Source organism: Hyalella azteca, unplaced genomic scaffold (genome assembly GCF_000764305.2).
Source record: "Hyalella azteca isolate HAZT.00-mixed unplaced genomic scaffold, Hazt_2.0.2 contig13103, whole genome shotgun sequence".
NCBI lineage: Eukaryota > Metazoa > Arthropoda > Malacostraca > Amphipoda > Hyalellidae > Hyalella > Hyalella azteca.
In genome coordinates, this window is record NW_025943037.1 from 1 (window position 1) to 135,294 (window position 135,294).

Below are 135,294 nucleotides of genomic sequence, written 5' to 3' on the forward strand. Positions count from 1 at the left end.
TTCGTTTTGGGTCATGAAACAGAGACGATTAGAAATACCATTTTAGTATAGCCACATCAGGAAGTGAACACGGCCTTCAGCACCGTGTAAGAAACTTCTGACAGGGGTATTCGTTTTGGGTCATGAAACAGAGACGATCGGTATTACCATATCAGTATAACCCCACATCAGGAACACGCCTTCAGCACCGTGTAAGAAACTTCTGACAGGGGTTTTCGTTTTGGGTCATGAAACAGAGACCATTAGAAATACCATATCAGTATAACCACAGCAGGAACACGGCCTTCAGCACCGTGTAAGAAACAAATACCTCAAGCCGGACCGGGCGATGCTCTTGCAAACGCGTAAGTACTCACAATAATTCCCTGCCACCATGTATAGAATTGTGCAAAGGCATCATAGAATGAAAAGTAATTGACATAAACTATGATTTATTTCTTCAAATCATATGATGGTTGTCACTAGGCCTAAAATATTATTTTCTGTTTCAGGTATGTTTTTCACAATCTTTTTTGTTATAGTGAAATCACTCGACTCGATCAAAATTGTGCAAAATTACGAACCATCCTCATCCTGTAAGAGTTACAGATACAGAAGAAATGCTGCATGGCTGCTGATATGAAGCTTGCAGTGGACAAGGTTCTTGTTAATGCTCAATGTCAATTGTCAATGGCTATGGCATCATACCCGTCCCAGCCCGGCGTCCCCTAGCTATTAGTATTACCCCGTTTGACGGTACACACCCTGGGGCCTGTGCCTTTGGCCTGTAGGCTGTATGCACATTTAAATCCATTCACCATAGAAGACCTTGGGCTTGGTCCGTCGCCTGCCTTATACGTTCAGTTCAAGACTAGTTACTAGTATGCATGGACCATTAAATGGTTAATATTTAATACATTAATAGTAATACTAATGCCACGACTCCAGTTACTAAAATTAAATCATAGGATGATAAGAGTGATGCATTGCCATTTATCTTATTCGTTATTGCACCCCAAAGACATTTCGAGAACATCACAAATTTCGACGACAGGAAAAACTTGGATTCTTCTTCAACGGCGTTACGACTATACTATGTATACATACATTTATTTATTGATATTTACCTGCCTTACGTTACAGCGCTCAAATTTATCACGTGCGGGTCGCCTCGTGCAAAACTCACGCTACGAAGTTACGAACTACGGATAGACTGAGTCTCCTGAGTCCAGACACGTTCATTCCTGAAAGAAAAACTTGAATGAAGAAAAAGACTGAGATTTTTCCTAAATAGTTTTAAAACCCCATTAATTATGATATAAAAAAACGCATTCAAGAAGAATGATTTTTATTTGATCATTGATTAATGAAATAATTTCATTCTGTCAATCTAAAAAATAAGGTTAGAATCCAAACATTAGATATTAGTTTAAATTTTGAATATATAAAGAAATTAAAAATCAACTTATTCCAAAAAATCTCTAGTTTGCAACTATGTTACCATTTACTAAATTAGCAAGAAAGCTTCATGATCTTTTTAGCGCATTTTCTCATTTATGGAAAAAATGCACTATTGTGCTCGCCATGTCCGTCTGTCTGTCTCTCCGTCCGTCTGTCCGTCCGTGACCCCAAGTTTTCGTCGACGAAAATATGTGCCCTGCTGTCACTCACTGCAGTGAGTACAGAGTTAAATTTTTTGTAGCTACATTGTCACTGTAGCTACATGGTCACTGTAGCTACATGGTCCCTGTAGCTACATGGTCCCTGTAGCTACATGGTCCCTGTAGCTACATGGTCCCTGTAGCTACATGGTCCCTGTAGCTACATGGTCACTGTAGCTACATGGTCACTGTAGCTACATGGTCACTGTAGCTACATGGTCACTGTAGCTACATGGTAAAATTTTTTAATATATAATTTTTTTCAAAATTATTTATTCTATTAATTGATTCATGCATTGCCTCTGACTTCACACAAGTGTGCAAAATTTCAGATCAATCAGACAGGTAAAAGTGAGTCAAATATAAGTTATAAGATTTGTAGCTGACAAAATTATTTTTTCAATTTTTTTGATATTGAAAAAATTTTTTTTTAATTTTTAAAATCTTTTATTTTGACATTTGATTCATGCATTGTCTCCAACTTTACACAAGTGTGCAAAATTTCAGATCCATAGGAAAAGTAGAAGTGTATTAAATTTCGATTACAAGATTTGTAGCAGACAGACAGACAGACAAGAAGTGAAGTTAAAGAGAAGTGTTGTAAAAAGGGCGTTTTTTTCTGTTTAATTACATGTTTTTTGGGGTGTTGATAAAGAATCTGAAATTCGTTTTTGGCGGTCGGCATCGGAAAACCGATTTTTATATAATTTCTAAGATGAAATGCAAGTTAAATCTTGGCCCCAATATCCGTGGATTTATAGCGTTTTTAACCTAGCCTCGGTGACCCATATACTCTTGCAACCATGACATTGCAGGCAACCACGACATTGCAACCACAGTTAGGTTAGGTTAAGTTTTTTCGCCGATTTTTGCCAGATTTTTTTTACGAATTAGAGCCTCGGGAGGGGGGGAATCGATTTTCTGATGCCGACCGCCAAAAACGGATTTCAGATTCCTAATCTAAACCCCAAAAAACATATAATTAAAAAAAACGCCCTTTTTTGGATGCACCTAATCTAAAGTTTTACCCATTTTTCAGTTAATCAATTTTATCAATTAAAACTATTATTGCAATAATTTTAATCAATTGTCATTTCGTTATCGATTACTTTAATCTACCTAAATGAGGCACATCGTCTTTATTATAAGAACAGGCCGTGAAGCGGCTTAGGATCTTCACAAAACACCTTTCCGGACATAGAAATACACGTATTCACTGCCGAACTTACGGTGTATGGGTTGAGGATCGGCCTGGCTTGGCATGGGTCACATGGAGTGGCTGGAAGTCGACGGTCCTCAGGGCGGCTGGCGTAGTGAGCTTTAAGTCTCCATCAGTGCTTCACAGATGAGGCTACAACAAATCGGTAGGGTGGGATCCATGAAGTTTGGATCTGTCAAATGCCCGAATGAATCCCGCGGGAACACTGTGGTATCCATAGATGCTGCCGAGGTGTGACTTGCAAGTTTTGTCTTCAATTCCCCCATAGGCGCTCCTTTTTCTTAATAGATTTATTAGAAGTTCGGAAAGAGAACACGGACATGGCTATGTCAGGAAGGTGTTTTGTTTATCGAATGTAAATTAAATTTTACTAAAGCTATTATGAGCGGCCCAGTTGCGCGAGTCCGCAGGCGCGTCCGCTGGCGAGTCCGTAGAATTGTCGATCGAGTGAAATGATCTCGCGACCCTTGCATAGTAGTTCTGGGGATATGGCGGCCGGTACATCCAAACTTTCTTCATCTCTAAGCGCTTCTTTAAATGCGACGGGCCTTTTATTGATTATGTGAACCGTTTGTGCAATGATCAACTCGAAATCATGATAGCAAAGAACATTGTTCCTGATTGAACCGTAGATCAAGCGCTTTGTAAATTTAACACAAACCTCAACCAGGGAACCCAGAGAACTGTTACCCTTGAAATAATGTTCAAATTGAAAGCTCTTATCCCGTTGTCTGCCAGGTAAGTCTGTGCTTCAGGAGTGTTCAACAAATTACGTATCATAGCGGCACCGGGGATTGTCAGAGGGAGCAACTGCGGTGATTTGAGAGTGTGAAGAGATATTTGGAAAACGTGTGGAGGATGAGGGAGAGGAGGAGGATGCTGAGAGTGTGGTCATGAGGAGTGGAGAGGGGAGGGTGGGAAGACAAATGTTACCGTCCCGAATTGTTTTAGTACGTTGTGTGTGTGTCTTTTTTAGGATGTTGCATAGCAAAATTGTTAAGCTTTTCCTTTCTTAAAATTGCTGTGAAAACGTTTTATTTTAACTTTTTGTTAACATAGGAGTGTGAACTCTTAATTTTTTGATGATTGTAAAAGAGCTTTTATGCAGCGTGTATGACCGATTTAAAGGTCGTGACCGGAGGTCACCACGCACCCCCAATTCCAATTCCAATTACAATGATCAGACGCTCGTACGAGTTCCTAGATGATGAAGCGGTGTAGCTGTTGTTTGTTGCTGTCGTGCACCCAAAGCTAGAGTTTAGAAACTCTAGGGGTCACCGAAACTTGAAAAGGACAAAAATTTATAGATCGTGTTCAAAGACTTGCAACGAAGATAATTCCAGGCTTGAAGGGCAAGTTCTATGAAGACAGATTAAATATTATGAAGCTTCCAAGCCTCTGTTATCGATGTCTGCGTGGGGACCTCTTTGAAGTAAACAACTATACTCATAGTTTATACAAGGTCCCAGAAGGATTACTAGAATTTGAAGCAAGAACCAACACTAGGGTCCACGGCTATTAGGGAAGCGGTAGAGGGCCGGCAGTCCAAAGTCGAAGTTCGAGTGTACTGTGTATGATACGTCAAGTTGACGCAATAATAAAAAATGTCGTGGTCGACCGTGCCAAACGCGGCCGACAAGGCGAGTAGATATAGTGCCGCCATGTCGCCGCGGTCTACTGCTCGCAGGGTAGTAGATAAAAAAATTGCCAAATGTCTGCCGCTTGGTGTCTATCCCGCAAAAGCTTAGACACCAAGCGGCAGAAATTTGGCAATTTTCTGTTATCCTAGCCGCTAGTACTATCCCCGTGTACAAGCACATGACAGAAGCAGCAACGCATCCGAAAAACTTAATCTCATTTCTTCAGCTGGTAAACGTTCGCCTACACTCCAAACCGACCCAAACGTTCAACGGTGAAATTCATACCTCGCAACAGGAAATTGCCTCCTCCTCGTGCGAACAGTTTACTTCGGCTCTCCTCTGTCCACAGTTCCATTTCCTTTTATAGTTCAGCTGGTGAATCTGGCGATCAGTTCGGGGAGCAACTCCATGACTTTTGAAACGGATGGCTTGTAGATGCAAGAATTGAAGCACGTAGGAACAAGTGCACATATAGCTTTACTATAAACTCTTTTAAGTACCTGTACCGACATATTTGTTCCTGTATTTGTATATTTGTACCAGTCGCGACCTATTAAATACCTGTAGCGACTGGCAGCTTGAAAAGCTGTCATTGATTGGTTGACTATATCACAAACATGTAACTATTATTTATAAAACGGCTCCAGTACCTCACTCACCTCTCATTCTTGGCGACTTTTCACCTCACCTTGTAGCCAACGCTTCCATTCTAGCCAACTAAAAGAGCTTTATTAGTTCTAGCGCAAAGCCAGGTAATCCAACACACTTCAAGGTGCTTGTACACGGGGACAGTGCAGGCGGTAAGTAGGTCAGGCAAATGTCGGCCGCTTGATGACTATCCGGCAAGTAAGCCTGTACACGAGGACAGTACTGTATAAGGTGCCGATATCTTCTCGTTCGCGGCTTCGCGGCGGTTCGCCGCTCGCGCCCGCCCCGCAGCAGCCATTGTGTCATCAGCGGTCAGAAGCCGCCGAGTGAGGTGTGTAAAAATGGATAGTGGGATCACCTTCAACAACTCGAGTCTGTACGTTATTTTTTATACTCTTTATTCTAGCCCCTAAAAATGCAACGTCGGGAACAACTAAACCCGGTCTAATAAGGTATTCTTTCAGTTTCAAAATACTCGTTTCTTTCTTCATTTTTTTTAGTAACCAGCATGGCAAACATTACAATTAATTCATATTTTTTGGAATATCTCAAAAAAACAATTGAATATCGTCTGGACTCCACTTTGGTGGGTTCTTCTCAGAACCATTATCGTTCAAACAGGCCAAGATTCACTTGACCCAAGATACTTCACAAGAGCGGCACAAATGCTCCCACCATGGCTGAATCAGGGCCACTGGCCGCTTCTCCGGCGAAGCAAACACATTGTTGTCCCTCTCGGCCGCCTCTCGGGCACATGCCTCGGAAGTGACGAGGCCAGTGTACCCCTGTACACGAGGCCAGTTATAGCGTGGACAGTTCAGGCGGCGGATGATGGCGGCCAGTACTGTCCCCGTGTACAGGCATCTTAACGCACTAAAACCTTGGAGTGCAAGCTGTTACTCCACTCCGTGGTTGTTCCGCATTACATCGCCCCAGCAACATGTCTTCAAATCTTGTCACTCAACAGTCACCTAAGGATACATTTTTCACCAGTGAAACTCACCAATCCAGAGCCGGAACAACCACCTCTATCACCCTCTTGAATGAAATAATTTACCCAATCTCATCTTTCAACTCAGCTGTCGCTAAGCGAGCCAACAGGACGCACAGAATACAAACTTGAAGTTCGTCACCTTTGAAAAGCCTCTAGATGGCCTTCTAGGTAGCTCATCGTTGACCCAGCTCTACACTGAGACAGCCGTTATGGCGGAGTCCCTGTGCGCCCATCTGAATCTAGTTTGCAGGCAGCATATATTGCCCGCGCTTTTCGGGAAGATCATCTTCCTCCCCTTTATTTTCCGTCCTTATTAAGAATGCTCTATGTAGTGTATTTATTGCAATGTAGTCGTTCTCTAAGCGCAAGTTTAGATATTTTTCATGTATGCTATTAAAATACCAAGAGTTTGATTACCTTTAGCCAAAATCGCTTTGAGAGCGGATAATTTGTTCTTTTTTCAAAATAAATTTGGTCACGCATCTCCCTTAAATATAAAATATGATAAATATCGGATGACAATTTAAATAATCATACCAGCATGGTACAGATTTCTATAATTTTTCTAATATCCGTAAACGTTTTATGTAAAGCCTGCATATTATTGTATAACCTAAACGTAAAATGTTTATCACTTTAAATTATTAAAAAATGTTTTAACTGCATCAAGCAGTATATATATGTTCTCTCTCTATTGACGTTCTGCTGATCGGCAACTTGGCATTGAAAATAACCAACTACGGTGCCTAGAATAATTACTTCTCTTAGAATTGCGTCAGTTTTGACTGTCAAATAATAGAGTACAGTGTAGATAACTATAACTAACTTAAACTTAGCTATCAATAAATATACATCATGCGTCCAGTTTTTACTAGGAGATTTAAGCCTAAAATTAACAAGTCTCCTCATAGTTGGAGCATAAAAAGGGTTCAGTAGTAGCATGGCTGACCTACTTCTTGCTCTCTCTTCAACTGGCAGGTTGCGGGTGAGACGCGATTGCAGGAACAGGCTGAACAGCCGCGCAGGCCCGCGCTGCTTTGGTGTCATCAGTGAGACTTCAGTGTTCGTAGGTGGTGCTATCGCTCCTCGTGCTCAGGAATGGTGTGATTGGTGTCTGTTAAAAATGTATGAGGTGGAGTTCAACAACTGGATAATAGTGTTTCAGTGTGGAAACTTTTACAATTTATTAATTCTTGAAACTTTGCGATGGGTTTAGAAACTCAAGATCGACCTAATAAATAGGATATCACTTGTCAGTCATAGTCAAGTTTTCTTCCATGCCTGAATTCTTGAGGTAGCTAGTAACCGCAGAGATCAAGCAATAATCCTGATCGTTCAAAATGTCATAATTTCGGTATTTGAACATGTATTTGTGCCTTTTAATCTAGCTTGAAAAATCGTTTTTCTACTTCAGTTTGCCGAGTTAGGTCTTAAACTACGTATAATTTGACTTTCACAGCCGACTTCCTACTACGTAGTTCAAGGAGAGGATGACATGACATGTCAACCTCTCTAAAAAGTTTTTTCTTTGATAATCCAACGGACGTGGGGTAATGGTTCATTTTTTCCAAATACCAGCTTCAGCTATAAAGCTTTAATTTAAGACCAGGTTTGCTATCGGTAAGCGCTCCATTTGATAACTATTTCCAACTATTGGCGACCAATTTGGTGCTTTAAATTTCAAGATTCTCGCGAGACATTGCCCTGTAATTAGGGAGGGGTTATTTCTATTTCGTTCCAGACTTCCAGCAGGTCGTAATGAAAATGAAGATCCTCACTATAAGGTGTTCCAACTTCCAACATGAACAACTGGACATGAAACTCAACTTGAAAGATTTTTGTTCGTTTATACTTTTTATAGTATACTATTCTTCATTGCTACGCACCAGGAATCAAATTATAACTGTATAAGAATTTATGAGAAAGATTTGCATCAAAGTAACACACGTATTTTGCATGCGAGACTGATTTGATACGATTCTAATCGACTAAGTAGCGACTGTTTAATAGCATCGCTTTTCAGGATTACAGTGAGCAGCAGGTTCAAGTCCCACGTACTAATCTGTGCAATTCTCATTGTCGACAGGCCAGACTTTGCCTTATTTTCAGCGCCGATAGTTCCGTCACTGTTGTACTTTACTTAATTATAACAGAGATCTTATGTAGAGTGAAGATCACTATCAAGACGACGTTGAAGTTACCACTTTTTTTATTATTCGATCTTTGGCTTAGGAACAGACGAAATTATGAATTGCTCGTAAACTTGAGTTATGCGTGTTCGTCAGTTCATGCTTATATTCGAAGCACTCGAAACGGGGTAATTAAGTTAGTGCCCCGTTCTAATGAGTTCACATGTGAAAAACCGCGGCACTTATTTTGAAATCGAATTTAAACATACATCGCCCATTGCCCAAATTCTGTTTTTGTAATAAATACTTTCATCTGTATTGTTTTGAGATCAGATATGTTTCTTTCGAATCCTCTGAAGTCAAATAGGCAATTATGTAGAGATGACACTGATCTAGTTGATACCATTCCTAGATGTTTCGCTATTAAAATCCATTATAATTTACGGAAGGAGCCATAAACAGTTATTTGTTATAGTTTTCTTCTCCCGTTTTCATCTCAATGTTGAAACGGTCGTGCGGCTTTTAATTTGTCGACAAATACTATGTAGTTGGCGATAGTCCCTTGTTCACAATAGGCACGCATAGATTCGTGCATAGTGTCCATAATTGTTCTAGTCGTTCATGTCAATAGATTGAAGCATGGTTGAACTAGTAGGTATACGTATGGTTGACCCATTAGGAGCTCATTTTCGCGGATGGAGCTTTTTGTTCGCCTGTGACTTCATTGGCATTAACCATTCACCCAAATGGGTTCAAACCAGTCAACCAATCCGTCATGAGAATGACGGGTTTGTTTACGTTTCTGGATCTACGTGACGTAACAAGAAAGCTGAACTGAAAGACGGAACTTCTCGTGGGTCAACCTTGTATAGTTCAACTATGGGTCAACCTTATATACTTCAAACCATATATAGTTCAACCATGCGTTGAAGTTTAGCTTTGAATGCACAATTTCTTACGATATTGCAATGGAGTTATTGTTAGCAATTGTGTGTTTGTGTATTTATGTGTGTTGAGATGCAGCTCTATTTTAGTGTTTCTGATGAAACGTTCATTTTCAGAGTACGTATATTTCAATTGTTCAACAGATATTTTTTGGAGATCGTTTTCTATTTCAGATTCAAAATTAATTCATATCATGAGTTAATTACGACAAATTGGTTGTTATGAATCTTTTTAATTAATTTTAAAGCAATGTTATGACAAGCGCTTGTTTGACTTGTTGTGCCCATTTCCCGTTGCAATTTATTAGCTCTTAAAGGCATCGATTATTCATTATTTGCATACTTACGTCTACCAAATAACACTGCGTCAACAGAAAAAAACGGACCTCGATGAGAAGCAGAAAGTGCACTCTAAAAATGGCTTTCTTGTGTTGGGTTGTGACGGTATTGTGCGCTGCATTGCTGCTTGTGGCAACTGATGGCGCTCGCAGTTCAGTGACTCCAACTGAAATGTCGAATAACAGATACGAACATCCGCAGCATGAGCTCGAAGATATCAAGACACTATCACACAACGAGGGTCACGCTGATCAGGTGAAAGTGAGACGAAGAACCTCCCTATTAGAGCTGCATGAAGCGCATCATGCTGCATCTCGGCCTACAACTTTCGTCACGAATACAATGGACACGAAGATTGGTAATTATCCAAGAAATACATCGGAGCTAGGATACCAAAAAGTCATAACCGAAACAAGCAGGCCGAATAATGTAATTACTGGAGAACAAAGGAACACAATCCAATATGATTCGGACAACAATTTTTCCTTCCAAAAACGCCACCCTGAAGCTTTTTTCAATCCAGAGGATTTTGAAACGACGAAGTATAGAATGCCGCTTCCTCGAACTGAGCCACGGAGAGCCAGACAAGTCACAAACCAAAACCTGAATTTGCCGATAATAATGCCCCTAAAAAGACCAAAAAATGTTTCCCGATCTGCTTCACCAAACTATCCGTGGGGAAGTCACGCGTTTGGGCCATTACACACATACACCAGATCGCCTCTCGGCACAAAATGGAATGCATATTTCTACGATCAAACCATCGCCGTCATTCTCGAGGATCAAGACAGAGCGCTGCTCAACTGTACGCTTCTAGAAGTCATGTGAGTTGCATCGTTTTTTCAACACCCCGAACGAATTTTTGTTTGGAGACAAATATCCATACCAGAAAAATGTTCATGGGTATAAACTAATGACTTAGACCTCTTAAACTAGCAAATACCACCTATCATTGAATATTTCACGACTGTCATTTATATCATATTTCGACCTGTACCTATTTCATCCTGTACGGCTGTACCCCATTGCAGACCACAACACGAGCAGCGAGCAGCACTTAGGAGTCTGGGGCAAGTGATGGCGTTAGTTCCACTCACCTTCCGGCAGATGGTGCAGTTGTCGTACTACTGCAAGAGCACCAGAGAAATACTCGCGCCCAAATCAACCACCCAGAGAAGAATCGCCAAAAATAACCCGACTCCAGGTGCTTATTTTTACAGTGACAATTATTTTTTTTTACCTCTAAATATTTGCATGTAGGTAGTATTTGCATGATGGTCGATAGCAAAAGTCCAGGCTCCCGAGAAAAAACAATACAAGCAATTATACAAGCAAGAGTTTTAATTATTATTCTATAAATGGATTTCGATTCATTAACAGTAATCTAAAAACTCCTCGCGATTAACCAAAAAGTGAACATTTTAAAAGAACTAAGACTCAATAAACTGTTGTAAATGTGGCTGGATTCAAGCATACAAAAATATTAACGAAAAAGTGTAAATGAATATTGTTGGACTACAATGAACTTGAACAATTTTAAGCGTTATGCGTTAGTGAGCAAACAAACTAATAATTATTAGTCAATGGTTTTCATCGTTTTATAATAAAGTATTTAGTTAGGATTTCTATGTCATGTTCAATTTAACTCATGATATTAAAAGAAATTTGCTGCCAAAAACTGGTCTCTGTAGTAATAAATGCATCACGCTAAAATTATTGAAACAGGAACAAACGCATTTAACATAAACCAATTTGATGTTAAAAGCCTCGAATTTATCCAATAGCCAAATTTGATCATCTTGGTTCGAATTTATATTCATGAAAAATCCTAGACGAATTCGGACAAATTCTCCCGTTTTTCTAGACGTGTTGTGGGACCACGCGTCGTCCCTGTTCTCCGGGATCATGCCAGGCACGGTGTGGTGTGGACTGGGGGACCGGGCACGTGTTTATGAGGACCTGGGGGAGCGTCGTGAGCTGGACACCTGCTGCCGGGCCCACGACCACTGTCCCGTCAAGGTGCGGGCCTCCGCGTCCCGTTACGGCATCAGGAACACGGCCTTCAGCACCGTGTAAGAAACAAATACCTCGGGTATTTTTTATGGTCATGAAACAGAGACGATGAGAAACTGTATATCTTGTGTCGTCCATTAGCTCAAGTTGAGGATAGGACGTCAGAATAATTGATCAAATACATGGAAACAAGATTTCAATTGTTCCGAAAATATCGCTTTCATTGCAAATTTTAGTAGGAAATGCTTGAGACATGTTTTTTGTAGTTGATTTGTCTCATGAAATTCGAATAGCTGGAATAAGGGGAACATGTTTCCAGTAATTGCTCATTTCCAAAACTAGTAAGTCCTCCAACGACTTGAGGCCAAAAGTAGATGAGAGGTAGATGACATAAAACTATCCATGTCTTCATGCACGACGTTTATAGCTCAGCTTGGCTAACATGCTACTGGTATAGATTTGCTGTAAACCATCAACCTTGTCTTTGAAATAGTGATAAGATTATTGGAATAGGTTAAATTAAAAGTTAAACTGCCTGTTGAAATGTAGTTGTCTAACAGGATTCAAAAACGGTCTTCAAGTCTGTGCAAGCACGGAATGGTATAAAGATGTTTACTAGGTTTTATATGATATCCGATTTGATCCATACAGATCCTTGGCTCGAGAATATTTCATGATCACTCTCGCGCTGTAATCCGTTTTGAATATTCTTGTAAACTCTTACCTTTAAACGTTTAATTTCATCATAAATATATCCGAGACGAATGACTCTAGGAGTTTGACACATCAAGCCTGTCTGTCGCTAAATGAGAACAAGAATCCATGCTAGATTAAATAATTAATACTCGGCTAGATTAACTGTTTTAATAACTTCATTTCTTAGGCTCGAGTTAATGGTTTTCGTTTTGTTCAGATCTCACTGCCTGTGCGATGACGCCTTTCGCATGTGCCTGGAAAAAGCTGCACTTGATGACGAGATGGCAGCGACCATCGGCGAACTTTTCTTCAATATCATCAGGCCGCAGTGCCTTGTCAGGCCGCGACCCAGGCCTCCTAATCCCCGGGCTGGATCACTAACTGCCCCTGGAGGAGTGACTCCTCACGAGGCAGACCACGAGGTCTACAGACCCCGGCTGGACTGTTTAGCTATCGACGACCAGAACGGCTGTAGGTGGTGGACCACTAATCCTAAAAGCCTGTCGTTGAATCTTAAAATTATTACTCCGAATTTTAGGTATATTGGTCCCGGTGAACGCAAGTCATGATTCGATAGATTGTTTTAATTTATATAAATTGTTATGACGTCGATTAACATGTCTTAATGAGAGACATGTTAACGCAAGGGAGACTTTGTTGCTTATACTTCTGTCACTGTACAAATATCATTGAATGTAGAATTCCTTTCTTTGTACCATATGATTCATTTGTCACCATTGATTGTCGCTAGGATGAACAATAGTCTGATTTGTTTTTTTCTTGGAAACTCAATAGCAAGTTTTTAATAGGATTTGGTTTATGCCCGAGGTTTCTAGGCCAAATTTGATAACCCCTCTCGAGTTCATGCGATTCATTTTAGTTGTATACTTCTCGTTTGTGCATCAAATGCGTACCTGGTATTTCGTAAATGTTTGCTAGCATAGGTAAACTTTATGACTTATATTATGTCGTTTTAATGGAAACGTCACTGGTGGAACATTACTTCTTTGCTCCAAGATAAGCGCAGGATCGCGGGAATGCTCAGAATGCTGAAAAATCCCAAGACCACAGTTACAGCCCGTGAATGATTTTTTTCTTTGCCAATGGCTTAAAAAAATTATGAGTCATTTTTCAAGTGAATACTGTATGATCCACACATATTTCGCGTAGAAATATGCTATTAGCCGTAAACTTCATTTCAGTTGTATGATAGGTTCTTTTACTTGAATAGATTCGGATCGCCTGTGGGATTGGTGGGTGACCGAGACAAGATTCTGGATAACTGCAGTAGGTTGTCTTATTTTAAATTAAGTGGACTATTTTTTTATACTTTCATTCCATATATTATCTGATATATGTATATAGCCTATTATTGCTGCTCCTTTGTCGAGGTCAATAACGTGGTCAACGTGCGCAAGAGCTCCGGCGAGTATGCTCGAATTAGGACTACTGATTGCGAATTTATCAGGAATTTTTAGATCATAATTGAGTGCTATCATACAGTCGACACCTCCAAGTTAATTTTTATTATTTTATAACTTCAAAAAAGTATGTTCAAAGTTAAATTAGTGCATTAGATTTTAAAGCGACAGTTGAAGACAGAAATCGCTTCACGTTGAATCACAATTTCTAAATGAGTATTGACCTAACAAAATTGGGTCGACATATTTAAAACGTGATCCATGTAACGAGTTACACGGATCACGGTTGAAATGCTGGCTGGGCATAAAATGCAGATGCTGGGCTCACAGTTGAAATGCTGTTCCAATGTATCGATCAATTTTTATACTTATGGACAAATATTACAATAATAAATAATGCTGAATACGATGTGATTCTTCCAATTCTAGTTAACTTTGCAGGTTAAATATCAAGTAGATGGATTCAATATATTTAGAAAAAAATATGTTATACCAAAATAAATCTTGAGCATTGGTCGATCTGGCGAACATTTTGAACAATAGAAGCAGCGCCAATGATTACACTCTTCAGAGCCCTAGTGCTCCCCAATCTTGAATACTGCTGTCAGCTTTGGGCACCACTCAAGGCGGGTGCGGTGCGGAAACTGGAGGCGGTGCAGCAGACCTTCACATACAGGATCAGCGGCATGAAGGAGCTGGACCTGAACTACTGGGACAGACTGAAATACCTGGGACCATACTCACTGGAGAGAAGAGAGAGGTATATCATGCTGTACACCTGGAAGATGATAACCGGACTGGCTCCAAACTTTGAGAGCGAGATCTCCAGAATAGTGACACATTTTAACGAAAGGAGGGGGAGATGGTGCAGAGTTCCCCATTTAATAACCGAACCGCGGCCATAGTGCAGGCTCTTCGTGAGGGATCACAGTCCGTGGTAGGACCGAGGCTCTTTAATGCCTTGCCTAAAGTGCTGAGAGGAGGGAAGTTCACCCTTGCAACATTCTAGAGACGACTGGACAATTGGTTGAGAAAGATCCCGGATTGTCCAGTAACGAGAAACTACTGACAAGCAACAGCATCTTGCATCAGCTGGCCCAAAAGAGGGCAAACAGACGGAAAACGTCCAACGTTCCATCCGGGACCAGAGGGCTGGATGACCTGCCTAGCGGTGAAGGACGACGAAGGCGGAGCATCAGCTTGACCGTGGACTACGAACTCCTAAACTCATCATAAGGTAAAGTAAGGTCATAAGGTAAATAAACAATATTTTTGGGCTATTTTTATGAGATTAATTTTTTAATGCTTTCAGAAGTGACATAAAAACAGCGTGTTGATCAACACTGTTTACCATGGTTTAACTACATTAGTTCAACCATGACTATTTACATTTTGGGCTCACTGTGACGTCCCTCCAGAGATGCACAGAACGGCGAAAAATCGGCATCGCCGTGGGTCGACCTTATGTAGTTAAACCATGTGCTCAACGGCATCAAACCGTTCCAAATTTCAACGTGAATGAAACTTGTAGTGACTCGATCATAACTCGCACTATCATTTTTTGTGAATGTCGTAATTATTTTTATTAACTCTTCAAACTCGTTAGTCACCAATTTCTATAGCTACTCGCAACTTAATTACCCAGAAACTTGCCAATTACTTCCTATGTCGTCAATTTAACTTTTGAATAATCATGCAAACATTTTTTTCAAATTTTTACATTCATTACTTTTTTATTATCACCGAAAACCTAACTTCACGTTCACCTCGCAGGTTAGGTCCTAGTCAGGTCAAGTTTCAGTATTTTGTGGCATTAACAAAAAGTAATTGACGTAAAAATCTGAAAAAATACCCTCCGCAGCGTACTGATAGTATCTACTTATATTTTGAATTTGAAGAAAATCCGTCCATTATTGACTGAGTTATGCGTGCCACAGTTGAAAATTAAGTTAGGTTTTCCGTATTAAAAAAAAAATTAGTGATGAAAAAATTTGAAAAAAATACCCTCCGCAGCGTACTGATATTATCTACTTATATTTCAAATTTGAAGAAAATCCGTCCATTATTGACGGAGCTATGCGTGCCACAGTTGAAAATTAAGTTAGGTTTTCCATTCCAGCTCGCAGGCGAGTTCGCACGCGAGTTCGCTGAAGTGTCGGACCGGTCGAAAGTTGTGATTTTCGTTTAGAACGTGCTAGCGGACTGAGCTAGAACCATATGATAGAATCACTTTCACTTTGCTTTTACACGTCGACGTGTTAAGATCTCCGGATTAAGCTGTCATGCCATGACCTATGAATATAGTCAAGTGATATTTGCTATTGGCATTGCTATACAAGCTATACTAAACACTGAAACAGTATAGCTACTTCTGTATATATATATATATTATTTAATATTGAGTGGCCCTTAACTTAAGACTTAAGTTAAGGCTTAGGCTGGTGGAATTTCAATTAGTTCTTCCAAGAGAGTGAAGAGACAATACCAATGGCAATGCCTACTAACAATATTATTATATATATCTAGGATTATATATACAAATATATTACTCATATTTATGCTAAATTATAGTGCAATTTGTTTATAATAATGATATTAAATTATCTATATTTATAATTAATATTTTTCTTACCAGATTCAAATGTTCAAACAAAACCTATGATACCTCATTGAGTAATGAGTCATTCTGTCAATGGCTCAATGCTCTCTCCACTTATCAACTTTGTACATTTTCTTTCTGTGAAAACAAACATTTAGCCTGCAATGAGGACGAAGTGTAGAAAATTCAGGGGTGGAACTGGACCAGCCTGAACAGTGTCAGTGATTATGATCAGCCCACAGAGTCTGACCATGTTGATTGATGTTGACATTATACCATGTGTAGGCCATGCTATCACTATCAGGTTCTGCTTAGAACATGGAAAGTCCATCAAACCAACAATTGATTGGATCAAAAAGTTATTTGGGTTGAATGTGCCTAGGTATGAATTGGAAGTTCTCATGAAAGAATATGACAATTGCAGAAAATTGACCTATGGAGGTCGTAAAGAAAATTTTTTGGCAAAATTTCAAGTATTTTGTGATCCTCTCGGTATTTGCAGTTTGGAACCAGTGATAGTTACAAACACTTTGAAACCTGAGCCATCCACGGTGATCCACCATCCACATCCTTTCATGAATCTTTGCCATTAACTCCTACTGCATCAGCTCAACTATCTGCATTCACTAATAATGAGCCTGCATCTAAAGAAATTACAGCTCAAACAACTACAAAGCCTTCTAGGCTTCTACAATTGTCCAGCACCTCTCACCCATCTCAGGCCTCAGCCTCCAACACTCAGCCTTCAACTGCCTCTCCAAGGACGCCATTGGTAGGTAGGAGCACTGGTATGCGACTCCGTAGAAGCAAAGAAAGTCCAAGGAAGCAGCTTCTGCAAAAGCAGTGCCAAGACTTGTCTCTTGATATTGCCCATAGAAAATCTGTCTACCATGAACGGATGAAGATAATGAGGTCCGAGCTGAGCAGCAAACCAACAACAGTGAAGAATCTGCGTAAAAGAGTTTGCCGGCTGATAGAGGCTAATAGAAGGATAAGGAAAATTGCTCTCTTCCAGAAAAAGGCTCTTAATGAAAAGGAAAATGAAAGAGAAAACATTGGCTAGAAGTGCTTTCATTCAGACATCAGATTCAAGAACTAAAGGCTGATATTACATACTATAAAAACCAAAACATGGTTATTCTTTAACAGAAAGAAGAGCTAGGAGCAAGTCTGCACGATCAATGCAATCAACGCATTGCCAACAAGCGGGATGAAAAAAATTTTTCTAAGGAATGTCCGCCTGATTATCTATGACATGCAATCATGTAATGTGCCCACTGACAACATCCCTAAGCTAATGAGTTCTAACTTCTATGGCAGCCAGACTGGAAAAGAGCATGGAAGCACCCAGCAGAACAAGTGTGGAACGGATGGCAGTTGAACTTGGCCTTTTTTCAGACTTGCAGGCAGCAACTTTTCCAAATAATCATGAAGGTATCACTCTTGGCTTTGATGCCACAACTCAGGAGGGCATTCACATTAACAGTGTCCACCTGACAAGTGAGGATACCACATTGATTATTACAGTTGACCAACTTCCAGGGGGCACTGCTCATGATTATGCTAATCATATTGTTGATTCAGTTAACAATCTAGCTGTCATTTACACCACTCTGCATCATGGCTGCAAGCCTGCACTTATGAAGATACAAGGTTGAAGATGGTACACAACATTTGCAACACTATGTCCGATCGTGCTGCTGTCAACCATAAAACAATATCTTTACTGGAAAATGTCTGGGGCACTAAGTTAAATGAACTAAACTGCCATTTGCATCCTTTGGATTCGGTTGCCACAGCATGTAAGTCAGCACTCTGAAACGCAGAGTTGGAATCAGGCCAAGTGAGCAAGCTCTTTGGCAATGACTGCATGGCAGCAAGAGTTATCCTGGCATTCAACAAGCTGCGCTACAAAGATGCAAAAGGTAACCCACAAGGGTTCATATCTTTCCTGAAGGAAAATAATCTACCCCTTGGGATCATTCTAAGATACCGTGGCAACCGCCTGCATATAATTTTCCATACCAGCAAAATCCTTGTAAAGCACTACATCCTATTCAAACAGATGCTGCATACTCATATGCCAAGCAATCAAGGGGGCCTGTGTGCTGCACTAATGGCAGACTTTTTAAATCCATATGCAATAAAAGAACTTTGCCTGCTGGCTCTTGTGGGCCTCAAACTAACTGGGCCATGGATGAACAACTTCTATGTTGACAGCTCTTCTGAATTAAACCACATCCAGGCAATAAATGCTGTAGGAGAAGTGCTGGAAAGGATGTGTACTTGCTTGCAACAGCCTCTCTCCCTTCAATCAATGTTTTCAACTTGGTATGCTGCATTGCTGCCCTCATCCTGGAAGGGGGGAGTTGTTCTTATTTTGAAGACCAGCAAATATCTCTCAGCCTTCTTTCATCCTACCAACAATTAATCCTACTCTCATGTCTCAAAAAGCTGCTAGAATGATATGTTGTTGCTGCTCGTCTTGAGCATATCGTAGGTCACAAGACACTCCTGTGATGCAGTGTCACAAAGGTTTCATGCTTACTTGAATTCTGGCACTACTTGCATTAGAGTGAATGGGGTGCTGTTGGAGTCACTTCCCATGCTGGCAGGAATGCTCCAAGGTGCTGTACTGAGTCCTTTTCTTTTCAATCTAATGCTAATGGATATCCCACAGCTTGCTGTCATAGAGGTATTGCTTTATGTGGATGATATCACCGTTTGTTGCCATGGGCCAACCATGCATGATGCCAAATCTTTCATGCAGAGATACTTGAATGAGTTTCATTCATACTGTACAACATGGGGCTTGGTTGTGACTACCAAAAAAAGTTTTCCAGTATTTCACTACTAAATTAGTGAATGTTCCAGTACTGCAGTATCAAGCTATCACATTGGTGTCAGCACAAGCTGCTTAAAACAATGCTTGATGCCCCATGCCTCAATCGAGTCCCTCACCTTACCTATTTGCATGTTGATGTTACAAGACTAATGGATTTGCTTAAACATATGGTCTCTCCAAACGGGTGCAAGTTCCCGTTCCTTGTGCTTATTTTATTGTGCCTACTTTAGAGCAAGAGATTACTGTTCTGCATGGAACAGCCTATTCTGCTTAGTTGAAGCAGCTAGAAGCCTAGAAGTCTTGCAGAATGCCTGTATTTGTCTTGTCCTTGGAGCTTGACAGACAACACCCATAGTGTCCCTCTAGGTGGAAGCTTATATTCCTTTTCAGAGTTTGAGATGCTATCAGCTATATATTTTGGCTACCATCATGTATATTTGCCTTAAATATCATCTAAATGAGGATAGAACCTCTGAAACTGTCTTTGGTGATACACTCCATCTTGTCAATATGGACCACCACAGATATAGCATGATCTGAGTCTTCCTCCTTGTTGTAGGTATCCTGTTCCTGTGTTTAATCCAGTTCCAGTGACTTTTCCATTTTGGTGTTGTTTGTCTTCCCTAATTTGTTTAGATCCTTGTCTTTTTGCTGCTCATCCAGATGAGAAGTATCGGAATTACATTATTACAGTGCAATTTATTGTGACAGCTCAAGACTGATTGATGGTCCATCTGCTGCTTGAGGTCTTTGTGTTCCATTTGTAAGGCAAGCAGTTGCATGGCAGTTAAATCCTAATCACAATATATTGTCTACTGAACTAATTGCACTTTTGCAGGCCTTGCAACTTATTACAGCCGACTCCTTCCCCTTTGCAGGAATCATATGTTCTGACTCTCGTGTAGCTTTGCAACTTATGCTATCTCTCACCAGTACTTGTTCTGATCTGGTCTATGGTATATGTGAGCTACTAATATGGTAAAATGACATCTGCAGTGGGCCTTTAAAGTAAAATGATGTCTGTAGTGACCCTTTGCATCTGCAGTGGATCAAGGCTCACATTGGCATTATTGGTAATGAACATGCTGATGCAGTTGCCTAACTGGGACATTTCCCTACCCTCTGCCTTATTTCCTCTACGTTGCTTGCATGCTCTTGCTGTGTTTCAGTCATGCTTCCTTTGTTTTTATTTTGGGAATTGGATTGGGTTACTAAAGTGGCTACAGATGGAAGGGGCCATCATTTTGCTTCCATTTGGTCTGAGGTGTACTGTCCCATGGCTTGCTTGCTATTCTCACCATGCTACAGTAGTTAACCTGCTTTAATCTTGGTCACGTTGGGCTTTGTTCTTATCTTCATTGATTTGGCATGGCTGGCTCTTCCATGTGCCTGCACTGTGAGTTCAAAAGAGTCATTTGTACGCTTCTGTGTATGCATATCTGTGTATTTTTGTACGCATATATGTGCATGTGCTCCTTGGCAGAGGCAATTATTCCACAAGAGTTCAGCTCTATTGTGAGAGCAGCTACCTCATATCTCACCAGCTACCACAGCTGGTGAAGCGCACTGGATTAAACAATTATTTGCCATAAACAAGAGGAATGTTGACAACCTGGAGAGCTGGTGCTTGTAGAGAAGAATGAAACTGAAAGAAACATGATGAAGACTTAAACTAAATAACTATAGCTGAGTCCAGGTGTTGAAGCAGACAACATGTGACTTCTTCACCTTCAACCCACTACCACCACCTCTTTACACAAACTTCCAAACCCTTCTAGCCTTTGCTAAAGTATCCTCTCCCTGACCTCACTTCTCTTTTATCCTGCTAAAACAAATATGTGATGTGTGACAGCTAGCCAATATAAAGGCCTGACTCATAAAAGTCTTTTTTTGGGGTCACCATGCCCCAAATCCACTACAAATAGGGCTTGTAAGATTTTAAGTTCTCTATTCTCACTGTCTCACATGTACCAACAAAGGCAATGATGTTTGTTGTGGGCTTGTGGTTGTTGTTGATTTTAGTAATTGATTTAAACAAATTCTATATGTTGTTTAAGTAGCAGGAAAGAAAAATTTGAAAGACTGAGTGCAAGAACAATGCTAAAATCAAACGGATAAATTCACTACAGTTAGGATTTATCTTCAACAATATAACAGTAGTACCTACACTGACCACTGTTACAGTTATTGTGACAAAACACTCTTCAACTCTTACAGTACCAACACTAGTTATGTAACAGTATATACCTGATAGCAATCGTCAAATGGGTATTGTAGGTGAGAGTATCTAGATACACACTTATTTTTTAAAATGACATTGAAGAGTGCAAATTGATTCTTTATCTATTTCTAGTGAAAAAGTTGATAAAAATGTAAAACTGTTATGGTCTGAGCTGAGCCTGCCCATGAAGATTATACTTTTTCTATGTTTGAATGAAATTTTGGTCTCGTACTTCAAAGTGACCAATTTTTAATACATTTGGAATCTTGCAGCTCGATCGTAGAGGTTTAGTATTAATTAGATAAGAGGTAATTTATCTAGCTCTTTTCAGGAATCTTGCAGCTCTAAAAATGATGCAAAAACTTTAGTCACTGCTCAAAGGAAAGATATTTCCATGACAGGTTGTAAGCAATGATAATTTTTTGCTCAAGTAAGGTAGTGATATTGTAATTACATTACTTCATCATTTACATTTTACGAGAATGACTAATCAAGCAGTAATGAAACCTGGGGAAATCAATATGGCTTGCCTTTGTAATTACAGCCAACAGAATCAGTAACATTAACAGCAGTTTTTAATACACAATTCATAGAAATCATCTGCTGGATATGCCTATATATGGTACTCAATCTTGTCTGGTCACGTTGGTAGGTCATGATGTCACTGAGTCTATCCTATGTTCTCTGACTAGTACTAAAGCAAAGATATTTGAAGCCAATATCCTTCATTGGGTCCTGGGAAAATTTATTATTTTGATTGCCTCGTAACTCAGCTCCCTGCTTCAACAAATTAGCATTGAAACTGAATGATCAGAAGTGTGAGATAATGAGGTGATGCAAAATATATCATTATACTCTTCTGAGAAGCCTGTTTGAATTAAAATTGTTCCTAGGGTCCTAATACATTAAAAATTGAATTATACCTATTTTCTCTATAATAGTAATTTCTATGTCCTAATTATTGTGACTAAACATTTCAGTTGTAGATCTGCTAGCTGCAAATAAAGTTGAAAATGAGCGAAAAGAATAATAAGGATGACATACCGGTAATTAAAATCGGTGAGTAGAGAGCAAATTCTATATCATTTTATATGTACATTATCTTGTTTTATTTTTAGTGAATTTTCTTTCCAATGTCTACTGATGAATGAACTTCTTTTTCATATTCAATTATATAGGTGTATAATACATCAGGTATGCCATGCATTGATGGTATTGATCACTGATATTGAAAAGAGAAGAATATTCCATAAATACATTTCATTCCCTTTTAAATCAATACTCATTTTGAATTAATTTTATTACAGAGCCTCTTGAGGTAAAAGATGGTTCAAAAGGAGTTAACATCTGCCAGTCGCATGATGGAGGACCTAATGAAGAAGCATTTGGGGAAATCAAATCTGAAGACCTGCCTGAGGTTATGAAGAATCGTTGTGAGCATCCTGTGCACAGATATAGTGAGAGTAATTTTATTGATTAAATACTTCACCATAAACCTGCAATATATTTGAAGGTCTAAAATACAATATTTGCACATTTTTCTTGTAGTATTGTATGGCATTAACTAAACAAATCATTTCATTCTGTATTTTTTTGCTGAATTATCAATTGAAATTTATCTTGAACTTCTCTTGAAACAGCTGTCCAATTCATGCTATTTATACCAGTATCGGGTGTCTAGTTTGTTGCTACTTCAAATAGCTGCTTTATCATTTACCTTTCATCATGACACCAGGACTGCTCCTTGATTAGGACACAAGGACTGTAGCTTTTGCTACAACATAGTGACTGCTTCTTTAATTGTAACATTAGGACTGCAGCTTCAATTATTGAATTATCATACATTATGATTAGCACTGTAGGACTGCTGCTTATATTATGACATTAGGACTGCAACACACATTATATCCCACAAACAGTAAATTCCTTCTCAGTTCTGCGGAGGCCTGAAGAAAATATAACCTCAGAGTGCTGTGAGGGTGACAGCTCTGTCAAGGATGAGACTCCAATGAGGAAATTTGTCCGTTCTTTGAAGGTGAGTGTCAGTGTCTTCTAAACAATAACAAATTAATATGTGAATCTTGCCTAATATCATTGTAACCTCAGAGTGCTGTGAGGGTGACAGCTCTGTCAAGGATGAGTGCTGTGTGGGTGACAGCTCTGTCGAGCTGCCTGTTCTGCCATCAGGTTTCTCCAATGAGGAAATTTGTCCGTTCTTTGAAGGTGAGTGTCAGTGTCTTCTAAACAATAACAAATTAATATGTGAATCTTGCCTAATATCATTGTTGAAGTGGGTCATTTATTCAATCGGGTAAGGAAAGTTTTTCAGTCTCATCTTTGCATGCATTGCATCTATTGGAGAGCAAATAACGTTGCAGAAATTGTAATCTTAGCTGGTAAGATTATAAATTTAATTGTAAATGGTATACTAAAATTATATTCCTTCAATGTTTATTCTATTTGCCTTGCAGTGCTACATTGGGTCAATTGCTATCATACCATTCTCATAATTGTAACATGATAGTGATACATATTTCTCAGCCAGTTTCTGAAATGTCATAAGTTAACAAGTAAAGCTAAATTATAGGATTAAAGTTTGATTTTACTTCTATTCTCAAATTATTGAGGGGAAATTTGAATTTTGAGTGTTATTGAAAGGAGCTTGCAAATTTAGTGTCATGATTCTTAATTATTATCATATCAAGAATTATTCACCCTTTTGATTGTGTTTTGTCTATTCTCTTCTCTTTTGGGTGGTTGGGTTGGGTGTGGGCTGTTCAACTCACTTCTGGGGTTCACAATCTTGGACATCCATGGCCGGTCAGCAGATGAGCCGTTGATCCAGGCTACGAGCCGAAAGTATGCTGAGAAGGCCCTTGAGCAACGTGAAGAAAAAATTAGCCACAGGTGGGGTTCAGTTTGAAGTAACTAATAGCCACTTCTACAAAAATAATAATCAATGGTCACTTGTTTCTTGATTAAGGGGAGCATGTTGGTTAAAAGAAAAACATTTTATTTTCGGACGGAACATTATGAAAACTTGGTACAGATATGTAAATGTAAACACTATCTCCTTCTAGGGTTTTTAAGCTATAACATCGAGAGACATATCATTCAATGCGTAAAGACCAAATCTAACGATCATCCGGTAATTTTTTCGATTTTTTTTACAATATGACCCCTCCCCTCCGTATCAATATACAATCAAAGCAAAAAAGAAAAAGAATTATCTGATGATCATTAGAGAATAGAGATTTTTCTTACGAATCGAATAGTATATGTCTCAATGATGTAGCTTGAAAGTCATGGGAGGAGATAGGTTTGCAATCAGAAAATTTCAAGTTTTCAGGAGAGCCCAAAAAACCGAAATGTATAGATTTTATCCACTGCTTGGCACTGGATCCCTCGGCTTTGCAATATCCTTTTACTCGTAGAAGAGGTTATCATCAGTCGCCAAATGGCTCATTGTTGTCCAGTTCAGCAGCAAGAATAATAATTAAGAGGGAGAAGAAAGAAATATTCCGGGAGATAGGAATTCAAAAATTCCTAGCGCCTTATGACATGCTCGGAGTTGCCGAGCGTTTTTTCTTTGGCTTATGGCTAGGAGTTGCTAATTCCGAATCCTTCACCTTGAGTGCGGTAAGGTTGTCATTCGATTCTAGGCCAAGAGATAGAAGGAGGTTTCCAAGCGTCTAACCAAAGTTGTGGTCAAAGACCGTGCCCTGAACAACAAAGAGGACACGCTTCAGTGTAGTGAATTTCTCCTTGGAGCACCTCAACCAGATGCGCAGTATTTGGACCTTTAAATGACAAGACTAAAAATCTGAGAAGTGAAAAATTGAAAATTTTGGCTTCTCAGGTTTTTCTGACACGCTCCCCTTAAATCACTCTAAAGTTTGATCACTCTCACTTTAAAAATTCTTGCAATCAATAACAATGAGACTGCAATCTTGAAAAATTATGAATACGAGGAATTGAAGTATCAATCAGTAATTCAAAGAGAAAAGTCTGACCATATTTTTATGAGAAGGAGAAAAGAACAGGAAAAGTTTGGTGGAGAAGGTGGAGCGGGAACAGGTGGAGGCAGAGGGAAGTGGGCTGCTGTGGACCACCACTCGGTTGGCCTGGTTCGCGCTGGAAGGATGGGCCGTACTACGAGCTTGATGGCTGATGTGAATCAGCTGGTGGATGAGGTGAGCCATTAAGTGGACTAAGGTACATTATTCAATGTGCTGAGTGTTCATAAATTTTCATCAATGAAGTCTAGACATTGAATATGGCCAAATTAAATTATTGGTAAATTTTTGGTGTAAAAATGGCCTGAACTCCAGGATTTTATTTCTGGTGGCACATGACGCAGGATTGTTAAGAAAGTGCAACAGCTAGAAATTTACTATAGGTATTGAATAATTAACGAATGACTAGTGTGGATTAAAGTATTTGTTGTAATTTAAGGCAAATACTTCATTTTAAAGTGTAACTTAATTTATTCTATGGAAATTAGGTATATGCATCTATTACCAGGAATGACCTCCCGATCTCTGCTGCATCTTTGTCATGGGGGTACCCTGGCCCGCGCTGTGGGACGGGCTCACCGGGTACACTCCGTGGGACAGGCCAAACGGCAGAGCTCCCCCGCCAGACGGAGGCCCCATCTCTTCTCGTTTTTTCATAAGGGTCAGGGAATGTCGGCCTTCCGTACCCCCGTCCCACATCTTCGGCCGCTTATCCTCATTGGGCCACCCTATCGCCTACTCCCTTCTCACCTCTTCTTCCTGCTAGTCCTACTTCTCCTAACAAAGGGCCTTTAAAACAGGGCCTAGCACAGCGCGCTCGAGACGGTCCCTTGTGTAGAGGTGAGTCGACCCTGAAAAGCGTCTTGGCTGCTACGGCCAAACAGCACTTCCCTGCCGGACCCCGGAAGAACTTCTCCCCCTCAGTTGATCCTGGTACCCGGTTGCTTATCGAGCAACGGGATGGCATCAGGGCCTGTAACCCCAACGATCACTGGCTTCCAGACCTCAACATGGAAAGCTCTATTTCCAGGGTGGTCCAGTGGTTAAAGTTAAGAGTACCAAGATTGGAGCAGAGAGGCGCGGGTTCGATCTCAGCTCTGTGCGTTAGTTTCTGGTCAGAATCGGCAAAGAGGCCGGGCGGTTAAGCAAAGTAAAATTGAAGCAGTAAGTTGCGCGTTCGAGACCGCAACAAGCTATGAATATTCTGCGATGTTGAGAATCGGCGCCAGGCCTACGGCCTAATAAACGTTGAAACCGCTATTATTATTATTATGCAGGTTCATGCCAGGGACACCTGGCGGACACATCTCGTGTCGTGCAAAAGAAGCACTGGAATATCCTTTGCTCCCTGGCTTGATAGTGCCTCCGCCGCCCGCCCCCAAATCAGCCATGGGGCCATACTATAAAAAATTGTTACTGTCAACCAATCACCGATAGCTTTTCAAGCTGAACCCAGCAATTAAAGACGTGAAATCAGACAATGGACGTTTATATAGTACGGCCCCTGGTAGCTACCGTCAAACGAGGTAATAAGGGACGGTTTTGAGCGCTTTTAGCGCATTTTCTCATTTATGGAAAAAATGCACTATTGTGCTCGCCATGTCCGTCTGTCCGTCCGTCCGTGANGTCTGTCCGTCCGTCCGTGACCTAAAGTTTTCGTTGACGAGAAAATGCGCTCTCTGTCACTCACTGCAGTGAGTACTGAGTTATATTTTTTATACATAACTTCTTACCATGGAATATTTCATAAACGAGTTTAGGCTCATTTTAAATCTATTTGCAAGGGCTACCATATGACATCTTTGCTTTGCAAAAATTCCATATGCTATTCGTAAGGTGGCAGTCATTAAGTGAAATTTTTTCGCTGAGCGAGGTAAATGTACCTAAAATTTTTTGTTGTGGATTGATTTTTTTTTGGTAACTGGAGACTCTGCTAATCGAGGTAGCAGAGGTACACTTCCAAAATCTCAATTTTCACACTTTTTTCAGGGATTTTTTAGAGGTAGTAAATGTATGATTTCTTAACTTGCTTTATGCCACATAGATAGTAAAAATGTTGAACTTTATGTCGCTGTTTTTAGTTAAGACTTATGAAATATTTTGATTAGTTTAACTGCTACAACATTTTTCCGAAATGTGGGACCCCTGTCCCGATTTACCCCGCCGGTCCCTTATTACCCCGTTTGACGATAGACCAAGAGTTAAACTATGTGTTCCTTCAACCATGTCCCATATGTAGACCAAGAGTTAAACTATGTGTTCCTTCAACTAAGGTGTTCCTTCAACCATATCCCATCTGTAGACCAAGAGTTAAACCATGTGTTCCTTCAACCATGTCCCATATGTAGACCAAGAGTTAAACTATGTGTTCCTTCAACTTATGTGTTCCTTCAACCATATCCCATCTGTAGACCAAGAGTTAAACCATGTGTTCCTTCAACCATGTCCCATATGTAGACCAAGAGTTAAACTATGTGTTCCTTCAACTTATGTGTTCCTTCAACCATATCCCATCTGTAGACCAAGAGTTAAACCATGTGTTCCTTCAACCATGTCCCATATGTAGACCAAGAGTTAAACTATGTGTTCCTTCAACTTATGTGTTCCTTCAACCATATCCCATCTGTAGACCAAGAGTTAAACCATGTGTTCCTTCAATAGGGACATCAAGATTTCTCCCAGCACCACCGAGCAGATCCGCAACGAGCCCCGTGGTGGGGGCATGCGGGGCGGCAGTGGGTCTTTCATTGGCCCCGGAGGCCTTGGTAACTTATCGACGATGACGGCCCCAACTGACGATGCTGGCCCCAACTTCAATGATGGCTGTGGGACCAGACCCAAGGACAGAGGTTTGGATCTTCTTCATAATGTACTCCAGTTTTGCTTAATACCCTTGTATTAATGCTTACACTCATAATTTCCAAATTCTTACCCCATCTTCATGTCAATATTTACTTTTAAACTTGTGATAATACTTTCATACAGCCTTGTCATATATATACATTCAGCCAAGTATTCATACTCACACTTTTTTATGTATTAATTCATTTTGTCACCCTTGTATCAACGCTGGGTTATATGTTTGCGTCAACGCTCGCCAAGATTTCCTATAGGACATTTTATTTTTATTTAAGATTTTTATTCAAGATTTCCATTTATTTGTCATAGTCTGTAAGCTTGAAGCCTGACACTGCAATATTTACGAGCTGTTTGGGCGTATCCAGGAGACTTATCGTGTCGGGATATTGTATACAGGGGCTGTTGGGGCGCGTATCCAGGAGACTTATCGTGTCGGGATATTGTATGCAGGGGCTGTTGGGGCGCGTATCCAGGAGACTTATCGTGTCGGGATATTGTATGCAGGGGCTGTTGGGACGCGTATCCAAGGTACTTATCGTGCCTGGCTATTACAAAAGAACTGAAAATTTTTTCTTTGTGAGAAAATAGGGGCATTGCAAAACGGGGAAAGAGGGATTGGTTCTAAAATTAAAATACGATTTTTAAATTGGCCCAAGGTGTTGATTTCATGTGATGTGTGTGCAAGAGGTTCTAACAAAAATATGATGCCCTACGACGCCAACAACCGACTGGGAGGCACCAACAGGTTCATCAGAGGTGATGACTCCCGTGAAATGGGAGAGTGAAACCAGTTACAAATTGTTGAACATCAATCTGCGTGAGTGATCTTGAACTGTGTCTGGAATGTCTGGAAAATGGAAATAGACTCTAGAAACTACTAAAAAATCAACTAAAATAATGCAGCAATTTTGTGGCTCAATTCAAATTCGGACATTAATGCTGCTGACCAGATAGCTTCATTGTCCACAGAAAATATTTCTTGGAGAACTGAAGCATGCTATTTTTGAACTGTATACGTACATATATACTCTGCGAAGGGATACTTTTGGGGTTCATAAGAGGCAAGACATTATACTTCTTCTTCCGTTTTATGAGGACTTGGTTGTTCACCACCCACCTCTCCTCTGGACGGTCAGAAATGGCCAAACTGGATCGCATTGTAGATAAAAGGCCAGATTAAACTTAGAAACCCTAATGCCAATGGGTGTTTTAAATAGTTCAACAAGCTACTTTAACACTATATTAGTAAATAGAGCAAAGTTAGTCACCCTTACCTATCAGGGGGGCCTACCAAGACAGAGAGCAAGGGCCAGAAGGTCCAGGCTGGGTTATCATCTAAAGTTCAGCCGGAGGCCGCACTTAGATGAAGAACTAAGACCCGCTGATACTACAACTGCTACACTACTTGACAACTACCATCAGGGTCGTACTTCATAGGGGGCTCACTGAGCGATTTGTTTAGGACTCTTCAGAGGATCCTGTACATAATCACATTTACAATAAGACGTGTGAGATAGAATGAGATAGTGGCATCAAAAGGATAGTTGAGGACCTCGAATCGGTTGTTAGGCAAGACTACTGTTCTCTCAGGCACCCTGTGCTAAGAAGGGTACTTAGAAAAGGCTTTGACTATCATGAATTATATTTGTTGGGTGAAGTCACTGGTGGGGGACTGGTGACCCAAGTCCCCCAAGTTGGGGGACTTGGGTCACCACCCAAGTTGAAGTGGGGGTTTGAAGAAATTTAGTAATTTTCACAATTTCAAGTGTGTTACCTGTTATCTGTTACCTCCCCAGAAGTTTCCCTGAGCTTCTACTGCATTGAATGTCTACATGTATGTTTAGACGCGCATGGTGAATCTTGAATTTTTGTTCAGGATTTAACAACAATAACATGGGCGGTGGTGGCGGATTTGGTGGTGGACTAGGAGATCGAATTGTACTTTAAGGCCCACCAGGCGAGACTTGCTGGACAAGCTCTCTGGCAGTTCCTGCTTGACATTAACTCAGAATGATGGAACTAATCCCGTAATCCCGTAAAATATAGTTGAAAATGAGTAAAAAGGATCATTATGTTGTATTAAACTTGCAAGGTGAGTAAAGAGTAAATTCTATATCATTTTATATGTACATAATCTTGTTTTATTTGTGGTTAATTTTCATTCCAAAGTCTACTGATAAATGTACTTCTTTTTCGTATTCAATTATATAGGTGTATAATTGAATGTAATGAATAATATGTATCCCCAGATGTTACCTTGAGCTTCTACTGTATTAAATGTCTACCTGTATGTTAGACGCGCATGGTGAATCTTGAATTTTTGTTCAGGATTTAACAACAATAACATGGGCGGTGGTGGCGGATTTGGTGGTGGACTAGGAGATCGAGTCTTCAACGATGGAAGTGGCGTGCGGGTCAGTTGTATTCAACTGCATTTATTTATTCATCATTCATTTAGGTGAATGCAACATCAATTATGTTCACCAAATTCTTGAACCTCGTATTTAAGTAAAAGTTTTGTGTAGGTTTGAAAGGTGTAAGAAATTAAAATGTGTTTTGGAAATGGTCCTTGAGTTGCTACTAGCAACAAAGCTGTCATTTGTGAACAAGCGTCTCATTGCTTGAATGAAGATTATATATGATCATGGAAGTTTGTTCAATCCACGATGAACTGCTATGTCATCAACACTATAAGCGTGTATGTCATGCATTGTCCGGCTCAGTTGTAATTTATTTTCCGCCTGTGTTGACTGGATGTCTGTCCTGCAGTGTCCAGTTCGGTTTTTATTTCTGAAGCTGCTGCAAACTCTCGTGATTTGCAGGGCAAGAAGCATCCGCGGTTCCCGACTCATGGCGTCCATATGCGGGGCCTGCCATTCAAAGCCACCGAGCACGACATCATGAAGGTGAGTCTTGCTTATAATGACCATATGGTCTTGCCCGTTGAGGAAATCATTCGCTCTATTGCTGTCCTAATTTCATTGCAGTTAAAGTGTTTAAAATGAGACCAGGGCTTTCCTGCAAACACCACACACAAAATACGGTGGCCATTTCAGACAGGATCTGCTCTAATATTTATATTCATTAAGCTTGGGAAGTTAAGTGCTTTGATAATGGCGATATTATTCAAACAGATTGTAAATATAATTTCGGTTATCCCGTGCCGTTTTGTCAGCTCATTTGCCTGTCAGATATCTTAACTTTTTTATTTAAAAAAAGGTGATTGTCGCAACTTATCCTACGTTAGTTTTTTATGTAATTTACGTATTACGTAGATAGTCATTAAGTTAATAATTTTGAGGTTCCACAAATAGTGACTTGTAAGTTATATGCGTTTATGAAGCTCAAATTGACCTTATTTGACTATAATTGTGAATCAATTCATGTGTACATTATCTTCTTTGAACCATACATACACATGCACTGTCTGTATGAAGCCACTCACTGAAAGGATGAAATTTCAACATAAAACGAGTTTGATTTTTGTTTGAAACCTCTACTCCAGTGAAGTGCTCCAACTTTTTGTTTGTGTGTAGTCACTGTTTCTCGTACTGCTTATTTTCAATACAATCTTGAGCCAGAGTTTTTCTCAATTAAACGTTCACGCTACGTATTAGTTCGTTAATTCATTAATGTGAGGTCACCATCGCTTTCGGCACGACTTATGATATTGTTTTTTATCATGATATTGCAACTGAAATTGAATCACAGCAAAAGGAGAAGATACCTAGCTTCTAGCGATTGATTCTTATGCTGAGGCAGAGTTGCTGATTTAGGAACTTTTAACACACTCACAATCCTTATCTAAACCATTGGAAATGATGAACATTAGCTCGGCTATCAATAACATCAAGTGTGGAAACCCATGTCAATGTATGTTCTTAGTGCTCTCTCAATTTCAAGTCTTGTGATCTGATTACTAATCCCGGTCAACAAAGCGCGTGCAATAACTCTATATCATGAGGTATTTATGAGTAATTTCTGCAGTTCTTCAAGCCTCTGCAGACGGTGACCATAACCTTCATTTGGTTACAGNCATTCTGTCCTTATCTCTGGCTAAGGTGAGCAAGAGCATTCTGTCTTTACCTCTGGCTCAGGTGCACAAGAAATGATTGTGGTTAAATCAGTATTTCGGAAATAGGTATGACGTTCATATTGACTGGGCGAGTTACGTGCGACACTCAATTACCACCATATAAGAAACTAGGATTGATTTATTTAAAGGTATTGGGGTCCAGTGGACATCATGTGTAATAAATGTTATGAATTTAAATAGCTTCCTACTAGTTGTCACGAAATATTTTCCTCTGAATGAGATTCACATATCAGTATCACGTCTAATGCTTACCTTGTCTTGTGCAGCACAATGAATACATGAGGCATCGATACATTGAGCTCTTCCTAACCTCCTCCCCAGAAGGTGAGCTTTTTTCTTCATTATTAATCTCATTTCTTTCATTTGGGATGCAATTCACTAGAGTGTTTCGTTTTAATTTTACGTATATTTTCCTATTGTACATACTTGATTAGAAGGTCCAGTGAATGGCATTCATGTGTTATGCTAAATAAGCGATAACATATTTGAGTCTTATTGGTTGGCTTAGTTTTTGTGTTGTACTTTAAGGCCCACCAGGCGAGACTTGCTGGACAAGCTCTCTGGCAGTTCCTGCTTGACATTAACTCAGAATGATGGAACTAATCCCGTAACAGCGAGAGGTGAACAAAATTCACTCCGATGACAGATTTTTTTTTGTAACAAAAATTCTCTTTGCCTGTATTTCTCTGTTGGGGGCCATCTTCTTTGGCCCCGTTTAAAAAAAAACTATCAACTTGGGATTTTTCTCACTTGAATTACTAATTAAAAGTAGACTCAGGTGCAGAATAAATCGGCATTGACACTACCGTTCTAGACACCCCACACCACATACATGAAAAGCGTTAATGCCACGTTGAAAGGTTCGCTGAGAGTGGGCGTAATAAGATCCACGTATCAGCATACCACATGCGAGCTTCAGGATGCCTACCTAAGAACGATGCTTTAACAACTGTTCAACTCCTGCGAGTCCTCTGTGAAATATTGTATGTGTGTTGCAGATGATGGATTCAATAACATCAACATGGGTGGTATGGTCACCAACCTGAATGTCAGCACTTGAAGTTTCAACTCTAATAACGCTGGTGGAGATTATGCTGGCAATCGTACTGGCATGGCCTACTGCATGGCCAATTCATTGCTCCACCTAATATTTATTTCTCACGCAGGACGAGTGTCGGAAACTTTTAATTAACTTAAACTTTAAACTTAACGGAAATTAAACTTTAAACTTAAACGGAAACTTTAATTAAAATTCTCACCATCATGTAAGTACTAAATACTCCATGCATTTGTTGGTACGTGCTCTCAATAGTGCTGGTTGTTTTCGAGTGAGAATTTTCCAAACATGGTTATTTATTTTTAGGATGTAATATTTTTATTTGTGATCAGTTTTTTGTAGACGATTTTCTCAGATTTAACGTTCAGAAGTTATATTATAAATGAGCTTGCGAATGAGTTGTGAGCTAAGGAAAAATATAAATTTTATTTTAGTATTATTAAGTAAGTAGTTAAGTATCAAGCGACGTTACCGAAAATTCTCGGTGCAGTAATGATACTTTGCGTATGTGACCAAGACATTAATATATATTGTTCCTTATCTGTTGCTAAACCTAAAGTGAGAAATCTGATAATTTGATGTTTTATTTTTCCTTCTTCAACTATTTTTTACATGTACGAAAAATTTTAATTTTCTTTTTTTCAAACTGTTGGATATTCATGAGAAATGCTACCGTCCATGCTACATAAGTCACCATTTGCGGAAAACCCGCTATAATGTAGAAATATCGAGATATGTAACATTTGTGCAGGGTTGACTTATGTTTCAACTTAAGAGAAAAATCCACTCCAATCCGATCATTTAATAAAATGGAAGTTACTGAGACTCCTCGGAAGTGGCGTCTCATATTATATTATAATATAATGTAATAAATTGTACGATTTGCGAGACATCGACCGTATATTGTTCTTTTTGAAAGTTGGTTGATAAGAAACCTGTATACAATGTATGGATATATATTTGTGTGTACGATATACAGGTAAATATTCTCAGTTCATTATTCTTGGTGAAAATATAGTCTCGATCCTACATTCGCTTTCAATGCAAGCATTACAATATAATGGCAAAAAATCTCATCAACTGCAATAGCTCGATAAATCAACGTATACTTTGCTTTATACCATCTTATGCAAGTATATCACGCTGACTAACAATTTCAGACTGAATATTCAAACCCATTAAAAATTTCATCTAATTACCATTTCTTAGGTTCCTCAAGACCAGTACTCGATCTGAAAACCACATCTTGTTTATAGTACAAACTTGAACTTTCAAGACAAATAATCTAGCCAATTGAAGCGCACTGCAGATCGATTCACAGGAGCGTGACTAGAAGAAAGGAGCGCGGGTGTGATGAGGGCCGATGTTTACTCCAAGAGCTGATGAATGCTGTGGTAATAAGTGCTCGACTTTCTCCATTGTGTCGGTAAGGCGACAACTTGTAAAGCCTGCGTGCTCTTCATTCACGAGCCGACGATGTTCCCTGCCGCCATTGTGAGCGCGCAACAATTGTTTACCTCGAGCCAGGCTCACGTTGAGATGGAAGGAAAATACGGAAGGAAGGAGCTATTGATAGTTGATACAGAAATATAATAGGATTTTAGAGGCGCGAATTAAATAGATGGCTGCAGAGAAGGTTAATTTCATGAAATATTCAACACTGCAAAAAGAAAATATTCAGCAACGGATAAAGCTACGGCAAAAATTCTCTGAGATTTTGCGCGGAAGAATTCGTAAGCAAGGGAACGTGTTGAGCACGAAATCAAAGATACTTTTTAGAATATCTTCTTTCGTATGTGTCATTGATTGCAAATAATTGCAAAAGAGCAGGGAATGCGGACTAAGTGCATTTGTAAAACAGCGATTAAAAATAAGAGGAGTCAGAGTTGGCAAAAAATGGTGAAGGCACATGCTATTGAAGAAAAAAAAGTCTAGCACTGTGTTCTATCAATTCGTTTCGAGCAGGAAGATTACCAAGAGTTAAAAAAATATATATTAATAGTTAAGAGGAGGAATTCGAAGGCGTCGTTGTGTTGAACGTAAAAATAAAATGTAATAAAACTGTAATAATTAGGAGTTCAAAATAATTACTTGTTGGTTATCCTGGGGTTGCCCGTGAGAATTGCAAAGTAGAATTTCAATTTGAGATCCATTCTTTTCCTAATCTTCCATTAAAAAAAATTTCGAGTTCAGGCCAAATCCCGACTTGATAAGTATCACAGATACGCTCTCTTACAGCCCCTATCTATTTACGGTGACAGTCATCAAAACATACATGAAAATAACCTGCAAACAAACTTGTGTAATATATAGTAAGAAAGGCTATTATACAGAGGGTAACCGCGATACTCATCGAATTGAAATATTACTTGCGCCTGGAAATTTATTCATACTGGGATAGTTATAAGGAATTGCATGACCGGAATGAAGGGGTTCGGTTTTCCGGACTTCATTCCGGAAATTTCCGTTCCTAAATTTGTATGTATAAATGCAGTTTAAAAGACGTAAAATAATCCATTCATATTTCTAAGCGAGATTCAAACAAGAGTTCATCGTAAAATTTTAATTTACAACGGTCTTTCTTTAATCAGCGTAGGCTAAATGAATTAAATTCTTATTAACGGCATTAGAGATAATGGGATTACATATAATATCCAGGTGATTTTTTAGGATTAAACGCCGGGCTAACCTGCTAGTTTAATGAAAAAAATTTCACTATGCTTATTTTCATAATGTGAAATTATTTTTTACATCAAGCTTAGATGCGCATTATATATTGTTTAAACTTTAAAATAATCGAAAATTCGGCATTAAAATGTAATGAGAACTCCACACGTGCATCAAATTTTTTCAAAATTCAACGTGAATGTAACTATGGGAGTGTTCAGATAGTATATGACTTGATTGCTTTTACTTCCTCTCTACCACGCTGAATTTGAGGTTTTAGATTTATTAATAGCAGCAGACCCAGAGTAATTTGGGTGGGGGTAAACAGGTTCCAGGGGTGGGGTGACAAGCGGGAGTTCCAGGGGTTACGGGTTAGCTCAATTCCAAGTTAGTATGACGCTAGCCGGTGAAGAGTGAGGTTGTGTGGCGCTGTAAGCGTGCCGTTCCATAACATGATAGCGGCTATGCACGATGTTTATTCAACTGATGAGTGATAATGTGCTTACTTGAAGTTATCAGTGCATGGTGTTGTGGTATAAAGTGAAGTGCTGCAATGATGCTTAGAAACATGTGGATTTTTGGGCTAATTTTTTTACTGCCCGCCCACGCTTTTATTGTGGTCGTACCTGATTCAAGTGAAGTCGGTACCAGTATTTTTGAAGCTAATTTGGATGGTCCAACTAACTATAAATTAGATCCTAGAAGAACCGATAGTCACGTGCACCGATTCGTGCACGTAAATTACGAAACCGGTGAAGTTACAGTGAAAAGAGAACTGGAATGCTCAGGGGCTTATTATAGTAACCCCATTTCATTGTGGGTAGAGGCTTGGTCAGATGCGAACCCTGCCCTTGATTATGTTGCTTACCCGCTTCGAATCCTGGTGACAGGTTCTTCTTGTGATCACGTGGGGGCTCTGACGAAAGAGGTTTCCAGTTGGAGAGACACCACCTCGCTTTCGATTGCTCTTCCTGAATCATACGGAAAGGATGAGTCTGGCAGCGTTTGCATCCAACGTTCCCAGGTAATCGTGCGTATCCCAGCATTGCTGCCCAAGTCTCTTCAGACATGCAAGCTGAACTACAACCGAGTTTCAGACGCCAGATTTGCTGTTGAAAAAGAAGCAGGTGATTTAGTCAGTCTATCGAATGTGTGCCTGGGAGAAATTACACGAGTAACTGTTTGGATTCGGCTGCAATGCCACCATCTTGACACTGCGTACGAACACGGCTTGATGCTTCTCCTCCACAATGATGCGCCTCCTCCAGAAGGGACTGTGAGACGCACAAGAAGACAAATGGCTGCTGCAGCTCCGTACTTCGAAAGACCGCTTATTGAAGCGCAGGTTCGCGAAGAAGAGAATGAAGGGACTCCAGTGACCACCGTTACTGCGACTGACCCAGAAGGAGCAGCTCTGTCATACTCCATAAAAGCTGTGCGTGATAGCAGGTCCGAAAATATGTTTAACATTGATCCCTCGTCTGGACTCGTGTCAACGACCACGCGTCTAGACCGCGAGCTCATGGATGAACATTATTTTCGAGTGATTGCTGTTGATCAAGCCGCATCTCCTCCTAGGACTGCCACCACTAATCTCAAAGTCACGGTTGCTGATGCTAACGATCACGATCCGGTTTTTGAGCGTGAAGAATATTTTAAATCAGTGCCAGAAGGACCTAATAGCGGGAACACGCTTCTTAAAGTCCGTGCTACCGATCAAGATGCTGGACCCAACGCAGCAGTGACTTACACTTTGATCGAATCTTCAGATCCAGATAAAATATTTCGTTTGGATCCTCGCACTGGTGAACTAGAAAGTCGACTACCGTTAGATAGAGAACAGCAAGCAATTTACCACTTGACCGTGCAAGCCGAAGATGGTGGACCTCCTCAAGAACGCCGATCAACAACTGCAAAAATAGTTCTGACTATACTCGATGAAAATGATAACTACCCTCAGTTTTCAGAAAGCACATATACGGTAGAGGTACCTGAAGATATTAGCGCAGCTGCTTCACCAGTAATAGCACACATTCGAGCTATAGACGCTGACTCCGGTGAAAATGGGGAAGTTCGATATGCCATAATTGGAGGAAATACTGCGGGACATTTCACAATTGATGGATTAACCGGAGAAGTGAGAGTTGTGTCGCCGCTCGATCACGAGGGGACCAAAAGTTACCGATTGGTCATTAGGGCGCAAGATTCTGGGTCTCCACCTCGCTCGAAAACGACTCAGCTTTTGGTGAATGTTAGAGATGTTAATGATAATGTACCTCGGTTCTACACTCCTCTTTTCCAAGAAACAGTACAGGAAAATGTGCCTGTAGGATACTCGATTGTACGAGTACAAGCCTTTGATAGTGACGAAGGAGATAATGCAGTATTGAGCTACAGACTTGAAGGAGGCGGAATCGATTTGCCAGTTTCAGTCGACCCTTCAACAGGCTGGGTTGTGACTCAAAAAGAACTTGATAGAGAAGAGAATCACCATTACACTTTTACCGTCATAGCGGCAGATCAAGGAGATCCTCCTCGGTCAGCCACTTCTACTGTAGTGCTACAAATACAAGACCAGAATGACAACGATCCTATCTTCAATCCCAAAAATTACGAAGTGGCGATCAGCGAAACGGAACAGCCTGGCACTCCAGTGGTAACCGTAACGGCCACTGATAGAGACGAAGACCCGCGACTGCACTACGCTATCACTTCCGGTAATCAGCGCGGAAGATTTTCTATCACGGCCCAGAATGGTCGAGGTGTCATTTCCCTGGCTCAACCATTGGATTTTAAACAAGAACGGCGATACGTATTAGCAGTTACCGCTACTGATGCGGGAGGAAGACATGATTCTGCGACAGTTTATGTTAATGTTACAGATGCAAACACATTTCCACCTGTCTTTGAAAATACTCCGTACTCTGCTACAATTTTTGAAGATGCTCCTGCTGGCAGTACAGTTCTGGTGGTATCAGCTGCTGACAGCGATTCTGGTGAAAATTCTAGAATTACATACTCACTCAGCGGAGAATCTCAACCAGAGTTTACGATCCATCCGAGTACCGGTGCCATAACAACCACTCGGCTTCTTGACAGAGAGAGTCAAGGAGGTTATCTACTTACGGTCACAGCAAGAGACAATGGCAAACCTCCTCTTGCAGATACGACCGATGTTGAAATCACTGTTGTGGATGTGAATGACAATGCTCCGGTGTTCTCAGCCGCGTCTTATCGCGCGACGGTCAGTGAAGACAAGCCTGTGGGTACATCAATTGCTCAAATAAAAGCGAGCGATGCTGATGCCAGTCATAACGGGAATATTCGTTACACATTTGAAGGTGGAGATGACGGAGACTCAACCTTCGCTCTCGATCCTACGTCGGGAGTTTTACGAACTGCTCGGCTGTTGGACAGAGAAACAGTTTCCAGGTACAATCTTATTGCCTTAGCTGCTGACAATGGTGACCCACCACGCTCGACCTCTGTTGTAATAACTGTCGATGTTGATGACATCAATGATAACGCTCCAATGTTTGACACTGAGCACATTCAGTTGTACATCGCCGAAAACTCGCCCATTGGGTCAACCGTTGGCGAAGTCCGCGCTCGGGATCCCGATGCTGGCCGCAACGCCATCATTGAATACAGCATCACAGGAGGGGTAGATGCCGGTGACTTCGTTATGGTAGCTCATCCTACCGAGGGCAGGGCCGAACTCATCACTCGTATTGAGTTGGATTATGAGTCATCCAAGAAAAAATACTATCTGGAAGTGAGCGCCACGTCCGACACTTTGAGTTCGTATGTGCCCGTCACTGTACATGTGGTTGATGTAAACGATAACAAGCCTGTGCTTGCCGACTTCAGGATTATTTTCAACAATTTCAAGGATCATTTCCCAGTTGGACCTATCGGCCGAGTCCCTGCCGTAGACGCCGACGTCACTGATCAGGTATGAATAATTCTAATTATTCAAGATTCATATAGAATTTTAGCATCTTATATTAACTTTTTTTAATTTATGCTCAACATCTGTTCGATTGTTGCGCCGTACCACATCAATAAAATTCTGGTCGTTTATTTGCGTTTTTCACATTTTATTTCGCTTTAAACTCGTTCCATTTCATATGCTTTGCATCACTTGCTTTTTGCATTTACTAATATTTTGTATTTTCGCATTGCGAATCCTATATTTTTTGTTGCTGCACTGCGTCTTTAATATTTTGCCGTGTTGCCTGTGCTTTCGTTTCTACTGTTGCGTCTGCTATCACTTGTAATGTAATTCTTTCGTCTCTCGCTGTGTAGTGTCTTTTACCTTTGTTGCGTCGATATCGTTCGCTGCGTTACGTCTTATCTCACCTGATACTTTGCGTTTTTTATTGTTTAGAGTGTTGTCTCTTTTCCCTTTGCTCTCGTGCGTCTTTTACTTACTATGTTGCGCCTTTTATCAGTTGCTACGTCTTGGTCAGCTGCTCGTGTCAAGCGAGCGCGCTAGCGCATCAAGCGACGCGTGAAATGGGGCGTTAGACCGACGTCTCTGGCCTCACAACCAGCGACGTCTCAACAGTTCAGTTGTGACGGCCACTGAACTTGACCGAACGCCCAATTACAGTTTGCGCGAGACTGGTTCGAGACAGTAGAACAACTGGCAATCTACTGGTGACTAACTAGAGGTCGATGGCAAATTAGAAGTCTAGCTGCTGGTGACTGATTCAACGAAGAAACTCATGTGGGTTTAGTAAGGTGGACTCTACTCAAGTTGGGTTTAGTTGTGAAACTCAAGTTGGAGCTGCCAATGCAAGGCCCAAATTCAATAACTACTCGTTATTAGGCCAGTGAATATGTTACTCGATGTTTGTTTACGCCGCGGAGTAATGATGTGAGAATATAGCTGCGGATTCCAATTGCAGTAGCATTGGAGTTCGTGTTTAATATCATATCCAAGCCTACGCGCTGGTGCGTACAAGCTCTCATTCATTGTTTTAAGCCTGGTTCTTGATAATTGAGAGGCTGGATTCGCATCAGTCATATTTTTTTCATGTCTGTCACTGATAAGAGCAATGACAAGTCCTTCAACTGATCAGTTTTTGTCCCTATCTCGTCTGGTTGTGGCTTCGATTGTGTGATCCTCATGAGGCGTAGCCCGTACATAAATCGCAGGCGCTGGCTGTTTAAAAATGTAAGAAAAGCTATTATTGTTTTAGTTGCCGATCTAACGTCACCATTTGGGTTTATTTTTAATGTGATACTCTTCGGTAAAAATTTGCTTTGCTCGCTTAGCTGTCGGTTCCTGATAATTTTCCCTACATGTTAATGAGTGCATCTAATAAGTGTTCAGATGAAAAGACTTCTATTGGAGTTTCCCTACGGCTGGAATGCTAATGTTAGCATAGATGTTCACGAGATGTTTACAATAAAAGATCCACTACAGCACGATTTTCTATGTCTGACATAGATGTTAGTGCCTATAGTGGACTATAAGATCCAGTATTGCTGCAGGTAGAAATGATGTTGACATAAATGTTCTTGAGTGGTGCTCACCAAAAGATCCGTACCGCAGAAATAGCTGATATTGCAATAGATGTTTTTTTTAGAAGTATGTACTGAAATATCTCGTATAAATATATACCATAATATCTCGTATAAATATATACTATAATATATCGTAAAAATATATACCATAATATCTCGTATAAATATATACCATAATATATCGTATAAATATATACTATAATATCTCGTATAAATACATACCATAATATCATCTCGTATAAATACATACCATAATATCTCGTATAAATATATGCCATAATTTCTCGTATAAATATATACCATAATATCTCGTATAAATAAATACCATAATATCTCGTATAAATACATACCATAATATCTCGTATAAATACATACCATAATATCTCGTATAAATACATACCGTACCATAATATCTCGTATAAATATATGCCATAATATCTCGTATAAATATATACCATAATATCTCGTATAAATATATACCATAATGTCTCGTATAAAATACCATAATATCTCGTATAAATATATACCATAATATCTCGTATAAATATATACCATAATATCTCGTATAAATATATACCATAGTTGTTGGCGAGAGGTGCAGTATGTTCTGAGCAGCGTGCCCAGTAAATTGTCTACCAGCGCACGCTCAATGCAAGGCACATAAACAATGCATGGCGGTGCAGCCTGCCGCCGTGTCGCCTGTCGCTTCGATCCGCGCCGGTTGAGAAGCGAAGGCGGATCATCAGCAACTACGATTTCAATTTGTCACTTGCTTGACTTTCCGTCTTTTAACTCGCATGGTTTTTAATTGCATCTTCATAAATTCTATATTTTTTATCGACTAGATTTGTTTATATATTATTTTACTGATAATCGTATAATCAATTTTATTATTTTCGTATGGGTAATTTCATTTTATTATGACTTTTATGTACGGTTGTATTGTTTGCTGAAATAAAAACATTCTAATTAAAATAATGTAATGTTACAAGCTCTATATACTCACTTTAAGTTTGTCGATAAAGTTTTCTTTTTCAATAGGTTTACTAAAACATAGTTTGTTATTTTTTTGTTCATTGCTGCGACCTCTATTTTTTTTATCAAATTCGAGACATGAGGCCTTGATGGTAATGATGTTTGGTATTTCAAAATCAAGCTATGAAAATCAAGCTTACGTCTTAAAATCAAGCGTGAAACTTTGATGAAATGGATCAAACACCTTCACATTCAAGTTTCTTTCAAGTTTACATAGATGTTTTTTCCGTTTTAGCTTCCCTTACGCAATAAACGTATTTTTTTTATTTTATAGACAAAGCGATACAGAAATAACCCGATTAACGAAAGAAAAGATCACTTTTTTAATCCTCTCATTTAATCTTGTGAATTTTATCTTTTTTCAAATCGTTGTGACATGATCAATATATATCTGTCTCGTAACTTTTCATAATATCCGGCACACAATTTACTTTAGAGGCAAAATTTTTGTCCAGATTTATACCTATTTCAGGACTGAACGTGTCGCAATTTTTTCGCATATTTTTCGTGTCGTCTTATTGTTTTGCCTCATTTCGAGAAGACGCTAAAATTTATTACGGAATGCCTTGCTAATTTTACAAAGTCATTCTCCTGTGTTGAGATCAAAGCTCCTGTCATCTCAATCTCATTCGCGTGTGTCAAATTCCGTTCAAACTTCATTCCATATTGACATGCTACTCTATGCATTAAGCTTTCGTTAAGACGTTTTAAATTTAAAAATTTTCAGCTGCTACCAGTAATTTAAAGAACATCGACCTCACGCAGATCGTCAGCACTGCTTCATATTATATATAAAATAAATTAATCTCATTTTATAGTAGCTTTTAAATTGCGTTTTTTTCCTAAGCTTGCGCAGTTCTCCTCGTCTCGACCTTTGAAAAAACTCTGAGCGTGCATTCACCGGTCTCCTTATCCATTTTCAGGAGCTTTATTATCCTAATCGGCTATTATACTTTGTGAGAACCAACCACCGGCTGCCGTGTGCTTCTCAGGACGCCACTCTCTTTTAAAAAATTGTGAGCCTGTATGCTACAGGAAGTCTCATGGGCGAGCTAGTTCACCCTTGCGGCAAGCGGCTATACTCACGAAACTTCTCACTTTCTGCGCATTCCATTCGCTGTTGGAGTGCGTTAACTGTTTAACTTCTTCCTAATTCGTGTGTTAAATGAAGATTTTGTCATAAAGTTATCTCTGTGTATTGTTAATAATTATAATTCATTTTAATTAGTGTTAACGAATAGCAAGTCAAGATATTCGTTATAGAATCTTGCGTCCGTGCTCAGCGGGCAATTTACTTATAGTTACTATTGAAATACCTTCATGACTAGGTTCTCAACTGCATATCATGAAAGGAAGGGTGGATAAATCTTGTGAGCAAGTTTCCGCCTTGGAAATTCTCACACGTCTTCCTGATAACATAAGTCATTCAGAATTGCAGCAGTTTGTGGGGGCAGAGGCCGTGACATCGGACAGCCTAACCCGACTAAATTAACGGCCGTTTAAAAATTTCCGAAATGAAGGCATCATTTGACATCGTTTTCGCGCGCGGTAAATGATACTGATATTACTTGATCAATGCATTGAGTTCGACGTTGAGTTTATTCCACGGCTCGAGAAAATACCGCTCGTTTTAAATGAAAAATTTTCGGTTTATTAAGTTCATTGCAAGTATGTATCTTGAAATGACATTGGGTGATCATGCTGCTCTGAGCAGTTAAACTGATAATTACTTCTTTATGTTTGTGCATATTCTGTTTGTGCATATGACTGTTGGTATTTTAAAGTGCTTGTATTTCAAGTTCGTGGCTCCAGCAATACGCCTGTCGTCAATAAGGCCTTGCCGGGCACGCGGGCGCCTGCCATATCGATCTCGCTTCACAAGTTGCGTGCCAGGGAGCAATGCGTGCCGCCCAAGCATAAACTTGACCTGCTCGAGGCTCACTGCACTGCACTGCACAACTGCACCATCAGCGACAACCTGCCTCGCGTGACCTAGGCCTATACTTTCAAAAAAAGTTAAGAGATCGTAAGTTCATCCGCCAATCATTGACGGCCTTTCAAACCAAATCCACCAATCATAGACGAGAAAATAGAGCGTAAGTACTTACGTTCACTGAGCGAGTTTTGAAAGTATGGGCCCTGATGTTCAATGCCTCACTCACATGCTCGGGATATTACGGCATTGATAATGATTCTGGAATAATTACTTTTTGTTTAAGAGTGCTTGTTCATATCCGTGGTATTGGTAGGTAGGGATGTAATATTGTGGCTTACGTCTTGCAACCAGTATGTCTAACCTTACTATAGAATGGTTGCCTGTTACAATAATTATTCATATGCGCTAATTAACCGGTGAATAAGTTTAAGAGACTTAAGATTAATGTAGTCTCTTGATAAGATCAAGAGACTTAAGATTAATGTAGTCTCTTAATAAGATTAAGAGACTTGCTACATACATAAGAGTAGCTTACTTAAACTTCGATCACAGGTTGCATATTCCGAAAGTTATTAGTTCGTTGGTCTCAACTTAGCTTACATAATCTCTCAGCTGCGTCAACTCTGAAATTGGAACTGATTCTCTTATCAGCCAGCAATTAATCCTACACATTTATCTGTATTCTCAGAGGTGCGGTGCGAGGTGCCCTCGGATTTATTTTGATTTAAGTTACATTAATTAAATTAAGCGCCGTCGGCAAGCACGACGAAGTTGTTTGTATGCTAATGTGGTGGCGTGATTCTGACACCTGAACTTATATAATTTAAAATTATTTTTTTTACGATTTATTCCAAAAATAATTGCTTATCATCTGGCACTTCCTGAATATGTTCCAAAGTTAAATTACTTCCATTCTTGCCATAAAGTATTGTAGCATCGAGCATGGGGACCTTCAAAATGTATACATTATAAAGCAATATTTTTTTGGAACTATAAATCAATTTAAGGGACTACTTGATAATAATATACAGAATTCTAGAGGATGATCCGTTTGCTTCTCGTTCCTGTGCGCTGGTAACGCGTAGGTCGCGTGAGGGTTTGTACCTGGACGCTCTTGAGGTTGCAGAATCACGACAGTAATTCCTGAGTTAGCGAGGGAAGTTTGCAACGTAATGGCTTAGCAAGAATTGCTGGGTAGTTCATGCGCCTTACAAGTTCTTTGATTAAAATTCAGCTCATGTGTATATATTTTGGTACGTATATACCATAAAAGTTGTGCTTATATACCAAATAAAATATGCTTAGAATGTTTCTTGTTGTTTAATGATGATTTTTTGATATTTGGATTGCTTCAAATGACGAACAATGAGATCATTACAAAAAAGTTCAACTCTAATAATTTATCGCCACGATTTTCCTTATTAAATATGTTGCTATGCAGCTATTTTAATCATCAAAATATTGTTCTCTCAAGCAATATATATCTACATTAATTTACTCAGATCGTAAGAATATTGACACAGCACCACTGTTTTCGCGCTGTATATTAGATTGCATTATTTAAATTTTGATAATCTTTTATAGAAATGGTATCCTATAGAGTCGATCGGAGACTGTTGTTATAACAGCATTCACGACATTTTTTCTACTCATTAAACATTTTCATTGTGTTCTGTCTATCATCTTGACCACTCAGCCATCGTATGGTGCCGACATTTGCGTCGTCCGTTGGTCGGCATGCCTCTCCTGTAGTGATTTTCTATGTCATTCTTTGTGGCATTTTCATTTACTGGAGGATGTGTCCTCATTGTGATGCCGATCACGCGGCTCACTGCTGCCAGAGGGGAGTTTTGAACCCCGTACCAGCCACGGGAGGAGACATTCTAGGCTGAAAATATCCTTCGTTCTTATTGGATTCAATCAAATGGCTAATGGTTAGCCGCTTTTAAATTTATTTCGCATTCTATGTTAACATTTCTCAATGTCGTTTGATGGTCGAGCTGAGTTATTTTTTCGTGGTTTCTGTTTTACAATACCTACTTCGGGTTTCGTGATGGTTATCGTGATCCCTCGCGATTTTAAAAGTAATTAGTTTTAGAAACTTATATGTATATATCTTGCATGTTTTGCTGACCTCTCCTGAGTCGGAGCAGTAGAAACACGGTTGAACTAATATGCCACTCATTTGTATAAATAAAAAATTTTTTGTTTGAGTTTTGATAGAACTTTTTTTTATGGATGATGCCTTATTATTTATGTTAATACTCTGTTTTCTTGACGTGTCTTAAATAAATGTATTCATTTGTATCCCTTTAATCATTTCAGCTGAGCTACAGTGTGGTTAGCGGCAACAAAGCGGGACTGCTGAACATCGGTCGCGACTCCGGGGAAATTTCCCTCTCTCCTGCCCTCAACAACAACGTTGCTACCACCGCCACCATGAGGGTCGCTGTCTCAGGTCAGTTCTCGTTATCTCTATACATTATTATCTACACCATTTCTGTTGAAAGCGACTTAAGCAAACTTAACTTTAAGTTTCGTTATCTCAACACTTTATAATATACACCATTTCTGGTGAAACCTACTTCACCGAACTTAACTTTAACTCTCGTTATCTCAACACATTATAATATACACAATTTTTGTTGAAAGCTACTTTAACAAACTTAACTTTAACTCTCGTTATCTCAACACATTATAATATACACAATTTCTGTTGAAAGAACTTTAACAAACTTAACTTTAACTCTCGTTATCTCAACACATTATAATATACACCATTTTTGTTGAAAGCAACTTTAACAAACTTAACTTCAAGTTTTGTTATCTCAACACATTGTAATATACACCATTTTTGTTGAAAGCAACATTGACAAACTTAACTTTAACTCTCGTTATCTCAACACATTATAATATACACAATTTCTGTTGAAAGCAACTTTACCTAACTTAACTTTAACTTTCGTTATCTCAACACATTATTATCTACAGTTCTACACCATTCGTATGGAAAGAAAACTTTTTGTTTTACATTGCAATTATTGTTTCGATTCCCGCGAAATTTTTGAGTTTCTATCTTTGTTTTGTATCTGCATGGTCAGAAATTATTGGTGACTTAATTTTACTTTTTAGCCTGAAATTATTTAGGTTGAAGCACCATTAAAAGGAATAAACTGTTGGCAGTCAATACATTTTTGCTCCGATATACCAATTGGGTTACCATTTTAGGCTTGTCACTGATTTTTTTCTGCATCTTTTGTTCATTTAAATTTTGTTTGGCAATGCGCCTGTGCTCATGTTTTTTTATGACCCATGTCATAGAACTGTACAATGACTAAATTTATTTATTTTCACTGAAAACTGTAATTTCTTTCAACCATTGACTCTCGTCACATTTAGGTTATCCTTTCTTCACTCAAATATTGTGGCAATTAATAATTGTTATTGATCAATCTTAATGTCACATTCATCCTCATATTTTGTTCACCATGACCATTTATATCAAGAGCATGGGATTTCTTCTTCGAAATGATAGTTTTACTGTCCAAATTAAAAGAAATGTTCTTAAATTGACTTTCGCGTGGACTTTTTCTTGTATTCGCTTTGGATAGTTTCGAGTTGAAAAGCAAAGCACCATCCAATAATTTATAGTCAAAATTATGGTGCAGTGTTTTTGCGAGTGTGAGTCTTTGTCCAGTGTTGATTTTATCCGAGTAGCGTCATGTCCATCGTTGATTGTATCACACAGTTTGTACTGCAATTGCGCACGCATTGCAACACTGTCCTGCCAGACACCGCGTGCGATGAAAGCCACGATAGCGAGGCTGGATTTCTCAAAACTATCACTTGTCAGTAACTCTTGTTCAGTGACGGTGAAGCAGAGTCTTCTTGAGATTTGGACTGAGCCATGTGCGCGATAAAATGACTAAAAAGTAATTGAATTTGTTAGCTAACTAGTGAACATTCATGCGTTTATAAAAGATACAAAAACTTGATGCATTTTAATTACATTTCAAGGTCAGCAAAATTTTTTACTTCTGCACTCAAAGGAAAATGAATCTTTATTGTTGAATCGGCCACAAAAATGAACATTGTGCTGATGGGAGCTCAAGTGTTGAATCTGTGCTTCGTTGACAGTCGCAGGTCATTGTATGGCTGCAGTTCAGTTAACAGGGAACCCGTCAAGCCGCTGCAGAAATCGTCACCGCGGTTCTCACTCGCATTGCTCGCGTTCTTGCTAGCAATCGACTTGATTACCCCCATTAGAACCCCCCTGTCTCCCGGCCCCTCTAGTTGTGTCGGGGGGCAACGTCCGACAACTCTATGCGGTAGCCTTCTTGTTCCTCTTCTGAAGCGTCGCTTAGCTTCCCTCTCTCCTCCCTTCCACGTTTCGCTTGTCCCGCCCCTCCGCGGGTTGTGGCGGTCGTAGAGTATTTCCTGCTGAGCTTTGTGGCGTGTGGCACAAATCCTGCTCCAGCAGCGGCAAAATGTACGACCATAGAAATTTTATCACATAGGACTAACGTTTGTTTATAAAAATTATATAATAAAACAAATAGTTTTTTTTAGTCTAAAATCCTATCATGTTTTTGTTTGTTATAACATGGGTTATGTTATAATTTGCTTGTATGTGATCAATGCTCTTAGTCGTTTATCTCATGCTATACAAATATTGTTGTAACAATTTTTGTGTCGCTTCAGGCAGATAACTTTTATATCCTAGATCTCATTGCTCTATGAACCTAACTTCTCAATTTGGTGTCATGTGCAAATTACTCGATAGTCTTACCACCCCGATCAAGAGCTCCAATGATGATGGCGCTATTACATTGGAGTTGCGGCTTCCTCGCATCCGTGACCAAGGATCTACGTAAGTGGGTCTAGCCATCACGGCAAACCGCTTTTGCATTAACGGTCGTGACGAACGGTGCCCGTAAAACGGCTTTGATCGGAGGCTGGCGTTTTGATTGCAGCGACGCCTGAGTGCATTCCGCCCGGTAGCGGTGAACGGACCGGGGTGATGGAGCCTCTCAGCCATGAATTGCGGTCTCTGGTGATGCCTTCTGTCATCACATGTGGGGCATCGCGACCAAGCTTGTGATGCTTCCTGTCATCACATGCGGGGCATCGCAACCAAGCGTGTGATGCCTCCTGTCATCACATGTGGGCATCGCGACCCAGCGTGTGATGCCTCCTGTCATCGCATGTGGGCATCGCGACCAATCGTGTGATGCCTCCTGTTATCGATCGTGCATTTTCGATCGTGCTCACACTAAGCTCTCGACATTCGTGTTCGTATCATAAACGTGAGTGAGAATCGCGTTTGTTCGTTCGCCCATAAGGAAAATAATGTCGATTTCGTGAATTTTTTCGCGAAAACTGACAAAATATTCAGGTTTTGTTCATCGTGTACGTTTTCGTCCATTAGACGGCATTTTTAAAGCATTTGAGAAACTCCTTCCATTTGCGTGGCCTGGTGAAAAGTAAAAGCACACTTTCATTTGATTGTCATTTATAAAATCTAAAAGCAGACCGTTTCCCTTCGTTGCGTTTCAACCAGTTCTGCTTGACTGAAGACCGCGTGCCTCTTACATGCCTTGCTGTCGAAACGCTTAATTGTCATACCTTGCTCCAATAACTCTACTTTCTGTTCCGGTCAATATAACTACTTATCCAATCTCTTGATGTGCATGACTGCGTGATTAATTATATTATCATTCACATATATTCAACATCCATTCTACGTTGAGAATTGCATTGAAACATTTGAATGCTTTTAATAATAGTATTTTTTGGTAATTTACCAGGGTTTTTCAGATTAGTAAGAAACATTTCAGCAAAATTGAATGTACTGGTATCGTTCATCTATCTTAGATATGAGGGTGTTCCCTAGTTTATCTGAACGTTGGATTTGGCGTTCTGTACAAAAAAAATAACGAGTTGCGGGCAAGTGTATTGGAAAGTTTTTGTCAATGGTCGTAAACTCTACGCAGTCTTGCACCAACCCTTTTCTTTTGAGAGCTGTGTTTTTTGGTATCGACAAGCCTTGTTAAATTGTAAAAATTGTATGAGGAAAGATGATGGCTGTTCTATTTTTGCTAGTTGAATTATCAAAAGAAACATAAATTTTGTTGCTTAAGATTGAAGATGAATATTGAAGTACTGACAAAATACGTACTGAAATTTAATTTTGCATTTTGCTTTCAGCGATCTAGCCGCTTATGGCAATTATTTACAATGTTTGATTTCCCCATCATGTGCGCATAAGTTTCTTAAAATATTAGGCCAGCAAGACATACTGAATATACTGATGCATGCACACACAGTATTGCATGTCTCCTGTCGTGATTGCGATCTTTCTCTTTGTTTTTACCGAGGCGTGCGTGTTTCTCAACGTCATAAGATAAGCTTCGTCATTTCCAGTCAAACTTTCATTGTTGTTTACCTCAAAATTTTGGCAGGAGATACCGGAAATATGAGCTGCTCTGGAATTATACTCGCTTACCTAACCCGAGATCGCTTCGAATATGCAACTGGAAAAATAACGCTTTATGCTTGACCGGGAAGAATCTGATTCGCGTCACGTCGCAAGAGCAGCGAAGGTGATAGATGGGCCGTCCTGTCGTACATGGTGTTCGCCAGTTAGTTGTGGGTTCGCGATGACATTCAGAATGAATGTTTCGACTTCTTGATTTTTGCTGATTATTGCAGGTATTACTAGGTTTTTAAAGTGCTTCTTCCCTAGCGTATGTAATTTCATCCATGTGTGCGCTTTCTTAATCCTCGAAAAGGGTATTATTAAATCGTGAACATTACTGAATTTATTGTACTGCAACGAGCTTTTTCTGAGTTGTTGAATGGTATTCACTGTAATTTTTAATTGGAAATTGGACGAAAATTATTGAAATGGAATTTCTCTACGACAAAATATCAACTATCTAGTATCATTTCAGCGCACAACGCATTTGAAAAGGAACGTGAAGCGTGTTCGGTACCAACAAGTCTCAGTTGCCGCTCAGCATCTTCAAAGCGGCAGAGGAACTGCACGCTATATAGGGACCGAAAGAAAGGCGCCTCGCTGCGTGCGTTAGTCGAGCTGTTGTTGCTCGGTTGCAATATGTAAGCTGATGCTCGGGCTTGACCCTCATTGCTGTGTCTAATGCGCTCATTAGTGGTGGGTCTTGAGAGCAGACTTTTGTCCAGGCTCGAAACCACGACATGTTTTGCGGTCATGTTGTTTGTTAACAGAAATTCGGAGAAATTTCTCTTCAGTTTGACGGCTGCTAACTCACGTGAAGCTGAGAACGTTTAAGAAACGTTCGTGGTATTTCGCGCAAGCAGGATATGTGCGTGCGAAAGACGTGTTATAGGGGGTTATGGTCTTATTTAGGGAGCTACTGATCATTATCTTGTTAAAGCTCTGCTCGTCTGCTAATTAAATTTCATTAGAGGACGAAATGCACATGTAGAAAATCTCTAATACCTATAAATCTGGCTGTACTGTTTAAAGATTAGCAGTGGAATAACTCTTTAAATTTGAATAAAAATAAAAATGCAATTTAATCTCTCAGTAACTTGAATTGTCATTTAATGATGAAATTAATCGAAATGCTGGAATTAAGAAAATCTATTGATGCCTGTGAAATACTTTGCTATATTATTCTCTTTCCCAAGCATTTGCCTACTTGATGAAAACTAATTATTCTACTGTCCAGAAATGAATTTATACTAAAATGGGCAGTGAACAGGTTTGAAATGCTGTGACCTGTACGCTTATATGTGCTGGTGTTGGTCATGCGAGAGCTGCAGGAATCTCGGGCATGAGAAGGGAGGGGCCACGGCAGCAGGTCAGCCAGAACGTCTCTGTGATGCAAGACTTGACCATACCTACTGTAGCGCAGCGATGTATATTGTGCTGTGGGCACACTTCATCATTATGGATATCTATGATGTTTAGAGGTAATAAGAACTTATGTGCTCAATTTGCATAGTGAACCCTAAATATAACGGTTCTTACATGCAAGGCATCGCGGTCCCACTTATAAATGATATGAACATCAGTATCATTAATGGCAATGCTCAATGCGTGGCAACAGGTAGCGATATTGCAAATAAAACCATAAATGCAAATTATACGAAAAATTAGCAAATCTTATAATTACGTACATTGCTCTTTCATTGCTCATTGCATGATTGCTCTTGCTTACAATCACGAGCAGCATCTCACTCAGCTAAGTCTGCACTTCAGCAGTTGTGAACTAGGCCTGCGCGTACACTAATGTCACTTTCAAGTGTACTCGTACATTGTAGAGCTCCGCTAGCTTTAGTTCGAGTGTCCACCTAACTTCTATTCTATTCTATTATTTGTGGTAGAATAGTGAAATCCTAAATACTATGTGGTGAACTGTATTGAATGTTGATCTTGAACACGTGTATCTGGATGAAGAGTATTGACTTCCATCAGACTACTTAAACTTAACGCTGTTCAGCATTGGAGTATGCCGGCGTTGAGGGTGATGATTTCGTAGCTGAGGTCGTTGCAGGAAGCTGATAATGACATGTAAAACGTGACTTGCTAACTTTTTCAGTGAATTCTTGAATTATTAAGCTTATTGATTTATTTATTTAGTCGTAAATGTCAACAAGACTTAGATTTTTACGTTCGCTTTTTCTCATACGAAACACACATTTTTTAAAGATATATCTATAGCATGTAGGTAGTCTATTGCAATAGCGTAGGTAATAAATACAACAGCTGCACCACGATTACACTTGTTGCAATTACCCCACCCACATTACGGCAACAGATTTTCTATTCCCATGACAAAGAAATTGAAGGCTTGAGATATCGGTCTCACTCAAGTGAAGATTGCTCTCTGCCAACTCCCTGTCACCGCCAGCACCGCTGCTGCCCTGCCACTTCTTTGTTAACGGCAGGCCGACATGTCGCGGCCATCGTATATGGATGCTCACGCTTTGTCGTGTCGCGCTGCGTAGATATACACGTCTCCGTAGCACCATTAATGCAATTCTCCATTGTGGTTGCTGAAAGAAAAATCTTCGATAAATGTATTAAAGAAAAACGTGCAAAAGATTTCGATTTTAGGTCAACTTTGGAAAAATTCTCGTTATTTAACCTGGATGAAAAAACTCATTTTTAAAGCGTTTTTATGATAATTTATTGAGTTAAAAATTTTTAGCTGCTGCTGATTTGATCATTTTAGTGCGCTAAGTGCAGAATATTCATGCACATTATCCATGTGTCTTATATACCGGTACCTTGAATTATTTTTGGGTTTATATAACTTATGTTGTATGCATACCGGGTGGCACACGTTACCTTAAGAATCACATGCCAACGAGCTATTGTCGGTGAAACATGACGTTTTCAACCGACAAGTTACAGCGTATTTGATTGCAAACATTGGGATAGATTTAGAACTAGCACTTCTGGACCATCTACAACCGCGTTCCGGCATCACAAGTACCTAGATTGCGAAGACGTTGTATCCACCAATCGAAATTGCCATCTTCATTTACGCAAGGTGAGGCTGAGTTTCGTCGAGCGGGATAGACCATGTCCAACTTTTTAAGTTCACTCGGCCAGCTCGACCTTGAACAAGCGACGCGGCCTCCTGATTGGTGGACGGCGGTAACAGAGTTAGTGGCCAGGAAATGTCATGCGAGCCGCCGACGCTGATGTAGTGAGCCGGGATCTTGACTTGAATTCTCCATTGCTTTCATCCTAATATGGAAGATGTTCACAAGTTCTGAAAAGATCGTACGCTTGGAAACGAGTGTTATGTTATTAGACGATCGCAAGCAATATTGAATTTACCGGTTATTGTAGTAGAATGTTTTAGTTAGTGTATAGTAAAAATTTTAATTATTGATCTTTTACGTACTGCGATTTCGGTGTACTGAATTTTATTGTCGTAAAATTCCATGCTAAATATGATGGAAAAGATTGATCTATTTGTAAATTTATTAGATTGAATCGATTCATTTTTTGAGATGGTGAAATACTTGCTAGGATGTTGACCGAAAACTGTCAAAAGTTTTTTTTTCTACGGCGAAAATTACTTCATGACAATTTTAGCGATGGCAAGTAAGGAACAGGCTTGGAGTTGCATTCTCTTTCATTTATAGGGAGTAGGTCGCTACTTTCATGGTGTCGGTAATTACTTTAGTGGAGGGAAGTCAGGAAATTGCCGCGCTTGGTCGGACTTCCTTTTGATGGAACTCTTCGAGGCTACCATGCGCAGGTGGTGCTGCGCATCGCCGTGACGAGGTGTCGTCGTGTCGTTGCATGTCTTGTTGCTCTTTTCCTACGGTAAACTTACTTCTCCCTATTATGTTCTCTACGTTTAATATATTAGTGTTGATTATAGAATTTGTTTCCGTTTTGCCATGTTGTTTTTAGTCGTTTAATCTCGTATATCTATCTTAACGGTTCGAGTTTTGAGTTGGCAGTATTTGGATCTTGACAGATTTTCTCTTCTTTTTTCGGATTTGCTCATTCTCTAAATACATGAATATATACTTTCAATACGGGAACCATCCTTGCGATTTTCATAACATTATCCCTTCAACAATGTTTTATCTGATGTGAGGCGTTGAAAAATGTTCATAAGATTTACTTGATATAAAAATACTATCCAAAACGATGCGAATGGAATGACAATTCTTGAATACGTGCTGGATGTGAATCTTTCAAATGAAAAATTAAGTTTTAGCTTCATTTAATATCCGTGAGATCTGTGCAAATTCGCTCCTAAGACAACGTTAATAAGGCTCAGGCTCGTCACACCACAATTCGCCTGTGAGCGCTTGTCGAAATTAGCACCATTCATAGGTTGGTGCGTCTTCAAAGATGGGTGTCGGTGCAATTTTATGGCTGGTTGTCGTCTGCTAAGCCGTAACATCTGCTGCCCTGGCCATGTTTTTATAGGTCCATCAGTCGAGCCTCATTGTCGGTGTCATCGCGGAACTTTGATCGAGGAACTTTGCAGCGTCATTGGTGCTGCCCAGCCTCTTTCCAAAGGTCCTCTAACGAATTTTGCGCCTTCGATCGACTTAAAACTTCTTGAAGTTCGAACATAAAATCGTGTACCTCAATGCTGGTCGACTTCATAGTGAGAATACGACTTCATATTAATTTGGGAATACGTTGAACAATTTTCATTCGTAACTGTTTTTTTCAGTCTGGGTAAAATTGTGCGCAGATAGGTATATACGATGGTCATTCATTTAGAGCGTTTGAACGTGCAAATAATTTAGTGTGCATATTTTATACTCTCTAACCTAATTTGAATGCAGCGTAATTATTTGACGTCTCCATTCTTGATTTAAAAATAATTTTTAATGACCCATAACTTCTTTTGCCTTAAATGCTTTGCCTATTATAACAAAATACCTCGATCGCATTCCTAGCTAGGTTCGATTTTGATTTTTTTCTCATGTTCAGATTTATTATTTTTATGAAAACCAAAAAATCAGTTTAGAGTTTTCAATTATTTTATTGCTACACTTGAAATAATAATGGGAAATGAGTGCTCAGACATCGTTACGTGTTATATTTTCGAATTTATTTGAATTATTGGTGAAACATTCATGAAGGTTGTTTTTTGCCTGTATCATAATACATATAAACTACATGTGGGTAATCGATAACTCTTACCTACGAGGCTACGGATAACTCTATTATTTTAGAGATTCTTAACCATCAGTAGATAAAGAATGTATTTTTTCTATATTTTTATCCAAATTCAGAGGTTGAAGGGTTTCTAAATTTCTGTACAAAGTAAGCTTATGGTTGAAGTGGAAACAACTTCAATTAGACTATTATAGAGGCATCTGCATGCATGACTGCAGCCAACAGTCAGAATTAATTGCTTTGGAATTGCTTTATGATCCCTTGCTTGCTTTATGACTGCATGTAAGCACAAATTTATGACTTGACACTAGTATTATTAGCAATAGATTCGCCCATTATGCTCGTAGGTACATAATTGCACTTCTAACGGGACTTAAATTATCCTCAAGTCTTGAATTGAGCTTATGAATGTTTCAAGGCCAGTTCATTTGCTAGCCAGCTGCTTGTTTTATTTCAATTATCCTGCAGTTTAAATGTCCTGATGATTTTATATATAATAATAAATACTTTTCAACGGTTATATTTTTCTCCTCAAACACCCTATTTCGTACTGGATTTATGACTAGTTGTTTGCTTTTACAGAAAGAATGAGCCTTTTTATGTTCGTATTATGAGTTATTAATTCAATTCTTGTATTCTCTATGTGACAATAATAGCGCTGCAACTAATTAACTCGTCATTTTTTACTCTGTTAAGGAATTAGAATAAAGAATCGAGTCGCGTATGTTGACCCGTGGCAGGTATAGATGCCAATGCCGCGGCTGCTGCTGCTGCCCTGAAGACTGGTTAGTGATAACGGTCTGCCCTCAGGTCTCCACTGCTACTGATGTTACTGCGTTCTTCGATGTTCAACGCCTTCTCTGGGTTGAGGATGTTGAGTTGCTGTGATGGCGCTTGGTTTCGTCCATAACCATGTTTGGGTTGGGTTCTGTGGTTGTATAAGTGTTCTTTTTTTAACTTGAGAGTTAATGTGCGTGATGATTTTGATTTGTCGCTATATTTTATTGAATTTATTCGACTAGTTATCAAGTCATAGCCATGGGATTACAGGTACTAACTCTTAAAGTTAATGGTGATGCAGCCATAATCTCTAACTCTTAAATTTAATGGTGATGCAGCCATAATCACTATCTCTTAAATTTAATGGTGATGCAGCCATAATCACTATCTCTTAAATTTAATGGTGATGCAGCCATAATCACTACTTAAATTTAATGGTGATGCAGCCATAATCACTATCTCTTAAATTTAATGGTGATGCAGCCATAATCACTATCTCTTAAATTTAATGGTGATGCAGCCATAATCACTATCTCTTAAATTTAATGGTGATGCAGCCATAATCACTAACTCTTAAAGTTTATGGTGATGCAGTTATAAAAGGAAAAAAATTCCGAGTATTTGTTAATGTAGAACTATACTTACAGTTTCGGTATCTATTTGCCAAGCTATTTGGCAGGAACAGCATAAAATCAGGACCTATAAGATATACTATAATGGTGTTTCCATTCACCGTCAAGCGTGAGTGAGGTGAGGATGATAGTGCCTAAATAGCTGAGTCACGTGACTCTTCATTATCTTGCGTTGCGTAAACAGTGATGCGCCGAGATGTACACATGGTCATCTAACTAGTTTGCTCATTGCATCGCTGATGCAATAATATCGTGAACACTTTGTCTTGCGGTGTCATGGTCGATACCTTGTTTGGTCGATGCATTTTAACCAGCTACGACTCGTCTCAGTCAAATCTCTGGTAGAGGTCGTTTCACCATGGGAGCCATGGCCTCTGTTTCCATACTTTGACTTTCTGCCTATAGAATAGCGAGTGGAAAATTACCAATTCTTATGCATTGGTATTGCATTTTAGGCGGATTAAAAAACTTCTACATAGAAAAATTCTCTTCCCATACCTCCGAGTCAAGCTTCAAATGCCGATTCACTAGCTGAAATTGTGAAGTTTCGATAACATAATTTTTTTGTATTTTGTGTCAAGGAACGATTCTATTCTATGGCTTTTGAAAATAATTACGAAAGCAAATGTTTAAAAAGCATTATAAAGTCACGTATGAGATGCTAGAAATTGTGTTAGTATTGTGGACTACGACCACAGAGTCTGCGTTTTTCATGAGATAATACCTGCGTCCACTGCACATAACGGTATTTGACGAGCGCGCTCGGATGTGCCGCCACAAAAAGAGACCCTCTCTTAAATCTAGAATGCAGCAGCTCTTGTAAAAATGGCTTGTGGTTAATCTAAACTTCAACTGCAGATAAATGACATTGCAATTCCATGAAACGCAGGCTATCAGCGGACGAAAGCCGATTAACGTTTTATAAAGATCATTATGTCTCTCAAAAATCATGAGTGAATTATTTGTGGCTTACCTTGAGCTTTTCAGTGGTCTCAAACATACGTCTCTTAATGAATTAAGATATAAAATTTGTGCGTGCAGTCGTGCGAGTAAAATTATTTATATATTCGTCGTTATTTATTCGAGTTAAATGTGAGACCCATTACCATCTGCATGGCCATTTATGTAACTTTATTTAGAACACACTTGAGGAATTCTTTCTGCGCCGATACATTTTTGCCCGCACTTTTTATTTTGAGAATGATATGCTTCAGACGATAATGTGACTTTCTGAACTTATGCATTTTTAATGTACCGTCAGTCCATTGCTGAACATTGCAATCCCATGGAAATTAGGCACGTGTATTAGTTACGGACGTTATAACTGTAAATCTGAACAGTTGTGTCTAAAAGCAGGCACATTAACTGATGCCCCCGTTCTTATTGAGGCAATAAAACATTCACATCGAGCTGCGAATGTCATCACCTTATGCCGCAAGCTGGCGATTAACTAACACGCCTATCACATTAGTGGACTCCGAGGTCATTTATTTCAGAGGATGCAGTGAAATTAAATCGCTAACGCCTTCAATCATGATAAGTGGACCGAAAATTTGAGAAGGGCGGTAAAAATTCGCGTTAAAGCTTGCTTTTCTATGTTCTTGGTAGATGTGAGTGTATGGATTAGGCCGAAGCCACGTATACATTGGTAATTTTTATAGTATATGGTTCTTACAGCTCCTTCAATTTATGATCGCTTTTCATGCCATCATTTACGGTTGACAGGTTTAGTTTTACGAGCCCATTGTATATTGGTGCTTCGCCATCTTTTCTTGTATCGTTTGCAGCTATACTCTACGTGTGCGTACGTAAGAACCGCACTATTAAGTTGCTTTTTGCTTAACTGATTTACCTGAATGCTTTCAAGCGTTTAAATTTATTATGAGAATTTTCCCTTGGGCTGCTTCTGTTTTTTTTCGTTCGTGCATGACCGTCCTTTTCCTCATGTTTACGCCCTCGCTTCGCTAAATCTTCTCGACTGAGTTTCATTGTCACGGATCGATGTTTTGCTTCTTTCTTCTATATTAAGATAATTTCTATTGCTAATTAGTTTATAAGCTTTCCAATGTATCGCTCTTTATTTTCATGATATACATACATTCTCTGTCGGTTGGTCGTTTCCTTGGGCCATACTTTAAAAACTCGCTTAGTGAACGTAAGTACTTACGCTCTATTTTCTTGTCTATGATTGGTGGATTTTGCTTGAAAGACCGTCAATGATTGGCTGATGAACTTACGATCTCTTAACTTTTTTTGAAAGTAGAGGCCCTTGTTGCTGCCGTCACCCTCCCGCCCCGGCGTCGCTAGCTGGAGCGTATCACCGGCAAATTACCTTAGCCTAAACCTCGTTAGGCCTACAGACCTGCGGTTATCATGGTCTGCTGTAGGTGTCCCACCTCGTACTTTTTCCTGACATGCCCGAATTTTTTACACTCGACTCCGTTGAAATTTCATTGTTGGACTCCCTGAAAAATTCGCTGTTTAAAATTTCATTGTCAAGCTCTCTACAGATGAGTGTCATGCGTGAAGGTTTTTATTCGACTGTTGAATTATTTTGGTGTTTATAAAAGGATTAGGGCCACTTTTATTGCCCATCTGATTTCACAAGTTCTGTTTGCATTGCGCTGTTTTCCCTATAGGCCTTCATAGCTTGTGTCATTCAGTAGCTACTATGTTTGCTTTCGAGTTTTTTTATTCGATTTTTTCTACACCTCGTGAAGGCGTTCGTTTTAATGGTTTTACGATTTTAAGGATACAGATACTTTTATTCGGCTGTTGACTTAGTATCACTTTAAAAGGCGAATTAAAGATTTCTTTCGTATTAAAAAAAATGATTGTTGGTCGCTATCAAGTTGAAGAAGTCGCCTTTAATTTAGTAATGATTAAACTTTAAGCTTTGAAAAAACGGGGAATAATAAACTTTGATTATTATTAATCTTTAGGTCTTGATTTTTATATTGTCAGTTTTCAACTTTTTTAATGACAACGGAAATATTTGAACATTATATTTTTCTCTTGTCTATTATTTTCATTCGCAATCGTTAATTACCCACTTCACATACAAACATGTTTTCCTTTCATAATCATGCAATTCAATTCTCCTTCAAATCGTCGTAACTTATCATGCAACATGGGAAGCATTTCAATCTAACATAATTTTACTCCAGCATCCTAAAATATTTTTTTAGTCGAATTTAGTTCTTAGATCTCTAACTGAACTTCACTAAGATGACTCAGGCTGCTTGTAAATTGTTTGTGGTCGCCTTCTCGTGTCCGGAGGCGTGAAGCTGATCGCTGGAGTCTGTGCACCTCGTCCTTGTTTCCTGGATAATCCTGCGTCTCAACCTCGGGAGTCCAGTGCTTAGTGGTTTTAAGATCTTACTTATTACCTTAAGATTCTCCTACTCTTCATGTTCCTCCAGTTGATTATTTCAGTGTTATTTTATTATATTATATTATTTCTGCACTGTTGTTTGAGCGAATTTTGAAAATTTTATCAAGCTTTAAAATGTTGAAATTGCACGGATTTTGATTTTACGCAAAAACGTCAGTGGTTAAAACACTGAGAAAAATTGTATCCTCAAATCTAGGTTTGAAGGTAGACGTGTAATCTTGGTAAGTTTTTTCAAGTAATGGAGTATACATTACTTATTAGCCTCGTCGAATGTTCGGTATAAACGTTGTTTAGAAGACATATATTTAATGAACACTATATAATATAAATATTATAACTCGACATTGTACTATACTTACGCCCTTGTAGAATATTCGAGGATTCGAAGAATGAAGAAATAGTTCGTATAACAGGAGTGAGCGCAAGCAGCCCCTGAGTGCGTTATGCGTAGGAACATTCGACCAAGTATTATAACACCATTGAGGTTTGTGGCTCTGGCCCATCCGTGTTATCCAGTGGCATGTACACTCCTAGCCTAGAACTTAATGAGCGATGTAGAAAACAAATAGTGAAGGCGAAAACAAGTTAATGAGGTCATCGTAAGGCTGTAAATTGGCTGTGCGAGCCCCACGTGTAAGGCCTCCCGCAGTTCAAAAGTCATTAGTAAGTGTGCTTAGCGGCGCTCATTCTCTTCAAGTCTTTCCTTCACTCGGCTGTCACTCCTCAAACCTCAACTTCATCGCACCCTTGTGTTGGAGTGACCGTGTCAAACCAAGGGTTTCTCTAGTGCACTGTTGAGTGTAGTAGTTTCTCTCGTTCCCCGTCGGAATATTTGAACTAGCAATTGCTTCGTTTGTTTCATTCGTCATCGTATTTATTTTTCATTCAATCTTCGGCTTTAATTGTGTGTAAATATCTTCTGAAAAATCTATTTTATTGGCAGTGTCTCTCAATGTAACACAATATCTATGGAGTATCGCTAGCTTGTTTTTAACAATCTGTGTAATTTGTTTGTGTATTCTTCGTACAAAATGACTGGGACGAATATCCTATCTTTTACATTACGAGAAAAAAAAACTTGTTATAATAACTGCTACGCCACACTATATAAAGTTACTACGGCTCGCTTTATGGTTATCTTCATGGAGCCTCGCGTCGACAAACAGGTTGCGTTTAGTTTTGTTTCGTTTCTATTTAGGATGAAGCCACGTATACCTTAGTAATTTTTCTAACACATGGGCTTACTGTTTCTTCAATTTATGATCGCTTTTCATGCCATCATTTACGGTTGACAGGTTTAGGCTTTAACTGAACTTCACTGAGATGACTCGTAATAAATCAGGCAAATCCGAGGACACTTTCGGAGGTCAGAGGACACTTTCGGAGGTCAAAGGACACGGTCGCTGGTTATAGGACACGGTCAGAGGTCAGAGGACACTAGAGTAGAGAACCTCCTGGTTATAGGACACGAGAGCAGCTCTTCCTGCTGGATGTTATTCCCTGTTATTACAGCTGTTCCTCTCATGGGCAGGTTTCGAATGACTCGTACTATTTACGTACTACCTTATACAACCAGAGAATTTAAACAAGTCATTCATTACTTCGTTTTAAAACGAGGATAAGAATGGCTTACTTACTAATACATTGATTGAGTATTGTACTAAATTTTGTTATACACTATTGTACTTCGAACATCATTTCTATAGAAGTTCCCCATCAATCTTCATGGGCTCAATCTCAATCATCATGTCGCTCAATTCAGCGAAACAACTGATTTAAGATTGATTGGATGCTGAGGTCGAATCTCAAAAAAAAACGTCCCGGTTTTTACACTGCTTTAAGTTTAATACCGCTGCGGCAATTAAAATCGTATTCGGAATAAAAATTTTGCTTGATTCGTCTTCATTAAATCATCTGGCTTCTACTCTTATTATTACGCTGCATGTTATTTTTCTCATTCCATCTCTCTCTTTTCTCATTCATTTCCAGAAAGAAGTTTCCGGTCATTTATAGTTGCGAAATTCTAGTTATTCACTTCCGTTCCTGCCGTGCTTGCATCGCCTAATATTTGTTTTTGTGTTATTTTCCGTTGCTGTGGCGGGAGATCTTTGTTTTTGTGTTATTTTCCGTTGCTGTGGCGCGAGATCTTTGTTTTTCTGTTATTTTCCGTTGCTGTGGCGCGAGATGATGTAGTGCTGCCAAAAAAGTTGGCCGCCATGGCAGACAAAATAAAGCGAGCGGCGCGACCAGCAGCAGCGCTCATGGCTTCCAGCGAACTCGTTTCGCTCGTAACGGCCGATGACGGCACAGCGTGCAGGCCATCATCGCCTTGTGCCTTCTTTCCCCGATATTATTAACTCTGTTTTCTGCCGCAGTGTTTCTGATATTATTGGTTTGGGGGTTAAAGCGTCGCACTCTGGAAATGTTTTTTTTATGAAGATAGTTATTAGATTAAATAAATTTTTGATGTTTAGGTACGACTCCGATTACAGTTGGGTTGTGACCGGTATTTTTTATTCTAATATTTTGGTAAAATTACTAATTTAATGACGCTTTTAGAAGTAGCTGGGCCATCGAGTAAACGATGAAAGTAACGGCGTCGTCTGTCTGGGCACCGAGCGCGTTGCCTGGTAGCTATGACGTACACACGCATGCACGACGCTTCAAGATGTTTGAGCGCGGCCATCCAGATACATTCGATTACAATTCCAACTATGTCCGTACCTTCCAACCCTTAGCCGTTGAAATGGTATACCATGAATTGTGATCCTATCCTAGGAAGATATCCTATCCGAGTAATTTTAGAAAAGGAGGAGAACAGGTTCAGTATCGCCATGATGTGTAGTGCGGAGTCTCCTGGCATAGTTGGTACAGCGGTCGCCGCAGGCAGCAAATTACAGTGTGGAGCAGGGATAACCGGCACCTCATAAAGCAGAAGGATAAGCGCGCCACGCTCTACATTATTCTTGGCTGTAAAATGCGACCGCTGAACTAGCCTAGCCTCCTCTGAATGATCTACCAGCGAGTGTGAGTGTTGTGGAGATCTACGGCGAGGTGAAGCTTGTTGAGACCTTTGGGTACTTCCAGGACTTACAGTACGATGAGGAAATAAAGAAGGAAATTGTTTTCTGGTGCGTCGTTTGGAGACATTCGTAAAGATTTTATGATTGCTATTAAGTTGCGATGCTGCGTGTGTATTTGTGCCCTTTTACTTCATTGTGTATTTATTTATTTGGTGGGAGAAAATTTACGGATAATTCGTTCAGAGCAAAATCGTTTGACGTAATGTGCCTAGTGGCGTCTTCAATTTTATGCGTTTTTAACCAAATTATCAATTTCATCATAATTACGCATTTATATAATTTTGTAGACAATTCAAATTGTTCGTATTTTGAGAGTTAGATTTTAGATTTAAGAATTTTCGTTGCCCTTTTGGTACGAATTTTTAGGAATCAAAAGTTTTCAGATAACCTATGTCGATTTATTTACTTTCTTTGATGCTATTCGTTGATGCTATTTACTTATTGATGCTATATATTCGTTCCTTTGATGCTCTTCGATGGCCCTAATTACGACAGTAAAATGAACGTCACTTAACGTAAATGTTTTGGTTGGAGCTCATTGGTCGTTGAGAAGAGGTGACGCAAGAAAGGTAATGTTCGCACAATAACCTTGCTACTTCTTTGCTCTTGACAATGGAACCAAAAACCGCACTTGTTCTATTTGTACTGACATCAGAAAGTTTTGGACCTTCGGAATGTGTCTATTGTTACAGAAGAAAAGTTTCCATGTACAATTGAAATATCCGACACAGGAAGATCTGTTCGAACTTGTACAAAATGCCAATGTGTGGTTTGCTATGGTTCTGATTTTTACAGACGTTACATTATTTGTCTTGACTTTATCTAATAGTGCGAGTGCTCCCAACTTCCTTGACATTGTTGTAGCTAAATTACAGCATTACGGGAACTGAGCAACTTGTACGGGAACAAGGCGGACATCTACGTTGTATGGAAGGTGTCTGTGAGTGGTTAAAACAATAATGATGATTGGCTATAAATCTTTAATGTCTTTTGATTCCTATAATTTAACTGTTCCTTTTTTCTAAATTTCTCCATTTTTTTTTCTTGACGACTTTCTTATAAGGCATCTTGCTAGACATGATACATTTCTTTCACTGGCTTCTTGTTTTCTATCTTTAGATAGCCGTCACATTTTTACGTTTAAATGGTCGCTCCTTATTCGGTTATTAATATTTGCTTCTTTAATGGGGCGATTTCTGGATTTTTTATTTCACTTACTGCTCCATATTTTTCTTCCCTCTATGGTAGCTCCGGATTACATAAAGTACTCATACAAGAACACATCCTATAGGCTATAGCTGCTCTATTTTTTACATGACAAGAACATTCCCTATAGCTGCTCTATTCCTTACATTTCAATGTTCGCTATGGATAAATAAATTCATAAGAGGACAGGAGGCACGCGTACGGCGCTCGCTCACTTGTCGTCATGCAGCGGCGGTGGTGACGAAGGCAGTTGACGGACGCCTCGTCTTCCCACGCTAGCAGGACGCCGGATGCACCACAACCTAATTAGTCAGCTCGGTAATACCTGTGTCGCCGCGTGGAGTTACGCGTGTGCTCTTCAGCATGCGCTGGCTACCGGCCGCAACTATACTATATATAGCGTATTAGGTGTTAAGCGTTTAATAAGGTGTTGAGCGTATATATATATAGCGTATCAGGTGTTATACCTGTGCCGCCGCGTGGAATTACGCGTGTACTCTTCAGCCGGGCGCTGGCTACCGGCCGCAACTATACTATGGCGTATAAGGTGTTAAGCGTATAATAAGGTGTTAAGGCCTTTCTTCAACTATAACTATAGCGTATCAAGTGTTATACTTGGGCCGCCGCGTGGAGTTACGCGTGTGCTCTTCAGCGGGCCGCAACTATTTCATTTGATCAACTGAACGTCATTTCTTGATGAACATGATTCTGTTTGTGCTATAATCTGATAAATTAAACTATCTTTTGTCTGCACTCTTCTGTCCTAATTTCAATTTGAATCAGCTATTATTTAATTATTATTATGTAACAATTGGTTTATTGTTCTATAATCTTTATCACTGTCATGAATTTAACTTATATAATGACGGACAACACTGTACTACTCAGAATAATGAAGACTATTTGACTATGCTTACTGTCGGTACGGAATTATTGAACCTTGTTGTAGTTCAGCAGAAGCTTTTCTTTTATGCAAGTTTGATTGAAGACCAGATCATGCTTCTTGTTAATAATCTTCTTGTTCTTTTTTTTAATAAATCGAACAAATTTCTTGAAGCATGCATGCACTTTGTTGAACTGGAAGCATCGGTTACCCCCACNTGTCAATTTTGCTAAAATCGCAAGCTGTTGATCAATTCTTGTTGGTGATATGAAGTGCGATAATATCAAAAGTTTCGTGCACCTTTTACTTATTTAAATTCTGTCTGCAGCTCTGTTTTCGTATTTTTATGAACTTCTCTGTAATTTTCCTTATGGTCTCAGGCAATCAATACTCTTATACCAAAATATTCATAAAAGAGTATTGATTGTAACAAGTAGCCTCTTATACGATAATATTCGTATATGAGACTACTTTTGACTACACACTCTAGGTTAAATGACGTTATACAATGGAGAAAAGAAAGAGCCGGCTGCTGAAATATTTGTTCGAATGATTTTCGTACTCGATTTCTTTATATTGGTCAAGTTTTGCTCTGCAAACGAACCCATGTCGGGGAAATATTGAAATATTGCTAATACATTCCAACTCAACTGTTGTAGCTCATTCTGTGTTTTCTTTTGTTTCAGGTACGTTTGTGGTCTGAATAGCTCGCGTCACTGTGAGTACGATCGAACTCTTGGTTAGCTGCCCCCATTAATTACGCAGGAGTAACTTCAACACTATTATTTTTTTAAACAAAATTTCAGTATTTTTTTCAGTTTCCAATTTCATGTCATTATAGTATTATTTTACCTGTAATTATTTAGATTAACTCTTCAATCTGAAAAATATATCTTCATCGAAATAAATTTAAAGATTACATTTTTAATGCCATGCAATTATAATGCTGAAGAGGCCATCCATCTCCCGAGCGCGCCCTCCTTCCTAAGGCGCCTGCTGTTCCCCACTTGATTTATTAAACGCGCTTCTCATCCGTCATCTTTTTCCTGCGTTTTCGGCGCCTAAAAACTATGGCTTCCGAAGTCCGTAAATTCCGCACATCAATTATCTGATTCTAGTTCATTTAAGTCGAGTTCTTGAAACGGGATTTGAATTTTTTGTAATTATGGATTTGCTACAATTTAAGAATCCCTATTCTGGCGACGAATACTTTGAAAGAGCGGCATTATACAGTTGCAAATTTCGTTATTAAGTTATGTCATTATTGGAACAAATATTATTGAGACTTTCATTATTCTATGAAAATCTAGCATTTTAACTCCTCACATGCTCTAAGAGATTTTCTTATCTTAGACGTTGTCTGCCTAATAACTTTCTTTGTTTTTTTCTCAATCGAGTTAGTTCTCACGATGGATAATTCATAAACTGAGTTGCCGTATACAACGCGCAGTACAGTACCACCTCAGCAAGCTATTAAGTTTGCTTAATTAAGTGTAAGCTTCTGTGGACATGCAGTACTTGTTGGGACAATTCTCAAGTTAGTTATGATGTTAAAGTCTTTAGCTTTGGGCGTGAAGGAAAAAATTGTCTTCGAAATGATTTAGCATTATGACATTCACTTTGATATCATTGAACATGTTATGTTGACTAAGTCGATGCAACGTAAAATGAGAAGCCGATCGACTTATAAGTTTACGAAACCGGCTTTAATAGTCACCATTTACCCTATGTTAATCTATAACAACGAATATTTTGGTATGGTATCAATATTATCACCTGAAAGGCAGCGCTTCTAGAAAAATATTTCACTTCACAAAGAGTTAAGCTTTTTCCTTCACAGAACTCGTTGACTGTAGAGTGTAGACGATCACTTCGTTAAAAGATTTCAGCTGTGTACACTTATCAACACGACAACCAGCGCTGCGTGTAATTTATTGAAGTCTACCTGTTTGCGCTTACTTGTTGTCGTCACCTGTGTAAAAATATCTACGGTAAAAATTTAACAATTCTTCAGTTCATTCGTTTTTGTCTATAATCGTTAGCATGCTATCTTAATTTGAAAAAATTTCTCTCCGATTGCTAAAATTACTCTGGAATCACGATTTATGTTAATGGGAAAACTAAATTTCGGAAAAAGCGAATTGGGAGATAAAAACTAGCGAAAAAGAGACTTGCGCCTAGAACTAGAAGTAAGATAGAGAAGATCCTGACTAAACAGGTTAAAATAGAATCGATTTTTAGCACGTCGGACTATGAGAGAAATAAGGTGAGTAAATATGGTCAACAAAAGTTACTGTCACATTGTTATATTGACTCGGGACTTACAACCGTCCTACGTGTCAGGCATTAATTAAGGTATGACCGTTGTCTAGTCTCTCAGGCCCTGGTTATTGGCAATATATCTGCACTGCTTCTTCTTCTTTGCTGTAGGTAGCCAACATCAACAAGCTGATAAATCTTCTTCCCTATAGTGTGTTTCCCCTCTTCCCCACTTAAGTCATGAAATATTCAATGTCGGTTCAGAGATAAATCTGAGGCTGCTCTGAAATAGCTTCGAGACAGCTTGAAGTTGGCTTTGAATCGGCAAACGCGTGAAGTGAAACGCGTGAAAAGCCTAAACCTAATTATTCGCGTAAGATCCAATTCGTTCTCTTTCAATTATCCGGAGAACAGCAGTCACAATATTGGATTTACTGGATGTTGTTGTTGCTGCTGTTGAGACTGGAGTCTGTCTGCAATAATACGTTCACTGTTTATTAATAATAATCCTGTAGATTAATAAATTATTCGATGTGTCTCACCCCTCTCACGTTCTATACTCCATCCATTCACGCTTATTTGTTGCATATCTGCTTTTTACTTGTCTTTATTCTAATTTTACGTATATAATGGCTATCCACATCATACTCTATAATATTTTTTTAGTCTTCTTCATCTCTATCTCTTTATTGTTTTTATATAGCAACTATAGTTGATGTTAGCTTCGTTTCATCAAATCCTGTTTATATTTACAACACGTCACCGACTCTTATAAGTAAACTAACCCTTAAATAATAGTCATTTCGATTAATTTATTTCCTGTTATATTAGACTCATCAATAACACGGAGATTTGTGAGGAAGTTTCAACATATCACTTTCCGATGAGTTTCAAGTTATGACTGCCGTAGTGCATATAATAACGAAAAGAATTGTTTTAAAATGCATTAACTACTAAGAAAATTCATCCTGTCACATTCTCTCTCCCTTTTACTTCTTAATAAAGCCAGCAGATCTTGATGTGTTTCAAGGCGTGCCTCCTCGTGACGCTTCGCTTTAATTTCCTCTAATAATTAAAGGTCATTCTCCCAATTACTGACCTGACCTGGAATGGTCGTCGTTCTAGCTCTTGTTCATAGTCAAAGACCAGTTTAATCATCATGACATACTATGATGTCACTCAAGCATTTCTGTATTATTATTTCTGACTGATCTCCAGTAGACTCTTTGGCATTGCAAAATAAACTTTTAACATTCCCGTTTCACCGACACGAAGTGAAGTTTTACGGGACAATGAAGGATTTTGTGTAGCGCGTTGTGTAGTGAGATGAAAAATTTGCTTAACCAATCGCACTGGCTTGAACTTAAATTTAATGATTTATTGTGATCTTTAACTCGTTCAGATTTTGCGTGTGAAATATCTCGTAGCTGAAGTAAAATACAACAATTTTTTCATCATTTATTGTGGTATAATAATTATTCTGTAATTTTTTAACAAGAAAATCTTGAAAGTTTGTGTATTCCATTCACCACCACCATTATTGATTGGATAACCAGTTTTACTACGTAAGTTAATTTTCATGAATGCAAGAATCAAATTCATTGTTTTCATGAATACGCGTTGCAATTTATTCAGTTTACATGCCTCTAATTCATTTCATGGGAACCTCGCTCTATTCATTTACATGAGACGTGACCTAAACCAGTCGCTCTCACGGTCACGTGTCGCGGAGAAACAAAAGAAACGTTTCCTCTCTAAACGCTTTTTAAATCGGACGCTTCACAAAATTTTTTTTCGTTGTTTTTCATGCTACGAAAAATTTCAAAATTGAAGAACGTAAGAGAGTAACGGAATGCGTGGACATTTTGCGAAAAAATGACTGAATAGAAGAAATGGTATACATAGTCACTGAAATTTAGCTCATGGGCTTTCACAAGCATCGTCGATCAAATGATGTATTTTAATAATCGCTGTAATTAATAGCTAATTGCTTCTATAAATGCGAAGCGCGTTTTTTATGCCTTCCCTTAATTGTGGCCCGGAATCGTGTGCCAAATATCGAAGCACAAGTCAGGTATCAGTTACCTTGATAATAGTAGACTGTAAACTAGTACTTATTATTACTTATACAAACAATCGCCCAACGTGGGGCTCGAACCCACGACCCCGAGATTAAGAGGTACCTATTATCCCGAGAACTTTTTGAGAATGCAGCCCCTAACAGAGCCCGTTTTTATTTGATCGCAACTCAGGTGAAGTCTACATAAATGAAGCAGTGAATGCAATACTGGAAAATATTTTCGAGTTGACGAGCGCTTCTCGGGATAAATCTTGGACGTAGATGCAATTTTATAAGAGAATTATTCTTGACAATCAATCAATCAATCAATCAGTCAATCAATCAATCATAAATGATTTAATTTGGAAAGTGATGTTTTATCTACTAGTTTGAAGTACCTCTAATGCTGTAAAATTAAATTTGGATCAACAGTCTGATAAAATTATAATTCTAGAGCATAATTCGCTAATGGAAATAATTTTTTCATACTAGTTCAGATTGAAATGTACATAATGGTGAAAAAAGAATTTGCTTCCGGGAAAGACGCTTGTTCGGACACGTCTATTGACGCAGAATAAAGTCCAGAAAATAATTATACTTTAGGTCAGCGTTTTTTAGTACGATTCAGGAAGGAAGCAGATAGAATGCTGGAAATAATTCACGGGTAGACGAGTACTCGTGTAGATGGGGGCCGGTAGATGAGGCGCGGGTAGAACGTCCAATTGTCGTCGAGCTCATCTCAATGGCGTTCATGTCGTCTCTCATGAACACCGCGCCCTGATTTGCCATGCATGAAAACCTGAAATGCAAGACTTGATTTTCCATCAGGAGCATCCTAATGCTCATGACTTGATTTTCCATCAGGAGTAGTATCCTAATTCACATTCCTCGAAATTTTCATCGGGTGGTTGCCTCGCATGGCTTAATTTGTGTTTTGATCCCAGGTTATCGTTAAAACTTCTCTCATTACTCGGAAATAGCGACCATTGCCTCTATTGAAACGATCACATGTTGGTTGTCAAGGTAGTATAAGTATGAAACTTTCAACCGTCATGGAGATGACAACCATGTAATGTAGGTCTCCGCAACGAAAAAACTCATTTCATTCAATTTATTGAGTAAAACTATGTCGGTTTTATAAAGGTGTGCCGCGAAATGACCTACTTGTTCGTTAGTCCCGCATTTTGCTGATGTCACTCTGTCAGAACAGTGAATGCGCGTACGAGCTTTTGAAAACATGAGTGCCAGTTCCACAGCATGTTCCCTTTAAAAGTTGTGCCTTGGCATTACCTTTCTCTACGTTTCCACTCAAAATATTGGAAGTTCAAATTAGGATTCAATATAAAAGTGTTACTTTTATGCAAAATTTCAACTTATTCTTAGGGGGAGTGAATTTAATTACAAACTATTGTAAGATAACAATGTTGATACCATTTGTCCCTGTTCGGGCGCCAGTGTACGGTGTCGCTAACTGGTCGGTAGCACCACTGTAACAGGTTGCTTTTCTATGCAACCCTTATATGAATTGTAATTGTACACTATTGAACAAGAATAATACGTTGATTATTGTTAGTAATTCATTCAATAGTTAATTATCCCAAATAGCACCAAGATTCACCCTTATACGCTCGTGCAGGCAGTGGATTAGAAGCCAGCTCCTGAACTCCTGTTTTGCTCAGCTTTATTGCTCGCATTTTTCATCAATTGAATAAGAGTAGCAATTAAGCTCGTCTTGCACTTCTTTCAATTGAATTACGACCTGAACCACGGAGAATTAGCGCAATTATCTTAAAATTATCGCACTAAATTTGATCCAACCTTGGCGGTCGTGTCAAGATCGAGTTTAGGCGAATAATTTATTCTCTCCTGTAAAAGCTACTTGGATCTCTTATACTTTTCATTGAATTGCCATTTTTTGCTACAATTATATATCACATAATTGTTTTCACATACTCATGGGTTGCGATTGAATTGCATTAAAATTATTAATCGTGATCTAATAGACTGATAAGTCTCTTCAAAATGAATTGAAAATTAGGGCGTTATTTATATATTTTTTTGATATGGACAATAAATGGATAATGAACATCAAAAAACGTGAGATAAAAATCATAACGTGAGATAAAAATTGTTTTCTATCACGGTATCTGGGTAGGACGTGTATGACCGTTCGATATTTATAATTGACAATTTAACTTTTCTTTTCAATATCCATTATACGAACTGTAGTTTTATGTGCAGCTTACAGGGCTATATTTTCAAATTTCCGCTTGCAAAAAAATTGGTGCTTGATATGACGATTGATTCCAATTGAGACCAATACTTGAAACAATTATTCAGAGAATAAATTTATTAAGAGATATACTCATTGATCCAACTACGGTGTTCTTCATGCTACAATTTTCAATTAAATGGATCAGTATAGGAGTACTGGAATCATTCGGCTGTGAACGAATTCGTTAATTTTTTTCTCTATATTTTGCGACAATTACCGCTTCGTTCATTCAAAATTTTTTCCGCATAACTTTTCACAAATCCACTGTAATGAATTTTCTGTTTATCATCATCTGTACATTGTCAGGAGCGAGTTTCTCTGAACACGCAGGCGCCGGCCGGAATCCGCACCTCGCAACCCATGCAAGTATTTTACGGACGGCAAATTTTTTGTCTTCTTGGACGTCCATATAATGAATGGAGTGCACGCATGAACAGATGCTCGTCTCGAACTTTTAGGTCTCGGCCATACTTCTCATTATACGAGAGTCGCTCATGGCTGCATTGCGCTCACTTGAAGTATATACGGAGGTAAAAACTCCGCCCTATATTTGTGAGATAAAAGGCGTTTGATTTTTGAAGGTAAGAAATTTGTTATGAGCCTAGGGAAAGTTCAGAGAATGTGAACACGGTGCATAATCTTAAACTTAGAAACTTCTAATAGATACTTAATATATTTTTACCATGTTCTCACTAAATTCAATATCTTTTGTGAGAAGTTGCTCATTTTATTCTTATTCTGTCGTAAGAACAAGATTTAACAATATTGTCTGTAGATTCTTCTATTGTAATTACTATTCATATCTAACGTTCTGGTAAATAGAGTTCCTCAGTAGACAACGGGTTGAACTCGAATTTTTTGAGGTGAATGGGTGGTATGTGTATTAAAATCATCCAGTGAGATGCAATGGCTTGCATATCGATCACAGATTTAGTTACACGTCCATCTATAATTTATAAAGGCTCTAAATTTTATAAATATTGCGAGTAAATGATATTTTTCATATTTTCAGCAAAGAGCAAACATGAAATTTTCTTCTAAAATTCTTCAAAAAAGCTCACGGTTTGAATTGTCTTGAACACCTCTCACCTGCAAATATTACTACTTCAAGGTTCACCACCGCTGCCATTTCCTATTTATAAAAAAATAGCTTTCCTTAGAAAGCAGCTTTTCTCGTTCTATGTATCTCGCCATCATGGTCCATTCATGGTCCGATGAATGGACCATGAATATTGAAATGGTTCCGGGCAGCTGACTATATACGAACCTCCATATAACTTCACATCCTCTGCTCGCCGTAACTTTGTTCGTTAGCGCTAAGTAACTATCACTGAGCCGCGTTCTCTCACGTGGAACACTCGTTCGTGCCCGAATGTTCCTCAAGACTTGTGTCCGAGACGAATGCTTTCACCTTTTACGGCGGACTGGAGAAAAATTATTCAATAGCCGTGCCCATGCATTTGCGTAACGCGTTCGGATATCATGCATGGGTGGTGAACATTAATTATGGTTAAATTCCATAAATAAAACTTTGTGTTTTGTGGTGAACATGAAATAAGGTGAATAGAATGAGGCTCGTGTAAATGAAATATTTAAATGAATTCAATCGATGTCGCATGAGTTTCTGTTCCTACAGTCAAAAATATATTCTTTCATTTAATATTTTGAATTGATTTCGTTGATTTTAAGAACAATTTCACCTTGTAGCTTGAATAAATTATTAGCCACAGAAGACTCACTCTATTGAATTGTACAATACCGTGGAATTCATAGAATTATCTTGAGTTCAGAAGCTTCTGGAAATGATGTGAGATATCCAGACTTCTATGCTAGATATTATATACAGAATTGGGAAAATTGTGCAGCGGCACGATATTGGGATTTCGGTTATTGACCCACTAGATATTATATACGAAATTGGGAAAATTATTCAGCGGCACGATATTGGGATTGCGGTTGTTGATGATTGTTGACCCATTTGTATCGGTATACATTAAATTATCTCTTGCATCCGATGGATTGACTAAGCACATATAGTTTAATTTTAAACATGTGATTTGACTTGTGCTCGAATTAGTATCCCCTACTTTTCAATGTAATTTGCTGAAGGCAAAATCAATTTTACAAATGGTTTACTAGCCTGATATGCCTCTCGCCTAAGGCTTCTAACTGACCAGTGAACTGCGACGTACAAATGTTCCATCTTTGTCATTGATTCAGACGCGTCAGCCGCTACTACATACTTAACATGCATATGCTACTACATACTTACCATGCATATGCTACTACATACTTACCATGCATGCATATGTTGCTTCATGTCGTGATAGTATATGTACTTCAGAATATGAGTATTTTTCATTGCTGGGCGTTAATCATCTTAACTCTCATCTCCCCGCATCGGTATCTGTTAACATTGCTAAATAACTTCGAGGTTGGTTGGGTCATAATGCGTATTGATTAAATTTGATCGCTTCTGAAGTCTTCAGCATTTTTATATTGATAAATTTTTCACATTAGCGTGCCAAATTTAATTCTATTTATTAACATTAACAACATTAACTTTTTATTAGTTATTGGTTGAATCTTGGCTATTCACGTTGTTAATCCGTCACGATCTATTTGTATGCATTACAATACGTTCCTAATTTAGTTTCCGTTGAGGTGCTCTTTCCAATCAACATTGATCTTTAAGCATCGGTTAACGTTGCTAAATAACTTCGAGGTTGATTGGGTCATAATATGCGTTTTGTTTAAATTTGATCGCTTCTTAAGTCTTCACCATTTTTCATATTGATGATTTTTTTCGCATTTGCGTGCCAAGTCTTATCGTATTTCTTTATATTCCTTTACTTAATTGATTCAAATTGTCGAAATCTCTCCCGGAATGGTTAAAATTTCAGCGATTTTTTGATGATTTCATTTATGGTTATTGGTTGAAACTTGGCTACTCACTACAGTTAATCCATCAAGATCTATCTGTATGCATTACAATTCGTTCCTAATTTAGTTTCCGTTGAGGTGCGCTTTTCAATCAACATTGATCTTTATGTCGGTATCATGTTTGAAGTTATTTTTCTCTCTATTGCACACTTGTTTCTCCGTGGTAAGTATACTTAATCTATCTGTATGCTTTACAACACGTTCCTGATTTAGTTTCCGTTGAGGTGCTCTTTCCAATCAACTTTGATCTTTATGTCGGTGTCATGTTTGAAGTTAGTTCTCTCTATTGCACACTTGTTTCTCCGTGGTAAGTATACTTAATCTATTTGTATATGCATTACAATACGTTCCTAATTTAGTTTCCGTTGAGGTGCGTTTTCCAATCAACATTGATCTTTAGGTCGGTATCATGTTCGAACTTATTTTTCTCTCGGTTGCACACTTGTTTCTCCGTGGTAAGTATACTTACCGCAGCCGTGTACAGAAAGATGGCCTGCGGTCCCTCGCTCTCACATACCCGCGCTCTGCCCAGTCATCGCCGTGCTGGACGTGCCGTTATATTAACGGACAAGCCAAGCTGCACTAATCAGTGCCTTGTGATCAGTGTTGCCTGGCAGGCTGAAAAATGATCTGAAACTCGTAAGAAAATTGTCTTGAACGCTCGAGAAATGCCTAGAATATTATGAGACGTAATCATAAAGCCTCGTAAGATATGCTCTTGAGTTGTTACATGTTTCTTGAGGGGAAAATGAACTGAAAGCGAATACGATTGAATTGAATTCTTATCAAATGAAAAGTGAAGCAATTAAAATCAAAATATGTATCTGCCAATAAATAGTCAATTTGGTCGTCGATGTAAACTACTAATGAGCATGGCTTACTTAACGAAAATAACTCGGATGGTAAGACTCATAGTTTCAATGGCCACAAAATCTGCTTCGTGTTAAGTTTTGAGCCACACACCATATAGGAGCATTCCTTCTTCTTTCTTAATCTTATACGAGATATTACGCAATTAATTTGTTCGCAAGTGTAAATCGACCACGTGAATTTTCAAATTTATTTCAATTTTTATCTTAATAAACTGAAAAATTTTATTTTAATGCAATGAGGTTTCTGCAAATGTTTGGGAAGTTGGCAGTACTGTGCTGCAGTTCTTTTCTCTGGATATTTTTTAGATCCTCAATCTATGTCATTAATTTGGTGAGCAGCATTACTCATAGAGCTAACCCAAAAAGTTTTAAATATTTTTTTGTTGAACTATGTAATCTCAGACAGTATTTTTCAATGTACCACTCATGATCGAGGTATGGACTTCTATTTCGATTACTTCTTCGCCAACTTTTTTTTTTTGTTTTTACATGGAAACAAATTTTAAAATGAGTAGGTATTGCATTTAATGTGTAAAAATACCTCTGAGTTTTTGCCGCTCGTAATGAATTGAAACGCAAGAGATCCTCCGAGATGTCTTGCGTCGGGCGGACTGGCTTCGGCTTGTCCGTTTCTGGGCTTTATGACGCGGTAAGCCCGCCCTCCCGTCGGTGATAAACCCACAAATGGCCTTTGTTCATGCCATGGGCATCAAAGATTTAGTCTGGCACCATTTTTGTTTAGAGTTTTACTGTAGCACCATTTACTTACGATTTGTTGATGTACTACAATTTTTAACGTTTTTTCTTATCATTCGTGATCTATGAGGAAGTTGCCGGAGGTTTTGTCATTATCATTTTTTATGATTTATTTATATTAATTTTTGTGTTTTAATCACAAATTTAAACGTAAATATCGAGCTTTTTTCATAATTAGTTGCAGCTTAGATGATTGTCGATGAAGTCATATCTACTGTATTTTCGAAATTTTCTGTTGACTACAGAATTTATGACCTTATTGATTTCACAATATTTCAACTTTCATAAATTTCAATTCACGGATTTTTTGTGCAAAATCTACTAACTGCTATGAAATTCTATTTATTTCATCTTCACATCAGTTTTTTTACAAGTATTCCATGTACAATTGATACATCACAACGCTAGCACACGAATCCCTTTACGCTCGCCGTGTCGAGCCCCGCGCCCTTGAAGCTTTAATCAGTTTTCGGGAAAGTAGCACCTCGACGACCTCTGCATTTCAATGTAAGCGAAAAACTAGTTATGAATTGTTGGTCCGTGAAGTGAAATGCCTTTTGACTTGCTTCGTCGAGGCAGCGGGTGTCTTTTACTTTGAAAATTTCTCATCGAGGAAGCTTTATTTTTCGTGACACTCCGGATACATGTATAACAGACTCTATGGTATATACATATGTCATGTCCTTCTCTGCGCCATCTATGTCGATATAACGGATATCAAAGTCTATCATTACCGTTGTTAATAATTCCTCTTTGATACCTTGTTGTATAATCACTTCTTCTAATTACTCGGCCCATAATTTCAGTTGAAAACTTTGCCTTTCACTAGTTAATAAGTAAGGGACATTATTGCTAAGGAGTCTGGAACAATCATTCGCATGTCCTGAGGCCATTCCGGTTGTGCCGTGATTCATTGCTTGTGTTTCCGATGTCATATTGATCTTAATGAACGGCTGTTGCATGAGTATTATGATGAACGGCTCTCTTACTTCTTGCCTGTACCGGTACATCACTCGATGTTATTAATTGTGTGTCGGAATACCGTAGAACTTTACAGTTGGTTTATTGGATAGAACTCAGTTTTTGCATGTGTGTAATAACAATTAAACTCGTATTTTTACTTATGTGGTAAAACTGGTTACATAACTTACATCGTTCATGCTTTGGATTTCAGTGATAGAATTTTTGTCATTATGCCGCTTGTTATCAGCATGATCTTTTTTGTCGTCATACAGAGTATTTTTTCGCTCTTAGCAATATGATGGAATTACATTCGGACGTTTAGACTGTCTCATAAGTTATCTCAGGAAGGAACGCAATGTCTAACTGGAGTTGGTTGCTTAGGACCCATTAGGAAACATGGCAGGTTCTGACCACCGATGATGGTAGGTTCCTTCATCTGCGGTTGTATCTCCTGAGTGCACTCCACAGCTTTTAATTGATGGGTAGCGAGCCTGGCTCGTATACACTGATGTACATACGCAGCTGCTTTCCAACTTAGAACAGCGTTTTTACAGATGAGGCTTCTCAAGGATCCATGATTGAATATCCTAGTGATTAGAAGAAATTGTTATGTACTTTCCTTTTTAGAATTATTTTTACAACTATTTAGGTTTCATACTTTTTTCCCCACCTGCTGATCTTGAAAATTTGTTTTGCATTCTTCTTATTTTAGTGATTGTTTGACGCATTTTCTTTTCACTATCCAAATTAGGCGAAAATAGCCGTATTTAGCAGTACATGATATAAATAGGTGAAAAAAGCAGGATAACATAAATCCAATGAATCTTTCTATATTAGAGGTTGTCAATTGAAGATGAAGTTGAATATCCAAAATGCATGCTTGAGTAAAGTGTTAGAGGTGCTGTCATTCCAGAAACATTTTTGAGAATTAAGTGAAAAAAAAACACAAACGTCAAATTGCTCTAAAAAAATCAAGTGAAAGATAACGTTACTGTCTCCGCCAACCTGCTCGTCGTTTATTTCACATTTGTTCTCAACTTTTGGACTTGTCAGCGCTAAATAGAGAAAGAGGTTGGGCATTAAAAGAACACTAAATGTGTAATGTATGTCTAGAGGGAATAGCTCCTCTGGTAGATGTCAGGTGCAACCCGTGCCTCGTCTGGTTATAAATTGGAAGAGTTGAGTGCTTTACATTCAATTCTACGCGCTATAAAAACTCGGGATCATTATCGAGTATAATGCCTTTTAATTTTATTCTTGATTAACCCAGGCAATGATGCTGCATTCAAGATCTGAATTAGGCTGCAGCGCTGCTATTCCCTACTTTTTGCTTTTGGCGGTTTTATGTAATTTATGATTTCGCCAAGAATGTTTATTAACCTACCTATTATATAACATGATTGTGAATAATTTGTGTCACTATTTACGTTACCCCCTTGTGTGATAGCGTCCCTCACCTGGCGCGGTGTGACTCACCCCTCATCGATCCCTCAGTTCTGGGACTTACACTGAGTAATGCTGCTACCGCCGCTGCTGCAGTCGGCTCGTTTCCCTCATTTTGCTTTCCCTCTTTTTATTCGTTTCTTGTTCAATCATTATGGTGCCATGAGCGACACAATTGTACGTAATGTAGCCGTAGTACTTGAAAATAAAATAGAATTTGCTTATATATGCATAGGTGCTGCTCCTTCTATCTTCTACAATTCAAGTCTTACAAGATCCTAAATAAAAGAATCAATGAACCACTAATTGTAGACTAAGCTCGCTCTAGACGACCTCTTATGAAAAATATAAACCGCATGAGAATTCCCCCAGCTGACTTCAGAGCTGACTGTCTGATTGCTGACATTGATGACGTAATTGTCGATAGCTCGCCAACGAGTTGATGACTTGGGAAGCTCTTAGAATAGAATAGAATAGAATAGAAGTGTTGGCACCGAAGAAATAGGCCCATGGCCTGTTGCCGATTCTTGAACTTTTCGTGACTTGATTCACAAGGGATCCAGCCTTTGGAACCCGATCTTTCCATAGCTGACGATTGATTGAGATAGCTGCTGGACTTATTGCCTGGTCCGTAATTTGCTAGGCACTCTTGTTTCGTGCTGCTCCATCCAATGAATTACGTTGAAATTAGTTGACGGTCGAATATATATAAACTAAATAACTTCTTGGCGAATACATCGGTATCATCGTAACCTAGCCTATTTATTTCGTATTGATAACTCGTTATAGCTAGTTTATTGTAGGAAAACAAATTGGACACTATTTACCTTTTAATTTTAGTTTCTACGTACGTTGTGTTCGGTCGTTCACTTCTAATAGAGATATTCTTGTGAAGATCTTACTTGTCCGAAATAATAAAACTTTGAGAACATGCACGGCGTAGGAATAATTCAAAAGGAGGTCATTATCTCAGCTTATACCAAAGTTTCAGAAGCGACAAAAAGACATTGCAGAAACGATCTACATATGAGAAGATTATGGCCACAAGGTTGTTTACAATTTATATAAAATATCTCTGTAAACATAATACCCTATTTCATCCTCGTTACATATTCTCACGTACCTCAGCAGATGCTGTTGTTCACGAGCATAAATGCCATAGACTAGACCTTTATAAGGTTCACTTCGACAGCCTTATTACATAAGCCACATTTATTGCACCTATACTCCATATCAACTTCTTACATACCTTAGAATTAATAAGCACACGAGTGTCTTCTCTCCTATAAATGAAGATACAGCACCAAACACTTTTTAATACGCGTCCCAGAAATTAACACAACACTGTAATTTAGTTTACGTGCGTGGGCTACTTGATGAATGGGTTTTCGATTAAGATTGACCGAGTTATTGCGCTAATATATTCAACTACAGGGGCCAGGACCGTTGAGTACTTTACACGTGTTCTATATAGACGTGATCATTCCTATGCCAGGTGTTACCCTATCGCCCCGTGGTTAACATAATTGGAAATATTGATGTGATGCGTTTGCAAATTGATCTTTCTATGACTCCATTATCGATTTTATTTATGATGGCGGATGAAAGCTCGAGAAGAAGGCAGTCGATGAATTTTTCTTCATGCCAGATCCTTATCACTCTATACCTATCCGTTTTACCCAATCATGAGATCTTCACAAATAGCCCTAGACAATTAAGTCATGTGCTTTGGTTTTGCAATCAATTGCTAGCAACGAGTAATAGAAATGAATATATCGGAGCAAATTAAACTTCATAAAAAGTAATGATAATGTCAGAAAGGAAAATAATTGCAATCTTTTTGTCGATTTGAAGCTATAATCAATTTTCAATTTGCTTCTTTGAATGATTTGATCAATTTTTCAGCCATAAAATTTACCTCCGATTATTCGAGTCTCGATTTATTCTTTTTTTTTACTTTCCTGACTCCATTCCTGCTTCCCTCATTCTCGTATCCCTCGCCTCCTTCTTGTTCCTTCCGCTCTCCCCTCATTCAGCCGCGTCGCACGTGGCGAGCCCTCGCTTCCTCCTATACGCCACGCGATCGATGTCCCCCTACGTAAAGGGATGTCCGCGTCTGCCGCTTGTAGGGGGCGTACGAAAAAAATTTGGGATAGAGCTGGTCCAGGCCGTTACAATACTGACCGTCGGTATATTGAGCGCGCGGTCAAAAAAAAATAGTGTGAAATGATACGCATTATGATATCCTTCTCTGTCATGTAGCGCTAGCTACTCTTAAATGTGGTAATTGGTAATAATTAATTGCGAAATGTGGTCTCGATTAATTATTTTCCATGTTGAAAATCATCGGTACCGGGCTTGTAATAATGTAAAATTATTTAGTTTCTTACTTTAGTTGCGTTAATTATTCGGAAAACTTTGAAAGCTGAAGTTGTGAAATATCGGTCGTTTAAATGCGAGTACATTTGTATTGATTTCAATTTTCACATGTTTCTTTTGCGTACTAAATTTATTCAGTCTTGCACTGCAATTTTTTTACGTGTGCTCGGTCGTACACCAGTATTATTTTCTTGTGATATCCTGTCATGTATTCATGTAATATACTTCCGTAAGCTCGAGAAGATTAATGTTGCACTTCCTGAACACGAATGTTATGCCAGCTTCTTCGTGGAACATCAAACATATATCAAGGGAAATTCCCACACTCGTGGGAGAACGAAAGTCATTGCGATTACAATCTGCTTATGGAAACAGTAGCAAAATTTTTCTCCTCCAGCTTCTTTTTAGCGCATTTTCTCATTTATGGAAGAAATGCACTATTGTGCTCGCCATGTCCGTCTGTCCGTCCGTCCGTGACTTCACGTTTTCGTCGGCGAGAAAATGCGCTCTGTCACTCACTGCAGTGAGTACTGAGTTATATTTTTTTGTCTGTTCGCGTCTTTTTATTTTTGTTCCACTGAAAACAGACAAAAAAAATATAACTCTGTACTCACTGCAGTGAGTAACAGAGCGCATTTTCTCGCCGACGAAAACTTGAAGTCACGGACGGACGGACAGACGGACATGGCGAGCACAATAGTTTTCAGTGCAATTCAGCTCCTATAGTATACGCTATTACTCTTCCTTTCGATTTAGCCAATCAGTTTGTTTGTGTGATATTGGCAGCAGCGGGATTTATAGCCCTCGTTCAGTGAGATTTGCAGACGCTGCGTCTCGGAAATTATCTCTAGTCAGAGTTAATTGAGAAGTCTGTTGATGTTTTTTCTTCGGGGAATTTATTAAGCTGAATAGTACCCTGTTGCTATTATAAAGATTACAATTTCAATGTAGCGTATTTTGATGCTAGACGTTTCTCCGTGTAATGGGCGACTATTTTCGTCGTCCCATTAGATGTTTTTGGATACGAAAATGTTCTTTTTGCACTGGAAAATAATGTGTTTTGTATGCATGAATTACTTCTCTGCACATTTTGGATGCATGCGTATAATGGTTTCAATTGATTATAACTTACTTAATTTATTTATTCATTCTTAAAATAACAAGTTTAAATTCCACAACGTATACATTGAGTCTTAGCACTTTATATTCCACCCTGAAGCCATAATATCCGCACAAATTTCCCCCTACATCTGACTTATTTACCGTGTGCTTCCATTCCTCATTATATTAAGCCTTATCCGTACCCCGTGTACAATTGTAGTTTAAATTCCACAACGCATACCTTGAGTCTTGTTACTTTATTTTCCACCCTGAAGCCACAATATCCACACAAATTTCCCCCTATATCTGACTTATTTACCGTGTGCTTCCATTCCTCATTATATTAAGCCTTACCCGGCCGCACCCCGTGTACAATTGTACATGCAGGGCCGTGTAATGTGGTTCGGTCACGCCAATCCCCTAGCTGGAGAAAGACCTTGTTTATGTCAGGGTTCTCTCCCTAATTAAGGGTAACTAATTTCCAGTTTCGGGGTTCAATTCGATCTGGGAGACGAATGCTAAAAGGAAAGCTACCGTGTATTGAGTATTAATTTTCAATGGCTTATTTGATCTCATTTGTATGTTACCTACTTCAGGTATATGTTCTTCCTTGTATTTTTTTCGCTGGAGATTAGGTACTCATGAATTGGATTGACATGAAGGTTGACAACCCATAGTACAGAATTTGTTAAAGAAAATTTGGGTCTATCAGGCATTCTGAGTGAGTTCCGATCTCGGTTTCAAACCAAGTTGTTTCCACAGATGTACCTCTTTGCTCCGCTTTGACACGCTTTTTTCTTCGTCTGACGTGCCTTATTATACATTGAAAGTTTATATTTTTCTTATTCTATCACCCTCTTTGTAATATTCATTTTTCTGTTACTTCAGTATTGTGGAATGAATTCCCTGAATTGGTTCATATCTCGTTTGAGTTGACGCTCTTGACGTCCTATAGCCGCGACTCTCCCCTCGGCCATTAAGCACTTATGCGGTCCTCAAAAATCTCCTGGAATGACAGCACGGAGCTCTGATGCGTCTTTGATGTTCATCATCTGAATACAGAGCACAATAATGGCCGAGGGCTCCACTTGCGGACTGAATGCATTTACCGTCTACTTGTCTGTGTGTGTCTACCCGGTCACTGAATGGCTCTGAAGTGATGAAAAGTCTCTTAAGAGTTTCATGTATGAAGGTATCTTTGTGGTTCTAATCCTCTTGTTTCTTGGATAATTTAATGATTCAAAAAGAGAAGGTTTTTTTTCTCGGGAGAAATAATTTTTCCGTACGTGTGCATCTGCGGCGAGAAAGCCGGATGAAAAGTTAATGCATTCCATGCTCAACCTTCTGATAAAGTTCCAATACTACCTTGGATTGCTGCGCACTCAGAAAAAGCGAAACAAAAAAGTTTCTTCAATATTATTTCCGCGGGAAATTTCAAATTCTTTTAGTTTGAGAATAACATGAATGTTAAATGAACGTATTCATGTTGCAGTAAATATAAATTCCGATTTCCATGAAACTAGCCCGTCATTACCTTCTTGATTAATATTTTCTTGAAATTTGTTCCAAAGAAATTGATTTAGATTTTATTGATACTTATGCTTAAATTACTTACGCTTTATGCCGCTATTTGGGTTTCTTTCTAAGCATGTTTATTGCTTAATTTGGCTCGGGTTTTTTTTGTTAAACTTCTATTTACCACCCCATTGACGCCCCTCGCTTTGTTCTTCTAAGGTAACTCCGACAACACCGTAAGCGACAGAACTCTCTTAATTTCCAGCTTCCCTCATTACAGCTCGCGTGTTTTTGCGCCTTCCCTCGGTTGGGTGTTCCCCCTCTTCCGCTTCTACGACCCTCAAGACAAACTAGCGCCCTTTAATCCTTACTCCGAGGGCTTCCCTCACCTCTCAGACAATGATACGCTTCTCGCCGCGTGAAACGTGTAAGGCTCCTTATTTTATTTTAGTTTTCCCGGTTTCTTAATATTTTGAGCCTTGTGCACGTTTTAATTTCTCCTTTGGGCTTATTCACTCTTTAAAAATGCAGGTTAAACGATAAAACATTCCAATGCTACTCGTCTGATATTTGCAAAACGTATTTATTTGCTTTCTCGTTTTCTGAAATTGAATCGAATATGAGATTTACTGTCAGAATTGGTTTGGAAGATCGTACATGAAGATGCTATGTTTTTATCTTCACGACGTTTGAATAATCCGAAGCGAGAATAGATTTCCTCCTTCGTATAGCGAGCAACCCCCGACAGCCCGATTGTAATGCACTTAAGTCCCAGCCATCGATCGCAATTACAGAGTCTTTAATAACCCGTAATTGCTTCAGTGCAGCGGCAACCAGCGAAGTCTGGCCGTTCCGGACAGTTCTGATTTCCCGGATCATCGATCCAATCCGCTACGGAGGTCTGATGTGAGCTTCTACAAGGATCCGCACTTTCTTCATAAGCTCGTCTTGCCTGCGACTCCATCAACTCGCTGATGCTTTGTTGGTTTACTAATAATTTTCAATTTTTATTTCCTTCTCAATGTTTCAGAAGTCCTTAGCCCAATAATTATTTTCATTGCATCGATGGATTAGCTTTACGTTGTTTGATAACGTGAAATTAATTCTAGAGTTGCAGTTCAGAGCGAGTGCGGATTTATTGGATCTTGTAGCTGACTACGTCAACTGTTCTCTAATATCGTTATTCAGCATTAGTTATAACTGTGAATTTCATGATCTTCGGGCTATTTGCAATTATTAAAACATAATTATGAATTATAATGCATTCTAATGATGTATTCGTACATGTACACAATGCGTTTGTTTTCTATTCACGAAGCTAACTTATTTGAAAACGTGCATAGCAATTTTCTTTGAGCCTAAACGCCTCTTGCAATATCCCCTTAATAACCTGTTTAAAAAACTAATCATTAAGAATGGGTCTCGGCATTCCTTTGCTCATTAAAATCTCAGGTTTTTAATAATGTATTATTATAAGCAAATATCCCTCTCTTAATGTGAATCGCGCGGGCTTATTGGAAAGTTGTTAACTTTTATAATTGAACTTCGGAAGCACTTTGCTTATGAGAGAACGTGTTGTCTCATTTCAAAATTCCAGGACCACTGCTGAAAATCCTGCGTCCTCAGCTCCCGAACGGTTTTGACTGCAAATTAAAATAATGAACTTTAACAACCCACTTGTCCTGTATTTCAAAGTGTTGAAAATTCTTCCCTTGATAAAAGACAGGCTTCATGGAACGTCGTTCTTCCGTAGGACATTTAAAAAACCTGTTTCTGAACGGTGCTCTGCGCTTTAACTGTTCTAAGTAAATGGAAGAGCTGTGTTGCGCTCTTAAATGGGGTTTTAGTCATGCCCTGAGTAGATGCATCTCATCTGCTGACTCAAGCTCGGACGTCTCCACCATTTCTTGGTGTGTAAAACTGACTTTTCAGATCTGCGTGATACGAGACTGACCGCTCACTGATACTGCGTGTAGCGAGGAATGCGCTGTGTACTTTGAATTACGCACAAACTGAATATTAGAACGTTGAATCGTTCATGAAATAGTACATGAAGGAGTTTCGTAACTCTAATTGTATGGGCCTTGAGTTTAGCTCAATTTCAGAATGCATGCGTTAAAAGGTTCTGTCCAAATGCAGATTGCGCCATCCCTGATGGAGGACGGGGTCTTCACATATTCCTTGGTTCTTCTTATAAGCCGTGTCGCAGTGATTATAAGACACACTGCATGGGATTAATTTGTTCTGTCATCTTGCTGCTACCACTTTTGTTTAGGAAATGAGTATGATTACTTTATATATTTACTACTACATAGTTTACCACTACAGTACCTGTACATGGTATTCCTACTCAGCGTCAGCGTCCAGCGAATATGGCTCACTGCCATTTATCTCTATGACTCTTCTTCACTGGATAATATCTCTCAAGGTACCGCATCGATTTTTATATCACTGGTCCATTAGCACTATTCACTGGCCTCCATAAATTGTAGCCCGTTTTGGACCTCCTATTCTGCCGTCGCGATGGAAGCGCTCGACTGTACCTTGTGGTCATCTCGTGTCCGTAGCAGCTAATGATGCGTTCCGCCGATGTAACGGTCGCCAGGAGCTTTGAACATTTTCTTGATGGTGTCGTAAAATTAGTTTTGATGCAGTAGCCCATAGGTTCAGTGATATCTTACCGGATTTTCATTTTACTATTGATCTTAGTTTGTATTATGCCTACCTGAATTCAACCATTTAGACTTTAGAGCAATATTTAACGCTTAAAACTGGCCATATCGTTTTATTTTGCTCGTCGTTTCACTAGGAGGAACTGGTTTCTTGGACCGTTTGGAGTCGAGATTCGGTCCAATTCGAGATTCGCTTCCGTTCAGACAATCCTAGCTTTATCTGCATCGTATTGGTTGGTTCAATTTAAACGCACATGGAAAACAATATGCTCAGCATGCTCTTGTACCCCAAAAAAATTTTTGCACGCATGTGTTTGCACGCAGGTGCAATAGTGGCTGGAAAACTTCTATCTCTTGTCCTTCGTTGCCAGAAGCAGATCATAATACTCTAATAACTCTATGCAGAGTAAACTGTATATATCGTGAGAGGTTAATTGGTTCTCAACTTTTTCTTACTATGACGAGAGAGAGTCTTATTCAAGATTGCCCTTAAAGCAAAAAGTTTAACGAAGGAAGCCATTTGGCCAATGATACATTTTATTTTAACCGTATTTTCTCTCTAGTATCTCGCTTCTCACATATTTTGCTCAGCTACTTCGTGCTAACGTTTTGGTCCAATAATGAACTCTTGTACAATATTCCATGGAATTAATTTGAATGCAGCTCGTATCATCGACCAACGCTTGAGACGTCATTTATACCGTGTTTCGGCTGAAGACTAATCGAAATATATATATATAGAATTCCAATTTTGTTTTCAATATGGGTGGATTAGTAATGGATTTGAATTAGTATGGGTGGATTAGTAATCTTTGGCTGCCGCATAAACATTATAAATTAGAATTCTGTTTATCATTGAGATTGTAATCCTCGATAGATCTTATGTTCTACGTTTGATCCTGACGCTTAGTGTCGCGAGGCCTACTTTCCTGCCTAGTGGGACTCACACCCTCGACCAAAGCCTATAGCCAAGTTCTCTCACACACAATCTTTCTGTTTTTGCACGTCTTTGTTTGCAGAGCGTAGATGTAATGATATATTTTCTTCAAGTTTCTTGTATCGACGAAGCTGGGGTGCCGAAGATACCTGTAGTGTCCCACCGTCTGAAGGGTTATATTTTTCCAATGATTTGACAACGTTAACTTTGAAACAGCCTATACTTGCTTGAGTTTGATGCCTAATTAAACATCGCAAATACTTCCGCGGGTAGAGGTCACTTAGCGCAGTCTTTCATCTCAGACACCTTATGCAGTTCCCTCCTTGACGCGACACCTAGCACCGTCCTCTCCTTGACGCGACACCTATAGCACCGTCCCCTCCTTGACGCGACACCTAGCACCGTCCCTCCTTGACGCGACACCTAGCACGACTCCTTGACGAGACACCTAGCACCGTCCCCTCCTTGACGCGACACCTAGCACCGTCCCCTCCTTGACGCGACATCTAGCACCGTCCCTCCTTGACGCGACACCTAGCACCGTCCCTCATTGACGCGACACCTAGCACCGTCCCCTCCTTGACGCGACCCCTAGCACCGTCCCTCCTTGACGCGACACCTGGCACCGTCCCCCCAAAAGGCGCGCCCCCTTGCGTCGGTCCCACTGCGCCGAGGGTTCGCTCCCTCATCCGTCATGATCACTGCTACGTTTGCTTCTCTTGGTCGGTGCTCCTCAGATAACTTTATCTTCTTCTCGTGGTCGTCTAACTTTCCCAATTATTGAATCACCAAACTTTTGCTGTTCCTTCGAGTCAAGATGTCCGCCTTCGCTACTGTTTCGTATCTGTACGCGTTTCTCATTTACTTGGTCGCCTTCCTTTATTATTCCTTGAAATAATTTTGAGCCTTAGTGAGATGCGTTTTTCACCAATGTTCGGATGTTTATGAATCCCTTGCTATAATTTTTTTAAACCAATTTGTGAATGGATTTTTATACTTGCTTCTGCATCGACGAGCTTTTCTTTATGTCAAATCCATCTGTTTATTTTTTTCTTGCTACTCTAGGCGATGTCTTTCTGTCTATCATAACTTGCAAAATTCTACCTCAGACCTCACAAAAAACAAAATCCAATCAAAATTCGTACCAAATCCTTTTTGTACTGCAAATTTACCGCGCAATATCGTCGCTGCAGCTCGTTACGTTGGCCTTCCATCAGCCGTTATCACACGTTTTTAAAGCGCATTATTATCTACTCTCGCGATGCCGCATCCAGCCATTATTTATTTTATGTGGTTCTGGGTCGTAAAAAATACCTCTTGATTATATTTCCACTAGCCGTAAAGGGAAGCTTTATAACGCTTTCGCCAGCATCTCTTAAAATGGGACAATTTTGACTTGCAAATTAATGCCTCTAAGTTTTCAATGATTAGAACTCATTATAATAAGTTAAGCTAAGCTAAAAGTTTGGCCTCGAATTTTCTGTTAGGTCATCTTTTTTTCCAAAATCCAAATCCTGTCTTAACATTTAATCATTTGGGGGTACAGCAATGCAATCTATATGCCGAATGCAAATCGGTTAGAAAATAATTAGTATCTACACTCCTAATTTTCGTTGTAAAAAAACTTTCAACCTCAAATTAAATCACGCCTAAATTTCAGGCTCGTCTTGATTTTTGTAATTAACGAATGTATTGCAATTTATCATCCATGTAATTTTCTTTCACGGGATGATCCAGTTTTTTCAAGTCAAAAAACACATTCATACAAATTCGATGTGTCATAATCTTACATTTTTATTTCGGACGCAGTGACTGCCTCCTCGTTCTCGCTGGCATAATGCGCTCCCTTGTCTCGCGGCTTTCAGGTAAAAATTTACAGACGCGGCGGCTTCTGATTTGGATTACCAGAAGCTGGGGCGACTCTAAATTTTGTTATAGGGTTTCAAGAGCTTTTTTGGCCGTGTTCTCGGCCTGGCAGGAGATCGGTGCTTGAAAGCTCTGTGCCATTACCGAGTTGCCGTTTTGTGCCTATATAGCGTGCAGGGAGCTAGCACGTATCTGTTTACAACCGTCTATACAATGTTGCTTGTCTTTGTGTGTTTCCCCTCGTTTAGATCATCTTTCTGAAACAATTATTACGAAACAACCGCAGCTTTGCATTCCTGGGCCGTTTAGAAATGTTATTTCATTAAATCTCCATCATTGCCTGATTTCATTGCAAAATTCTTTATTACATAAAATTATATTTCAACTAATTTTTTCGTATCACTTTTCATTTTACATGCAGCCTCTGCATGCGAGTGTCATCTAGCATCGAGGTCGTTTCTTTTAATTGCGAGAATCTGACTCCAGCAATGCAACTGCCGGCCCAGCTTGTATTCCATTATCTGGAATGACGTCGAGAATGACGTCCATCGGGAATAGGATTGGGAATGACGCCCGGCGGGAACAGTGGCGTACAGCTCGAGTGCTCTTTAATGTTCGTCTCGACTACCCGGCGCCTCTGCCCTGACGCCCAAATACTGGATCCATACCGCCGTATTTTCTATCCGCCTATTGTATAAAAATATAACTCAGTACTCAATGCAGTGAGTGACAGAACGCGCATTTTCTCGTCGACGAAAACGTGAAGTCACGGACGGAAAGACAGACAGACTGACGGACTGACAGACAGACGGACTGACAGACAGACGGACTGACAGACGGACGGACATGGCGAGCACAATAGCGCCTTTTTCCATAAATGAGAAAATGCGCTAAAAATTACAATTTTTTAAGGGTTGCGTAAAATAATTGATGAAGGAGCAGACCTGAAGGAAAACTGAATACATGAAAAAACTCGAACCATGTAATGAATCCACAACGCCGCAGTTTTCTATCATATCATTGTAGAAAAAAACTGAAATTTGTTTGAGGGATATGAATAAATAATTGTTAGAAGAACATAACTGAAGAAATCTGCATACTTTATACAGAAAAACATCGCTTCTACCTTAACATGAATTTTTGATAATTGCACATTTTTAATGATAGAAAAATTGTAGGTTCGAAATCGTTAGTTATTGGATGGTTTAAATTTTATCGAATTCGCATTGCTTTACGATGTTATCGGCAGGTTTAGCAATTGTGACAAAGTAAGCAGCGTTGGTAAAATCGAATCTCGTTCTTATTAATCCGCGCATCATATTCAAATCGGCCTCTTTGAAGTTGTATTTATCTACAATAGTATCATATTGTGCTTCTAAATTTTACTGTTCTTTCGAATTTTACGCCTTGGTCGGATTAGTTATAATTTTTAGAAGTCGAACCTTTTACACGCCATTCCCAAATTGGCTCTGCACATTATTTTCTAGTAATTTCAATCATAATAGTTTGCTCTCCTTCGTTATTTTTATCAATTTTTTCGCTCTCTTTAGATAAATTCACTTTTTCTTTATGTAACAGCATTCAAATATGTAGCATTGACTAATTCATCCTCTCAATTCATTCATCATTTGTTTTCAATTCACAACTTTATCCACTTTTTTTCTGAGTGGCATATCTCTCGCACTGTACGTCGTTTCTACGTTGGGCTCGTTCACGTCATTCCTAGTTCACGATAAATGTTGTAATCAAAGTCTACAAATTTTATCCTGATTTACACGAATTGCAAATAAATAGCCAGAATATAGTCGCCTTCCCGTCGATAATCGCGGACGCCACGGCCTAGATTTTTGACTGGGAATAGCGTTCAAAATTTCATACTTCTATTTCATTTTGGAGGGGAATTTTAGCGCGAAGACTTTGTGAAGAAATCCCATAGAAGACAAGTCGGCAGACTGCGGCTGATGCAGAGTCTTAAGTCAACTCGGCATGTCCTGTGACTGGGCACCGCTGGTTCCTGATCAAACAGCGCAGTCAACATCACGTCGGCAGTGACCTCGACTTCCTGCTTCATCCTTTCTACGATGCCGGTCGCCGCTCGCTCTTGTGGAACGGCCATCGTTAGTTCTATGTTGCGTATCTTCGGCATTATTGTGAAAATTTCAAAATATATTTTGCTTTGCTTGTTATTTGTTTGTAATTAATTTAAGTTTTAGTTGCATGCTGAAATCAATCATGTTGATGAGAAAAACAATCGCTCCATTGCAATTATTTGTTGAGCTTAAAAATGTATAATATATTAAGTTAGAGTTATCAGACCATTACAGCTTCAACTCCCATTCAAGTTGCTGACAATCTCGAAGCAATTTATTCGAGTTTGCATCCGCCCCATTTCAACATCCCACTTTCCCTGCTGAAGGCCTCTGTTCTATAGAAGCCTTTGTGCGCATCCAAGCGTTCAAACGCCTTATTGTCATTCACAAATGAAGCTGAAAATTGTAGCACCAGCAAAGGCATTGTGTGGCTTCACGAGACAACGTTATTGACTTGCCCGATACACGCGTGCTTGAGGCGATGAAAATTACTGATGGGTTGCAGATCAGGGGCCATACTTTCAAAACTCGCTAAGTGAACGTAAGTACTTACGCTCTATTTTCTTGTCTATAATTGGTGGATTTTGCTTGAAAGACCGTCAATGATTGGCTGATGAACTTACGATCTCTTAACTTTTTTTGAAAGTATAGGCCCTGCCCGTTGAATATCACGCTCGCTTGGGCATGTGATTCCCGATAACCGGGAGTGAAATTTTCTTAGAGCGAGCGTTTCTCAGGCAAATTTTTTTAATTTTTTGATTAAAATTGTATGAAAGGGTCTTTTTTAAAGTGGCATTATGAACTATTTAGTCCAAATATTGATCAAAATCCCCCTACTTAACTGTCCGTGAATTATAGATACGTTTTAGGAACTTGGTTTAATCTCGAACGAGCATACTCGAGCTAAGCGAAATATGACACCCCATTTAACTGAATAGCGAGGGGGGTCTTAGCTGTATTACGCACACAGCGTACTGCGTTAAACTCTACATCCGTGATGTGTTTAAGTTGAATTAGTTGTTCTTTATTCTATTTGATTCATAAGAATTTCGTCCATTTTCCCCGGCTTCTACTGCCATGCATATTGTTCACATTACTTTTGAAATGCACATCCCGATTTGAGCGGGATGTCTCAAATAGCATATATAGGATTTATTTACTCGAGTATAACATAAATAATGAAAATTTACTAGTTGCAAATTTCAAAAATACATTTAATACCTCATATAGCATCCATTAAAGAATGAACTCTGGAGTGTCAGCTGTGCATATGAAGTGGTCCCAAATCGGCTATAGAAGTTTGTTCACTAGGGTCCCTATATAGAGTCTCAGGCCTGGGCCCATACTTTCAAAAAAAGTTAAGAGATCGTAAGTTCATCAGCCAATCATTGACGGCTTTTCAAGCAAAATCCACCAATCATAGACAATAAAATAGAGCGTAAATACTTACGCTCACTTAGCGAGTTTTGAAAGTATATATGGCCTCTGGACAGTGCGATTAACACCACCCGTGTGGGGGAGTGTGGGTGGGAGCGGTAGTGGCGCTCGTATGTGTAGTTCAGGGGGAGAATCCAATAAGTAGAATATATGCCTGGGGAGAAGTGTCCACTGTACGATCCCTTCTATAAATATTTCACAGCAGCATTTGCTTCCGATGGAGCCTGGCTCAGCATTGACTGTAACCTAACGACTAGTTGAATCTTTCACGGAATAAGACTTGAAGTAAAGGCAATGTGTAAATAAATACGCTTGCTAGTATTAAAAATATCTTGCAAGATATTTTTTTTTCTTTAGTCACAGTTGTTAAATGCTGAATGTTTGAAAGTACTCCGGCCGTGCTTATAATATTCACTTGCTTGTCTCTGGTAATTCTTCCAACTTGGGAAATCAAATGGGTTTTCAACTTTAATTTTGGTCCTAACTCAATATCATAGCATCCAAGTGACTATTATAATCAAATGACAATTGTTCTTACGCTTAGCATCTCGAGCGTGTGGGAAAATGACGTGAATTCGCCGTCTCTGCACTACCGTCATTTGTTTAGCTCTGCACAAACGAGGAGGCGGAGTTCGCTCGCATTAGTGGACCAGCAACGTTTTAGGACTATGTTCCGGCCATTTCCATCTCATCTGCATGTTATTAATCTCGCTCACTGAGCGCAAACTTCTCTCCTTTATGGAAGTTGTGCGTCGCGCGACAATCTCGAATTGTGCTTCAAACGAGTACAAGTTGCCGCTCAGCCACGTATTGTATGGGTTGTCACTTGAAAATTGAAACGATAATACCAAGATTTCTCTTCGAAGTGCTATTGTTTAAAGATCCCAGTTTAGGCTGGGGAAATATTCATATGCTATTTCTAAATTTTCTGCATGCCTTATTTGGAAGTGATTTCTGTCTGGAATCTAGATCATTTACAATTAGCCAGCTAATATTCATGAGCTTATTTCAATCATTCATAATTCAGTTATATGTCACCCCCTAGTATCATTTAATATATAATTTGAAGTGGACTGCGTTTTCTCGCCCAATGTTAGGGCTGTTGCTGCCTCAGCCTTGTCTAGGTTCTAATCTATGGATAGACGTCCGTTAGCTTCTTGGCAAGTTGCCCAGAATTTTATTTCCTTCTCGGTTGCAGACTTTCAAGAGTTTTACGGGAACGATCTCGAGGGATGAAGGGCGACTCGGTTTTTCATAATACTGTCATCTATTTGTTGACTTGTCTAGAGTGATGGCGATTGATGTTAATGAAATCAGCCTAACATCCTGTATGCTTGACTCGTTTTTTACCTTCACGTAAGTTTTTAAATTTTGTTTGATGTCTTTTCGAAATATATGTTTTCAATTATTGATTAATATTTCAATTTGTTATATTATTTCCTGTTCTCAAAAATCCACGGTGTTGCTATCTGTCCGAATAAAGTACTATGAACTTGAAGTGGATTAATATCAAAGCAACGCAAATTGAGCTTCCCTACAATGACTTGATATATCTTGAAAACCCTGCTCATAGTCGTTCGCAACATATCACTGATCTCTCAATCTCATGAATCATGTATCTTACTAAAGCCTCTTCTTCAAATTTTCTGGTTATGAATCCCTGGCCCAACCTTGTCCAAATCCAATTTCTTTCTTCGGTAAGACGCGCCTGATGCGCTATTCGTCGTCCAATCCATTCACCTCTTCCTGATTGCGTCCTCTGAAGCAATCTGTCCTGGTCCCCGCCAGGCCCCTCTCGGTTCTTGCGTTCGTCAGCAAAACCCAATTGAAGGAATATATTTTCAAGAGCTTACTTTGATTAGACGTTTACTGGCGATGCATTCATTGCAACTCTTATATATTTACTCTTCAATAGTCCTTTTATTTATATGATTCGGTTTAATTACTTAATTTTATTATCTGAAAAGTCGACCTTCTCGGCAAACGGTCTTAAATTCGTTTTCAAATGGTATGAAAATAATCGTATCATGCAGTTCGGCATCCTGGTATGTTGATTCGATCATTTATTGTGTGCTTTTTCTCCAGGTTTGTTCACTTTTGTATTGGGTTCGAGGTTTTCAAGAAACATCATTGCAGGCCATTCCCTTTTAGATGATCATGCCCTCCTTTCCTCAAGAATCTGTCTCAGTCTCCCCTCACTTGTGTATTCATGGTGGGAAGTTCGTTGCTTTTACGGTCCTGCACTCTTGCGGTCGATCCTCTCCCGCCCTGCCCGCATCTGCAAGGCTTCCTCGCTGTTGTTTCTGTTGCATGTCATGGTTTGTTTATTTACTTTAACCCGTGTGAAATGTTGGGAATTGTTTAGGATTTGTAGCTAATTTAAATTTCTCTGACCGTGATTTTTAGCATATAAATTAAATTCTTTGTTGTTGTATACTTTCTAATGTGATGGATATTTTCGGTTGTATTTCTACTTCCGGCACATTTTAATTTCATACCTTGTGGAATCGAGCGTTTCCTCGGCGCCACAGCTTAGGTGATACTACACAAAAACTGTCAAATATGATATTAAATCTATACTCCGCCACTAAGTCGAACGAAAACTTCAAGATCGTGTGTGTGAAGTAAAATCGGAGGTTGGGAGGTATGCCACGCGACGCTTAACGTTAGGATCGAATAAAAAGCGTAATAAATATTCTAATTTAAAAACTTGATAGCAACAGTATTTCTATTGATATTTTCCAAGCTTTGGATAATGATAGAAAAAGAATTCTAGGTTCAGGTATTTCTTATGGTACTGTTCCATTTGTCTTATTTCAAATAAATTGCGCCTGTGTATCCAGTGATATATATTTTAATGATTTTAATGATTTTTAATATTTATTTTGATTTTCTTCGTTTTTTTCATAATTTTTTGACCTTATCGATTGTTGTATTTCGAGTTCAATCTTTCAAATGGGTTGTGAAACCAGACTCCATATATTGATTAATGTCCGGCGTTTCAGCTTGACTCTAAATCAACGGTCGACCCGTGAAGCATGATTCCACTTCATCGATTTTATTTGTAACTTGATGCTCCATCGGTCGTTTTTAGGTATTCGTTCCTGTCTGGACGTTCCTACGATAGCCGCTTCTTGTTTCGTACCACGCTCTTGTTTCGTACCACGCTCTTGTTTCGTACCACGCTCTTGTTTCGTACCACGTTTCGTAATCACGCTCACCGATTTCCCTGTTCAAACAAAGGCAGAGGATTAAGTAATTTTTTTCATGGACCTTGATAATTTTTTTCAAGTGGTCATGAATTAAATTATAATCCAAACATACCTGCAAGTATTCAGGTAAAATAATTATATCAACTCTGTAAACAACGATTTAATTTTTTTTCTTGTTGCTTTACTAAATATTATTTTCCATGTGATCCCGTAAAATGAACCCCATCTTGTCACCCGAGCCGACCAGTGTTGTCGCTTTTCTTTCTAGACCCCTACCGCCTGCAACGCTATACCTACGACTGTTCTAAAACTGACGTTGCCGGCACTGCATGCTTCTCCAAGCGTAATGTTGACACGCTTTTATAATCCACGAGTGGTTTGACACGAGTGGTTTGTACCACTCGTGTGATTAGTGACACGACTTTAGTAGGGACACGAGTGGTTTGACACGAGTGGTTTGAGATCTCCATTTTGGATGTCACATTCAACTTTGTTGGTAACTACCCGTCCTGACTATTTTTCATTCATTTCATTCATGTGTGTGTGATCGTAATAATGTATCTCAAAACCTGTTAATGATCTTGTAGCTAAATCGGTAGGATATATTAACAGGTTTATGATCCTGTGATTCGAAGATTCGGTGCTTCATTATTTTTGCTTTGTTCTAATGGAGCGAGTACGTATCTTCATTGACGCAGTAACCTTGCGCTTGACTCCTCCTTATGTGTCTGAACACTCGACGCTGAGCGCATATAAAAACACTATCGCATTCTTCGGACGTCGTCTAGCCAATTACACGCATTTCCGAATCAAAATTAACATTTCTTCGGCTATTTTTTAAGTTAGATGTTGATAAGTTAAGAACGTTGAGTTGTTGACCGAGTCCTTTGACTTGACAATATTCGCATTAATTTCGTAAATATCATCGCGGTATTTATTTGCTAATTAGTTGAGGCTTCCGACCGAAACTTTTGATCTATTCCGCTTGTTTTTGTTTGTGTTTCTTTCACTTTTGTTTTTTTACATTATTTATTTTTATAACCGGTTATAAACAACTAAACTTTAGAACAGATCATATACTCGAGGCGGGTGAGAAACAATGAGATACTCGTCCTTGTGTAATTTTTCCTTTAACTTTTCTGCAAACAAAGAATTTTGATTTCAATTCCCTTAGTCTAGTTGGAATTTACCTAATCGTTTTCTAAATTAAACGAATTCCCTCTAAGATTCGTCGTGTCCTTGCACGGATTTCAAGCAATGTAAGATCTGGAACTGAATTCATCGACGCTGTGGTGATGGCGATTGAGACGCTCGTATAGACCGCGGTCGTGATGCCTAAAAACCAGCCTCTGGCTATTATTATTCATGCCTATCGCTCTTGTGGCTTGCCATGTTTAGCGTCTTTCCGCCAAATACGACGCGATCCGACGAGTTTTTCCGAGCAGGAAAAACGAAGTGGACACCGAGGAGCTGAATAAATCTTCGAGAGGATAAATAAATAACGAATAAGGCTGAATAAAACGAGGAGCTGAATAAACGTTCTCGCAATATTATAAAACTAGGTACTGCCACTACCTGTGCTCGAAATACGAAGCGATCCGACGAGTTGCTGGTGCTGTTGATCCCGCGTTGGAATCTCGTCTGACGATCGTCGACATCCCATTGCAAAAACTGGGATTTTAGCTCCAAAGAGTCTTGTTAAGCAAGTTCTCTAGCTGGCGGCCGCTGATTCCACCGAATCAGGTAATTAATGCTTGCTGCTCGATTACTGGCAGTCTACTCGCAATTTCTTCAGTTTCTGGCTGCCAGAAATTTATAAAACGCTCATCAAGCCCACAGTGGCCCTGTATTATATTGAAATTTCAGTCAATATAACTTTTCTCTTCCATCGAACAAGCTAAGTTTTTGTGCTGTTTCAAGATTCGGCCTTATATTTACAGCATGAATTTCTCTATTAAGTAGAGTGCTATTGTTTGTAGGCGCTGTATAGTGATTTTCAGCTTCCTGCCTAACCAACTTTTAGATTTAAACCAATTTGAAGATTCGTGAAGTTTTGGGAACCTTTTAATGTCGAATAATCTTAAATGAGCAGCGTCTTTTTAAATTAAATGGCAAAGGGTAACGGAAAATTGTTCCGTTGATTTTAGTCCTGTTTGCAGGCGCGCAATAACCCGATCAATTTACTGGATTGTGGCTCTTTAGGTGACGTGTAACTACCTAACTCTTAACTCATGGAAGCTGAAGTGCGATAACAGGTCGTTTGCCGAGGCCAATGACTGGTCATTTTCGGCAGATGGTATAGCTTGGTTAGCGCTGCCAGAACACGTAAAAATACATGTTCTACACAAAGTTGAACTGGTAACGGTTTTAAAAGGTGAAGGGTTTAAGAATATACTACTCGTTCCGAATTCCAATCCCTGGGTGTTACCTGTTCAGAGAGGCAGTAGTTTTATGCACCTGTAAACCATTATATTGTTCTACGGTAATATATTGTTCAACGTAATGGAGGTCACTTATGAAGCAAAATGACTCGAGCGAGCTTGAGATTAGGTTGGAAAAGTGTTTTTGTTCACATAATTTTTATCACAATATTTTTCATGTAACACAAAACAGTGTAATAACTTAAATTATTGACGGTAGTTTAGTGTTAATTTGTGTTTGTAATATAGGTCTGCATCAATTTTAATTACCTGGTGCAGGTTGATAGGAGAAGATACAGAGGATCACCGAGTATTTCAATTATGACGGCAGGTCGAATCCTAATTGAAGCCTTCCTCCTGTTTTGATAGTCAACTGCATGCTTTCTTTCTGCCTTATTTTATTTTACTTTTGATTGTTTCCTCATCTGTAATTTTTCTTTTATGGCTTCATTCATTTCTTCACAAAATTCTTCTTGCAAAACTTTTCAACAAGTAGGTAGTAGTTCACACATTAATTGAAGAACAGCGACTTTTTCGGTTACGCTGAGGAAAGAGAGTTTATTTTCTTGTTTGTGCATAAAGCTGTTAATATCTTGACTATCCGAGCTGGCTGCTAGTAATGCGATTTTTAAAGGTAATGTATCCTGATCTTCGATTTGCGTTCACGTTGAATTTATACTGTATACTCACTCGCTCAATGTATAGGCCTATACATTCCTTTGTTAAAAACTGATAAATATTTTTTATTCATCAAATCTTTTCATAGGATCTATATAAATGGACACACAAGTTATTTACTGGTAATATCAACCAAATTAGTGATTAATATAACAACTGGCTATTGGTATTTTCTTCTTTTTTTTTGCATGCTTTTAGCGAATTTTCTCATTTATGGAAAAAATGCACTATTGTGCTCGCCATGTCCGTCTGTCTGTCTGTCTGTCTGTCCGTCCGTGACCTCACGTTTTCGTCGACAAGAAAATGCGCTCTGTGTCACCTACTGCAGTGAGTACTGAGTTATATTTTTTATTCATCAAATCTTTTCATAGGATCTGTATAAATGGACTACCAATTTATTTGCTGGTAATATCAACTAAATTATTGATTATTAACCACTGGCTGTTGGTATTTACGTTTTTTCCATTGTTCTAGCGCATTTTCTTATTTATGGGAAAAAGGCGCTATTGTGCTCGTCATGTCCATCTGTCTGTCCGTCTGTCCGTTACTTCAATTTTTTCGTCGACGAGAAAATGCGCTCTCAGTCACTCGCTGCAGTGAGTACTGAGTTATATTTTTTTATCATACAATCTCTCGATGAAAACGCAGCCTATAGAGGCCGTGTCTGTAAAGACTGTGCCATAAGCAGCGTTAGAGTGCGTGAGGTGTAGCGCAATAGCATCAATAAATAAGGTACCTAACGGGGGTGGCAACCTCCGTAGATTTATAGCCATTGGGGAGCCTTGCTCCCTCCTCCAGATTAGGGCTGTTGCTGCTGGCCGACGCCATCGAGCAGACCTGGGCTGAAGTGATAGCGATGCTGCTTCTTCTGCAGGGAAAATAACGATTTTTGTTTGTCTCTCTGCCTCCAGAGTGCCTCGTATAGCACGCTGCAGCCAGCTCCAGCAAACGAATTTCGACAGGTCGTTAAAAATTTGTTTCAACATGCGATGGTTTTGCGCAATTTATTGGTTTTCTTTCGATAACTCTAATTACAAATCACGATATACTTTGGTATTTTTTATTATTCACTTGGAAGTATTCAGTTAGTGCGTCATTTTTACCAACATTCAATAAATTTGATGAACAATAACAATCATTATTCCACGAGTATCTGTAATCTTGTGATTATTTGGATAAAAATTCAGTTTATCTCTTGCTTATTTGGAAAAGAATTCGGTTCCTAATATATTTACGCAGGAAATAAATCCAACCAATTCACAATATTTGGATGAATGTAGCCGCTAACATTAAATATTGTAAAGCTCGGCAACACATTCCTATTGAAGGCAAATTGCTGTGAGTAGGAGTAATGTTCCGTGACTTCGGGGCTTAGTCTTAACTGTGAGCATACCGCCCCCCGCCCATATGTCTCATCTCCTCACGAGACACGGCGCTATTCCAGCAAAGTCTTCAAGTGACACTTGACCCATGACCTCGTGCATAGCTGTCTTTCCCGTGCCCTTCAACCTGTGGACACTTCAGTGGTCTTCCCAGGCCTTGCTTATGCGCCTTAATTGAAGCCTGTGCGGGCTTCTGCTTCAGTCGGGTAGACCAAGACCTCTCACTTGAACCTACTTCATGGTGCCAGATGGCGCTCACGTTTTCATTATATTCATGCTCCGGAAGTGTTTTGAGTGATATATTTTTAATGATGCTTCGACAATATTTCATTCATTGTTGGAAATGGATGAAGCATTAAGATTTGCAATCTCGGTCCTTCACGATTACCCCTTGTCGATAATAGTAAAGAAATGTTAGAGCTTGTTGTATGCTGGTATCTAACTCAGCATAATAGCTGTATCTCGGTGTGAAGCCCTCTTGAAATGATACCGGACTCGCGAACTCTATAAAACTGCTCATGATGTACAAAGTTATGTACGTTTGAACTCATACCTCTATATGTTACTGCTCAAATCATATCTTCAAGAATTTTACAGCAGATAAAACGCCAAGAAAATTCATGATATCTTTATCAAAACTTTTCGATGACCAGGTTCATCATCCGTGCAATATATAGAGAACAGTCAAATTTAAACGCAAGATGTTAATATCTAAGTGCCGTTGGAGCTGGTGCAGCTGGTTTGCGAAACTTTTCTGATGAAGATCTGATGAATTTTCTTGGCTTATTCTTGGTGTGTAAATTTTTTATAGTTGAGTGGTGCGAAATGATGTGGTCGACTGAAGGTTGCTAATCAGGGGCTAGGGCGCTGCTCTACAGCCAGTTCGTAGTGCCCTCTCACTCGCGACCGCCTTGCTCGCTCAGCTGGAAAGTTAAGGTCGGTCGTGTTCGAGGTACGACTTGAAACACTTTACAAAACACGTTCTGCGATCGTTATCTCGAACTTGCGACTACATCTGATGTTATATGATAATATTATATGTAAGATATAATTTGATAAAGTATTAGATATAATTAGGAGACATTATTATCGGACATTTCTGCTCGTCAATTGATTTTTTCCCATATTCTCTGAGATCGTTCAATTAAGCATAGATATTTCAATATGGAGCCTTTGGCTTTGAACACTCGACAAGGTTTTGAAACAAAGTTCGTTGCGTGATACACGCTTCTATGCGCGAAGTAATCAAATCGGGATAATTTTGGGTTTCCGTGTACAAAACCATCTCGAGTTCTGTGCCATTAACCTTGAACGCCACGCGGGTTAGATCAAATACCCATGCTAGGCAGGTTAATGTACAAGCCTTATCTCGGGCGCGTGCTGAGAAGGCTACGAAAAGTAAGAAAATACTTTCACCTTTTTGATTTGTGGATAATATTTTACAAAATCCTCTATGTAGTAGTATTAGCATTATGTATGTTTAGCTGGATTAAAAATGCCAAATGTTGGTGCTATTCTCTTTCATTCTTAGGAATCAATTCTATTCTTTATTGATAAGTTCTTTTCTTTTTAATGCATTTCCATCATTTTTCGATGAATACATGCAGATATTTTAAAAAGCACTTTCCACTAAATTCAATGTTTCTTCCCGATGATTTTTCAAAATGAATCCCAAGCTATTCCTCAATCGGTTGGTTGTTAATACAAGAGGAGCTGGTAAAGATTGATCGTTTATTTGCTGTCGCCAACCACATGCAGTTATTTATTTACAATTGGTCTGTTGCTATTTACACCAACATGTAACCCTGATGATCGCATTTCTTTCCTTCCACTATTTCATTTGTAAGTCTTGCGCGACTTTGGTCTTTTCCCATGTAATTAATTGCGTTGCCAAACATCAATTACAACAATGGATTTCTAGTGTACTTTTTTCTTCCGAAACATTGACCTCGAACTTTCGCCTATGCCCTCCTCCCTACTCGTACGCTTCCTATCGACCCTCGCCGTCAATACTCGGTAAAACTGCCTATATTCCCGCGGAAAATCATTTTTTACTTGTATTGTTTGATTTGCTGTCGAAATTAACAAATACCGAAGCTTCGTAAATTCCGCTGAGCGTAAAGACTAACGCCCTTTTGTGGAGGGCGATCTGCGTTGATTATATTAAGGGCTTCGTATAATCAACGTTATTAAGGGCTGCGTTGATTATATTAAGGTCAGACTCCTTGAACTGGACGCTACGATTAATGTTAGCATGCTTGGTATTAAAGCGACTTCTTAATTGTTCTAATTACGCTGGGTGGGGAGAGGTTCATTTGAAATGGTTTTATTAGTTATTTGATATGTACGGCTGAGTAGCTTGGTTGGTGGCGGATCAACTATACAACGAGTAGCATAGCTTTGTTATATTCTATTAGAGATGCATTCATTGAGGGCAAATTGTCCCCTATGAGCATTTTATTGAGCTTGTTGGTAATTAATGGCTGTTGTTAAAAGTTGAGGTTCTCCTGTTTTGAATATTATCTTCCGATGACAGGTCGAAATGAGGCAATGTATTTTATTTTTATTGCCCTTTATTGAAAGGGTTGTATTGGTTTATTTAAATTATATCACTGCCGGTAAAATCTGCGCGGGTAAATGATCTCACAACTATTGACCTTTCCGAAAGGTAACTGCAGTGTATCCAATTAATTCTTCTTTGCCTTGTCAAACGTATGAATGCGGATTTGATTGCAGTTATTATACTTGTGAAATAAATTACCGTTCTGGTTAAAGTTGAAAATTTATTGCTATACAAGCAATTTGTGCGTGAACATCTCTCACTCCAAAATATTCTTTTTAGTGAAATCAAGCACCGGCCAATCGATTCTCCCCTTTGAAACTGTGTAGCTTTAGCTCGTCTCCCCATTTTGTGTACGCTACCCTCGTTCTCGAGTTGCACTAGAGAAGTTTCTATATAATCTCTTCGTAAAATTTCTATTCAAAACATCACGTCTTGGCCGTTGAAAAATCAGCACTGAAATTTCTTTCCGGTTTCATCCCGGCATTCGATGGTCGCGTAGATTGTATTGATTCGGTCGATTTGTGTTGAATGTACATATTTTTCATTGTTTTGAATCATGGAAGCAAATTTACTAAATTGTATTGTTTTTATGGACAGAATCTGGTGATGAAGTATGGATTTTTCCCAACGTTTTTTTCATGTGTCACCATCATCTGTATTGCTACATGCGTGAGTTTTACTTGTGACATCGTGCCGCTGTTGCTCAGAGTTAACCCTTCCCTTTTGTTATCAGCCCTCACTTTTGTTAGGCTACGATTGCTTAGCCCTCAGAACCCTCGTGTGTTGCACAGTCTGCTTCGGTCGATATCCGTATATTCGATACCATGCATTGATCGGTCGTGGCTGCTGCTGCAGCAGCAATCTCTTCTTCTTCAGCTGTGCATCTCGGCCCGATCATTCATTGTTTTATTTTAGCCTGATAGCATTCAAGCTATTGAATGCCTCAATTGCTTGCATATTAGTTATAGTAATTATGCTGACATTGCGCTTATTTTACTGGATTTGTTGAATTCGTGCGTATATATGTATGGTAAAGAAAAACGAACACTGAGTAATTTGGAACTCTAATCAAGCGTGGACTGAACTTGGTATTTTTCACGTTATCGATATCGGTGCTTTCAAGCTGTTTATATATCGAGGATAAAGGTTATTTAGCAGGTGATGCAGTTTGGTTGGTGTTGATGGCTATGCATAGGTGCTTGATGGAAAGTTATGATTCAGAGAAGGATTTTGTAGTAATGGAATTTTGAACCTATCCGAAGAATCAAATTGTAAATGAGAAATGTCGTTCTTGAGCTTATATACCTCGCTTAAGATTGATTTTACCCAAAGTGACGCTATTTTTCAATGTATGTATGGTACAGCAGGTTCTTATTTAACCATGCTGTAATTTCTTATTTGAAAATAAGAAGCTCCTGTAGTTAAGAGTGTAGTTAAAGTAGCCGGTGCAGCAGGTATAACGGACACAAGTTTAGACATGCGTGTAGCCAGGCTACGTTGATGGGTATGACCGAGCAGCCCAGCGATGCATGGACAGTGAAAGGCGAAGCTCGATCTCCAGGGTCACTTCTGACCCTCAATAAAGAAATTCTCTTGTTGCCTCAAGACACATAATAACGCTGCCTGACAAATCCTCCGAGGAATCCTTCAAGCTTTTTAGTAATGTGACAAGCATTTGTTGCAAGAATTGTATTCAAAACTGGGGGTTACTTGTGATCAAAAGCAAAATGTTAGGTGTACTTTGGTCGAGTCAAAAGATTTACTGACTTGTTCAGTTATATATTTGATTTCGTTTTAGGTTCACATTTCTTCAATCAATTGTGGGTTTGTTTTGATCCCTAAGACTCCAAAAAATATCATCAATGGAAGCTTGTGAAAGCATGAGGTTGTCGACCTTGGGTGATGGTTTACGAACTCGCATCGAACTTCAGGTTGCCGAGTCCAGCTCGCGTCAAGTTCGTCTTGATTTAAATCCGTGCCTGCTCACAATTACGTTTTCGCGGGCAACTTGGAACTGGATAATAATTCTTTTTGTAGTACCACACCTTCTTCTCATACATTTATTATGGCTAATTCATGCGGAACTCAAATGTGTTGGTTTAGAGTTTGTGTTCTTTTCGAAAAATGCTTTTTCATGCCCATGCAATTGAGAATAATAGGTTAATAGTTTCAAAATGATTTATTTTGTTCAAAGTTAATTTTTGATTCGGTACACACGCTAAATAATTATTAATTATTTCCCTAGATTTGTATCACTAATTTCTTACGTTTATTATACTCAACACATGACAGAAAGAATCGGCAACGAGTGATAGCGTTCAAGTTGTTTGCCTTGAAAGTGCGCGTTCTGACGACTGCACACCTCCAGTCCCACGGGTTTCTGCTAGGCATGAGGCGCTAAAATCCATTTATTCGTGGTGCGGGATTTCTTCTCGTTAGTTTGGTGGTGCGTGATGCGGACTAAAGCTTGCGTAATCTCGCTAATTCAATCGCACTTCTGACCGAGTGCTGTTGACTTGTAGGTGCGCCGCACTGAAAGATGTTCGTGCAGCCTTGATTCGGCGTCCCATGGTGCAGGAGGAAATGTAGTCGCTGAGTCTTGATTGGAAGATGAAGTAAATATTAGTTACGTACTTTTTTGTCTTTTTTTCTTCTTTGCTTGGATAAGGTTCTCGCGAATAATTAATGGTGATATTAGCAGTGGATTTAATGAAAAATGTGAGAAATCCGATTTGAAATACCGGTATTATAACTATTTTATAATACATCGTGGCAGGTTATGGAGCGGTTTGTCGATGTAGCCAAACCCGTCAGGATTTCTGTTCATCAATTAAAATAACGGCGTTTAGTCCTTGAGCAATCTTGTGCTGCAAATCTAGTTAAAATTTCGCGATGAGTATTCGTTTTTTTTTACTCCCATGTAGTTTGTAGTTCTCGTGCAATGGTTTGTCCGCTCCATTGTAGTGATCGCTTTTGTCTGGGTAGTTTTTTTTTCCAAATGACTCTTTTCGCATTTCCGCTGCTGCTTTGTCTCTTCTATTTTTACTTCTTTTCATTTCGTTTTGTGTGTTGGATTTTTTCATAGGTTCGTACGTATATATACGACCGTCGGCCTCCTCCAGTTCACTGCAGGACATCGCGTTCATTGTTGAGCGCTGTATAGCCGAGGCTGTTCTGCTAGTGACTAAAGTTTTACTTTAAGAGGAATTGCCACTACGGCTCCTTCTTTGCAACAAGGATGACTTAAGTGTTTGTCACGATGTCTTTTGTCGCTCGTGATTTGGGTCTGAGCCACGACTCTGCAACACTGTGGCCGACTTTTCAAACTGACATCGTTAGAATTTCTTGGAAACCCATGAATTGTTTTCGTGGGTCGCAGGTAAATGATAGCGCTGGCATCTTTGTTTTTATTTGAATGGGAAGACAGTTCTGTCAATTGCACACTTAATTTGTTGGCTACCGCCGCGAAATGCGGCTGCTTCTCATCAGTTTTTATTCGCATTTAAAGTTTCTTCTACTAAATTAACTCATTTCGGGTGACCTCCAATTAAGTTAGGCTGACATCAAATTATGGATATTTGAATCGATTTGGGGCTCTTACACTTCCAACTTCTTCAATCAATTCACAAAAAAGAGTATCAATTAAAATTCGTCTTAGTAGGTGATTTTTTAATCTCTCGTTAACCTATGTCTCCAATTGTAATTAAACGGAAAATTCGTTTTAAATTATCGGTATCTATTTAAATTTAAACATTTAAGTTGGCTGAATACCTAATTTAATTTAGTTCAATAATTGAAAAACCCGAGATCTTTTTGGCGCGATACTTCCTGTGTTTGAAGAATACCTAGAACAAGTCCCAGGCTGAGTGCAGAGGGGGTATAATCAGACTGCCCTGGATCCTGTCACCAAGTCGTGTGCAGGATGAAGCTCTTCTGCTCGTGAAGAAGCGCCACCACAATCATTATACTGCCAAGATTTTATGCTAACGCCTGCAGGCGATAAGGCGCGTCACCGCATCACGATTTGATACATCATGAAGCCGTTTTTTAGCCCATTTTCTCATTTATGAAAAAAAATGCACTATTGTGCTCGCCATGTCCGTCTCCGTCCGTCCGTCTGTACGTCTGTCTGTCTGTCCGTCTGTCTATCCGTCCGTGACTTCACGTTTTTGTCGACGAGAAAACGCGCTCTCTGTCACTCACTGCAATGAGTAATGAGTTATATTTTTTTGCCTATGCAAATATTATAACTCGACGACTTAGTTGAAGTTAAAGTTAGAGTTAAAAAAATAAAAATTACATTAGTGTTAATACTTAATAGAAATGGAATAACGTTTATTGGACGATACAAATCTGCTAACAGGTAATATAAAGTGACATTGTTTCACCAGACACGAGGTTTACTTTTTCATGCCGTTTTGATTCCCTGTGAACGGCATTTAATCTTTTAATTTGCATTACGTAGGGACTCTCAAATCCTAATACCCATTCTCACCATTTTTCGATAGATCGACACAATTTTTCATTATTCTAATTCCAAGATTCAGGTATGGCTTACTATGTTTCTATTTCATTATTTTAACTTTCTTCCACGCACCTGTTTCCAGTTTTCCCCGCATTATTTTCTATGGGTAAACATTATAATTTCACTTCAGGTTGTGACTGTGAGCATCGATGACTGCGACACTGCCGTGGCAGTAGGTCATGGGGATCGAGTGGGCGGTTACTACTGTGCAAATACTACCACGAAGCAACTGCCGCCGAGGTACAGTCCTACTTACAATCATAGTTTTATGTTCAAGAAATGAGCGTTAATATTTTTCTTCTTGGTGGGTCGTGCTTCAATGTTCGACGAGAGCCTTTGAAAAATCGTGACATACTAATCGTTAACACGTTGACTACGATTGCTTCATCTTGTACTTTTGTTTCATTTTTCTAGTACTATTATGGAACAGGGTTGCCAGACTTTCTTTTTTTACCGGACAAATTCCACGATTTAGTTTTTTTCAATTTCGTTGGTCGGCTAAAATTTATGATATGGGTTGTAAGGGGCACTTCCTAATTAAATAAAAAAAATTATTTTTCCACCAGAACCTACAAATAAACTAGTATATATTGAGTTATAGGCCTTTATGGCCTTTTTGTTCACGGACTTAATTGGCCGTTTTTTAGGCCATCTGGCAACCCTGAATTATGTACCAGGAGAAATAAATTTCGTGGTACGCATATGTACCACTTCGTAGTCAACGTGTTAAAGCCTTCTCTATTTTACTCTTGTTTTCCCGTAGATGAGATTTTGAGAGAGGCGGAGGTTTTTAAAATAATAATAATGAAATAAATTAATGAACAGAAGCCAAATTTTTTTCCTCTATTCTCTGAAGAAAATAGAAATAGAGAAATGCTGCAAAATATTCGCCACCGCCTCCATTTTCACACAGCAACATAACCCTCTCGCAAGCTTTGTTTAGGAGCCCTTAGCACCATCAAAGCGAAGGGCCTATAACGCTGAACAACTTGCGCAATATTCGGACATGTGTAAATGATCGTATTGTATCCTTTAAGATCACGGAAAAAATGCTGATTCTTATGTGTTTAAAAACCCCAAGGTGATCGTCAGAGCGAAATAACCTAATATGAAGGGCTTCTAATTGTTGCGATTAAACTTACAAACTTATATGTTTTGGTCTTGACTTGGGTCTAAAAACTGTCACATTTCATTGGTTCCGTTGTTCTTTTACATATTAAGCAATTCCTTCTAGATGTTGTTCCATTTTGTATTAATAATGTTGGTATCTTTTTTGCGCATTTTCTCATTTCTCGCTCACCATCTCCGTCTGTCCGTCCGTGACTTTACGTTTTCGTCGACGAGAAAATGCGCTCTTTTTCACTCACTGCAGTGAGTACTGAGTTATATATTTTTTTATTTTCATCATAAATTCCGCAGCATTTTTCCTAATGTAAACCCCATGTTTTTATCCCAGATGTGCAAGTCACCGTGCGACCTGCAACAGGTTCCTCGACATGACAGGTCCCCTGACATTTTGTGTTATTAATGTTGTTATATTCTTTCTAGTCTTCATCTTCCAATTCCGCCGCATTTTTCTAATTTACTCCCCCGTGTTTTCATCCCAGATGTGCGAGTCACCGTGCGACCTGCAACAGGTTCCTGGACCTGACAGGGCCTCTGCAGGTGGGAGGTCTCCCCTCGCTCCCCGAAGGTCGTCGTGTGCAGCAGCAGGACTTCTTCGGCTGCATCGCTGACCTCTACATCGACCATAAATTCATAGACCTTAACTCGTAAGTTTTCTCTCTCAGCATAGTTGAACATTATAGAACAGAATAGAAGTGTTGGCACTGAAGAAATATGCCCATGGCCTGTTGCAAATTCTTGTAATTTTCGTGACTTGATTCACTAGGGATCCGGCCTTTGGAACCCGATCTTTCCCTAACTGACGATACAAGCATGTGAGAGTAAATGTTTCTTTATACACCTTAACTCGTAAATTTTTCTCTCAACATAGTTGAACATTATACAAGCATTTGAATGCTAAGAGGGTTAATGTTTCTTTTAGCGAATTTTTATCGCTAATTCACTAGTAATTTGATTTTTATTTTGTCAAGTAGCGTAGCGTCTTAGGCTTTTCTCCGAGTATTCTTGTAAAGTTCTTGGATGAATAGGCCTCTGCAAAAATGTTCAAAGAGCGAGTTTCAACGAAACATTGGTACATTCAACACTAAACTGGGGTTAAGTGCGCATCCTAAGTGAACAAAATTATTGGTGCATAAAAAAACGATTAGGATTCAATTCCTATCGCTTGTCATTATTCCTCTTGCCGTGCCAGAAACGTTGCTCCATGGAGCTGTCCCGTAGAGTGGTACTATCGACGTACCGCTTAGATTTCCATCAAGTTTATTATTGTTATAACCGTACAGTTTTGAGTGGCTGCACCGCACTTGTCGTCGTCCTGTTTTCGTAGTTTCAAAAGATGCTTGAGGTTACCACTTTATTGTTTTATTTAGATTCAACAACACACTTGCGCTAAGCAAGTTTAACAACCAACCACGCACACTTGCGCCTAGCAATGAGCATCGCTCTTAGCAAGAGTTTCAAGTTTACCTTGGTCAGCCCTCGCGATGCTCTCGGGTGACATAACATGTAAACAAACTCGCTCCCACAGTATTTTGCTCAGTCTCTTTGTCTATAAAGACATTTCCCGTTTTTAATTTCTCAACGACTTTCGACTACTCTCCACTTCTTTGCACAATCTATCTTTATCATAGTAATATTAGGTGAAGTCGGGAGTACATATTTATTCACATTTACCTATTACTTTGGTGCATAGTGTACATAATCCTCTCAATGTTTACGAATTTATAGATCCCAAAGTGCAATGTTTCTTCCTTTGCTAGTTCAGTTTTTTATTTTGTCTTTCTCCTTCTGAATGTTCTAACTTCAATGCGATGACAATTTTCTCGCTCTTCCAGGTTCGTCGCGGACAACGGAACATATCCAGGCTGTCCGGAGAAGCAGCGCTTCTGTCAGTCTCACCCCTGCCAGAACGGTGGCACCTGCCACGAGACTTTCGGCACCTACGTCTGCGACTGCTTGCCGGGCTGGGGTGGCAAGGACTGCTCCAATGGTGAGTTCACTTGATGATATAATTTCAGCACCAACGGCTGCAACCTAGTAATGAAATGATCAATAATTTCAGCTACTAATTCTTAAAGCGAGTAATGAGAATTGCCATCTCAGCGGCAATTGACCGCTGATTGAACTATGACTGCTCCAAAGGTGAGATGGTTTCACTTGGTGATATAATTTCAGCACCAACGTCTGCAACCGAGTAATGATTAATAATTTCAGCTCCTAATTCTTAAAGCGAGTAATGATAACATAATCTCATTGCATGTTTTACTTCGACGAAATAAATTAGATAGGTTAGATATTAGATAGATAGTCTCTGCCAATAGATTGGCAGAGACAGTGCATTACAGATGTGCAAGTGATTTAGCCAGATTCAATGTGCGAAAATGTTGGCCCGGCGCAATCTTCATCAGCTCTATTTTTTGTTTTTTAGAAACTAGGAAATAATCATTCTATAGATTTGTTACAGTCAAAGTGTGAAAATTGCTAAAAATTGAAACTCAAGACGTGATACTGGTCCAGGTATTTACAACCGTATATTCAAACTAAAATAACTAATTCGATGAACCATTTTACAGCCGTTGACCTCGTACGTCAGTTGGACGGTGATGGTTTTCTGATGTTTTCCCCGGCGCTGGAGCAAGTGGAGCTGCCGTGGCTCTCCAGCCTCGGGTTCAGGACCCGACAGAGTGCAGGGTTGCTCATGAGGGTCGCGCTAGGGCCTGGTGCTATCAGTGCACTCGAGGTGACAAGCTCATGTTTAAACTACTATAGAATTTAAAAATTCATAATTGATTTTAAAAATATATAAAGTTGTATTAAATAAATATATGTATATATAAATTTGTAATTAAATAATACAATCCTAGAGTTTAAACATCTTATGTTTCAACATCAACTATAGAATTTTAAAAATTCAAAATTCATTTTAAATATATATAAAGTTGTATTAAATATATAAATTTGTAATAAATAACTACACTTTTATAGTTTAAACATCTTATGTTTAAATATCAACTATCTCATGTTTTTTTGCAACATCCAATCTCGTGTTTGAAATATGATTCGAAGTAACAATAAGTTGCTTACTTAAATTCGATCGCCGATTTCATTATCTCTAAAAGTCGCCTTGTCGTTTTACTTATTCAAAAGGGAGGATGCGAATTTGAATATATGTATGTGAAGTTTTAATCTCTCACGCCTTTATTTTTTGCGATCTGAGTGTGATTTAAATTTCATGAATGGTTTCAATTATCATTGTCATCTAAGATTGAGTCTAATTTTAGTTTACAATACTCTTCTTGTACAGATTGTAGGAGGAGTGCTGCAGTACAGCTACGGCAACACCACCGTGCGCATCACTGAAGCCCAGGTTAGTGCACGTAGTAATAAGTTAATAAATAATTCGTTCCTGAGACATCCATTGTTATCGCAGCATTCTTTAAGATCTTGCAATAGTCAAGTTCTTGCTATCAGTCATAGAAGGTTCCGGCACTGCGTTACGGTACTTTAAATGTGCCGTACATATATCAAATTCCCTTATTAGTACATTAATTTACGAATCTCGTACAGGGATTCCTGTATTGAATAGGTATTGAAGCATATTAGAAACTTAGAAGCAAAGAAAACTACAAAAGTTTTCTGCTATCTTTATATTAAACGTTTTCAATGAAGATAGTATGAATTTTTGTGGAGTTTTCTTTGTTTATAAGTTTTTAGTGAATTTGCGATTCAAGCAAAAGAGTGACACTATTACCTTAAGCATGTTGATATATTTTTCAGACCTGATTTCTTGACAGGTTTGATACTGTGCTAAAAACTACGGTGTAAGATCATTCACTTCGCTTGTAAAGATACGTAATTATTTTTAGATATAAGAGAAACAAAATAAAACGTTAATTTCCCATCAGGTGGATGATGGAAAATGGCACAACGTGGAAGTAAAATGGATGCCTGGAGAAGTGTGGATAAGCTTGGATTACGGAGACCACGAGATGACTCGGCGCTCCGCTGAAAAAGTTTCAGGACATTACATTGACAAGATAAGCGTTGGGGGCGTTGAAGCCAGCGACAACGTGGATGTGACGTTCTTCAAAGGTTGTGTAAAGGTGTGTGATATGAATACTTTTAATTTTCTCTATATTTGCTTTCCAGATGCGAGTAATTTACCGCCAACCATCTAGTGGGTGGACTCTTTACAATGTAGCCTCGGATTTCCTTTGTTATAGTTGATCCATCATTCTTATGTTACTTCTCACAATTGTACATGTCGTATTTCATCTGAGTAATTCGTTCAAAATATTTCCACGTGCGGATACTTCACTGCGATTCCTATACTCGTTTTGTCTCTACCAGCTCGAGCTATAATACAATTTCAACCATGAAATTAATTCATATTTATTACAGGACGTAAAAATGGGAAGTCCCCGGAGCGTGGCGTTAGTGCCCAGCTTCGAGGGCGGCGTGAGCGAAGGCTGCTCGTCTCCTGACGCGTGTCGCACCAACCCTTGTCCTCTGAGCAGCATTTGTAAGAGTTCGTGGCACAGCTACGAGTGTGACTGCAACAAGGGATATTATGGCACCCGCTGTGTCGATGTCTGCACCTTGAAACCCTGCCAGAACAACGGCACTTGCGTGCTTGATGTCGACTCGAGACGTGGCTACCGATGTGACTGCAGGAACACCAAGCATGCTGGTGAGTTTTTTTTGTATTTTCAAGTATGGCTAACCTTTTACGATCTTCTAAAAAAATATAATCAGATGTAACACCGGTTTACATTTTTAACATTTTGCCGGTTACATTGTAACCGGCAAAGGGCACCCCTTTCAAGCACCGGCTTGGGCTTTCAAAGGGCTCCCTCTACAGGAAGGAAAATTCAACCTACAATTATTTTACGGGCGTATGCCTCATTATCTGTTCGATATTAAATATGGTGAACATTCTTTTTCAAATAATCATGCAATGGTTTAATAAGAAACAAAAAACACATAATGATGGACAGTACTACATGTTCGATAGACCCACTAAGCTGGCACACGAAGTATGTAGAGACAATTCGTCCGCCGTCGGAGGCCTTATTTCATTTGCAAATATTTTATCTTGCATTTATCCGATATCCCATCCCGGGTAAAATATGAAACTTAACTTATTAATATTTCAGGGGAATACTGTGAGGTGGCCGAAGCTAAGCCCTGCCCCAACACGTGGTGGGGCTACCCAGTGTGTGGCCCCTGCAACTGCGACGTCGAGAAGGGCTACGCTGGCGAGTGTAACAAGAGCACCGGCGAGTGCCGCTGCGAGGTGAGGATAGACTTAAGTAGCATCGATCATTACAAGCCTTCAAACACCCTGCAGTTATGACCACAGTAACTGCCAACGATTAGCTTTAGTTGTTGTATCATTAGTCATTACTAACTTTCAAACACCCTGCAGTTATGACCATAATAACTGCCAACGATTAGCTTTAGTTGTTAAAATACCTGGAATTCGATTGAAATATCATGCCAGTTTGGCACGGCTAAAAATTATCAAAATGAAATGCCATATTGAATATTAAACGTTGAATAAATTACTTTATGGATAATATAACTGTCTAACTTATTTTTCGTCTGTAGAAGCACCACTCGCGCAAAGCTTACTCAGCAAAATTTCAATTAAGTATTCAGTTAAATGTCAAAAGTTAATACACTTGCGATTCCTCATCCAGTAGAATATTAAAACTTATAACACTTCAATTCATTATCCAGTAGAATATCGAATTATTACTCTGCAGTTCCTCATCCAATAGAAAATATCGAAACTTAATATACTGCTATTCCACATGTGCAGACTAACCACTACCAGAAGAAAGACTCTGACTGGTGCCACCCCTGCGACTGTTACCTGGAAGGGTCGCTGTCGAGCAGCTGCGACCAGCAGACGGGACAGTGCCAGTGTCGGCCGGGCGTCATAGGGCGGCGCTGCGATCAGTGTGCTAACCCCTTTGCTCAGGTCCACATCTCTGGCTGCCAGAGTGAGTTTTTTAACAATTAAATCTTATACCGGTATGCTCGTTTTAAGTATCATTAAAATACAATGTGCTCTTGTTGGTAAATACTTAACTTTAGTTAACATCTGATTTGGTCATGAAACGAAATTGGGCACACGATTTTGCTGTAGGATTAGTAATAAAGTTTACGATGTTTGTTGTATTTACTATCAACGCTTATGAAATATTCGCATGGTTCGTTGCAGTTGTTTACAACGGGTGTCCCAAGAGCTTCCACTCCGGGGTGTGGTGGGGGGAGACAGTTTTCGGGGGGAGTGCGGTGCAGCAATGTCCCCCGGGGGCTGATGGCCAGGCTAGCCGCTACTGCGACCAGGACGTCGGCTGGGCGCTGCCCGACATGTTCAACTGCGTCAGCCAGACATTTGCACAACTCAAGGATGTGGTCAGTTATTTCTACGAGATTATTTATGCCTTCTTTTTTTCTAGTGTCAGTTTTAGCGAGATTTTTGCTGGCAACGGATTCATAAGTTAAATTTAATTAATATGCTGTTGTTATCCCCTTTCTTCGTAGAACTTTTATTTTCCGCTTTGTGCCACAAGTCAAAGGCGTTTGCTTCATCAGTTACATCATTAAGTTTGATGTAACTATCTATACAGCACATGTCGACCAGATTATCCCATAATCCGTTGATGTTCTGCAATAATGTTTCACTCGTCAGTTGGCTCAAGTGGAGGACGGTCGGCTGTCCATGTCGAGTTAACTGTATATAGCGCTTGTCGGTGAAATTATCCAATAATCCGTTGCTGCAATAATGTTTCACTCGTCAGTTGGCTCAAGTGGAGGACGGTCGGCTGTCCGTGTCGAGTTACGTGGCCATCAAGGTAGCGTCGGACCTGAACAACGCGTGCTCGGCCACGCCTGAGATGTGGGGCTCAGATGTGCTCATCACATCCCGCCTCCTCATCCTCTTGCTCGAACACGAGACCACACAACAAGGGCTCAACCTCACACATCGTCAGGATAAACATTATATTCAAGTGAGTCTCTCGATGACACACTGACCGATTTTTATTGGTTTATGTAAGAAATGAAAAAAATTTAACTTGTTTGGAAAAAGGGAAATTATTTGTATAACGTATAATTACGTTTTATCTGTAGTCACGAATTGTTATTATGAGTTAATTATAGCCATGGATAAGAAACTTATGACATGCATATATTTTACACGTATGTTATTTGTATGTTGTCACACAAATACCTGATTACAGAAATTGGACAGGTATTTCTCCTGATTGTTGGAAGAATAGTTCTTGCTAATGCCCTTTTTCCTGAGCAGAATTTAATGGAGTCCGCCAGTATCGTGATGCAGCCAAAGTATGCATCGCACTGGCACCGCATCAACGGCCTGCAGGGTTTCGGGGCAGACGCTCTTCTTCTTCAGCTCGAGAAATACTCGGAGACGCTCGCAGCCACGCAGGGCGACACGTTCACGCAACCTTTTGAGGTCCCAACCAATAACATCGGTGAGAAGCCCTACCTGTACCCCTGTACCATCGCTGGTTAGGTACTTCTTGGAGCTTGCCTCCATCTGTGATATGCTCTGTGTTCCTCCGTCGATGATGACCTGCAGTGTATCTCCATTGTTGAGATGCATTCTATTATTTCTAATAGATGTAGTCCACCAGTAGTACATTTCCGTATGATATTTTGTGAAATTTTTTGGCCACATTTACGCTCTTCCTCCGCCAAACCTCCGTCGCTGACGTTCGGCGTTCATCAGTTTTTATCCTGAATTGTACCTGCGTTTCTCTTCAGCAAAAGTTATTTGACTTTCTACCATTGCTTCTATCTCGTTTTCTGCCATTTTCTCCTCACTTATATCGTCTTCTAACATTGTCTCCTACATTATCCTCTTACAATGCCTAATTTCTAATTAGTTACACCACATATTTTTTACACTTCTTCATTCCTACACAGTGTTCGGCATGGACACGGTGAGCGCCTCAGAGTTGTACGGGACTCAGTCCAAGGTGCTTATGATGGGACATGATCAGCCCATATCACGTGTCACTATCCCTGAGGAGGCTGACCTCATGGACCATGACTTCCCTTTGGAGGGAGAAAAATCGTCCGTGATTGTCCCTAAGTACAGCAATTACTTGAAGAACCAACAGCGATGGGCGCACGGATCTTCTGCCCGCATTCCTCTTGAGCTGCTGAAACTTCCTGACGTCCAGAGAGGTAAGAGATTGTCGTATACTTTTCCCGCTAATCTGGATCTGTATCGTGGCTCTACAAACTTTCAATATTAACTCTAATATAATGAGTGTATGCCTTATTTCCGACCTTTAATATAAGTACACTATGCGTTTGAAGAAATTTATTTCAATTTCGTATTGTGTACTTTTTCCAGGAGACAAGTCATCAAGTTCCCAAATGCACTCATCCAGGGCGGTAGTGAGTTATATTATCACCCGTTCAATGGGCACGTTACTTCCCAATGCCTTTGACCGATCAGTGGAACAGCGCTGGGGAGTAGGTCTGTCCCCCAGGGCGCCGGTGATAACGCTGGCTGTCCGCACCCACAGCGATGACCAGGAAAATGAAGGCCAGCTTCTTAAAGGAGAAATATTTTTACCTGTCCGGCTGCAGTTCAGGCTCGAAGGCGTCGGAAAAAGAGCCAATCCTCAATGCGTTACTTGGAGCGTTGATAGCAGGTTCGTGCTATTCTCTTTTGTGGTATGCTGATTTAAACTTTTTCTGTAAACCTTTCCTCCAAGAACTTAGGCTCTAAGTACAAATAAAATCACTCTAGTTTTTCGACATGTGGGCAAATTTTTTAGTGTAATATATTCCCATTTTGCATTTTCGGTGATTTGTATGATTTTGTTTTCGACGGATTAATTTGGTAATCTCATTTAGTTTAGTTAATGATTGGTTTTATGCTGTAGTGGGGAAGGAGTTTGGAGTCGCCGAGGCTGCCATACGAGTCGGCCGCTGGAAGGCGTTGGCTTGTACAGCAACAGCTCCTTCGTGAACTGCACCTGCACGCATCTCTCCAGCTACAGCGTCCTGCTGAACGATGCAGAAGCTGAGGTCAGCGCTTCCGGATCTTGCAAGAATCATAGCTTTACTGCTCATTCCAGATACAGGAAATAGCACAAATACTTTTTACCTCCGGCGAGTTTATTGTAAATCTACATACAGTTAATTTTTCCGCTTCGTTTTTTATGCGTTATCTCCCAGTTACTTTTTTAATAAGGAAAAAATATTTTTATCGTGGAAATAACTCGTATTTTATTTACTCTTTTCGTCGTAGCTCTCTTAAAAAGCATTTCTTAGAAGCACTCGTTGAGCCACGCTCTGTCTTTTACTACATGCAAATGAAACAAAAACCACAACCCTTATTTTAAGATAAAATAAGTCTCTTTTTGTTGCTTCATTTATATTTTCATGTAACAGTTCCTGGCTGAACCGTCGGTGGCGGAAGACATCACGACGTACACTGGACTGGTGCTGTCCCTGATCTTCCTGTCGCTGGCGTTCATCTGCTTTTGTCTGCTGGGCCGCGAGGCCACCAACAGCAACAGCATCCACAAGAACATCACCGCGTGTCTCTTCCTGGCACAGCTTCTCTTCCTTGTGGCATTGAAAACTCGACACTCTCTCGTGCATCTTGATGTGAGCTCAAGTATCTCTTTAATTAAGTCATAAATTATGTTTTTTTTCGTCCATTGTTGTGCATATGAAAAGTTATAATGTAACGTTTATTTTCTGTCCGTTATTTTCGCAAGGAATAGCTTATTAATTATTTTCTATGTTGCTCATCAGTCATGTGATTGTCGCTCATTTCATTCATTGATGATTTTTGCATCGTATATATACGTACTCATATCATTAGTCTAGTTAAGTCGCAAGTTAAGTTTTAAAAACAGAAATAAAATTCCGAGCACACTCAACACATCTTATTTTTATTTTTAATTATTGGTAGACTATTTTTTCGTTGTCTGCACATGACGGTCGTTCATTGCGCTTAATTCTTATTCTTCATGAGCAGTTCCCGTGCAAGATGGTGGCAATAGGCCTGCACTACTTCTGGATGTGCGTGTTCACGTGGCTGCTGATCGAGGGCGTACACCTCTACCGCATGCTCGTCGAGATGGGCGTCATCAACCTGGGGCCCATGCGCTACTATTACTCAGCGGGCTACGGCTTCCCGGCCGTCATCGTGGGGCTGTCCGTCGGGGTGCGCTCCGATCAGTACGGCAACTACTTCTTGTGAGTGCACAGCGCATTAGGCTTTGCAATTATACTCTTATTATGGTAATGTTCCGGCAACTACTTCTTGTGAGTAACACGGCGCTTTGCAATTATACTCTTATTATGGTGATGTTCCATCAACTATACTTGGTATGTTTTTTTTTTGCAAAATTAGTAGTTGCTACAGTACGGCAACTACTTCTTGTGAGTGCAAGGCGCTTTGCAATTATACTCTTATTACGGTGATGTTCCGGCAACTACTTGGTATGTTTTTTTTTTGCGCAGCTCTTTGCAATTATGCTCTTATTACAATAATGTTCCCGCAACTACTTGGTATGTTTTATTTTTGGCAAAATTAGTAGTTGCTGCAGTACGGCTGCTACTTCTTGTGAGTGCACGGCGCATTGGGCTTTCAGTTATGTGTTATTTCGTGTAATTATGTCTCTGATAAATACTCTTGACTCAAGTCACTGAATCCTTGTTATAATCGGTGAAGTCGTCATTTTCTTCTGTTTGTATTATAATCATCATGGTTGGGTATAAGTTCACCATACTTTTTTAATTGCCTCAATTGTTGTCTTTATTTTTGTTTGCAACATTATTTTTGATTGCACAAGTTTTATCTTACTCCTTTAATTGCTTCTCTTCTGGCCATTGCTATTATCCGCATTAATATCATTATTACGGACAGCTGTTGGCTGAGTATCTACGAAGGCGTGGTGTGGGCGATGGTTGGCCCCATCACTGCTCTGGTGGCCATCATCCTGCTGGTGTTCTTCCTGGCCATCAAAGCGTCCATCACCGTCAGCAGCAACAAGGCCGTTGTCCACACCAAGTCCATCAGTGACACCAAGACCATTAGGTAATGCTGCTTTTCTTCAATTTTTTTAAAAGCATTTAGTATACCAATCGCGTTTACTTGGCTGGTGTCTTCTCTCGCGGCGACGCATGTCGGCAAAATAATTAAAGTTCTTCCTTTGATTTTAAAATCATTTACTTGCATCAAATTCTATTATTATTATTATTCGTAGTCAAACGTTTCGGTGCTATGATTTCTCAATGAATGCAAATTTAATTACTACGTGTCAAATCACTGGCAACTTTTTCTTCGTCTCCAGGACCTTGTTATGGGTAGGACTTCTTTTCCTACCTCTGCTGGGGGCGACGTGGGTTTTGTCAGTGTTGTCGGTGTCAGAAGACCTCGAGATTCTCCACTACATCTTCTCGTTGATGTCAGTGGCGACTGCTCTGTACATCCTCATTGGGTATTGCCTCATCAACGGCATTGCGAGAAGCTCTCTGCACGGCATCATCACCACGGGCAAGACATACGGCAAGACTGCGACTGTCACTCGCTCTTCCATGAGCTCCGTGAGTGAAGTGATCACTTCTTTCAACTCCTTAATACTTTTAATCTTGTTCTGCATATTTGAGCTTTGCAAGTAAATTCAAAATGCTGAGCATGTAAATTTTGCTGTAACTTTGGGAAAAATTAGCCAGAAATGATTATAATTAAAATATTTAAGGTGTTTATAACTTCTTTGTTCAGCGGTCAACATTCCCCTACAAAGACACGTTCAACGTTAACCGCCGTAACATCGGCATCTCGACGGCATCTACAACGTCGCGTTCGACGTGCAAAACGTCATCTTCTCCCTACAGCCGCAACGAAAATGACGTAACGTTGGCCGGCAACCCGGTGACGTCGAGCAACCACAGCAACAGCAACACCGACGTCAACTCGCAGAGCGTCAAGTCGCCTTACGCTTTCAATGACTCAACAACTTTCCACAGAAAGAAATGTGCGTTCTTGCATTTTGTATCGTTTTCTGTGCATTCAATTCTCCCTACTAATCGCATTGGCTCCCAAGCAACTCAGTATTATAAAATTTGTCTAAATCATTCAAAATTGAAGCTTATTCATTGATTTTTTTTCTGATAGATTTAGTCGAGTTGTGTTATTTTGTTTGGAAATGGCAATACTACTGTATGCCTTGGGACCGTTATTCTGGATTTCTAAGAAATGTATTCCTATGAAAGCTAGCCATAATTCAGGATATTTTATGGAACGGTATTCAGTAGAGAGGTGACTGTACTGCTGAATGTCTAAGGAATAATTTTATTTCTAAGAAATTTATTACTTTGAAAGCTCGCCATATTTCAGGATATTCAAGGAACTGATTCAGGATATTTAAGGAACGGTATTCAGTAGAGAGGTGACTGTACTGCTGCATAGAATACTGTGGAGAACGGTATTCAGTAGAGAGGTGACTGTACTACTGCTGCATGGAATACTGTGAAGAACGGTATTCAGTAGAGAGGTGACTGTACTGCTGAATGGAATACTGTGGAGAATGGCATTCTGTAGAGAGGTGACTGTACTGCTGCATGGAATACTGTGGAGAACGGTATTCAGTAGAGAGGTGACTGTACTGCTGAATATCTAAGGAGTTATTTTTTTCAGCTCGCGGCGAGCGCCGAGGAAGCGAGAGTGAGAGCGAGCTGAGTCTGGAGCAGCAGGCGAGCATGGAGCTCGCGTCGTCGCACTCCAGCGATGAGGACACCACCGTGCACAACGGCTCCTTGCGGGTCACGGACTGGCGCACTAATCCTGCTCCGCCTGGTCAGCGAGAATACATTTGTGATATTTTAACTTCTCTTGATTGTATTTTTGTGTGTCGCAATGAAATTCTTGTTGTTATGTTCAGCATATGTTCAGTCTTAAAATGCCTAGCAACTTACGGACCAGGCAACAAGTCCAGCAGCTATTTCAATCAATCGTCAGTTATGGAAAGATCGGGTTCCAAAGGCCGGATCCCTTGTGAATCAAGTCACGAAAAGTACAAGAATTAGCAACAGGCCATGGGCCTATTTCCTCAGTGCCGACACTTCTATTCTATTCTATTAGACTATTAGTTACAACCATACAGGTCCATACCTTCGTCAGATTCATACTCCGCCTTCCTGGTAAAAGATGATTCATTTTTGCTGCTTGGTCTTTTCCTTATTATGTTTTTTTTTGGTAACTGTAGAATTCTTGTCATCAGTTGCAACCATACGTATTCATTACTTCATTCGGATTCTTGCCCTTCCTGTCATGGTCAGCGACAATTCATTTTCGCCTTTTGAAATTTTAAAACCCATAACCTGATTTTTTTTTTTCTAATATCTCGATTTCACAAAATTTTCATTTCAAGTTGGTTAATTTATACCGCGTTACGTAAACACTAATTCCTGAAATTTCCATTCTTAATAACTGATTAACTATATCTTCTAACTCCACACAGTCCCTCCGAAGCCCTCAGCATCGTACCTGCCGAACATTTACGACCTGGACCACGGCGCCCCAGACGATGGGGAGGCCATGGGCCCCCAACTGATGCCCCCAGACCTCCCTCCCACAACATGTGCTGCAGACCCTGATGTCACCGTTGCAGGGGCTTCCCCCTCCCTCAGACACAACATCAGACCGGTGTACGCGCAGCACTGGTCTTCTCAGCTGCCACCAGCCTTCCCCTCACTTTACAAACGTCAGTTTTTTATACTCTATTTTATGAAGTACTGCTGTATGTTTGAACATTGAAGAGATAATTGTAGTCACTGTAGTGATCTAGGAAAGATTATGATCCTTTTTTGGTGAGTACCGGTATTAGGCGTTTGAGAGCACCAAAAAAAAACTGTTCATTTTTAGTTATCATGAGGGAACAATGTGGTCGAATAGTTCATTCGTGGTATATTCAAACCCTTGAGCGATCATAGAAAGACAAATTCCCAAAAATTATTTTTCTCTTGAATTAATCCAATGTAACGTTCAGTAATTGCATTCATAATACTCAAGATAATGTAGTTGAAACCATGTTACCGATATGGATTAGAGCAAATATTTCGAAGTCATTTGGGTGATGTAGAAATTTTTTCCTTTATTTCTCTTTACCGAACATTTGCATGTACAAGAAGTATCCTAAAACCTATGTGAAAAATTAGGCCTTTAAATACAAAAAAAAAGGTATGATTGAAGACGATTGATGATAATGCGGTGTTAAGTAACAAGAATGTAACAGAAGATTCTAATAACAACTTTGTGATAATGACACTAACAAAAAAAGATTATGAATATATATTATAATAAAAATGGCGTTATGATTGTAGCAGCTGGAGGGGACGGACCGGTGACGTCACCCCTGTGGGGGGGCAGCGTGGCGGGGGAGCGGTTGTCCACAACCACGGCGTCCGACAACGAGCTTACGGACGGCGGGGGTGGTGGAGACAACCTCAGGGTTGAAAACAGACCCCTGCACCGATACATGGACCAGGTACATGTTGTCAGGGTTGAGAACAGACCCCTGCACCGATACATGGACCAGGTACATGTTAGGGTTGAGAACAGACCCCTGCACCGGTACATGGACCAGGTACATGTTAGGGTTGATAACAGACCCCTGCACCGATACATGGACTAGGTACATGTCAGGGTTGAGAACAAACCCCTGCACCGATACATGGACCAGGTACATCTTGTTAGGGTTGAGAACAGACCCCTGCACCGATACATGGACCAGGTACTTGTTGTCATGGTTGAGAACGGACCTCTGCACCGATAGACAAAAAGGTTTTTAATTTGTAAATCCCTACTCATATTAATAAAGATCTGATGCAATGCAGCGGTCAATGCCTCTTATTCATCAAAGCGCCAGAACATATTATTCNTGAAGATCTGATGCAATGCAGCGGTTAATGCCTCTTATTCACCAAAGCGCCAGAACATATTATTCATGGACTGTGCCGCTTTCTGATGTTCTCGAAAGGTCCAAGGGATAATTAATAATATCAAAATTATTACTTTACAGAAATAGTTTTATCTGCTGATACTTAATGCTCACATCAAAGTAAACAAATTTTTATAGAAAGAATTGACTTGCGCCTCCGTAAATTGTAGTTCAAACGTTTTTTTTTGTCGCTTGTATTAATGATCTATTTTTTTGTGTCCCCCAACAGTCGCGGCCTCAGTACTCCCCAGTCACGGCTGATCCCCTCTACGGAACCTACTCCCCAAACTCCAGTAAACGTCACTTCTCCCCAGACGTCAAAAAGTTCCCCACGATGGACACAAAGCGCTATTCCCCTGTAGTAAATAAAGGCTACCCCTCAGACCCTCTCTCTAACATGTACAGTCATGATGCCAAGTCACAACAGCGATCGCAGAACAATTTGGACGCTTTAATGTTACGCAGCGAATCTCGAGCAAGTCGAGGGAGTGTGGACAGTGAACGGAGAAAATATTCCCCTCACCATCCTCTACAGGGGTCACCTCGCCTCGAGACAGGTGGCACCCCTCAGTCCCAAAAAAGATATCTCCACAACCTCATGGAAGGTGAGTACCTAGCCATTTTCAAGATTTTTTTGTGTTCTTAATAATAATAATAGCGGTTTCAGCGTTTATTAGGCCGTAGGCCCGTCGCCTATTCTGAACATCGCAGAACATTCACAGCATTTTGCGGTCTCGAACTCGCAACTCACTGCTTCAATTTTGTTTTGCTTAACCGCCCGGCCTCCTTGCCGATTAATCTTAATCTTAAGCATCGACTCGCCAAGAAATTACGACACTTTGTCTAAATATCGATGCGCATTTTACCTTTTTGTGGGTCAAACTGATCAAGTATGGCCAGATAAAGGCGTATCATAGCTACGAGTAGAAAGTGCGTCACAATTTGAAGAGATGATCCATTAATTTTTCTGGGTGTCTGCTGCACGTATGACGTTCATCGGTCTCTCATGACCAACTATTGACCCACTATTGACGACACTATAGAATAGAATAGAAGTGTCGGCGTTGAAGACATAGGCCCATGGCCTGTTGCTGATTCTTGAACTTTTCGTGACTTGATTCACAAGGGATCCGGCCTTTGGAACCCGATCTTTCCATAACTGACGATTGATTGAGATAGCTGCTGGACTTATTGCCTGATCCGTAATTTGCTAGGCATTTTAAGACTGTATCACCCCGCCGGAGTTGTTTTTTTGTTCGAGTTATACTGTCATTTTGTTTGATGCATTCTTTAAAATAAGTGTTGCACTGGAGTTTATTTATGATGTTCATAAATTATGCACTTTAATAGAAGCCTTGCTATCGCACTTCTTCTTCTTCATTAGCTGCTCTTATAAATAATCTGAGAAAAGTATCGGAATTTCAATTGAATCTTTTTACCTAATTATTATTCGTGTAGTCCCTGTTTCATGTTGATGACCACTCCTTACTTTCATTTTTGAGAACAAAGAACGATATTCATACCTAATCTTGGCATCCTGATAATATTCGATGCCCAACTATATTCATCTTCACTGAAAACCATTCATTTTGTTGTGTTTATGAGAAATAATTGCTACAGAAGTTAATATGTTTGTTTTTGAGAAAGTTAAAATTGCTGGTTGAACTTATTATTTTTAGGCCAATAGAAGGTTCACAGCCGAGTGTTTTTATCATTTCTGCTTTCTCTTGTTCTTCTCATGCGTTATCTCTGTTTGCCGGCATTTGTTTACTTTATTTCTATTAAGCACCACGTCACCAACGTCCGTAGTGTCACTGCTGTTCACTGATCTTTTACTAGATAGAAAGTTTCCTATATCCTTACTGTGTCACTGCTGTATAAAGGGGAAATGCAGGAATTTTTGTAGAATTCAACTGCTGTTGAATATTTTGGCCGGTTAATCAGAGCGTATACGAGTTGGTTCGGCCGGGAAAATAATATACTGCCGTAAAATTTTATTATGGCTAATCTTGAACTGAAGGAATTGATCCGCGAGTTATCGGTTCTTTTCATAAGCCGCTGGTAGTTGAGTAATTTGACGTGGAATTTAGTCGAGTGTTACTCTCCTTAGACCCGAGCCCTGAGGCATTACCAGCTCCCGTGGTCACGTCAATGGCCACATCGACCAGCAGCAGCAGCAACAACAGCAACGCTAATGTGAACGAGGTCAACAACTTGGACATATCTCCCTCCGACATACCTCCTCAACACCCTCCTCCCTCTATACCTACACCTTCCTCATCCTCGTCGTCAGAACTCTACGGACATGCACTCCCTGCTCGGTCCACTCCCTCCTTCATACCCCCAACCACGACCTCCTACTACCCCCCTTCCTCCCTTTCATCCACTCTACTTTCTAGTCACCGAATCCCGCCTCTCACCGCTGGGCTGTCCGATTCCGAGTGAGTGTTGTGGTGGCCCCGGCTTCGACTTCGTGCTTGCTGCTTTTATGCCAACAGCCTTGTTCGTTCTAACCATTGCCTGAATTCAAATTTTAATTCGCTCATTACTTACATTCCTGGTTTTTAGTGTCTGAAAATAAAAGTAACTAAAAGATTCTTTGGTTAGGTTAGAAACGAGACAGATTTTAACCCTTCCGTCATTATTGGAACCACTTCTGGATTTGAACGTAGATTGTGAAGGGCAAAACGACTGTGTAGATGCAACTATCTCTGTTAAACATCTGTAAAAAGAATACTAATTCAATTCAAGCCTTTCCAATCTTCGTGAAATCCTTTTGGGCTCCGAGTTTACTATTAATACCTACAATTAGAATGCTGTTTTCATCACCTTACTTTCAAAGTTGAGTTTTCTCTTCACGAAAACTAGTTTGTCTTGAAATAACCTCGTTTTCTATTGTTCCCGCTATGCTTGTTAACTAATTTGTAATTTTTGAAGCTTATGCAGAGTTTAACATAAATATATATTGATGGTTTATATCATTTTACTTATCGTTAATAAACTCTCGCCACAGTTAAGGTACATTCTACTATATATTTCATTTGGTTTGTCTAGTTAGCATCTCGATATCGAGATGGTTTTACACATATGGATGAACAGGTTTGAGTTTCTTGTGTTACCGCGTCCTTTTCTCGTTTTTAGCTTGAATTGTTTAAATAACTTGATGCATTGTATGCTTCCTGCTGTATGGGGGTGGGTGGGTGACATGCTGACTGCAGAATGAGGTGTCAGACAACATTGACTGTCGTGTGTGCATGAGTGCTGTGTAATGAGTGTAATTGCTGTTAGTAAACATCTATCAAAACAGACCGCAGTCGTGGTACACTTAGTCCAAGTACCATTACGACGACACAAAGATCAACTAACAATTGACTCTCAGTGTGGCTTAAATCAACAGCAGCTATGTATATGCCGTTATTGCGATACAACACAGTTCACAGCCAGTTCAAATTACCAATAATTAAAGCCTGGCATATTTTCAGATCGCAGGGATCAAAAATATCTTCGAAATAGAGTGGTTATTACAGGAATATTGTAACCACGGACAGTCGAGATTATGTGAGCCATTGCTAGTTATTTTAACCTCTCTATCGCATTTTAAGCCTACTGTCTCAATGTTCTCTGCACGCTGCATGTTGGAATAACCTCAAAAAGCTTCATCTTTATTTTCTGAACACGGTAATTTGTAAAGAACTGCATGAGCTTTATANCTGGCGCAGCTTCTCTTCCTTGTGGCATTGAAAACTCGACACTCACTTGTGCATCTTGATGTGAGTTCAAATATCTCTTCAATTAAGTTATAAGTTGTGTTTTAGTTTTAGAATAGAATAGAATAGAAGTGTCGGCGTTGAAAAAATAGGCCCATGGCCTGCATGGTTTTACATCAGCCGATGTTGTACATATAAAAAGTTATAATGTAAGAGGGGGTTTCTTCTTCTGGCTTTTCTTTTCGCAGGGCATAGCTTATTAATTATTTTCTATGTTGCTGGTCATGTGATTGTTGCTCATTACATTTACAGACGCGTTTTAGATCGTATATATACTTATTCGCATTCAAGAACAGACTAGATAAAGCTATGGAAAAATATAGGTTCAGACTTGAATGCCTAGCACGCTAACACCATATCGAACCCGGTGGAAGTCTAGTAGCTACTTCAAACTATCGTCAGTCCTGAAAAGATCCGGTCAAATGACACGATATTAGATCTTCTGTGAACAAGGCACGAAAAGGAAAAGAATCGGCGACAGGCCACATCAGGCCTACTCTTCAGCGCCGACATCACTGTGTTATGTTATGTTATCTTATGTTATATCATTCGCCTAGGTAAATTGAAAGTTAGAATTTAAAAGCAAAATAAAATTCCGATCAGATTTACCATATTTGACTTGCTTTTCAATTATTGACAGACTATTTTCTCGTTGTCTGCACATGACGGTTGTTCATTGCGCTTCATTCTTGCTTTTCATGAGCAGTTCCCGTGCAAGATGGTGGCTTGTGCCTGACTGAGCCGTGCTGGAATTACGACGAATGTCTCACCGTCCTCAAGTTCGGCAACGCCTCGAACTTTATCTCGTCCAACTCGGTGTTCTTCAGGCCTATCTATCCTGTCACCACCAACGCCTGTCGCTGTCCCAAGGTCTGATTAAAGCTTCTAAGTATTCCCTTTATCTTTCATTATTTTTGTATTATGCATATTATTTCTTGAATAATATGAAAAAATTACATTGAAAGTGATAAACTAAACTTGGTGGGTAATTATGGTTCAGAATTCTATGCATTTATAAAATTTAATTGGTATTTCTGGGACTGGTACTGCGGAATTCACGAAGCGAATTGTAATAATTTATTGGGATTATCAATTCTATTATTTTTGTCAACAAGTTGAATTTTTCAATTTTTTAATGCCATCGTCTGTACAGTTTTTCTATTTGGTGAAAAACTCGCGCATTTTCTACCGTGTTGATATATGTGTTAAGTGTTATACGGGGAGTGATATTGCTCTCATGATATTTACAGATCACGAGTTTTATTTTGAATTAGACAATTTATTTCATTAAGATTAATTTCATTAATATCAATCATGGTTCAGAAAAATTAATATCCATCTTGGTTCCAAAAATATTTTTGTAACTCTAGAAAGAATTCACAAAATCTTAAATTTTGCTCGTTGGTTTGGCAGGGTTTCACCGGGATGCAGAAGAGCTACGAGTGCGACACGGAGGTTGACCTGTGCTACAGCAGCCCTTGCGGCCACCACGGTACTTGTATGCCCAGGGAGGGCGGCTACACCTGTCTCTGTCTGCCCGGCTACACAGGTTGGTTTTGTAGCAGACAAGTCACGATGGCTTAGGTTACTAGCTACTTTTTTGTAGCAGACAAGTCACGATGGCTTAAGTTACTGTCTATATTTTTGTAGTAAACGAGTCAAGCTCGCTTAGGTTACTACTTACTAGCTACATTTTTTGTAGCAGACAAGTCAGGCTCGCTTAGGTTAGGTACTCGTTACATTTTTGTAGCAAACAAGTCACGCTCGCCAAGGTTGCTCGTTACATTTTTTGTAGCGGAAATGTCATGCTCGCTTAGGTTACTAGCTACATTTTCTTGATAATTTTGATTGAAGTTGGAAAGTTATAGTGAATTTCAAGGTGTAAAAGTAAGTTGTATCTGAAAGGCTTTCTCATGAATGCTTACTTGAACCTTTTAGATGTTAACATAGTGAACTGTCAAACAATTTCGGTACAGAAATTCGTGTACTCGAGAGTAATCATTATATTTATGTTAGAAGTTGCTTGCATATCTGATGAAAATGACATGGTATTGTGTGATCGCTCTTGTTTGATGAGTTATTTGCTGGTTGAACACAGCAAAGATCAAAAATAGACTCGCATGATTGCGGCACAAACTTACAAGACTGAAGTAGTTGTCTTTTTTTTGTTTAGTGTCCCTGTACTATTTTTAGCGCATTTTCTCATTAATGGAAAAAATGCACTATTGTATTAGCCATGTCCGTGCGTCCGTCCGTCCGTCTGTCCGTCCGTGACTTCACGTTATCGTCTACGAGAAAATGCGCTCTTTGTCACTCACTGCAGTGAATACCGAGTTACATTTTTTTACTTTCACTTCCACTTTGTGGATAAACCATCTTCTTTAGTGGATAAACCATTCTGATGAACCATCTTCTTATGGATAAACCATCTTATGGATAAACCATCATCACTTTATGGATAAACCACTAATGTAATGTTGCTGCCGTGCAGGCGTGAACTGCGAGGTGAACATGCTGAGCGGTCATTGCGTGGACGGCGTCTGCAGGCACGGCAGCCACTGCACCTCCATCAGGAGCGCCACCAGCGCCATGCTCTCCTCCATGCCCAGGTCTCGCACCACGTAGTTATTTCTTATTTGCTAATTATTAATTGAATGTTAGTATTTATTTTTCAATTATTGATAACTATATAATTTAACGTGCCTGTAATTTATTATAAGTTATAAAAGCTCTCCTCCATACCCAGGTCTCGCATGACGTGGTGTACGGCATTTAGGGCTTGCTAATTTATTTCCTATTTGCTAATCATCAATTGGATAGGTATTATTAATTATTTTTGAGCTGTTGGTACCTAAGTATTTAATTAATTACGTGAACGGTTCAACCATAGCTTACAATTTACCGTGCTTGTAATTTATGTCATGGTCATAAATGCAAGTGAACACCTAATTGGTCTTCAATTGAAAACTGAAAACAGATTCAAATCTTCGAATAGGAGTCGGTCAGTATATCAATTGTGTTGAAAAAAGTCATCGCTTCGCTCCTGTCTAATTCTTTATTTAATTTCTTTACTTGTGTTAGACTTTGGTCTGCGTTTTTACATTTTCACAACAGTTTAAATAATGTTGGTATATTACTAAATTCCTAATTTTGAAGTTTTATAACAAAACGGTACCGTTTCATTGTGAAAATTTGTTAAGATTTTAATTGAAAATTAACTGTTTCATCAGATCTCTGGCATCTCGTCTCCCATCTACCACGTCTCTGGAGACAGGCGGCTTCACGTGTTCGAACTGCACGCGTTCACTGTACCACACGTCTACGTGTGAGCTGCGCGCACGTCGTTTCGCTAAGGGATCCTTCTTGACGTTCCCAGCCTTGAAGCAGCGCCATAGGATGCTCCTCAAGATCAGCTTTGCCACCAGAACCTCTGATGGCTTGCTGCTCTACAACGGTCGTTATAATGATAAACATGACTTCATTTCGCTCGAGATCGTCGATGGTGCTGTGGTTTTCTCGTTCAACCTCGGCGACGACACGACGAGAGTGGCTGCGTCTCTGCCGCACGGCGTTGATGATGGAGACTGGCACACAGTCACTGTTGACTACCTCCACAGGGTGAGAAATTTCACCTTTATCAATCAAATATATTTATTTGGTTGATTTTATTTGTAAAATACTTCTTATGTCCTCCACAGAGTGAGAAATTTCACGTTTATACATCAAATTTATTTATTTGGTTCATTTTATTTGTACCATACATCTTATGTCCTCCACAAGGTGAGAAATTTTGCTTTTATACATCAAATATATTTATTTGGTTAATTTTATTTGTACTATATATCTTATGTTTTGTACTCTGTAAAAATCAACTCAAATGAAAATCTTTTTGGGTTTATTATTTTGGAATAAATTTTGCGACCAATATCTTGGAATTAAATTTTAAATATTAAACTCCAATTTTATTAAAAATCGCGTCAACATTGTACCAAAAGCCACCCGTACAATCGGCCTAATGTTAACAATTTTACGACTTACTGCGTAGATTTTCCATCAAGTTTGTTATTCTTTTAGCCGTACGTTTTGGGTGGATGCACCGCACTTGTCGGCTTCCTGTTTTCATAGTTTCTGCTTCACTGTGCGCAGTGCCATCAAACATTATAATTTCACTACAGGTTGTGGCGCAGTTTCATTACCCTAACAAAATTTAGAGTCTCCCCAGCTTCTGGTAATCCAGATCAGAAGCTGCCGCGTCTGTAAATTTTTGCTGGGTAAACATTATAATTTCACTTCAGGTTGTGACTGTGAGCATCGATGACTGCGACACTGCCGTGGCAGTAGGTCATGGGGATCGAGTGGGCGGCTACTACTGCGCGAATACTACCACGAAGCAACTGCCGCCGAGGTACAGTACTACTTGCAATTATCATTTTACGTTCATGAAATTACCGTATTTTTCTTCATGGTAGGTCGTGCTTAATGTTCCAAGTGAACTTTTGAAAAATCATGACGCACTAATCGATGAAGCCTTCCCTATTTTACTCTTGTTTACCCGTAGGTGAGGTTTTGAGGGAGGCGGAGGTCTTTCAAAAAACTGAATAGAAAAAATAAAGAAAAGAAGAATATTTTTTCTTATATTTTCAAAAAAAAATAAAAATGCTGGAAAATATTCGCCACCGCCTCCATTTTCACACAGCAGCGCAACCCACTCGCAAGCTTTGTAACTTAGGAGCCCTCAGCACGATCAAAGCGAAGGGCCTATAACTCTGAACAACTTGCGGAATATTTGGCCGCGAAAAGTATAAATGCTTGTACTATTGTATTCTTGGAATCACAGAAAAAATCAAAGAAAAGCCTAATTTGCAGGGCTTCTGATTGTTGCGATTAAACTTACAAACTTCCTTGTTTTGGTCTTGACTTAGGCCTAAAACCTGTCCAATTTCATTATTTACGTTGTTCTTTTACACAGTAAGTGATTCTTTCTAGGTAATGTTGCATTTTGTGTTATTAATGTTATATTTTTTCTAATCGTCATCTTTAAGTCCGCCGCACTTTTCTACGTGTAATCCCATGTTTTCATCCCAGATGTGCGAGTCACCGTGCGACCTGCAACAGGTTCCTGGACCTGACAGGGCCCCTGCAGGTGGGAGGCCTCCCCTCGCTCCCCGAAGGTCGTCGTGTGCAGCAGCAGGACTTCTTCGGCTGCATCGCTGACCTCTACATCGACCATAAATTTATAGACCTTAACTCGTAAGTTCTTACTTTCAGCATAGTTGAACATTATCCAACATTTGAATACTAAGAGAGTAAATGTTTCTTTTATCGGGGTCTTATCGTTTATTGACTAGCAATTTGAATTCGTCCGTAATTTATTTCGTCAGGTACCGACGTACCGCGTAGATTTCCATCAAGTGTATTATCGTTTCAGCCGTACGGTTTTGAGTGGCTGCGCCTTACTTGTCGTCGTCTTGTTTTCTTAGTTTAAAATGATGCTTCAAGTTTGTCACTTAATAGCTTAATTTAGATTCAACAAGAACCGTACTTAGGAATCATCGCATTAACCGTGACTGTATACCGTACTGATGACCGTACTGTGCTGATGGCCGTACCGTGCTGATGACCGTACTGTGCTGATGGCCGTACCGTGCTGATGACCGTACCGTACTGATGACCGTACCGTGCTGATGGCCTTACCGTGCTCATGTTCATGCGGATGATACTTGTCGCGCAGTGCTCGATATTTGAATGCTCTGATTGCATGCCGTTTAAATAATCACTGAACGTCTGGTTGCATTTCGCGTTGTCAAGATGCTATAGCCGCAGGTTTGAAATTCAAATGACCAGTCGTGGCCGCTCCTTGTATATTTATGACGCTCTGATGTTGGAGTCTCAGTCGTATGGACGACTCGAAGCTCCGCGTGGCCGTTATTTCTCGAAACTTCAGCCAACGGCCGCGAGCTGTCACCATAAGTCTGTGGAGATGATAGCATGCATACCGTACTTGTATGACGGTTACAACACAAGAACAACCATTTGGTGCGAATTTGACACCCTTATATCCTCAGGTGCCCCTCATCCATGCGCCTAGCAATGAGCATCGCTCATAGCAACAGTGTCGAGTTTACCTTGGTCAGCGCTTGCGATGCCGTCGGCGGCCGATATAACATGCGAAGAAGCTCGTTCCCACGTTATGTTACCCAGTCTCTTTGTCTAGCCATTGCCCGTTTCAATTAACATAACATAGTGATGTCGGCGCTGAAGCGTAGGCCTGATGTGGCCTGACGCCGATTCTTTTACTTTTCGTGCCTTGTTCACAGAAGATCTAAAATCGTGTCATTTGACCGGATCTATTCAAGACAGACGATAGTTTGAAATCGCTACTAGACTTCCACCGGGTTCGATATGGTGCTAGGCATTTCAAGTCTGAACATATATTTTTCCATAGCTTTATCTAGTCTGTTCTTAAACGCGTTCATACTTGAAGCGCCAACGATGTAATCAGGGAGGCTGTTCCACATGTCGGTGATTCGAAGCGAGAAGAAATGTTGGCGCGTGGAGAAGTTGCAGCGCAGTTTTTTTTTAGTTTGCTCAACGGCTTTCGACTACCTACTCTCTACTTCTTTGCACGATCTATGTTCATCATAATAATATTAGGCGAAGTCGGGAATACATATTTATTCACATTTACCTAAAACTCTGGTGTATAGTGTAACCTAACGTACATAATCCCCTCTGAATGTTTACAAATTTATCGATCCCAAAGTGCAATGTTTCTTCATTTGCTAGTTCAGTTTTTTACTTTGTCTTTCTCCTTCTGAATATTCTAACTTCAATGCGATGACAATTTTCTCGCTCTTCCAG

At 39.4% G+C, this 135,294-nt stretch overlaps 5 protein-coding genes and 2 long non-coding RNA genes across 8 annotated transcripts; all 7 read left to right on the top strand.

The window, feature by feature from the left end:
* Positions 1 to 9,330: 9,330 nt before the first annotated feature.
* Positions 9,331 to 14,089, top strand: LOC108675833. The gene is made up of 4 exons (XM_018163872.2): positions 9,331 to 10,377; positions 10,585 to 10,757; positions 11,418 to 11,625; positions 12,480 to 14,089. The coding sequence occupies exons 1-4, from the start codon at positions 9,605 to 9,607 to the stop codon at positions 12,829 to 12,831; spliced, it is 1,506 nt and encodes a 501-aa protein (XP_018019361.1). The 5' UTR covers positions 9,331 to 9,604; the 3' UTR covers positions 12,832 to 14,089.
* A 7,520-nt stretch (positions 14,090 to 21,609) lies between these two features.
* Positions 21,610 to 30,170, top strand: LOC108675797 (heterogeneous nuclear ribonucleoprotein H2). Its single transcript, XM_018163827.2, has 7 exons — positions 21,610 to 22,407; positions 22,656 to 22,805; positions 23,283 to 23,347; positions 23,454 to 23,571; positions 24,177 to 24,255; positions 28,026 to 28,213; positions 30,100 to 30,170. Exons 1-7 carry the CDS (start codon positions 22,362 to 22,364, stop codon positions 30,168 to 30,170), a joined length of 717 nt encoding a protein of 238 aa, XP_018019316.1. The 5' UTR covers positions 21,610 to 22,361.
* A 385-nt stretch (positions 30,171 to 30,555) lies between these two features.
* Positions 30,556 to 32,239, top strand: LOC125178826. 2 transcript variants are annotated; one of them, XR_007157036.1, is made up of 3 exons: positions 30,556 to 30,637; positions 30,993 to 31,129; positions 32,211 to 32,239. It is a non-coding gene; the product is annotated as an uncharacterized LOC125178826 (long non-coding RNA). The 2 variants fall into 2 exon arrangements; XR_007157035.1 differs by having other exon boundaries at positions 31,046 to 31,129.
* A 27-nt stretch (positions 32,240 to 32,266) lies between these two features.
* On the top strand, positions 32,267 to 33,950 carry LOC125178827. Its single transcript, XR_007157038.1, has 2 exons — positions 32,267 to 32,643; positions 33,318 to 33,950. It is a non-coding gene; the product is annotated as an uncharacterized LOC125178827 (long non-coding RNA).
* A 2,500-nt stretch (positions 33,951 to 36,450) lies between these two features.
* LOC108675807 (protocadherin-like wing polarity protein stan) lies at positions 36,451 to 85,170 on the top strand. Its single transcript, XM_018163839.2, has 3 exons — positions 36,451 to 39,998; positions 46,875 to 47,007; positions 84,968 to 85,170. Exons 1-3 carry the CDS (start codon positions 36,597 to 36,599, stop codon positions 85,168 to 85,170), a joined length of 3,738 nt encoding a protein of 1,245 aa, XP_018019328.1. The 5' UTR covers positions 36,451 to 36,596.
* Positions 85,171 to 105,885: 20,715 nt separating this feature from the next.
* Positions 105,886 to 128,362, top strand: LOC108675816 (protocadherin-like wing polarity protein stan). The gene is made up of 26 exons (XM_018163848.2): positions 105,886 to 105,960; positions 108,661 to 108,770; positions 110,138 to 110,302; positions 111,491 to 111,645; positions 112,229 to 112,395; positions 112,960 to 113,022; positions 113,561 to 113,758; positions 114,057 to 114,345; positions 114,812 to 114,951; positions 115,480 to 115,663; positions 115,885 to 116,081; positions 116,468 to 116,677; positions 116,977 to 117,163; positions 117,618 to 117,881; positions 118,054 to 118,357; positions 118,592 to 118,736; positions 119,103 to 119,321; positions 119,698 to 119,918; positions 120,592 to 120,762; positions 121,019 to 121,271; positions 121,450 to 121,702; positions 122,365 to 122,523; positions 123,188 to 123,430; positions 124,050 to 124,213; positions 124,896 to 125,271; positions 126,777 to 128,362. The coding sequence occupies exons 1-26, from the start codon at positions 105,886 to 105,888 to the stop codon at positions 127,109 to 127,111; spliced, it is 5,247 nt and encodes a 1,748-aa protein (XP_018019337.1). The 3' UTR covers positions 127,112 to 128,362.
* LOC108675827 (protocadherin-like wing polarity protein stan) lies at positions 127,853 to 134,562 on the top strand (the record flags this gene model as incomplete). Its single annotated transcript, XM_018163860.2, has 8 exons — positions 127,853 to 127,862; positions 129,140 to 129,303; positions 129,847 to 129,982; positions 130,925 to 131,042; positions 131,664 to 132,051; positions 132,729 to 132,838; positions 133,519 to 133,683; positions 134,499 to 134,562. Coding segments are annotated over exons 1-8 (1,155 nt in total), but the record flags the coding sequence as incomplete, so codon positions are not given.
* Between the last annotated feature and the right edge of the window lie 732 nt (positions 134,563 to 135,294).

What these genes read in the sequence shown, in the direction of transcription:
- LOC108675807 (XM_018163839.2), top strand. Translation starts at nt 36,597, where the DNA reads ATGATGCTTAGAAACATGTGGATTTTTGGGCTAATTTTTTTACTGCCC. An exon ending in ACGCCGACGTCACTGATCAG is followed by an intron (nt 39,999 to 46,874) that starts GTATGAATAATT and finishes TAATCATTTCAG; the next exon opens with CTGAGCTACAGTGTGGTTAG. An exon ending in CATGAGGGTCGCTGTCTCAG is followed by an intron (nt 47,008 to 84,967) that starts GTCAGTTCTCGT and finishes TGTTCTTCTAAG; the next exon opens with GTAACTCCGACAACACCGTA.
- LOC108675797 (XM_018163827.2), top strand. Translation starts at nt 22,362, where the DNA reads ATGAGCGAAAAGAATAATAAGGATGACATACCGGTAATTAAAATCG. An exon ending in GCATCCTGTGCACAGATATA is followed by an intron (nt 22,806 to 23,282) that starts GTGAGAGTAATT and finishes ATTCCTTCTCAG; the next exon opens with TTCTGCGGAGGCCTGAAGAA. An exon ending in GTGACAGCTCTGTCAAGGAT is followed by an intron (nt 23,348 to 23,453) that starts GAGACTCCAATG and finishes ATTGTAACCTCA; the next exon opens with GAGTGCTGTGAGGGTGACAG.
- LOC108675833 (XM_018163872.2), top strand. Translation starts at nt 9,605, where the DNA reads ATGAGAAGCAGAAAGTGCACTCTAAAAATGGCTTTCTTGTGTTGGGTT. An exon ending in CAAAAATAACCCGACTCCAG is followed by an intron (nt 10,758 to 11,417) that starts GTGCTTATTTTT and finishes CCGTTTTTCTAG; the next exon opens with ACGTGTTGTGGGACCACGCG. An exon ending in AACACGGCCTTCAGCACCGT is followed by an intron (nt 11,626 to 12,479) that starts GTAAGAAACAAA and finishes CGTTTTGTTCAG; the next exon opens with ATCTCACTGCCTGTGCGATG.
- LOC108675816 (XM_018163848.2), top strand. Translation starts at nt 105,886, where the DNA reads ATGAGGTTGTCGACCTTGGGTGATGGTTTACGAACTCGCATCGAACTT. An exon ending in GTGCTATCAGTGCACTCGAG is followed by an intron (nt 112,396 to 112,959) that starts GTGACAAGCTCA and finishes CTTCTTGTACAG; the next exon opens with ATTGTAGGAGGAGTGCTGCA. An exon ending in ACTCTCTCGTGCATCTTGAT is followed by an intron (nt 119,322 to 119,697) that starts GTGAGCTCAAGT and finishes CTTCATGAGCAG; the next exon opens with TTCCCGTGCAAGATGGTGGC.